Source organism: Ascaphus truei, chromosome 18, assembly GCF_040206685.1.
Source record: "Ascaphus truei isolate aAscTru1 chromosome 18, aAscTru1.hap1, whole genome shotgun sequence".
Taxonomy (NCBI): domain Eukaryota; kingdom Metazoa; phylum Chordata; class Amphibia; order Anura; family Ascaphidae; genus Ascaphus; species Ascaphus truei.
Genome location: NC_134500.1, coordinates 19262584 through 19406762, shown reverse-complemented (window position 1 = coordinate 19406762; position 144179 = coordinate 19262584). Strand labels below are relative to the sequence as shown.

Below are 144179 nucleotides of genomic sequence, written 5' to 3'. Positions count from 1 at the left end.
GAAATGTTACTTTTATGTCTAAAGCACTTATTCCCATGATCTGTTATTTATATTATCTGTTATTTATTTGATTACCACGCGTATTACTGCTGTGAAGTGCTATGTACATTAATGGCGCTATATAAATAAAGACATACAATACAATCAGCGCCTCCAGGAGCGACGCTCCGAACGCCAACGTCCTCGTTTTGTGGCTTTGGTTGTCCCCTTTCCTAGGCTTCTTCCCTCAGTCGTCCCGGTTCCCAGCCCTGTTACCTCCGGAGCCCATGCAACTGGGGACTCAACAGACCCGGACACCGATACAACAACTCCGAAGCGACCGTGGGCTGTGCTTCTATTGCGGATCCCCTGAACACCTGATTCGGAATTGTCCCCTGCGTCCGGGAAACGACTCCACCCAGTGAATATAAAGGGGCTCTCCCTGGGTGCCATTTCTCCTTTCCCCCTTTCCAGTGACGAGCTCCCCAAGAAGCTTTTCATTCTGGTCACTCTTTCGGGCTCTTCATTCCACGCCTCTGCGGCCATCTTTGTTGATTCCGGGGCAGGTGAGAACTTTGTGGATCAGGAATTCACGAAGCTTAATAATATTCCACTCATTAGGAAGAGAGTACCCATCGGACTAGAAGGGATCGACGGTTGACCCTTGAACCTGGCCTTCATTTCTCTCGAAACGATTCCCCTCACCTTATCTTCCACCGATGGCCACACTGAAACCCTTACATTGGATGTGATTCATTGTCATGGAACAAGAACTACATTTCTGTTTCACCCCCCCCCCCTTATTTTCTTGCAGTTCTGCGCGTCAGTTTCTCATTCCCAGCTGCATGTGTTTTGCTCTGTGCAAAGACACAGTGTTATTTCCCCTGTCCCAGCAGCTTGCTGTATTAGAAATGCAACATTATTGATACATGTTCTGGTTTCCTTAGACATTTCAGTGAGTTGCTATAGCAACCCCAGCCCTTCTCCCAAATGGGCTAGCCTGTTTCTCCCCTCTGCTCTGCCCACAAATGGTCTGTCCCCAGGCTATCTTGCTACCCAGCATACATTGGGACTTCCTTTTCCACCTTCACCACTGGCTGAGTGAGTACCTGCTGTAACTGCTCTAGTGGCAGGATTACCCTTTTCACCTGTTCTTAACTACAAAGCACCCACAGAGAGACATTATCTAAACACCAACATCTCTTCACAAGTGTCTGTCTTTTATGCTGCTTTCCCGAAATAAAGTGAAGAAAAGATACAGAACTTGTTGTGCTTTGAAAAGAGGGCCGAGTTGAACCTATCTGGGCTAATCATCCTACACATGACCCTGGCCTCCAGAATATCCATTCCCCCGGGACCCAGGTAACCCTTGGCCTACCCTGGCTCCAGCAGCACAATCCCCGTATTGACTGGAAGACGCACACTCCTATACAATGGGACCCAAAACCGAAGGAGTTACTCATCTCTAGCACTATTCCTCCCATGCAACACGTCGGGATTACGGTTCCGTCAACTCCTAAGATCGACCTACCAGAGGCCTACTCCGATTTCCTGGACGTCTTTTGCAAGACTAGAGCTGAAGTTTTGCCCCCCACAGGTCCTACGACAGTCCTATCCACCTGATTCCTGGTGCCACACTTCCTAGATCCAAGTCCTATCCTCTCTCCATTCCAGAGACCAAGGCCATGGATGAATATATCCGTGAAAACCTCGAGAAAGGCTTCATACGCCATTCATCCTCCCCCGCCGGTGCCGGTTTTTTTTTTCCGTTAAAAAGAAGGACAACTCTCTCTGACCTTTCATCGACTATCGGGGCCTCAACCGGATCACGGTCAAGAAACGGTACCCCTCCCCCTCATATCCGAACAATTTGATAGACTCCAGGGGGCTAAGATCTTCACGAAATTGGACCTCCGTGGGGCGTACAACCTTATTCGTATTCAGGAGGGTGACGAATGGAAGACCGCCTTCAATACACGTAGCGGTCACTACGAATACTTGGTGATGCCCTTTGGGCTCTGTAACGCCCCAGTGGTCTTTCAGGACTTCATAAATGACATTTTTCGAGACGTACTCAATTCTTTTGTTATCGTATACATTGACGATATTCTCATCTTTTCCAGCAATCTCCAGGATCACATTCGACACACCAGGCTCGTCCTTTCCCGTCTCCGTTCCAATACCTTGTACGCCAAAATGGAAAAATGCCTCTTTCATCTGTCCTCTACGACCTTTCTTGGATACATCATCTCGGACAAGGGTTTCTCTATGGACCCCAAGAAACTCAAAGCCATTCTCAACTGGCCACAACCCAATTCCCTCAAGGCTATTCAACGTTTTTTAGGCTTTTCGAATTACTATCAAAGGTTTATGCGGAATTTTTCCACCATAATTGCACCCATCACCGCTCTCACGAAAAAAGGAGTTGACCCCTCAGCTTGGTCTCCTGAGGCAGCCTTCGAAACTTTAAAACGTACATTCGTTTCCGCCCCTATTCTTCGACATCCTGACACGAGTCTGCCCTTTATCCTGGAGGTTGATGCATCGGATTGCGGTGTAGGAGCCATGCTCTCTCAAAGATCTTCCCTGCAAGACCAGTTGCACCCCTGCGGTTTTTTCTCAAAAAGATTTTCCTCTGTTGAGAAGAACTATGATGTGGGCAATAGAGAACTGCTGGCTATTAAGATGGCTCTTCTGGAGTGGAGACACCTTCTGGAGGGGTCTAGAGAGCCAATTTCTATTCTTACTGACCATAAGAATCTTCTTTATATTGAGAATGGACGTCGCCTGGGCTCCCGCCAGGCTCGCTGGTCACTCTTCTTCTCCAGATTTAACTACACCCTATCATACATCCCGGGCACCAAGAACGTAAAGGCAGACGCTTTATCCAGACAGTTCTCCCCGGACGAGAGACCCGAAGAAGTTCCCGAGACTATTCTGCCCAAGGGATTTATAATTTCTGCGGCCTCATTCAACATTCTGGACAAGATCCTTAGGGCTCAAAGGAATATTTGGGGTGGTTTAGAGGTACCAGAAGGGAGGCTGTATGCTGCTCATGAATTTCGTACCAAGATCTTAGAGTGGGGTCATTCTGCCCGCTCTGCAGGACATCCCGGCTTCCGAAAAACCCTGGATCTTATCCAATGCACCTTTTGGTGGCCTAATATGGCTAGAATCCTATCCGGGAATTCACCAGCGCCTGCCCTACTTGCGCTCAGAGCAAAGCCCTTCGACAAAAACCCTCTGGCTTACTTATGCCTTTACCCATTCTGGAACGCCCCTGGTCCCATATCTCTATGGACTTTATTGTTGAGTTACCCAGATCTAAAGGGATGAACACCATCTTAGTAGTAATAAATCGCTTTTCTAAACAGGTACACTTTATTCCCCTCAAGGGCCTACCTACCTCACCCTCCCTCGCGGACATTTTTTCCAAGGAGATTTTTCGGATTCATGGGATTCCCACTTCTATAGTTTCGGACAGGGGCTCCCAATTTGTATCCAGGTTCTGGCGAGCCTTCTCCAAGAGACTCAGAATTTCACTATCTTTTTCCTCAGGATATCATCCTCAAATAAATGGACAAACGGAGAGAGTCAACCAGACGTTAGAGCAATATCTGCGTTGTTTTTTGTCCGTGACCCAAGATAACTGGTCGGAACTGCTGCCTTGGGCAGAGTTTGCTATCAATTCCATGAAGAACGAATCTACCCGCGAATCCCCATTTTTTTATAAATTACGGATTCCATCCTGCTCGTCTTCCCATCTCCAATACTCCCTCAGGAGTGCCAGCTGCCGACGAACGGATCTCCTTACTTCAGGACTCTTGGACTAAGGTTCAGTCATCTCTCCAGGAGGCTGCAGGAAGGTTCAAACTCCAGGCTGATCAACGTCGCCAAGCTTCTCCCAGATACAAGCCAGGGGATAAGGTCTGGCTTTTGGCAAAAAATATTTGTCTAAAAACTCCTACCCCAAAATTGGCACCTAAATTTCTGGGACCCTTTTCCACACTGGAACAAATTAACCCTGTCTCCTTCCGTCTACAACTTCCACCAGCAATGAGGATATCCAAGTTTTTCATACCTCGTTATTGAAGCCTTTTTTACAGAGTACTCTCTTTCCAGATTATACTCGTAGACCCGACCCTGTGATAGTTCAAGGACACGAGGAGTATGAAATACAGTCTATAGTGGACTCACTTCTCTCCAGGGAGAAGGTCCAGTTTCTCATACAGTGGAAGGGCTACGGTCCTGAGGAACACACCTGGCTTCCCCGAAGTCATATTCACGCCCCTACACTCTTAAAACGCTTCCATAAGAAGTATCCGTTAAAGCCTTGAAAGGATTGTCCAGAGTTCAATCCTCGAGGGGGGGGGGGTACTGTCAGGAAGCAGGGCTCACGCAACACCTCCTTACCTGCCTCGGAGGTCGTTGCTGCCGCCCCTCGCTCCCCGCTGGCGTGTCCTCGGCGTGGGACTCTGCGATCTCGCCCAACGCCGGTTCTTGCATCCGCCATCTTGTCGGGGCGCACGCAGGAGGATCTTACACCACGCGCGCCTCCGGCAGTAATTTATTCCCTCCTCCGGTCTTCTAGCCACGCCCCCCTTGTACAGCTGCAGCCCCGCTCCTGCTCTCACACTCCACAGCTGATCACAGGCAAGGATCACAGCCTGCACCAGACACAAGGTGCTCCACGGCACCCCCCCCCCCGCTCTGCCTCCTTCCCTGATTGGTCCCTCCACGTATATTACCCCTGTTCTCCCTGGGAATCATTGCTCTGCATAGCTTCTGCTAGTTGGGCTAGTATTCGTGTGTGCTCTTGTTCTTCGTGTTCTTCAGGTTTGACCCGGCTTGGCTTTCTACTCTTCCTCTGGCTTACTCCTCATGACGCAGTCTCTCTCCGCCCTTCGATCTCGACTCGCTCCTCTACCTCCCGGACCTGTGGCACCCTCGACCACCGGCTACGGCAATCACCACGATTCTTCTACCTCCGGACACGGCAAGTACCTTTGGTTCCCTTACTAAAGACGCCTGGCCTGGCAACTGATTACCACACTCCAGACACGCCCCTCTGCTGCTGGTGCGTGGTATTATACTTTCCACCTCAGTCTTGGGACGGGTCTGGTCTGCGGGCAGCACTACCATGACATGAATATAGCTGTAATAACCATAAGCAGCATTGGGGCCTCCATCGCCCCAAACAACAGGGCCCTGGGGCCTGACTCGGTGCAGCTAACAAACAAGGATTGTCTGGTTAACACACATTTTAATTTTTTTTTTAATTTTTAAAAGCACTTTAGACTATTTGTTAAAAACAAAATACATAAACAGGAAGAAAAAGATCCTTTCTGAAATAGACCTTTCTCCTTTAAGAAAAACACAAAGTACAAGCTTAGGTTAGTAAATAAGTAGTGGTACTCCGCAGTACTGATTATCAACACATTTCCACTCCAGGGAATAAACATCAAAACTTTATTAGTGGAAAAGCAGCAAGAGAGCTAAGAGCAATCTTTATTTAATTAAAACAATCGTTAATTATCTCATGTCCTCCGTCTGAAATTGAAGCTGGCCCTTTCGTTTGAAGTTTGCTTTCAGACTTTTAAAGTAGGGGGGAGTATAATGTTTACTCAAGAAAACGGTGAATGTGAGTATGCACGGCTAGGTTACCACTTCTTGACATTCACAGACAGTTAACAAAACACAATGGCTTTGAGGGTTGTGCATGAGCTGGACTGGCTATTCTTTTCACATCCTAGACCTGTCAACTGATAATCTAGCAAACTGTGAAGATTTCAGCACGTCACAAAAGGGGGACTTCTTCGGTATACTGAAGCGGAAATGGAAGAAGTATCTTATTTTAAAGCAGCAGCTCGTCGTATTTTAAATACCTGCTTCTAAGACAGGGGGTGGGCAACTCCAGTCCTCAAGGGCCACCAACAGGTCAGGTTTTCTGGTAATCCCTGCTGCTTCAGCCCAGGTGGCTCAATCGAGCCACTGATTGGGTCACCTGTATGGAAATAGGGATACCCTTTAAACCTGACCTGTTGGTGGCCCTTGAGGACTGGAGTTGCCCACCCCCTGTTCTAACAGGACAAGCCCGTTTAGATTTTTCATGGGAAGCCTCCTGTCCCTCACAGCAGTTGTGTTTATACAGTAAACACACTAAAGCAGAAGGGCTATATTATAACCTATACAGAATGAGGCTAACACCTCCCTCTGTCTTCATTCAACAGGTCAAGCAGAGTTTTAGAATGGATCATTGGTTTTTGTATTCATGGCCTTACTTAGAGCTAATATAGAACTTGGCTGGAAAGGTATTTTCATCGCTCATTGAAGATCACAGTCATGACGTTCACAGGGAATGACATAAAGAACTCGATGTGTCCTTCAGACACATTCCAATTAAGCTAATTAGGCTACTTTATGTTCCATTCAACAGACGTTTGATAGATCATTGAATATGTGGAAGTGGGATGATGCTGAAGCTTGTTGAATATGCACTCAGCAACTGCTTGATCATTCCTGCACTACAGATCTTTGTACGCAGTGATATTCTTTCTCTGTTGAAGATTTTGGGGGTGCCAAAGCACACTTTTGGGGGGTCAAAAAAGTTCACTGAACTTATCGTAGCTACTTCCCCAAAAATAAAAATGAGTAAAATGTTTCTTTAACTATACTGCTATTGTTTTTTTTATATTTACAAGTAAAGAAGTCATAGTTAGGTCGTTTTTTTTTCTATTGTAGCCCTTTTTATGCGCACACGTGTTCATTCCCATACAAGCAGGAACGTTTCACGAGTAAGGGACAGTTTGCAGACATTGGCGTTACTGTTGGGGGAAAGGAGTGATATGGGGAAAAAGAACAGCTACCAACTCTATGTCCCTTAGGCGGCGTCCATAGAGGGGGGAGCCGCGCTCCTCCGCGCTGACGCTGAGGCTCGTCTGCGCAATCAGGAGCGATTGCATGAACTAGCAGACGAGCCAGCATGCGCGATCGGGAGGCGGGGGGAGGCGGGGGGAGGCGGGGGGAGGCGGGGGGAGGCGGGGCACTGACATCACTAGGCCAATAGCCTGTGAAGCGCCGACGTCACGGCACCGTGACGTTGACGCTGCTTTGCTCCGATTGGAGGTTTTCAGCCGACAGCGCGCTCAGAAACAGGTTCTGCTGTCGGCTAAAAATCCCTGCGCCTCAGCACGCCTGCGGACGCTCGCGGGAGCCCCCTCTCAAGACATCCTCATTGAGGATGACGGGGCTCATCGCAGGGCGTCCGCACGGCTCAGCGCTGACTGTCCTTCTATGGACTCAGCCTTACACTCACATCCATAGTCCCATGACAAGTGCGTCACATTGTAATAGCATTAATTTATTGTAACAATGTCACTCTTCTCAGCAGATTTTATCCAAGTCAAACATTTTAAAATGTATTCTGTTACCTTGTTGACTGGAGCAATAGGTATAAACAGGGCCCCAAATCTTCCGCCTTGACGATAATATTAACACTATGCATCAATATGTCATCAGGCATTATGGGTGAAAGGTTTGTAACAATTATTTATTTTCGTTCCTTCACCTCTTCCTAGAGGTTGAGCTTTGTTTGCTTATCTCCATGTTCCCGCCTGCTGCCAATGTCAAAAGCCTCCCCGAGCTGTTTGAGGCAATTAATGGTCACGGTCCATTAAATGACTGCAACATGGGCTGGATATTTTTCAATAATCATCTAAAATAACGGCAACAATCGTTCCTTAGAACACCAGCTCAGTGAGTTGTTTTTTGTGACAGTATATTAATACTATTTATTTCAATATTTTTTTTATTATTTTACTTAAATAAATTAACATCTTACTTACCTGTACAATTTTGATAAAGGAACAATATTTATACATCTATCTTAGTTAAAAAAAAAAAATTATCTTCATAACAATTTTTCTTTGTTTTCTGTATGTTGCATATCAATTTAATTTTTATATATAAATCTCTTTGGATTCTTTTAATTTCAAATTATTCTTATTTTTTTTAACATGGAAAAGACAAAGAATAAGGATAGATAAAGATGGGGCCGGAATGGGAAGGGAAGGGAGGGAATGCTTAAGGGCTAAAAGGTAAAAGAGAGAAGGGATAACAATCAACCATGATCAGGATTCACAGTTCCCATATCTTATAGAATGTATCTAATTTTTTATACTATTTAAATATTAGTGTAGTATTAGTATTCGGTTTATTAATACTACTCACTGCTGTTGCCTTTTTATTTTTATTGAAAACAACTAACATCGTTGTCAGTGGTCTTAGTGGCTTTAAAAAGTAGTGGTACTGTGTGTGATTACAGGAAAGTCGGAATCTTTTAAGCAATGGGGAAAGCGCTTAACATATCAACATCATTTATGCTGCAAAAAAACAGAAAGGGAGATCGTCTCTTAAAAATAGGCCCATTTTTCTTGAAAATGGCAGTGTGTAAGTGAAAAAGTGCTACCCTGGGTTTGCAAATAAAAACAAAATGTAGTGGTAACCTATAGCCCTTGTACCATCAGACTTATATCTCTGAATGTACAGTATGTGCAATGTAACATGATTATTTTGAATCAAATGGGATTTGTAAAATATATTTTCTGAACTGGTTGCTTAGATGCATAAAAAAAAATCCAATGTGTCTGCTGAGGTCACATCCTAGAAACCGGTGACATCATGCCTGGCTGACGCAGCATGTTCAGAAGTCCAAGCTTACAGTACCTCTTTTCACGTTGCTTTTCAGCAATATCCCAAAGAGAGGGCAACTTGTAATAATTATATAGACATTAACATGACAAAATATAATTACAAAGCAGCTGTTCAACCATTTTTTATGATGTTAAATGATACATGCTTGTCATGCTACTTAATATTTGCAGACATTATAAACTGATTATTACATTAGATCGTAAGCTCTTCGGGGCAGGGATTTCCTTTCCTATTGTCTGATGTTGCTGCGCTTAATGTTTCATTTGAATTCCCTGTACTGTATTCTTTGTGAAGCGCTGAGTACACTTTTGGCGCTATATAAATAAAGACATACAGTACAATACATTAGTTTCCACTTCATATTAAAATATGGTTCATTTGTATTCCATAAACACTTACATACTACAAGTATTATTATTATTTTTATTTTCTCCAACCTATTTAGCACTTTCAGGGACTTCTAGCACTGAAGTAGTTAACTATCCAATATTTGAAATCCTCTAGCTTAATGAATATGCCCCATTGAAGCTATTCACTCATTAATGTATCGCTGACTCGTTCATTACCCAAGTGGTTAAAATGAAATGCTTCTAAGTGGTGGTAATAGGCACAGCAATGTCAGTGAAAAGGGTAATATGTTTATCAGATGGAAAATGCCATGTCATAAATCTTCTAACATTTTGTAGGGGCAAATGGTGCGTTGCCAGAAAAACACTAGCATTTTTATTTATTTATGTGGTTGATTGGGTTTTTGCTCTGAGAGTGTCTCCACCACATCTCCATCCATCTCCTTATCCTACAATCCATCATTTCCTCGGTGGGATTCTGTCCAGCTGGCTCGGCTTATCCTACTTATCACATATGTGCTGAGGATATACCTGTAAATTCTGCCACCCGCTTTGAATTGATTGTAAAACAAAATTACAATAACATTAGTTTTGAAAGGAGACCAAACATTAGGTGTTAACTTCTAAGACACAAGAAATTGCCACCGTAAATCAGAAAAGCACGATGCTGCTACCTAACTAACCATCTCTGTCAGTGAGAACAAAATACATGGCTTGATTTTACACACGTCTTGCACAAAAAATGTACTATATAATTACATGAGTGCTATCTAATATCATTAGCTCCTAAGATTCTAATTTCTGTATTTATATATGGTGCACAAAACAAAATAAAGCTTCTGTTACATCGTTACATAGTTACATAGTAGATGAGGTTGAAAAAAGACATACGTCCTAAATTATTCTATATTTGTAGGAAGGTAAACAAAAAACCCCAGTGACACATTATCTAATGATATCTAATAAGGTAAAAAATACATTCCTTCCTGACTTCTGTGGTTCATGCTACATTAGGATGTATTCAATACATCTGTACCAAGGGTTGAGTCCTGTCATACAAAACGGATTTCAGATTACAGAGTTACACTTAGATCAATGGTTTCCCCTCTACAAATTGTTGCAATAGCATCAGTTAGGTTTTCATTTTGTTGAATACAGATCATTACTTATCACACCCGTTTGTTATGCATATGGAACGGTCTTATTATTTACGATAATGTTCCTTCCACCGACTACTGCAGGTCTTTCAAAAAAGCTATTTTAAATCAACTTGAAAGCTGGGGTTCCCCATAACAAATTCCAATTTTTTAACAGGATGGGAATCGGGAGGTTTCTCTGGAGATGGTCTGAGCTACCCGGTTCCTGATCTACTTACCGGGGAAGATACTAGTATTACTGTACTTTCTGGTTTTAAAAGGGGATTTTAATAATAATAATAATAATAACTTTATTTCATATAGCAATAGGACTCAAAGCATTTTACAATTACAGCATAGTGCACAGTATATAGGAATTATTACAGACACAGCCCCTGCATAGATGATCTTACAATCTATGATTTTGGTGCCTGAGGCACAGGGAGATAAAGTGACTTGGCCAAGGTCACAAGGAGCCGACACCGGGAATTGAACCAGGCTCCCCTGCTTCACACTCTATGTCCATGTTTACAAAGTCAGTGTCTCTTCTCAGTGAGCCACTTCTCCACCGTGCACATGCAGTTGATACCAATGATGTTGGGTGTATCTATTGGCTTGAGATTTTGCCACCATATTGTTTCCCCCGGAGGGAGATTTCAAATTAAGCCACATCATCAGTATCTCTGCTATGATGGGGATGACTACACAGAGCTGGAAACAATGCGGTTCAGCACCGGTAGATCACCCAGATCCAATACCGCACACACAGATATGGGGGTACAAAAGTAGAGAGGAGGGGGTTTGCTGCTTTAAGATGATATATTTGTATCCAACAACAATTTGTTTGATACCACTTTTAAGAAAAGACTTATGAAGGAATTTGAGAACAATGCAATACAATGAAACAGAGCTACTCAAGGCCAGCCCGAAGCAAAATGAAATAATTGTACTGTATGTTTCTCATCTTTGAACTCCTTTGTTTTGACAAGGAATATTTGTTACTTAACGCATTCCATGCAGCATTCCCTATCTCTGCAGATGAGACCATGTTTTCGTCTGTTAAAAATGAGATACTCCAGTTAAAATACAAGCATTATATGAATTTCTAAAGGTTCCTACATTCACGTCATGTCTGGGGAAATCATATTTTGGGAACCGCCGGGATGGGGCTGCGTTGTTTTTCAATTAAAGCTTCACCTAATAACAGACTCGGTTTGACCACATACGTAAACCTCTTGCCTGAATAAAAAAGGGGAGATCTGCACCACTTCTGCGAACCGTTGGTCGAAACTGGCTGGGTTTTTATTTACCTTTTGAGACGCAAATTTGAAGACATTTGCACGACTGGGGTAACGTGACTTTAGGTCCCACGGCCTTCATGTAATATCAGTTTTGCAAACATCTGTTGAAAATGGCACAATGTAATGGTAATTTGGTAACAATGGTGGATTGTGACCTTTTGCAAAAACGCAAAAATAAGAAAACACCATTTGAATGCTCCGTAGAAAGAGCGCTGGCTGTGTTAGGCCGCGTCCATAGTGGAACGTGCTAGCTTCTGCGCTTCCTCCTCCACCCAGCGTTGTGCTTCAAATACAAACTTTTGTATTGGGAAGCGCATCTCTCCCTGTAGCGCAAGTGCACGCGGGCACTATGTGCATATGCATTGGCATCCTAGTGTTTGTTTTCGGCGCGAGCTACGTACCTCGCGCCGTGTCCTGCACTATGGACAAAGCCTTATAGTCTTCGAAAGATACAACTTCCCTCGACAGTAGTTTAAATAAACCCTGTATATAAAAATACATGTTTTTCTATTTTTCTTTACAAATCACATCAATAACGTACACATAGATTACTTTCTATCAGGGGAAATGGCAGCTATTTTATATGCTCCCCAAATATCTTACAAAATACACACAAAAATCGAATAAAAATAGCAAATAAAATTACCACTTGTGAGCACATTCACATGTCTCAGACAGGTCTGCAGCGCTGCTTTCCCCCATTATCTCTTAGCATACAATGTTTCCACTGCAGCCAAGGATTCTGGGAAATGACATGCAAATGAGCACACAGTGTCACCCATTGTTTCTTGTCCCTTTTAACACGGACCCCTATAAATAGAAAGCCATTTGGCAATACAAAAAATTAGCAGGCTGCGTGCTCTGCACAGTATGGAGAGAGTTTCATCATACCAAAAGTATAACGTAAAAACACTACAGCTTAACAGAACACGGGACCAAATGTAACCATCTTCTATTAAAATGTGGAGGTTTTTTTTTTATATATATATATATATCACTACTTCAGCGGTGCGCAAACTGTGGGGGCGCGCTCCCAGGGGGCGGGAGATTTGTCTGGGGGGCTGCGGGCGGTTGCAGAAGTCCCGCGCTCTTCTCCCAGGCATTTAGAGTAAATGCCAGGAGATCGCGTTAGGCCTCTGTAACTCACTTACTGGGATTCTGAAGAGCTGCAGGGACGCGTTGCCATGGCAACTCAGCGTCAAATGACACCACGGTGCCATGCAGAGTGACGTCACACGTCCATTTCCATGGCAATGGGGTCACGTGACGTCGCGTGCCCCCCGCGGCATAATTTGACGCTGCCGAGCAAGGTGAGGGGGGCGCGAGAGCAAGGGGGAGCAGGCAGGGGGGCGCAGCTGAAAAATGTTGCGCTCCCCTGCTCTAGTTCACCATAGCTGTCTACTCCCCCCACTACCATATGAAAAGAAGGTACATCTGCAGCAATGTGTTTTATATAGGTTTCGTCTTTAAAATTGGTTCTAAATACTTAATTTAACATCCCCTTTAGAGGGTGAACGCTGAGAAATGTGCTATTTTTGTGAAAATTATTCTTTTCAAGAAAATCGACCAAGTTCTCCCAATTGTTTATGCAGATGATCACATGACCGATGTGCAAGTGGCATTGGTCACGTGACCTCATTTAAAAAAAAAATGCCATGAACAAAGATATACTGGCGAAAATTTGCGACATTTTTGCCAATTACCTAGAGATTAGAGAAAGTATCTGCGAACAGAAAGACGGTAAATTTGCACATTTCTAACCCCCCCATACCCTTAAAAGGAGCTTACCTCGAAATCTGAAACTGAAAACCGGAAGGACTTTTAAACGTCTTTTATACCAGGGCGTTAAGCAATTGTTTGTCAAGCTTATTTAAGAAAGCGCTTAATTATACATGTTAGGCCAATATCAGGGACATATACAATAGATCAGCGGTGCGCAAACTGGGGGGCGTGGCACTTACAGAGGCCCCGTTCTCTTAGCCAAGGCATTTAAATTAAATGCCGGGGCACCGCGCGAGGCCTCTGTAAATTCCCTTACCTTGTCTCCGACGGCTTCGGGTGACGCGTCAAATGACCCACGTGGGCACCGGACATCGCGTTGCCATGGAAACGCGATGTCACATGACCCTGTGCTATCATTTGATGCCGGTGACAAGGTAAGGGGTTGGGGGCGTGAGCAGGGCAGGAGAGCAGGCAGGGGGGCACAGGGGAAAACGTTTGCGCACCCCTGCAATGGATATATTATGACCACAGGCCACATTAACCCCCAAATAGACTTAGGGCCTCATTTATCAAGCAGTGCTAAGCCATGTGGGACCTCACTTTCCATTTATGTGAATGGGCTTTAAGATGTCTTATAGCCTAAAAGCACTTACTAATTATTGGGGCTTAAACTGGTCACTGGCCCTATTGCTTAGTCATTATCAGCAAGGAAAGAAATATGTGGCAATGATGCAGAGCATTGAGATATAGAACAAAAAAATAATATCATAATAATCTAACTGAACTTGATAAAAAAAAGTGCGAGCTTCCAGGATCACCAAGGTGCCTTTCTGGTGTCTGAGACATCTTACTCCAAAGTCCGAAAACATGTATTAACCTTCCCATGAGAACAGGCTTCTGGTTGTGCTGGTAGGCTCTTGTGGCAGCCAAGGTGTAAATTGCTCTCCTAATGTAGATGTTTCAAACTCCATTTCAGGTGTTCAGGCTCCGTATTCCTGAGCCTCAACTAAGTAGGTGTCATCGGCAGGTGGTTTTTGTTAGACCACCGCGATAAATTAGATGCCAGGTGCTAACCGTAATATACAAACCATTTCGGTGCGGAGGTGGAGTATGCAATAATGCATAATTATGAGGTGCACTAAGATTGAGTTTTAAATCTTTACTCGGCTGTCGTCAAGTCAAATGGTTTACTGATTTCTTCAGCAGGTCTTGCATGTATATCAAGCTGTATATGGTCGTTCATGAAGCAGTCGTTTTAAATTGTAGCAGGCTCACAGGTGACTAGGGCTAGTCAACAGCCGACAAACAAGGTAAAGAAAAGGTATTTTGGAGGATCTAAACTATCACAAACGTTTTGGTCTAGCAGTGGAACTATCATGTGTGCAGCTGGTTAAGGTGCACTAGGGTCTACCAACTTTAGGGGCCCATCCTCCACACACCGTAACTCTGTTCTGGCACTTATTTTACCAACCAGAACACTGTCAGGCATTTCCAAAGGCCCCCGTCTCTGCACACCCCCTCTGCGGGCCCTACCTGTGGTGCGGGACCTATCCCGGCGGTAAAGGTAGCCCACCCATGTGGTCCTAAAACAGAAGTTAGGCCGCACTGGAAGTCAGGCCCAATTTCTGCAATCACTACCTGCTGGGCTTCCTCCTTCACTGCCGCACCAATAGGTAGTGCCGCAGGGGAGTGAGGGGAGACTCTGCTTTTAAACTTCCACCAGGGCCTACCGGTGACTAGTTCCGCCCCTGAACTGATCAGTGCTAGTTCCCAAGACACGTACCGGGAAAGGCACCCCTTAATTTCCCACCAGGGGAAACAAAAGGGTGGTTTTGCAGATTCCTAGTGGTCTGCGTGACATGGGAGATTTACAAACAAGGAAGTAACGCCATTACCTTTACTTGTAAGCATCGCGGGAACCAGTGGGAAGGTCCACAGAGCTAAAAAGAACGCAGTTCAGCTCCGGGGAACCTCATTGGTTCCCATCTTACAAAGAAGGGAGGTTAGGTAGGGAGGTGGGGGGGAATTACTACTTTAAACTTAAAAAAATCTGGTCAATATACTGCAATGTCGAATTAATTAAGACTGGTGTGACTTAATAATAATATGTTCTTGTATAGCGCTGCTAGTTTTACGTAGCACTTTACAGAGACATTTTGCAGGCACAGGTCCCTAACCCATGGAGCTTACAATCTATGTTTTTGGTGCCTGAGGCACAGGGAGGTAAAGTGACTTGCCCAAGGTCACAAGGAGCCAACACCAGGAACTAAACCAGGCTCCCCTGCTTCAAACTCAGTGCCAGTCAATTTCTTTACTCTCTGAGCCGCTCCTCCTCAGACTTCCATCAACTGCAGTTTTGATTCACACTTGAGCCTACAATGACAAAATGTTGCAGTGTTTTACAGTCAATGTACTTTGGTTCGGTTTCAAGTACAGTTTTGTATCCTTAGACAATATTTTCAGATATGTGTTTAGTTGTCTTTGTGTCCTCCAGGTATAATAACCACATTCTTTCTGTTTTTCCTTGATAGACAGCATCTTATCATTTTGCATGTCTGGAAAGACTGAGAATGCAGAGTCTGCTTTATAACCCGTCGTGAGCTCTTGCATTTGCATTTGTTTCCTCTTGTTCATAAATCCAAGGCTCTCTTATGGTAAATTACAGGAAGAGGTTAGGGAGAAATGCAAATCAACAAAACCAATGGCACCATTTTTATGGTCTTTGTTGTGGAATGATAAACTATTTGTGGTCGGGAATGTACTGGGAACTGGAGGGCACAAAACTTCAAATGACTACAAAATCCAATAACAATGTTATTTTACAATGAAGAATCTCATAGCTCTCCGGACCTCTCATCCTTCATGTTCAATTGTAAATCCTGATTAAATAGCTTGCAGGTGTCAGGATTAAAGTATATTCATTGGGAGCCTAAACACAACACCAGCTGGCCTCCTCATTCGCCAGTTGTATGTTGCTTCTTTGTTTTGAAACTGTTGACAGTACGACTAAAAATATTCCTTTGGGTATAAACTCAGTTAAATAACAAGCAGGATGAGTAAGAGAACAGCTGTAGTTATTTTTTTCTGTGTTTAGCATACCTGCCTTTTTGATTTATAAGACATCTCCCTCATATAATGTACATGCCATAATCCAAAACATTTCACTTTTGTTTCAGCCATGGTTGTGATAAAACAATCAAGTACAGGAAAGGTTCTTGACAGGTGTTGGATTACAAACGATATTTGTAGATCGTAGCACAAGCTGCAGCTCAGTTTTATAGTAAGATGGTCGAAAGCAATCAAATGAACAATATATTCATGCTGCTTATTTCCTCTTGTCTTGTGGACAAGCCAACGCAGGACTAGCTGAAGTTTCTAGATAATATATCTGTTCCATGTAAAAGCCATTAACATGAAATATACCCTGCTATTTGCCACAGAGTCCTTAAGAGTATGGCTTTTAAACATATGCTGAGTTATGACGCAAATGTTTTAAAAAAAAGGCTAGAGAATGTGTTACATTTTATTGCATATCCACTACATTTTGCTAAATGGAATGGTGCTTTTGACAACTAAAACCCAAGGGGAAAAAAAGCATTAATTATTGCACGGCGGTGTTGTATCCAATGGAGTTGTTTGACATACACAGATTAAGCCTTGTCATCACAGTGAATAAGAATGCATGCATGGTAGTTTCTGTTCATGGGAGGTTTAAGCATTCATTAATAAATTGAGTTAGTTTGAGGCAGCTGTACAATTAATTGTCACGCACGCTCATTTGTAAGAAGCAGAAATATTAGGTCGCAGAATAAAATTCAAATGACTTTGCAGAGTAATAACATCAACTTCTGGAAATACTGGGCTATTTATCAAAACTCCTGGCTACGATAGTGGAATGATAGTCGTGTTAAAAATGAGATTTATTGAAGAAATAAACGAACACCTTGTTGTTCAATTGGCTTGCACTTTTACAATTGGTTAAATTGAATTAAAGAAGCTTCATACAAAATATACCTTTATTGTTTATTAGAAAATATGTCAAAAACATCAATTCACAGGACATACTTTTCATTCAATAGCATTATATATAAAATCATTTGTTTCGTATGGTGGGGGGAAAAAATCATTGCAATTCTTAGTGTTTAATTCACATTGGTTTAGCCCGTTACTTTCGTAATAAAAGCAATAGCACTATATCACAGCTAGAATGGGATATACTGTACGATATGACGTACTGTATGTAAGGTGAGACGAAACAGATTGGATGAGGGGAGGAATGTTGGGGCTGAGATTGGAGAACAAAAAGGGCCAAATGGTGAGTTGTAACTAATGTCAGCATCATATATTATTATTATTATTATTTTGCCCAGCCAGTAACTGTGACCTGTCCTCTTCAATGAAAGAATTTCATGTGAGAAGCTTTCAGCTCTACAATTTATTGACAACTAATGGATCCAGAAGACTGGTAATAATAATTACTGAAATGAGAGGCACATTTCAGACATTGATTACAGACAGAGTATAGATTTTCCAACTTTACTCGATGCACATTTTTATGAGCACGGAAGAAGGGCACTTAATGGTGGCGTCCCAGCTCCGCGCTTTATTTTTGTGTTCTAAAACAAAATAAAAAAATAGGATTGAAGCAGGGGGTCTTCAGAGCTGAACTCTGTTCATTTCAGCTCTGGAGACCCCTTGCTTCTCTCGATACTTACCTACGTACAGATGTGGCCCGTTTGTTTTTGCACTACGCCGCGCGGTTTCCTGAGCCGAGCCTGTGCCTTTGGCGAGATTTGGACCAAAATGTCCGTGAGTTATCCGTAATTTAACCTGGGTTAACAGTGGGCAGAAGGCAGGCAATGAAATTTGGCGGCGGCCGCAATACCGTCCGGAAACTCAAGTCGGCGATCACGAGTTATTCTCTTAAACTTATAATTTGAAAGACCACACAGAACCGCTTGCTTTTAAAGATTTTTTTATCCGCTTCCCCAAGAGTCATCCCCCCCCCCCATCCCCACCCCTGATGTATCCCTGCTTCAGCACAGGAGGCTCCACCTGTCCTTTCACTTATTCCTGTTGATGTGTGCATGATCCGATATCACACAGATTTTTATATATACAGTTTGTGTCTGTATATATTTTGTATATTCATTATGTGTACGCGGATTTACCCAAATAAACTCCGTTTTATACCACTATCTTGTTTTGCCTCTTAAATGATCCCATAAATATTAAAGGTGTTAAAGTGCTGGTTTCCCATAACAGGCTTTTTATGGACAGTACAGTACTTTATAGACAGTACTACTGAGTTTATTTTATTTACTGGTAGAGAGTAAAATGTGTATAAAGTATGTTATATGTACTGATGACATACAGTATATATTTATGTACGTGTGTGTATAACTGTACTGTACCATAACCATACAGTATATGTGTGTGTGTGTATATATATATTAACACACATTCTCAGCTAGCTCAAACTCCTACACCCACCACATCATGAATATATATTTATGTAAAATACTAATAATATTTAAATACTTCAATAATAATAATAATTACTTGGCTATTTAGTTCAACCCTTTGGCCAAAGCATCGTAAGACTGTAAGGAGTGGCTCAATGAGTAAAGACTCTGACTGGCACTGAGTTTTAAGCAGATAAGCAGTTTGAGCCTGGTTCAATTCCCAGTGTCGGCTCCTTGTGACTTTGGGCAAGTCACTTTATCTCCCTGTGCCTCAGACACCAAAAGCATAGATTGTAAGCTCTACAGGGCAGGGACCTGTGCCTGCAAAATGTCTCTGTAAAGTACTACGTAAAAACTAGCAGCGCTATACAAGAACATGCAATTATTATTATTCTATGCATGGGTGTGCACAGGCAGTCTTCTATGCATGAGTATGTGCATAGGCAGTGTTCCCCATGTTTAAATAGAAAATTACCGTAGTACTGTACTTTATTTACAATAATCATTCACATTTTGTTATTACCATAGGGCGGCAAAGCGGGTTGTGGATAACCTTAGGAACGCAAATGAGGAACACTGTGCGGCAGATGTTAGAGACTTTCTGCTGAAGGATCATAACCTGACAATGTCTGAATCCAGCATAGAGAGAATGAAGTGAATTGGGCTGGAAGTATAGACGTGTCTAGTAAAGTGTTTTATTGTATTATTGTATAAAGTAATAGTGTTTGTTCAGTATGCCCAATTGCTCAGACTGTGCCTGTACAATTCTATAATTTCATTACAGAGTGTATCCAATGATAAGGGAGCCAAAGAAGATAAAGAGAGTAGTGCAAGAAAAGGCATGGATCATTAGTGCGGAAACGTTTCAGGATGTAATATTTACGGATGAAACATCGGTGGTCCTGGAAAGATTTTTCACTTTTGCCTTCTACAAAAAAAATTGGCTATCCCTGAAGCCTCATCCCAAGCACCCACTGAAGGTCCATCTGTGGGGTGCTATCTCTAGACTTGGAAGAGGGCCCATTGTAATAATTGATGGTAAGTCCTCGATTTTCCTTTTAGTTAATAGTTAATTTTATTAGATTTGTTTTGTACATTCATTTTTTTGCGATCTCTGTACAGGCATTATGGAAAAAACATTTTTTCAACTGGAGATTATCGACCCGATAGTTGAATATATTACAGCTACATTCCCATCTGGTCATTGGTTCTTCAGGATAATTACCCAAAACATACTGTCTCTACTACCCATATTCTATCACGCAGTATCAACTGGGTTGAAACACCGCCTGAGTATGTGCTGTATTGTAACTATTTATCGTTGTTTTACACTGGTTTGATCTTTGTCCTTACATCGCTGTTTTCTTCCCTGACATTGCAGATCACCCGATTTGAACCCCATAGAACTGGTGTGGCATGAGATAAAACATCACCTGTGGAAAATCGTGAAGGAGGAACTAGTAGACGGCAAAAACAAAATCTCTGTAGAACGATGCAGCAAATATATAGACCACTTTAACAGTGTTTTGCCCGTTCTGATTGCACTTCAAGGTTTTGCTACTGGCATGTAGTAAGGCCGCAAACACTTCAATGAATGAAGTACTGTACTGAAATGTAAATAGAGTACTTGTCTGGTACGGGGGGGGCGGGTGGGTGTCTTTAACATCAATGGATATTGGGATGGTGGAGGGTGGCGCAAGGACACAGTATGCATGTATATACACAGGTAAGTCCAGGAATGCACACACCATCCATGTCCTAAAGACTGATTCTTATCCCATATATGTTATAGGCGTATGTAACAGTTACAGATCAGATTAAAATGTGACAGCTTTAGCTTTGAAAGAATTTAGACTGGTGGCGGCTTTGAGAGTCTCAGGTAGATTGTTCCAGTTGTGAGGTGCACGGTAAGAGAAGGAGGAGCGGCCGGATTACTTGTTGAACATGGAGAACGTAGACAGTCTTTTGGAGACAGATCTCAGGTGATAAGAGCTGTCTAGTTTTCTAAGATGAGTGGGGTGCTGTACCATATACTATGTCCCCATAGTCTATAATTGGCATTAGCATCTGCTGTGGGATGTGCTTTCTGACCAGCTGGTTTAGGGAGGATTTTTTCCTATAAAGTAAACCTTGTTTGGCATAGGTTTTGGATGTCAGGGTATCAATGTAGAGTTGGTTCTGATCTGTAACTCTGTTATTGGTAGCTTTAAAGCCTTGGTCCCAACTACTATTGTTACAGTCGTGTCAGTGTTTAAAACGGTTTGGTTTGTTTCAGTTAGCGCAAATTACATTGTATATATCACAAACCAAATATCAAATCATTGGGAATAGTTGTTATAAATAATGGCTTTTCAAATGTATTCTATAATATATGTGGACGTAATAAAGCTATCACCCTTATTTCTGGAAATGTCAACCTGTCACTTAAATCAAATGTAAATATGACCACAAACTTTTGGCAAGTGAAATCTTAGTCATGTTTGATGAACATTATAAGTGGCCTCAAGAGGATTACTGAGGTTTGGCTCCATAATGATCAGATGAAAAATAGTTAAATCTTACCCAAGTTGCTAATATATTACAATGATATTTGCAGTGAGAAGCTGGGAAAATCAGATTTTAGTCCTTACACCACGAATGGTTTTGATTTTAACATTATACCATGAACAGATGTACGGATACTGTTAATAGCCCCTTCTGGAAACATTAATCACAACGTTTTACTAATAATATTTGCAGCAAGTATTTAAAGTTAAACCATTTCCAGGACTGATACCATTCAAAAAGTGTCACCTCGCAAAAAAAAAAAAGTATAAAAGTATCGTTCATTAAATGAAATCTATGTTAAGAGAACATTGGGTGTCTCCCTTAAACATGGAGATGGTTTCCATTATGCTTTATGGGTTATCAGTGTGGATGCCAAATCAATTAGAAATAAATCTTCCTGCACTTCAACCTCTCTGATACATGGACAAGTATTGGAAACACTCCAAAAGACTACCAAGGAAATTAGCACATATTCGGACGTAAAGTTTACATACTCTGCTCCAAAAAAACATTAAGATCTAAGGGGGTTTGACAAAGCAACGGTCTCTTCAGATTATATACAGTAGCATTTAACCTTTAGTCATTGGGGAAGGATTGATGCAGAAGGTGAATATACCTTTATCTCAAATGGCACAAGGACACTTAGATCCAAGATGGAATGAATCATGCTACACTGAAAGCCCTACTGCCCACACACACAAATAATTTTGGGTGGAAAGAGAAAGAAGTCACAAAAAAAGACATATCAAGCAACACTAGTGATATGATTAGAACAACAAACTGTTAAAGGATCCCTTTTTTATCTTGCTTGACTTCCCCCCCACACCCCCAACATAATGTTCAGAATATTCAGTATTTGTTCCTTATCTCTGACCTCTAGAAATGAGAAGGTTGGCTCCCAAAAGCTTGCCAAGGTCAAATGTGGTTAATCCATCAAAAAAAAAACATTACAAAAGCCGTTAAAGGGAAACATACACTACTGTAGGAAAATGAAAGTATGGTTCAGCGGTTTCTATTGTTTGCAAAGATTTTTGTCCGTATTCTTATTAAGCGGTTCTACTTCATAAGACACCTTCCGGTGCTGGAAGACGCCGTATGAACCATTGAAGTGTAATAGCACTACTTAGTAAATATGAGCCTATATGTTTTACACTTCTATAGCAGATGAAGCACAAATCCTCTGGGTTTAACAACTAAAAGAACTGTAAAAAAAAAAATACATCCCCCTTTTTAAACGTCCCTGTTTCACAGCTGAGGCACATGCAACTATTTCCCTGTTTATTATTATTAAGGTTATTATAATATCATGTCATCTATTAAAACGCTTTATGTGATTTCCAATACATAGACGTTTTGCATGTGTTATTTTTGTATAATTCCAATCTGAATATTATTATATTAAAGTTTACATAGTTCAATCTATGTCTGTTCTACCAGAAGGGTTATGAAAGGCAGTGTTTCACTTATATATTGTCCGTCCCTGACATCAGAATGAAATAACGCTGGATACTGTACGAGCAGGACAACCCTGCCCCCAAAAACCTTCAAGTTCAGATAAGGAGAAATTAGAGTATTTTAATCTACTATGTAAGAGGTGGAAAGTGAGATTTCTGATTTACACTTAGGGCCCAAATTCACTACATGCCTGTTCATTATAACGCAGTATTTACTACGGTATATACAGTAAGGTGGCGTTATTCAAGACGTACTCCTGTAAAAAGCACGGTGGTCATTTGAATATGTAGGTGATTATAAATGATATACAAATGAGCTCATTACAGCATAAATTATTTTTTCTTCCATTTCATCACTTACTCTGGTAAGGTTAAAAGAAATATATACACATACATACATATAAATATATATACAAACAAAAAGACAGAGAGCGCACGTCCAGTGTGACGAAACGCGTCAGGGTACGTAATTGCGACATTACGTCATCAGGCAAGTGCACGCTTTACGGCCGGAGCGTGCATGGAGCTGGATTGAGGCTGCATTACTCGTTGATCGCATTACAAGCAGAGGCACGGATAACTGTCCATCAGAAGATGAGCTCCTACTGGTGAACCGGACAAGATTATCGATCTGTTGGTGTGACCCAGGACGGTGTTACCTTGCTGGTGGTGATTATATCACAAATTGCTTGAAAAACTATTATTTTTGTGAGTGTTCTTAATCCCTTTCTGTCCTTTTTTAAATTAAATGTACTTTTTTACGCTATGGGACGTGCGCTCTCTTTTTTTTTGTTTCTATAGATTTCTGCTGGAACTGTTTTTTCCATCTGAGAGCAGCCTTGGATCCCTTGACTTTCAATTTGTTTCTATTTGAACTATTCAGGACTCAACTAAGGGTTGGACATTTTGCATATGTTTTGTTCTATTCTATATTTATTCTTTTCATTTATTCACGTGTAATATCACTGTTGAAGGCACAAATTTCTTTAGATTAATATTTTTCTTACACTATTTATATGTATTATAACGTATAATTTTATTGATATATATAACACTGGTTCACAAGTGGCGCTACTTAATTTTCCCTTTCTGTATGTATGTATATATAAATATATATATATATATATATATATATATACAGTGTTTGACAAACCTATACATTTGCTCGCCCCGGGCGAGTGGATTTAACCCCCGGGCGAGTAAATATTGGCCCAAGCAGCACACGTTTGGTACTAGGTGGCGAGTAGATTTTTTTGTGTGGCGAGTAGATTTTTTGGTGATTTGTCAACCACTGTATATATATATATACTGTATATCATCATCATCAAGTTCTTCAGCACTTGACGACTCACCGCTGGATGAAAGCCTCCCTAATGATCTTCCAGGTATTGTGGTTACAGAACCTCCTATTCTCCACATTGCTCCAACAAATTTTCTGATTTCATCCTCCCATCTTACTTTTGGTCGTCGTCTTGGTCTTTTAATCTCTCTGGGAATCCAGTCGGGTACCATCTTTGTCCAACGATGATCATTTCTTCTTGAGATATGTCCGACCCGCTGTCATTTTAATGTCTTCACCCTTGTGATGATGTCAAAGACTTTTGTTTGGTTTCATACCCATTCACTCTTTTTCCTGTCTCGTCGGGTATTACCCATCATGTATCTCTCAATACTTCTTTACGTTGTCTGAAGCTTCTGAATACACTGGTCAAAAACTTTCTTCTTGAGGCAGAGTACAAGGTTCCCTTGAAATATTGCTGTGGTTTTACACATTTTTTTTCATACCTTTTATAACATACCTCTATTTTTAATGGACCTAATAAAATAATCTTTTTTTTATCCATTTTGGACCCACTCTCATGGCTGTGCGCTGTACTCTCTATTTTTGCATATCCTCAGAGTTTTGGTAGAGGGCCTCAAGTGAGTCCTGTAAATATGTTTAGCTGTATAGATCTGTACATTAAGAGTGCCCTGTCCCTGTTTATTGTTTTCAGTTAAGGAACATGCCCTTTATAGTTAGCACCTGTATTAATGGCCCACGATTTGTCTCATGGCGGAAGTGGAGTGAGCATGTGCTTAGCAGGAGTTCTCAGAGTAGTAGCTCTGGAGCACAATCAGATCGGCCCAACTACAACGTCCTTAGTAAACTCCCGATCCAATATGCATGGACGAGGTATGCGGTACACAGTAACATGATACTGATCCCACTTGAGATGGGGTATTATTGGCACTATGCAGGAGACTGCCAATGTAACCAATACTAAGGGAAACAAGCATACGTGCCTCCCCAGTGTAGGAGTGAGAGCTACCAGGAGAAGAAGCACCGCGTAACTTTATTATTTGCCACCAGTTAATATGTCTAACGTGATGTATGCCCTTGTATGGCGAGCCTTATAAACAGATGTGAATAAAGCTCTTTTTGTACTATAACAGTTCCTGGCGCCCATCCTTATTCTATCTGCATATCCACACCCAGCCTGCACCCACCAGCACCCTGAACAGGTATGAGAGACTGAGCATTGCCATGAATATAGTAATAACTCGATGTTTAGAGCCAGTCAAGGAGGGTTACAGCTTTTGTTTTATTTGAGGAGCTAGATGTAGTGGACGGGAGGTGCAGGACTTCCACATGAAGGTACTGAGACTCCTACTACTTATTTTTAACAACTGGTACTGTGGTCGGTGGCTTTGTCAGTGGACTTTTCCATCAGTGAGCAAGCACAGAATAAGACAGGTATGCCATGTGTGAGCAAATGCTGAGACAGCCGATGCAACCTCAGCTGGGTTCCCAGGTCATTCTTTCCCCAAGACAGCCCTAGCACTAAGGGCCATATTTTTTTATTTCAAACATTTTTATTGTTTTCTGACAGGGGTACATTCACATCACATGGTTGTTTATAGACATTAAACTTAATTAACATATACATTTAAAAGTGAACAACCCGAAGCATCTCAAAGTTGATTGATCAAGAAGAGTCGATCTGCTCCTAGTATTTTGTAACCTCCTATGCATTTAGATTCTATTATGTAGATCCCCGTCCGGGAGAATTAACAGTTATAGGAGGATCTTAGATCAAACCCCTTATATTAGTACTGTAAAGGAAAGACAGAGAGAAAGAGGGGGAAAAGAGAGAAAAACAGAAGGGCCATATTTAACTAACCAGGGCAAAGCACTTCATTTTAATAATGCCATATGGAGCGCTGCTTACTAATTATTACCTAACATGAGGCAAAAGATGCAACAAGTGATTGCACAATATGATTATGTATGTATATGTATGTCTTTATTTATATAGCGCCATTAGTGTACATAGCGCGTCACAGTAGTAATACACGTGACAATCAGATAAATAACAAATAATACAAATACCAGATCATGGAAATAAGTGCTTCAGACATAAAAGTAACATTTGGGAAAGGGAGTCCCTGCTCCGAGGAGCTTTCAATCTAATTATCCCAGCATACCTATTTTTTTTATTATGCTCAGTAATATTTTGCATAAACATATGCACAGGGAAAAGATATCGTAATAACTTGCATTTCTATAACCACCACTAAACCTTAAAGCAAACCTCCGGGATGATTTCAAAGTGAATCCTCTATGTTTCCAACAACAATTTCACAGTGAATTGTACCATAATGAACGTTTATTGGTAACATGAACCATTATTTAACATGTATAACAAATAATATGAAGATATAATAAGTCATCACTTTTATGATAATTCAAAGATGTTGTTTTTTTTTTTGGTTTTTTTAATTGTCCGTGTGTGCAAAACAGTCATTTTAGTTGTCAGAATAATCCTTTGCAACGTGCACTCTATTATTCCCACTTCGCCATCACGTTACACTAGCCAGATCCATTGTAATTGAAGGGCAAGGTCTCTCTACCAGCACCAGCTCTGCAGCAACTCAACATTCCCACATGCAGAAAGCTTTGCAGCTGACCTGCTCTGCTACCACCTTAACCCCTTACATCCGGGGGAGCCTGCAAGATGTGCCAGAGCAGCGCAATGTCGGCCCTCCCAGATGTGAAGGGATTAAAAACGCTAGCACATCTGGCATGGAAGCTACAGTATCCTCCATAAAGAGAAATTGGGGGAAACACAGGAAAACAAAGCACTTTTCAAAATATTCAGGAATTCTTTTCTCTTCCTCTGTTAACTGTGAATTGAGGCGGTCACCAGCGTATTGCCGGGATGAGAGAAAACTGCCATCATGGTTTTGGTCCGCCCAGCCCAACAAGTAGACAAATATCTATTCAATGAGCCAGATAAAAAGTCACCAGGCAAAGCATACACATGGTCTTTTTAATATGACATCAATGGGAAAATGGGTATTTTAAAAAATAGGATAAGTGGTGTGGAACACGTTAAACATTCACAGAAAACAGCTAACGGCAAAGCATAGCGCCACACCCGACAAACACAGGCTGACTAATAACACAGAGACTCTGACAGCAACAAATAAATGACTTTAGTAGGTTAGTTTAGTTAAATGTCTTTTTTTGTGTTATTTTTGTTGATGATTTTTGTATTTCTTAAATAACCTATTGAGCGCATGCTTTCATTTGATACCACATTTGCGTGGGTTGAGTTTTGGTAGTATAAACTAGTGTTGGACCGGGTCCTACATTTTTTAAAAACCGGGTAACGGGTACCCGAAGGATTTGGTGCCTTGTACACGGACGGGTACCCGGCTATCCGGTGGGCACTTACCTGGGGGTAGAGGAAGACGGCGTCGACATCTAGGCAGGTCAGCAGAGGTCCTGTGGCGGTGGCAGCATCTGCAGTGCGTGTTCAGCCCGTGCGGGGCCGGCAGGACTCCATAGCAGTGTGAGCTGGGGAACCATGTGACCGGAGCAGGAGCAGAAGCGTTCCTATTGGACATATTATATGTATATTATTGAGGGCTTTTTTAGCCAATTGCTATATTTATACCATATTATCCATCTACACTGATTGTTGCGCCTTCTGTCTATTTTGTCTTGGTTTTATATATCTTGATCTTTGTGTGAGGTCTGAGACAGTGTGACAGCACTCTAGGTTTATACACCTTATTGTTACATCTGCGCACAAAAGATTATATTGTGGTACATCCGTCACGTTCCCATATTAAGGCAAGAAACTCTGTATTTCTTTATACAGGGTTTATTAACAGCGGATAAACCAAACAACAATAATAGGCCCATCATCCCTTTAAGGAAAAACAAATCATAAAAATAAAGCCTACTCCTATCAGGAGATTGTCTGAACATCAGCTCCCTCTCTGATTGTCACTGACCAACTAAACTGGTTCCCAGCTTTAAATAACCCACCCAGTTAGCAACAATATCAACAGTCTTTAGGCACCCCAAATATACATTATTTATGGTTGGGACTCGGTCCCACGAGAGCCCAGGAAATCTCTCTGGATCCAATGTCCTGGACAGGACAGCCCTGCTTCCACAGCAGACTTACGTCCTTGCTACTTCCTGGGTGCGAAACTCAGAGAAGTCTCTCTCCCCCTTCTCTGGGGAAAGCAGTCTCTCTGTGTATGCAGCTCTCTGTCTGCCTTTCACACTCCTGCTTACTCAGGAGAACAGGCGGATTAGCTGATTTGCTGCACCTGCCACAAGCCTTTCCAGGAGAGGTTAACTCCCTAAAGGCTGGAAATACACTAGCTACACCACTCCTGCCCATACAGAGACAGTATCACAATATATATATATATGTCTGTGTGGATCCCTAGAGATCCAATATACCGTCACGGAACAAGATATAATAACATAAAAGTGTTTATTGGGTCCAAAATGCACACATATGCCCTACTTTTCAGTCCCCCTGGGATTGGGCAATCAGACAACAGTACAAAAAGTAAAAATACAGTGAGAACAAGGACAGACAAATACAATGAATGGAATACATGAAAATATTATAAAGAAAAATAAAATAAAAACAATGATAAAAAAAACATGCAATTATGTGGAATAATTAGTTAAAAGGGAAAGGGAGAAGGTGTGGCTCAATGAGTAAAGACACTGACTGGCACTGAGTTTGCAGCAGGGGAACTTGGTTCAATTCCTGGTGTTGGTTCCTTGTGTCCTTTGGCAAGTACCTCAGGCACCAAATATATAGATTGTAAGCTTCAAAGGGCAGGGACTTGTGCCTGAAAAATGTCTCTGTAAAGCACTATGTAAAACTAGCAGCGCTATACAAGAACATACTATTATTATTATTATTATTATTAAAAACAACTAACTAAGATACCCTTCATAGGCACTTTTTTATCCAAATACTCCAAGGGAATATATGCGCCCAGCACACATATATATATATATCTATCTATATATATATATATCTATCTATATATATATATATATATATATATATATATATATATATATATATATATATATATATATATATATATGCCCAGCACTTCACATTAATAATATAAACTCTGCATCCACATCTGTATCCAACCTGCATATTCTATTTCACATGTACTGTATAGCATTCCCATGCATGACAGGGAAACATTGGTGTGTCTCTCGGTGGATCCAAAAAGCATAGCTGATTGTATTTAAGTGCTGTATATGTTTACTTTAATGATGGCTAATTAAGTTGATTTTGTAAAGCAATGTATAAAGCAATAAGGAAAGTCTTTAATCAAATCAACCCCACAATCAATCTTTATAACAAAGGGATTTAGTACAAAGTGGAAGGATTGGGTTTTCCCTGCTGTTGAATACATCCAGTTTCATTGAGTAAGGCAACAAATTACTCTCCAGGAAATTATTGTTAGCTCAAACTATGCAATCAACACTCAGGTTCACACCTGCACATTTGTATATTATACGCAGGCTAATGCCGCGTGACACGGGGCATATTATATTACGTGACCCAGTAAAATAATTTTCGCATTTTCAGGCTTGTACCGTCTGGTTTAATTCCCAAAGCAATTTTCAATTAGCAGTGTTCGACTCTGGCAGAGTTTTAAAAAAAAATGGATGGCCCGCCATACAAATGACTAGATTTAGTTTAACGCTTTCTGTGCCATGGAGGGATTGCTATTTATTGCAACGCACTGCAAAGGGTTAATGGAGGTGATGCATCAAAGCAAATTGGGAGCTAGGTTAATGCAAATTGCGTAATTTTCCCGTTTTTGCGTCAATGTATCAAGGACTTTGGTACAAGTTTTGCGTACCCTTGCGATCTGGGGAGTGACAACAGGAGGAGTTAGGGAGGAGTTACATGACGCCCAGATTATAATGAGATGTAGCAATCTCTGAGTCTCACTTTTGTATCTTGTAATTGTGTCCAAATCTCATAGTGTAAGGAACAAAAAGTACCAGTCTCAAGATAGTAAAAACCTGTCCTGTTGCTGGTACACGTTATATTCAATAAACAATTAAAAGTTCCTGGATCCCTCTATTTTACTCATCTACTCCTCGTCAAGAGCCAGCATGGATCCCCAGCCCTGAGAAGAACAAGGTATTCGCTGAGCACCCACATACACCTTTTACAAGCACCAATCCATCTTAAAGGGACAGATACTTGGGACTTTATATTTTGGTGTGCACCCTATCCTTCATGCCGGATGGGGGGGGATAGGGGTGTTACATGTATAATGTGTGTAAAAGGGTGTCTGATATTAGGGCATGGTGTGTTCTCTATCCTTATCTCATGAACGAATGAACTGAATATTTGGGTTTCTCCAAGTGGACACAAATATAGATAGATGTGGCATCATGGCCACAAGGGGTGGAATGGAGGACATGTACCTAGGAGAGAAGGAGACATGTACACAGAGTAGTGTATCAGGACACCATGGGTTAGATGAATGTTATCTCCAATGGTTACACTCACAAACCAGTGGAATAATTGCATCGTGATGTAAGCCTCTAATTCAGAGGGTCCCATTGGAGGGCTTGTATTAGCTGACACAAAGTTTTATTACCGTCTGCATTGCCTTTTCCTTTCTGGGTCCCCGGTACGAGTGAGGCACAGTCACCTCATCTGCCACAGTTTTGGAAATGCCTGATTATTCCACTGGTTTGTGAGTATAACCATTGGAGATTAAATTTTTGCTGCGCCCCCCCCCCCCTCCGCCCCCCGTGTGCCGGCCCCTGCGCTTGCGCCCCCCTCTCCGGTGACCTGACGTCATTTGAAGCACGTTACCATGATGGCGCGTCACGTCACTTGACCCCGCGGCATCATTTGATGTTGCGTCGTCATGGAGACGTGGCCAGAAGCCGGCTGAATCCCGGTAAGTACAGGTGGCAGAGGCCTCGCGCGGTCCTCCGGCATTTCATTTAAATGCCTCGGGGAAGAGTGTGGGGACCTCTGCAACCGCCGCGCCAACCCAGAAAAATCCCATACCCCCCAGTTTGCACACCCCTGATCTAACCCATTGTGCCCTGATATACTACTCTATGTACACGTCTCCTCTCCCTGGTACACGTCTCCTCTGCCTGGTACATGTCTCCTCTCCCTGGTACATGTCTCCTCTCCCTGGTACATGTCTCCTCTCCCTGGTACATGTCTCCTCTCTGGGTGTGAAACTGCGGCGCTCCCTAAAATATGTGGCTAAAAAATACTTAAACGCCTAGGAATTTTAAAAAGCTATGTAATATTAAAAAATGGTAAAAAATGTGAAATAGTATAAAATAGTATAAAAATGTATACTGGCCCTTTTTGTTGGTTTTGCTGCTGCTTGACCTTGAAGAAGACAACCCCGAGTCCTTCTTATGGTTGCAATTGGAGTGTGATGATGGTCAGCGCAAACTCGTGGAACTCAAGATGATGATGAAAAATAAAACAGAATAAAATAAAATATTACACATGTCTCCTCTCCCTGGTACATGTCTCCTCTCCCCTGGTACATGTCTCCTCTCCCCTGGTACATGTCTCCTCTCCCCTGGTACATGTCTCCTCTCCCCTGGTACATGTCTCCTCTCCCCTGGTACATGTCTCCTCTCCCCTGGTACATGTCTCCTCTCCCTGGTACATGTCTCCTCTCCCCTGGTACATGTCTCCTCTCCCCTGGTACATGTCTCCTCTCCCCTGGTACATGTCTCCTCTCCCCTGGTACATGTCTCCTCTCCCCTGGTACATGTCTCCTCTCCCCTGGTACATGTCTCCTCTCCCCTGGTACATGTCTCCTCTCCCTGGTACATGTCTCCTATCCCTGGTACATGTCTCCTCTCCCTGGTACATGTCTCCTCTCCCCTGGTACATGTCTCCTCTCCCTGGTGCATGTCTCCTCTCCCTGGTACATGTCTCCTCTCCCCTGGTACATGTCTCCTCTCCCCTGGTACATGTCTCCTCTCCCCTGGTACATGTCTCGTCTCCCTGGTACATGTCTCCTCTCCCCTGGTACATGTCTCCTCTCCCTGGTACATGTCTCCTCTCCCTGGTACATGTCTCCTCTCCCTGGTACAGTACATGTCTCCTCTCCCTGGTACATGTCTCTTCTCCCCTGGTACATGTCTCCTCTCCCTGGTACATGTCTCCTCTCCCCGGTACATGTCTCCTCTCCCCTGGTACATGTCTCTTCTCCCTGGTACACGTCTCCTCTCCATGGTACATGTCTCCTCTCCCCTGGTACATGTCTCCTCTCCCTGGTACATGTCTCCTCTCCCCTGGTACATGTCTCCTCTCCCTGATACATGTCTCCTCTCCCTGGTACATGTCTCCTCTCCCCTGGTTCATGTTTCCTCTCCCCTGGTACATGTCTCCTCTCCCTGGTACAAGTCTCCTCTCCCCTGGTAAATGTCTCCTCTCCCTGGTACATGTCTCCTCTCCCCTGGTACATGTCTCCTCTCCCCTGGTACATGTATCCTCTCCCTGGTACATGTCTCCTCTCCCCTGGTACATGTCTCCTCTCCCTGATACATGTCTCCTCTCCCATGGTACATGTCTCCTCTCCCTGGTACATGTCTCCTCTCCCCTGGTTCATGTTTCCTCTCCCCTGGTACATGTCTCCTCTCCCTGGTACAAGTCTCCTCTCCCCTGGTAAATGTCTCCTCTCCCTGGTACATGTCTCCTCTCCCCTGGTACATGTTTCATCTCCCCTGGTACATGTATCCTCTCCCTGGTACATGTCTCCTCTCCCCTGGTACATGTCTCCTCTCCCTGATACATGTCTCCTTTCCCCTGGTACATGTCTCCTCTCCCTGGTACATGTCTCCTCTCCCCTGGTACATGTCTCCTCTCCCTGGTACATGTCTCCTCTCCCCTGGTACGTGTCTCCTCTCCGTGGTACATGTCTCCTCTCCCTGGTACATGTCTCCTCTCCCTGGTACATGTCTCCTCTCCCCTGGTACATGTCTCCTCTCCCTGGTACATGTCTCCTCTCCCTGGTACATTTCTCCTCTCCCCTGGTACATGTCTCCTCTCCCTGGTACATGTCTCCTCTCCCTGGTACATGTCTCCTCTCCCCTGTTTTGTGGACTCTAGTTGATCTGGATATCGGAACATATCTTGTTCAGGGTAAGGCTGCGTCCATAGGACTGCAGCCGTGCTGAGGCGCGCGGAGGCTGAGGGAAAGCAGGTGCCTTCCCTGGCCTTGTTCCGCGCGCCGTCCGGGGGTGTTTCCGGGGCGTGTTGGGGGGCGGGCCAGTGACGTCACGGAGCTGGTTCGCCCTCATTGGGCGAACCGCTCACGTGACCGGCCCTGCTCTCCCTTGAGCGCTTGAATTTAAAATTTTGCTAAGACTTACGCTTCTGCACGCTTGCGTAAGCGTAAGCGAGCCCATGCTAAAGCCGCTCTCATTGCTGGGGCTCAGTGCCGAGCGTGAGCGCGCCTCAGCACGGGTCAGCGCATAAGCGCTGACCCTGGACGCATCCTTAGAGTGGAGGAGTATATATTTCTTTATTTATTGTATTCACCTCTACACTTAATTGCACATTGTGTGTTGACACTAATTTTTCATTTTGTTGCACTATATGCTTGCTTGGCTGTTTTCATTCATTGATACCAATACATCCTTTAATTTTTGCACGTGGATCCTGTACTAGGACTCACAGTTAATCATTTATTACACTCACGTTTGAGCGCCACCCTTGATTCTTTGTGCATTTGCACAGGGAAGCAGTTTCGGGGGGGGGAGGTGGGGGGGGGGCAGCAAAATGGAGCAAGTAACATACAGTATTTCCTGACTATTTATAATCATTGTGATTCGAAACACCTCTATTTTAAATATATAAATATTTTGGAGGGTTTGCTGCTTTCCTAGCATTCTCAAGTTTATTTAAAATGTTACGGTATGTAGCTTTGCACATTAAGACCCAAAAGCCAAACTCCTGAAAAACGCACAAAATATCCAATTTTGTAACAAAATTGCTAAAAATGTATTGACATCTTTTGTTCTAAAAAAGAAGCCGCCTGGATCATTTTACAATACAAACAGGATGAAACTGGAAAAGTAAAGGTCATTTCTACCTTGAAATAATGGCTCCAGTTAAAGGAGCTACACCATTAATCAATTAACTTAAACACTGAAGCCAGGGATTCATATTCAGATAGTTTTCTTGCAGTAGATAGAAAGCCAATGCATTTTCCCATGGTAATGCATCTTTTATGACCACCTGTGGTTTACGGATGATCCAGCAATGAAATATGTAAGGGTAAATAAATAAAACGTAATGTTGCCAGCATGTGCCTTTTATTAAACAGTTTAGGGTGAGTTGGGATTATGTGGGTGTGTGGCCTAACTGTTACTTCAGAAACTAAAGCAACGTGCCATATGGAGAAGTAGGGAATATCTATTACCCTCACTGTCTCACAGAGTTTTCTTTGGATAAGGAACAAAGAAACCCACTGAATATATTTAAATTCATGATTATTTTTGTTGGACATTTCCTATAGGGGAGTGAGCCATTTGGGACATATATATCACTTCATTTGTATTAGTTTCTCTGCTAACGTCTCTATTAATGCTGGTCAGCTAAACCCTCGGACCAGCGAGAAGATTGAGGGCTTTTGATAAATTGTTAGAAAACAGGGCTGGATCTTCATCGCTTGTGTGAGGCTCCTTAGTAGCTGAAATGCTCTCTGAGAACTAGAAATATTGAGATAAACCCATGCTTACTATAATAGTGTACAGTATATAGGGAATATGGGGGGGAGAGGGCCGCCCGCTCGACTTCTAGGGATAAACGGGTGCCCTATGGAAATATTTATGGTGAGAAGAATGGTTCTAAGGCAGAGGGTCTCTGCGTAGGAGGAGAGTAGGCTAAGAAAAATCCCCCAATAGTGGGCACTCGCTAGTCTATCTAATGAACAGCAAATGTTGGTTGCAAAGGAAAAATGGACTGGAAGGTAACCAGTGAGTATGGAGTATGGCTACAGTAATGGTGGATGGCATAGCACTCCTTAGAAAATATTACCCAAAATGAATAACTGTATCACAAGGGGCTGGCACTTGAATGCAGAGAAACCATTCACACTCAAAAGGCAGCACCTTATGGCTAGAACGGTTAAAAAAAAAAAAATACATTTGATATCTTAAGCCCAAGCGAGTGCTGTTTTGCTGCTGTTACTTAGCCCAGAAACTTCATTAGCACAAGAGCTTATCTGGGAAATTGAAATTGCAACATTTGGCCTTCTTGATGATAGAGAACTGGCTGATGGCACCATCCTACCCAGAGAACCAGCTATAAACGTCAGGGTCGGCTGTAAACTCCCGAGCCCGGCGTGCTTTTGCTGGCTGGCAGCCAACTTTTTTTCGGATCAAGGTTGAAAAAAAAAAGTCTTAAACCCGTAACGCCACAGGAAACATGGACCTCCCGGATGCTTTACCAGTGTGGTCACACGTAGAAAAAGACCCACGCCGATTTAATAAAACAAAGAGAGGGGAAAAAACCAGCAGCACATATTGCTCCATTAACATAAAAGGCAGAGCCAAGCAGGCCCGGCATTTCGCAGGTTACCTGCCTTCACTAGTGAGTTCCCAAACTGAGAGCTGCAGGGCGTTGACTGGCAGCCATACATACTAAAAACAGTTTCAATAATGTTTTGGGTGGTTTTATTTCCCTCAGAGACGTTTGCTCTATAGGGTTGGAAGTGTGCAGTCAGACTATTTATAACGTTTCACCGCTGCAAAGCTGGTGCAATGTTTGGTGCAAAATAGAGTGAGATTTATCAAAGCGGAAAATCCCTTTTCCTATTACGAGATTTTATTCTTAGATTAGGCCAGGGGTGGCCAACTCCAGTCCTCAAGGGCCACCAACAGGTCAGGTTTTAAGGATATCTCTGCTTCAGCACAGGTGAATTGAGCCACCTCGGCTGAAGCAGGAATATCCTGAAAAACCTGACCTGTTGGTGGCCCTCCAGGACTGGAGTTGGTCAGCCCTGGATTAGACAGGCACAGCTTTATTTTCTTCAGCATGTAGCCACTTTTGCAGCCGGGCAAATGGGTTTTGGCCTCAAACAGCATGTTCATTTTTCATGGTCTCAGTGAGAATTGCACGAACGAATGCAATATTTCATAGGCTATTTAATTAAGTAACTGCTTTGTCACATTGAAAGAGTTAATGCCATCACGGGGGAGTGTGATTGGTGTTGCCAATACACAAAACAAAAGGCCTTCTTTCCAACTCAGCCCTTCCGAAAACCACAATAACCGCAGAAAGTATATCTTAAGTAATGCATCTTACAATGTGCAGGCAATGTAATAAACACAGCTGTGCAAAGGTTAGCATATAAAATAAAAAGAATGCTGTCCAATTAGCATGCTCCTAGCTGTTTAAAAGCCCCTTTGGCACTTTTACTTGTTTTGGTCAAGAAAGTTTGAATGTCTTTTTTTTTTTTTTAATCTTTTTTACATTTTTTTTTTTTTTTTAATGGTTTAGATTTTATGCTTTTTGCGAAAAATGAATTTTCCGTAACGTGAATGGTTTTCGTTTCCATTTCAATTGAGATTGTATTTTTTTTTTTTTTGGTTTCCCACTAAAAGGACCTAAATGCTGTTACATTATTGTATAGTAAATTAACAAATGTCGCAGGTGCTGAATTAAATAAATAACTATCATCATTCTGTTGCTGGAAAAAGGAGCCGTCGTCGACAGCAGGAAAAATAAACTTTCTAAAGCTACAAATATGTCTTATTAATGCGTTTTCTTTTCCGGACATTACATTTGAATAATAATAACTTTTTTTTTCCCAACGGGACTCAAAGCGCTTCACAATTACAGCAAAGTGCGCGGCACGCATCACATAGAAATTATTACAGGCACAGGCCCTAGCTAGATGAGTTTACAATCTATATCAGGGGTGCGCAATAATTTTTTGGGGGGCGTGGCGGTTACAGAGGTCCCACGATCTTCCCCCAAGCATTTAAATTAAATGCCAGGGAGCATGCGAGGCCTCGGTAACTCACTTACCTTCTCTCCGACGGCTTCGGGCGACGCGTCGCCATGGCCAAAGCGCCGTCAAATGACGCTGCGGAGTCATGTGACGTGGCCACATGACACTGTGACGTCATTAGATGCCGGATACCAGGTGGTGGGGGGGGAGCACTGAGGCTGAGCAGGCAGGAGGGCGCAGGGCCAAAGGTTGGTGCACCCCTGATCTATAGGTTTTTGGTGCCTGAGGCACAGGGAGTTAAAGTGACTTGCCCAAGTTCACAAGGAGCTGACATCGGGAATTGAACTAGGTTCATAATACAATTGTTCTTGTTTGCAGTCAGTGCCTTTGCTCACTGTGCTGCTCCTTCAGTCGGCTGATGGGCTTTGGCCTCAAACAGCATTTTGTAGCCAATACCATACTACAGTACTACCAGTACTACCAAGGATTATTAATGATTAGATTTGCTCTGTTTTAAATTAAGATTTCTGATATTCTGAGCTAGCCCTGTGTCTGCTAATATTGATCAATACAATATTATCTAGATGCGGTAGAGTGACCAGCATAACTTCCACATGTCCAACCGTGGTTCTTCAAACCTTCTTCCAGTTCAGGAGTGTTGTGAAACATAGTGCATAGACAAAGTGGAGAGAATCCGGGGATCCAGCAAAACGTTGAATGAAAAATATACATACAAAGTAGCCGTAACCCGACGTTTCGGTCTATAAATTAGACCTTCATCAGGGCTTCATTATACATGACAAAATCCCATCAACTTCCCCGCGCGACGCGGCCAGGTGGCGCAGCTGAGTGAGGCATGCAGATGTAGCACGACTTACTGTCCTTGTGACCACGGAGAAAAATTGGGGCGACCGCACCCCAAACAAGGCCACGGGGACAACAAGGTTTGCGGCCAGAAGGATTAACTCAGCGGGAGTCCATGCTTTTGAATAATACCCCGCCACGTTAATCCTTTGCTTGAATGGAAGAGAGAATACCGGTATTCACCCTCCAGATGAGCTGCGCAGCTGTCCCCAGCGTGTCCCCGTCTCTCTGCCGGGAGCCGTGAATCCCCAGCAGGTAAGATGCAGGGCTTTATTTCCTTCCCCCTGGATGATGTAGATGCCCTCTATGGTTATGTACATCCTCCAGAGGGTTGGACAGGATGTCCTGTCCAAACCTCTTGATGATGTAGTGGTCCAAATATGGCCATATAGCCTCCCCCTCATGATGTAGAACCCCATATAAGGGCATCTATGTCATCCAGGGGAAGGGAATACAGCCCTGCAACTTACCTTCAGCACTGTGGGGTGACGGGTCCAGGCAGAGAGACGGCGACACCGCTGCAGACGGCTGCGCAGCTCATCTGGAAGGTAAGTAGCGGTATTTCTTTCCCTGCAGATGGCCCAAAAGGATTAACTCTGCTGAGTAAGTGGGGGTATCCAGTCAATCCCCATCCAGCATCCTTATTGATGCTGCCCTATGTCTGTGCTCCACACTGTGTCTAATAAGTGAGGTACACTCCTCACCATTTGTCTGTAGTAAGCACCTTAGGGCAGTGGGAGACTAACAGATACAATGGTATGTTATATCACTGCACATAGTAACAATGTAAGTGTGAGCATATATGATGAGAAGAGGAGGGCACCTGAAACAGCGCCTCCGGGAACGCCTCCTGTTCCATTTGAGATTATTTAAAAAGTGACAGGGTTTGGAATTTCACATTGGTATTTTATTCAATGCGCTTTTTTCTTCTTGATTATTTTATCTTCCTACACAGGTGCAGCTAAATCCTATAATCCACTTTCTAACCTGCAGAACATTCCAACAACAAGGGGAAATATATATATTGATGGGAAAACATAAGTAGGAAGAAGACAGCTACACTAAAGGTGAGGCTGTACTGTATTTGTTCCATGGCCTTCAGGACCATTTTGTAATATCAATTCTTTCAAAAACATAATCGTTTTTTCTGTCTTCGTAGAGATACTGCAGAAGCAGGGATGTTTTCTTCCTAACTTTATTTGAGAATGGAATCAGGAATCTCTAAGGCCGCGCCTATAGTGACGTCGATGGCGACGGCGACACGACGGGTGACGTCACCCGTCGCCACAGGCGAAAGTTATATTTCGCCGGGTGGCGGCGGCGGCGCAGGTTTCCGGGCATTTGATCGGTTCAAGGGCCGTCACATGAGGCGACAGCCCTTGAAAAATCAAATTTTGCCGGCTACCAGTTTTCGCAACGGCGACGTCACTCCATCTCATTGTCTCCGTCATGCTTACTATAAGCGCACGCGGCGGCAATGCGTTTGTTTTAGGGCGACATTGCCGTCGCCGGCACTATAAGCGCGGCGTAAACAACGCTGGATTCTTGCGCAGTTAGAAATAGCTGGTCCCACAGATTAGTCTCAGGTTGTCATCTCCCTGAAGAGCAAAGCTTATTGGAAACGAAAGCGTGTCAGACAGAATACCAATGTGACAGGATATTTATTATTTTATTTTAGAAAACACTTCCAAAAATATATTGTCTATCAAGAGTGCATGGGGAGGAAGATGTACTCCTACTGTCTCTGTACGTTCTCCCTACCTACCAATTAGACTGTAAGCTCCTCGGGGCAGGGACTCCTCTTCCTTAATGTTTTATGTCTAAAGCACTTATTCCCATGATCTGTTATTTATATTATCTGTTATTTATTTGATTACCACGTGTATTACTACTGTGAAGCGCTATGTACATTAATGGCGCTATATAAATAAAGACATATAACACAATACTATTAAGACCAGATGTTTAAGATATGAAGAAATGACTTTACTCAGACAAGGGGTAGTGGATACAAGTCTTTCCCACTGGGTTGTGCATATTGATTTCATTGATTTAATGCAAACACAAAGATGCATTTACAAGGTATATAATATTGGGTTGTGTATCTTGCCTTGTGTGAGCAATGCCATTTAACATGTCTGTAAAACATTATTATGCTGCTTTATTATAACTGCACTGACTTTCATGTTATATTATACTGTATATTTATTATAGCTGGTGCCTTACAGAATGAGATACACAATTATATGAACAAGTACATCAAATATTTGTAAAATATGGTTTGCAGACCATCTAGTTAATACCAGTGCTTCAAATGACTATGAGCCCTGTTAATATAAAATGTTATGCTGCCATCAAGTGGTTAGAAAAGGCTGATGCTCAGTCAGTTTGTACTGGGACAACGTTGCCACTGGCATGAAAATAAAGGCGGGCCCCGGTAATGTGGCGGGTTCCGTTCTATGGTCCCGCCGCAAAGCTAAAATCGACTGGAAAGCGGGTCCGGCGATTTTCGGCATCTGCGCATGCGCAGACTGGCAATTTCCCCTTCTGTGCATGCGCGACCACCGTTCTGCGCATGCATGACCTCTGCACCCCCGTTCTGCGCATGCGCGACATGGGCAGTCCCCGTTCTGCGCATGTGCAGACAGGGCGGCCCCTGACCAGTACCGCTGTATGAGCCGAAAAGCGGGGCCCTACTGTATGCAAGAACATTCTACATGCAAGTGAAGCAAATTCAGTGCTTGATTATCCATTAGGCACACACGTGCCTAGGGGCCAACCCAAGATTAGCGGACACCCACAGGTTTCGGTGGGCCAGTGCTGTGGCTCCCCATGCAGCAGCCCGGCAGTCACTGTCTGACATACTCTCCCTCCTCCTGTCAGGGCCGGGATCCAACTTCCGCCAGACCAGAGGAGGGAGCTGCTGAGTCCCCGTACCCAGGGCCGTCTTAACAGCATTATAGGCCCCCGGGCAAAGCAGTGCACTGGGCCATGCAAAATTTCTCTCGCGAATGGAGACATGCTAACTCTCCGCTACAAGTCGTAATTTTTCTCCTTCTACCTTGTTAGCGGGAGATTTGAATGTTGAGGCGGGTGATCGGAAAATTTGTGTTAAATTCTGGTCTGTGCATAGATTAGCATAGGACCCCTATGCTCGTGGGGGCCCCGGGCAACTGCGTCGTGTTGTCATGGTGACTCAACGTCACATGGTGACTCATTGCTATGACTAATCAACGTCATGATGCCGCGACAGAGCAGGAGGAGGACCGCCTCGAGGAAAGGTCCCCAAAGTCTAGGTGCCAAGGGTCCCCAGCGGGTCTTAATCTGTCTCTGAGAAAATTAGAGATTAAGTGTGGTTGGCCCTCACAATATTTCTTGCAATCAACTACAGCAAGATTCACACGCCAAGTCTCAGAGTTACTCGCCAAGCCTCAGAGTCACACGCCAAGTCTCAGAGTCACACGCCAAGTCTCAGAGTCACACGCCAAGTCTCAGAGTCACACGCCAAGTCTCAGAGTCATACGCCAAGTCTCAGAGTCACATGCCAAGTCTCAGAGTCACACGCCAAGTCTCAGAGTCATACGCCAAGTCTCAGAGTCACACACCAAGTCTCAGTCACACGACCAGTCTCAGATTTGTCATCATACAGTCTCAGAGTCTCAGAGTCTCAAGCAACATTTCAGAATCACACGTCAAGTCTCAAAGTGACACGCCAAGTCTCAGAGTCACACGACCAGTCTCAGATTTGTCATCATAACTCTGTGCCCTGGACATACTTGAAAACGAGAGGTAACTCTCAATGTATTACTTCCTGGCAAAACATTTTTATACATAAATAAATAGGCACACTTGGAGGGTATGCATCTCTAGCATTGAATGTGTTAAAGAAATGCCTAACTGATTCATTCTTTAACCGCTTGAGTGCTCTATGGAGGTACATTGTACGTCCAGAGCCCCGACATCCTGAAGGTCAATATACTGTACCCTGTTCTTCATGTCCTATTCCTAATTTTCACGGGGATCTTGCGATCAGCGCCACGCATGACCGCGGTGACATCGCGTTCATGTGATACCTGGGGAGCTTGTACATAGCCCCCCACTGCACAAACCCAGCGGGGGTTACTGAAGGGGTAATTAGAATATACTACAGACCGGTATTAAGATGCTTATCCCAGAGAGTTTAGTCTTCTAAGTGTACATTTCTAATTGGTAACAGCAGCGACTGTTTTGTGTGTGCGTTTTTTTTTTATAACCAAATTCCTCTGTAACAGGAGGACCCAAGAAGACCAAAGAAATGATGAAGAGCTGAGAGTATACACAGAAAAAAAAGAGAAATATGTTAATAATTATACGTTTATAACTAGCAAATAAATTATTTGTAGAAGGAGGTAGCAGGGCTTCGTTAAAATGATAAATTGTTCTGCTTGCGGATAATTTACGAGGTGAAGAGATGAGAAAGGAAGAAACAGCATTATATCAGGGGGCCTCCTCAATGGATTGACGTAATAGATTTAGGTATTGCATCCTGCATTCATCAAAAACTTTTTTTTTACTGGAAAGGGAGGGTGCAGATAAATAAGTAAGTGATGTTTCACGGTATGCATTTTATTTCAAGCTAATCGGCATTACTGTTCACTAATTAAACAGCCCCAAACATACCATGTCATTTTATTCTCCCCATCTTCAATTAGATTTGGAGCAGGCGATTCTCTACATATTGTAACAGTTTTTAGCATCCGCAATTTTTAGGTCATTTTAAAATGGTACGAAATACAGAAGAATTTACAATGCATCTGATCTCAGACATGCTATTAGAGAGGGTTGGGGTTCCTTACAATGCATCTGATCTTAGACACGCTATTAGAGAGGGTCGGGGTTCCTTACAATGCATCTGATCTCAGAAGCGCTATTAGAGGGGGTTGGGGTTCCTTACAATGCATCTGATCTCAGACGCGCTATTAGAGAGGGTTGGGGTACATTACAATGCATCTGATCTCAGACGCAGTATTAGAGAGGGTTGGGGTTCCTTACAATACATCTGATCACAGACGCGCTATTAGAGATGGTTGGGGTTCCTTACAATGCATCTGATCTCAGACACGCTTTTAGAGAGGGTTGGAGTTCCTTACAATACATCTGATCTGAGGCGCGCTATTAGAGAGGGTTGGGGTTCCTTACAATGCATCTGATATCAGGCGCACTATTAGAGAGGGTTGGGGTTCATTACAATGCATCTGAACTCAGATACGCTATTATAGAGAGTTGGGGTACATTACAATGCATCTGATCTCAGACGCGCTATTAGAGAGGGTTGGGGTTCCTTACAATGCATCTGACCTCAAACGCACGTACTATTACGGAGGGTTGGGGTTCCTCAGAATTTCACAATACAATTATAGGGTTCCTTACCCCATAAAAGGTTGAACACCACTGATTTCTAGTAATGTTGTAATATGTGTATATGCTGCATTAATATGTTATCTTTCATACCCACTGTACTGCACGGTGTAATATTAGCACTTTATAAATATAACATAATACTAATAGTCCTCATTTGAGATTTGTAGTAATTCTTCACATGAACCATCTTCGTTGCAATATAATTAGAATCATGAAATTGCAGTGTGTACAGTATTGCATTCAAACTTGAAGAGTCTCTACTAAAGTCTGCTGATCTGTTCTAATGCGCAATAATTGCAACAGATTTGTCACAGGAGAAAAATGTCATTGTTTTCTTGATTCATGTGCTTTGAAAAATCTCTTGCAGATTTGTGCAGCAGTTTTGCAACCTGGAGACTAACATACAACCTTAATAATTTATCTCCGCTTCGAAAATGTTGAAACCAGCATATCAGTTTCGGGGGAAATTATGACACACGGCAATTATATTGTCATTTAAAAATGGATATATGGTCATAAAATATGATTAAGCTGAGATTGTAAGCTCTTATGTTTTGATACAGCAAATGGTTCTATTTTTAAATCTAAAGTGCTCACCCCACTCTGTATATAAAATACTACATTAATAATTGTACAATATATCCCGACTTCATAATCATTTCAGACAGGAAAGGACGGAAAGAAAAAGCACAAGCAATTTCTGAGAATCGTCTTGTTTGTTACCTACATCCACATGTGCGCATTACATTCTGTTGTGTCATATTTATACCCAAATAATCCACTTAAAAATAAAACAAATAAATCAACAGTGGTAATGTTACACCGATAACGAAATAAATCGAAATTAACATGGTTAGATGGCGCGTTTCTAAACCAATAAGCTTTGCTGCCAAGAGAATCCCCCATATTATGTATAGAAAATGAAGTCATTTATAGGAGGAATATAGAACAAAAAAAAAAATCGAAATATCTTCAAAAGAAATTCTTGGCGAGCATGATTAACCGTGCTGTATTTTTAAAACTCAAATAATTGAAAACAGGATTTGAGATCAGTTAATTTAGATAGTGCTGAAATATTTATTATTGCAAGTCCAGAGGATTTGTCTGGTGTTTGTCAATGGGAATGTCTAAACTCAGTGTCCAGATGTTTGTTTAAGTTGCTCCCACATAGCTCTAGTGTCAATTAACAAAGGTTATCAGATAGCATCACAGTGTATCTTCCTTGGATACGATTCTGATTACTTGGAGATCTTTCAATCTGTTTTCCATTAAAATGTGTAACCGACAGTCACAAAATATTAGCTTGAAATTGATGTTAATGTGTTGCCAAGAATAATAAGGAACAGTTTATATCGTTGCCATGGATTGCCCTATTTTTAAAACCAAGACGAGTAAGTATTTTCACTCTGACAGATTTCAAATAAAAGTAGCTACATATATCTCACACATCTGTGTTAGTCAGCCTGTTATTAAGGTAATAATTATAAAGGTATTTGCAAAAATATATATATTTTTTTTTTTTTAAATCAAACAAATCCAGGGCATAACAAATACATTCATGTATACATATAGACTTTCACGATATACCCAACACATCTGCTTCTCTAAATGCAAAAGACTATTCTTAATATCATGTTAAATTAAACCACACTATGTTTAAATACAAAAGGGAGATAATTAGTACCATAAAAAGGGTGCACTGTATAAATAGATATGATTATCACTTTAGATTTAATTGTCATGTATTTATATTTATTTATTTATTTATGTATATATATGTGTATATATATATATATATATATATATATATATATATATATATATATATATATATATATATATATATATATATATATATATATATATATATATATACACATGTAGAGGTATCAGTACCGTGTTAGCCGAGTTTCAATAATCAAAAAATAAATAGATGATACCGTTCTGTGGCTAACGAAATGCTTTTATTTGTGTTACACATACACACTCTTTCTTCACTTGCTTTCAGGAACCCTTTGACACCTCTAGCAATAAAACATATCCACACCGGGGGAAGGACCAGCACAGATAACATTCCAAGAGACACTGTTTTTAAGTATACCCTTGCTTCATTCATTGTAACATCGCCGGAAGAAGAGATCAGTGTATCTCGAAAGCTCGCACAAATAAAAGCATTTCGTTAGCCACAGAACGGTATCATCTATTTATTTTTTGATTATATATATATATATATATAGACAATACGATACCGCATCAAGATGAAATATCAGAGGCAGCACTCCAAATGGTAATCAAAATATTGTATTGAATCAACAAGACATCATTCCATCAGTGTGGGGTTGATGAGACCCATTAAGGTCGAAATAGCTGTCTGTGGGTGGGTTTTCTGGCTATGCACCTTAACCTTGGCTGGGCTCAAAGCTGTGACCATGCAGCAAGCTTAAGCCTATAGGGAACCATGTTAAAAATGGTTTTTGAAGCAAAAAGTGGCACTGTGTGCTCATTTGCATGTCATTTCCCAGAATCCCTTGCTGCAGTGGAAGTGCTGTATGCTGGGTGATAATGGGGAAAGGCGGAGTTGCAGACCTGTCTAAGACATGCAGATGAGCATACAGTTGTATTTACATTTATATATATATATATATATATATATATATATATATATATATATATATATAAAAAAAGAAAAGCGCACCCCCTAGTGCATTATCTTCACAGTAGGAAGATGAATATTTTATTATAAATATAGGAGGTAAGCAATGCACACTTACAAGAAATAAATATGCAATGTTCACATAAAAGGGATCTTTAAGGCGCCTCGAATGCCCAGCCGGTAGATGGAATATGGGGACACAACCAACTCACTGCGATCACACTGGGCAAATGGCGTCTCTCATAGTAAAGACAGCTTGTGCTGTTTAGTCGATGGTACAGCCCAGGCTTAACCGTGGAGTCCTTCGCCCCGACAACAGGCAATCAATAGGCTCCTAAAAAGTTCAATGGAAGTCTCTCCAGTGATAACGCGGAAGTATTTGGTTTATTATGAGAGATGCCATTTGCCCAGTGTGATCGCAGTGAGTTGGTTGTGTCCCCATATTCCATCTCCCGACTGGGCTTTCGAGGCTCCTTAAAGATCCCTTTTATGTGAACATTGCATATTTATTTCTTGTAAGTGTGCATTGCCTACCCAGAGACTAAAAGTTGTCTGTGCCAGTTCACTTCCTGTGTATTTAAAGATGGCGCCAGGAGTCATCCAATAGTAAGCCTCAACATCATCTGTGGCTTCAAACCCTCCCCCAGCATGGAGAGGAGACTGGCACAGAAAACTGTCTCTGGTGAACTGGAAAGTCTCCAGAGCTGAATAGCGAGGTCCTGCTCTGAGATCCCACCTGGTTCAACTACTAAAAAGACATGCTTTAACATTAATTTACAGTGAAGTTTACAATGCAATGTTTAAATACATTTTATGAGATGGTAAGTATCATGAAACGGTATATTGTAGAGATAAACATAACTTAATTTAAATGTACATTTTAAATGATACTGGACACCTAACAAGCTCCTATTGAACCCCCAAAATGACCACAACATATATATAAGCATATGAGTGTCACAGAGGAGTGCTACTGAGCATGGCAATATATACTTAAAACCAGAGACAGAACATAAAACACAGACAAAGCTCAGTTTTTAGCACATCCAGTGAGACTCATACACGGTACAGTGCCTAAATATATATGTATAAATATCTAATAAGTAAAATGGTCTTTTAGTTTGACATTTTTGGCCAAAATTGTTGTAAGCCCCTGAGCCAACGCCAAGGCAGACCACATATCAGGGGTCCCTAACGCTAATATAAATTCTTAATAACCTGTGTAATAACAGGAAGAATGATTTATAGTAAATCTGTCAATATTAGTTGCAAAGTTCTAAGTCTGACTGAAGCTTTTATTAACCTGTACATTACCAGGAAAAGCACTCTGTATTAGAGATGTCACAGCCAAACTGCAAGCAGGCGAGTTCCCCTGAGTGGAAGATGCTATGGAGTGAGCCCATAACCATTTAAATGTGGGAGGGGGTGAGCTTAAATTAGGAAGGAGGTTGCCACCCTCCAATCAGCCATGACTAGCTGGACAAGAATTGTAAAACATACTGGACACCTAACAAGCTCCTATTGAACCCCCAAAATGACCACAACATATATATAAGCATACGAGTGTCACAGAGGAGTGCTACTGAGCATGGCAATATATACTTAAAACCAGAGACAGAACATAAAACACAGACAAAGCTCAGTTTTTAGCACATCCAGTGAGACTCATACACGGTACAGTGCCTAAATATATATGTATAAATATCTAATAAGTAAAATGGTCTTTTAGTTTGACATTTTTGGCCAAAATTGTTGTAAGCCCCTGAGCCAACGCCAAGGCAGACCACATATCAGGGGTCCCTAACGCTAATATAAATTCTTAATAACCTGTGTAATAACAGGAAGAATGATTTATAGTAAATCTGTCAATATTAGTTGCAAAGTTCTAAGTCTGACTGAAGCTTTTATTAACCTGTACATTACCAGGAAAAGCACTCTGTATTAGAGATGTCACAGCCAAACTGCAAGCAGGCGAGTTCCCCTGAGTGGAAGATGCTATGGAGTGAGCCCATAACCATTTAAATGTAGGAGGGGGTGAGCTTAAATTAGGAAGGAGGTTGCCACCCTCCAATCAGCGGTCTGCCTTGGCGTTGGCTCAGGGGCTTACAACAATTTTGGCCAAAAATGTCAAACTAAAAGACCATTTTACTTATTAGATATTTATACATATATATTTAGGCACTGTACCGTGTATGAGTCTCACTGGATGTGCTAAAAACTGAGCTTTGTCTGTGTTTTATGTTCTGTCTCTGGTTTTAAGTATATATTGCCATGCTCAGTAGCACTCCTCTGTGACACTCATATGCTTATATATATGTTGTGGTCATTTTGGGGGTTCAATAGGAGCTTGTTAGGTGTCCAGTATGTTTTACAATTCTTGTCCAGCTAGTCATGGCTGATTGGAGGGTGGCAACCTCCTTCCTAATTTAAGCTCACCCCCTCCCACATTTAAATGGTTATGGGCTCACTCCATAGCATCTTCCACTCAGGGGAACTCGCCTGCTTGCAGTTTGGCTGTGACATCTCTAATACAGAGTGCTTTTCCTGGTAATGTACAGGTTAATAAAAGCTTCAGTCAGACTTAGAACTTTGCAACTAATATTGACAGATTTACTATAAATCATTCTTCCTGTTATTACACAGGTTATTAAGAATTTATAATAGCGTTAGGGACCCCTGATATGTGGTCTGCCTTGGCGTTGGCTCAGGGGCTTACAACAATTTTGGCCAAAAATGTCAAACTAAAAGACCATTTTACTTATTAGATATTTATACATATATATTTAGGCACTGTACCGTGTATGAGTCTCACTGGATGTGCTAAAAACTGAGCTTTGTCTGTGTTTTATGTTCTGTCTCTGTTTTTAAGTACATTTTAAATGATCCAGCTATATCTTGCTACAGATGCAGCGGCCGTTATTGAAAGAAATCACGGCGCCGTTTTCATGTGCGCTGCTGTACTCCTCGCGGCATGAACGCCGCCCAATCGCCCCAGGCACACGTGTTTATCGCGGTTGCTTTGTTTGAATTTCATGGATTGTGTGCAATTAAATGCAATGAAATGAATGGTAATGTGTACAGTGCTGTGCTACTGTGTCAATTTCAGGTGTTTAAAAAACAGAACACTAAAATTCCATTTTATGCACTCGCGTCTAAAGGCGGTACGGTTGGAAGAAATCCCGCGCCATGATATGGGTATTCCGAGGTATACACCCCGTGATTTGTTAAAATAATGGCCACTGCATCTGCAACAATGTCTTTCTAAAAATCAAGGTCAATAAGAGCACGTCCAGAGTATTCATGATGTCAAATAGTTAGGCATGAATGAATGTGTATATATTCTCTGCCTCTTGTTTTGTGAGTGATGGGCATGACCTTGAACAAAAAATACTATGCTTAATATGTTGAATTAAATATAAACTTTATAAAGGTTTAAATACAAAGCATGGGGTTATTGATAGCATAAAAATCTTTAATGTACATATACAGTAGGATTGTTAACATTTTAAATTTAAATATCAGAGTATATTACAAAAAATGCAACTTTATTTCCCTTATCCGAATCTGATTCTGCATGTGATATAATGTCAGGCACATTGTTATAGTTACGTTTGTGACAGCAACTTTATTTTTTCATGTCAGCCAAACAACTGAAAAGGTGTCTCCAGAGACACTACGTTTATTCTGCTTTGAACTTTACGTGGCGTATTTAAAACATAAAGGTCTCTTCTCATTAAAAAAAAGGGGTAGATAATGGAAACATATAGCTACGCGAGAGACCATAAACCTGATAGACAGAAAATCTCTGAATCACTTTCTTTGGGGGTAATCTAGGAATTTAAAACCTTGTTTCTAAAAGGTAATATCCAAATAAATGTTTCTATAGATATATGTAGATAGCCATTTGTGTTAATCGGCAGATAAGCAATACCAAACAGCTTGATGCTAATTGAAACCCTGGATAAGGGAATTCCTGGTTCCAGGTGCCTTTCCTGGGAGTACACCTAGGCCATTTAGGCACTTGAGGTCAACCAAGGGCTTCAGTATTTTTTTTTCGTTTTTATACAGAACTACCAAATAATTCTACTCTACACATTACAATCATGATGTAGAGGTCTGTGAGGCTTCCTAAGGCCTAAACACATGCTACTTTGAACAACTCTCTTGTTGGTCCATTTTAAGAAGGCATCAGAACTTCAAAACCAGTGAATCTACTAGAACGTTGCACTACTCCTGTCTATCTTGGTTCTAGGTTATCCTTGGTGCTCCATCAACAAGGGGAGGCATAGTCTTGCCCAAGCTATGCAGTGCTCCTCAAGAACCATTTTTCTGAGTTCAGTTTGTTTAGCAAACGAATGTTTAATAAGAGTGGTAAGAAGACATTACACATGGTTGCCTTCGGTGGGAGTTTAGCATTTCTTGCTTTAACAAGCATACATTTCGCAGTGCTCATTTTGTGAAACCACATTTCAGCATTTAGGAAACAAACACAGTAGCTTTGTTCAAAAGAAATGGAACATTGTGAACTCAAGATAAAGGAAAATCAAGACACAAAATGCCGATTTCATTAGAGTAAACACTCAAATTGCTCAGAAATCTCTACCTATGTCAACTCCGGTTTCTCTCATCACTTCATCTTTGTGCTCTAGCATTGTGTTTTCTTTGCAATTATATAATGCCGATTTCTTCCTGGGTAGACAGAAGACTTCATCAAATCTCACGTGTCTTGGTAACCCATTTATCTGGATGAGTCCATTAAAAACAGGCTTTGGAAAAGTGTATAAATGGGATGTTACAGGTATTACTAGATTAATACTTGTTATTTAAAATAATGCAGTACTAGTATACAAGTCAAACTATCAATTCCAAATCATGACTCAACCACAGACCGATGTCATTTTGTACTAGCCTTTATTTTTCTGTGAATTATTATCCACTGTAACATTTCTGCAAAGAAAGGGTTACTAATAATCATAATTATCAGACGGTTTACTCTATTACCGTATTTCCTCGATTCTAAGGCGCCATCGATTTTAAGACGCGCCATTGATTTAATTACAATTTTTTTTGGGGGGGGGGGGGCGGGAAGAAAACACTACAATATGATCAATACACTGATTAAGCACCAGATGCGCTCCTGCAGGGATATCTAAAAAAAAAAAAAAACTGAAATTAGAGTTCCTTAGAGAAGGGAGTTTGGAATCAATCCTTTGCTTACAAGGTCTATATTTGTCTTTAAAGTTACATGTCAATGTACTGAATGCTGTAGCTCAAGCGGTCATAGATGAATCCAGTGCAGGTGGTGCTGTGTATGTGCTTCAGGAACAGGAAACTCTACAACCCAGATGAAAACAGAATATTCAAAGAGGAAAAACTAAAATAAACATATCAAATCCTTGTGATGGATCAGTGTAATGAATTGAGATGTGCAAAACTGTCCAGAGTTCCTTCACAAAATGTTAAGCGTTGTACCTCAAAATTTGATTACATCTGAAATGTTTAGCCAAGTCTCAAAGGGCTATAAGGTTGCCAAATAAGTCTATCTTAATTCATTTAAATACTGTATCACCAGATATTGATTAAAACATGGTGTTTGACATAAAGGGAAGGCCTGCTGAACAAAGAATGTTATACAGGCAGTCCTCGGCTATTCGGGAAGTAGCGTTGGATAGTGAAACCGTTGTAAAGTGAGTCCCATCTTAATCAGCGGCGGTGAGCGTTGGATAATGCATTCCGGCGTCAAAAAACAGCCCCTAAGGTTGCATTGTAAAGCGTTGGATATGCCATTCGTTGTAAAGTGAAACATTGGATAACGAGGACTACCTGTATACAGATCTAGCTAGACTTACTGTCCCTGCTGCCGAATAAAGCTATAGAAATTCTCAGCAGCGCCCCCTTGCAACCTGGTTTTTTTTTTTTCAAAGACATCGATTCTAAGACGTATCTTGATATCAGACATGTTCAGATGTGAAAAAAAAGTGCATCTTAGAATTGAGGAAATACGGTATTTGAAATAAAAAAAGAAGAAAAAAAAAGAAAGTAATAATAACATAACTAACCAACTCTTTGGAGAATATGTATTGAGATGGTAATATTTCCACAACAGCAGAGTGCTAAAATCCACGTGCGACTTGTTCAGCAGCAAATGTACTGTATTAAAGGGGTTATTGGAGTTTCGGATTTAATGCTGATCTATTGAGCAATGAGATTCAAATTACCTTCCACCTGGAAAATGTCGAGAATACGAGAAAGGAAAACTGCACCAGTTGAGGATGCACGTTTGATACGTCCCATTATAACATTGAGCGCAGCAACCTCTCCCCAAATGGCCCACAAGACAGTCCTCAAATAACGTACTGAAACAAGCATGACAAGCACCACCTTAATACATGAAAAGGATGATTTATCAATTACATAAAATCATAATGCCTATTTACCTTCCTTGATAAACGTTTGTGACTCAACTATCTCGGCGGAGCGCTAACAGGGGGGGGGGGGCGCGGCAGTTATAGAGGTCCTGCGCTCTCCCCCCAGGCATTTAAATTAAATGCCGGGGGACCACGCAAGGCCTCTATAATACACTTACCTTCCCTTCCAGCGACACGTCACCCTGGTAACCCGGCGTCAAATGACCCCACGCGTCATTTGACGCCGGGGTCGAGAAGGGGGGTGGGGCGCAAGGCGCCGAGAGCAGGCAGGGGTGCACACGGAGAAGTTTGTGCACCCCTGAATCTTATCACTAGAGGTTCAAAAGTTATGTTTCAGATTAAAAAAAATCAACTCTGTATTTCCTATGTATTTTATAGTTGCTAAACACTTACAAAGCCAAGTTTCCTGTGAAAAAAAATAAAAACATAAGCCAGGGTTAAATGTTTTAGCCAAATGATATTCCTAATGTTGTTGCAATTAACTTTCAAAGATCCTACATCAGAGATTCTCAAACTTTTCCATATTATGACCATTATATTGTTAATAGTTTGGACGGCCACGATACAGTTCTTACCCTTGGGTGGGGTGTGTGTGTGTGTGTGTGTGTGTGTGGGTAGGTAGGCAGGCACCTCGCCCTCCTGCTGTCATTACGGATATAGAGCTCCAAAGTAAGGAGCTTATTTGTACTTCCACATCCTGTTGGACTGGAACCAGCCTAGCTAGCCAGTCTCTTAGTTAGACTCCCTAATGTGGAGTAGGCTTTTGTTTTATGAAAAACAAAAAAGGTAGCGCTAAATTTCAATGGTGCTAATATATTCTAAATGGAAAATGGCGGCTGCCTGTGATATAACACTGACCCCCAGGTCAGAGAAACAACATGTGACACAAATATTATATCTATGGCACCCCGCACATAACCCCAAAAATAAAAGGATATATACAACCCGAATCAGATGCTGGATCAGGTGTAGGGATGTGCTCCAAACGAAGAGGATATCATATAATTGGAAAAAAAATAAAAACACATATAGCGTAATATTGTAAAACAATGGGCACTGAGTCAATACAGTGAACCAATTAAAACACAAAATATATAAATAAATAATAAAACTAAAACAAGGAGCTGGGAGAAAACAACAGGTAATAAAACACATTTAATACACAATTAATGTTAAACAACATATTAGGACATAACCATAATTTAGACAGAAATTAGGTCTGCTAGAAAAACTGCTGCTGTAGCTGAAGTTACCGCTTAACAGACATAAGATAGTGTTGAGCAGTGGATAAGTCAGAGAGTATCCCCTCTCGTGTACGTGAACCAGCTCGTGGCGTCTCCTCTGTGTTGCGGTTGTAGTATCCCTCAGTTCTCCCTCCTGTGCTGTTCGCCTCCCGGTCATGCAGTCTCAGACCTCGGTGCGCAGTCAGCTCGGGAGCGGGGGGAACCGCCTCCACAGATTCACCAAACGGGGATCTCGCCAAGGATCTAAACAGCAGCGGCAGATTCGCCGCGTTCTGACTTTCAAACAGCATGCACGATGTAGTTCAGTCGGTAATTGTCACCAGAGTAGGCAGCAGGGCCAGCAGATACCCACCCTACGCGTTTCGGAAGTAAACCTTCCTTCCTCAGGGGCAAAAAGTTAATGATTCAGTCCCTGTAAGTCCATGACATTTATAGTCCTGATTAAACGGCACAGTGTACCTGTTGATCGGTTCTGACATGCGCAATGATGATTACAGCGCTGTTAGAAGTCCCAGCTCAAAACAATAAGGGAAAAACAACAAAAACAATATACAGACATGGGAAACGATTAACAAACAAGAAAAATATACAAGTTAACCCATATATAAAGTTAATACTTGGGTCATACATGGTAATAACAAAACATATATTAAATATCCATGTTAGGTTATGTGCAGTGCGCCAACCAATATTTAAATCTGGATAAGTGTGCATAAATGTGGATAGTGCTAATAACATCAAATGTGTGTATAATAATATTATAAATTGTGTGAAACATAATAAAGTGTACATAGAAATATAATTATTGAATAGAACTGTGTGGATACAGTCCAAATTGTGCAACATGCTTAAGATCTACCTAAGCATGTTGCACAATATGGACTGTATCCACACAGTTCCAAACAGTTCTATGTTTTGTTATTACCATGTATGACCCAAGTATTAACTTTATATATGGGTTAACTTGTATATTTTTCTTGTTTGTTAATCGTTTCCCATGTCTGTATATTGTTTTTGTCGTTTTCCCCTTATTGTTTTGAGCTGGGACTTCTAACAGCGCTGTAATCATCATTGCGCATGTCAGAACCGATCAACAGGTACACTGTGCCTTTTAATCAGGACTATAAATGTCATGGACTTACAGGGACTGAATCATTAACTTTTTGCCCCTGAGGAAGGAAGGTTTACTTCGGAAACGCGTAGGGTGGGTATCTGCTGGCCCTGCTGCCTACTCTGGTGACAATTACCGACTGAACTACATCGTGCATGCTGTTTGAAAGTCAGAACGCGGCGAATCTGCCGCTGCTGTTTAGATCCTTGGCGAGATCCCCGTTTGGCGAATCTGTGGAGGCGGTTCCCCCCGCTCCCGAGCTGACTGCGCACCGAGGTCTGAGACTGCATGACCGGGAGGCGAACAGCACAGGAGGGAGAACTGAGGGATACTACAACCGCAACACAGAGGAGACGCCACGAGCTGGTTCACGTACACGAGAGGGGATACTCTCGGACTTATCCACTGCTCAACACTATCTTACGTCTGGTAAGCGGTCACTTCAGCTACAGCAGCAGTTTTTCTAGCAGACCTAATTTCTGTCTAAATTATGGTTATGTCCTAATATGTTGTTTAACATTGTGTATTAAATGTGTTTTATTACCTGTTTTCTCCCAGCTCTTTGTTTTAACTTGTTTTAGTTTTATTACTTATTTATTTATATATTTTGTGTTTTAATTGGTTCACTGTATTGACTCAGTGCCCATTGTTTTACAATATTACGCTAAATGTGTTTTTATTTTTTTTCCAATTATATGATATCCTCTTCGTTTGGAGCACATCCCTACACCTGATCCAGCATCTGATCCGGGTTGAATATATCCTTTTATTTTTGGGGTTATGTGCGGGGCGCCATAGATATAATATTTGTGTCACAGGCATGTTTTATGCTTTGTTTTTCCTTAAAGGGACAGAGTGTCAAATATGCTGTTATTGTTGTGGAGAAATAAATCACCAAAGTATTATTTCACTACAAGAATTGTGTCGCCTACTTACTAGCCACAGCAATTCTGCCACTAGTGGTGTCAGAAGCAGGATGCTGAACACCCTGTAAAAGTGACAAAGCTGCCAATTATGACTGGTAGATCCTGTGCGGGGTGCTACTATCAGTATGGAGGACGTGGTAAAGAAGCTGCTACAAAGCACCATGGTTCAGCACGAAACCAACCGGCCTGTATCTGACAAAATAATCAACAGAGGCCTCTACAGAACTCCTATATGTGAAATGCCCAAAGGGAATTCTAGATAGCGTCAAAGAACAGACTGTTCCGGGGAAGAATGTTATCCAATAAGTTGAAGATTTGAAAGAACACATTGCCCATGTTGCTCCAATAGTCAGACAACAATTGGAAGAGACACAGAGGGCCCAACAAAATCTTTACAAACAGGCATGCTATAGTCCGCAGTTTTCAACCAGAGGACGGGGTAATGGTGCTTGTTCCCGCAACCGAAAGCAAGTTGTTATCACATTGGAGAGGGCCATATGAAGTTGTAGAACTGGTAGGACCAGTGAATTATAAAATTAGACAGCCAGATCGGAGGAAGGTAGAACAGATCTACCATATAAATCTGCTAAAATCCTGCAGGGATAGAGAGGTATATCTGACGGTGGTAGGTCACCCGTTGGAAAATGTGGAGAACCAAACAGTTACAATTTCGACAGAGCTCACTCCTGAACAACACGGGGAAGCTGTCAAAATTATAAATCAAAACATAGGATGTATTTTTATCTTGCCTGGGAAAACTAGGGTGGTTTTTCATGATATAGGCAACGAACGAGTAATAGCCGTTAAGATAAGGCACTATAGAATCCCAGAAGCGGAGCTATTCAGTCAGAGGTAAAGAAGATGCTAAACCTAGGTGTACTTAAGGAGTCACAGTCAATGGTCAAGCCCGATCGTCTTGGTACCTAAGCCAGACGGCTTGATACGGTTTTGTAATGACTTCAGAAGTTAATGAAGTCTATGTTTGACGCATATCCCATGCCTCGGGTGAACGACTTCAGAAAACGGGCTCTCGCCAGCCTCTCACCACTTTAAACCTCACGATGGGTTATTGGCAAATTCCGCAAACAGGGTCGGCAAAAGAGAAAAATGCTTTCTCCACACCTGATGGCCTCTTCCAGTATACCGTTTCACCCTTTTGCCTTCATAGTGCTCATACAATTTTCCAAAGGTTAATAAATAAATTGTTACAGCATCACTCGAACTACGCCTCAGAATACTTAGACAATGTATGATTACTTTTTTGAGCCCCAGTCTCCTATGGACTCTTTACTTCGACGATGTAGCAGTCAGGTTGAGACTCATCTACAAAAGTTTGGGGCGGTGTTAAGAACTTTTCGGGAAGCGGGTCTTAACGCCAACCCAACTAAATGTTCAGTCAGTCGGGTTGGCTGAAGCAAAATATCTTGGCTATGTGGTAGGTAGGGCCAGCTCAATAAGTAGAAGCAACCGAGAACTGGCCCTGTCCCCTTAGAAAGAAACAAAACAGATTAGGACATTTCTAGGTATTTTGGATTTATACAGGCGATTTATACCCCATTTTGCAACCTGGGCTGCAATGCTTTCTGACAATAAAAGCAAGGGCACCCGATGTGGTAAAATGGACCAGGCTTACCCGCTGATTTCGGTCATTGCAGCCCTTTTAATTTTACAGTCCAGCATCGTGCAGGCAAACTGCATGGTAATGCACATGCATATTCTAGGGTGCACAGTCTTGGTGCATGGGGCCGCTCCACATGATAAAGTTATGCTGGGTAGGGGGATATGTGACAGTCATAGACTGTCTATATTAGTAGGAGGTGGCACTATGCCTGCTATTCTTGGTGTTAACTCCACCATCTAGGCAATCCACAGGTGAACTCAATTAACTCAGCTCACCTGCTTTAAGAAGGGAAAAGGGGAAAGCTTCTGTGGAGCAGTCTCTCTCAGGTGAGTGATATCAGAGGAGAGCTGGAAGCAGGCAGGCTGCTTGCCCTCCCACTGTCCTTAAGGATATAGAGCTCCATGGTAAGGAGCTAATTTGGACTTCTACATCGTGTTGGAGTGGAATTAGCCTAGCTAGCCAGTCGGTTAGTCAGGCTGTGTTATGTTTAGTCTCCCTAATGTGGAGTAGGTTTTTGTTTCGCTTTTTTTTTTCCCCTTAAAAAGGGACAGTGTGTCTAATATTCTGTTATCGTTGAGGCAAAATAAACCACCAAAGTATTATTTCACCAGAAGAATTGTGTCGCCTACTCACGAACCACGGCCATCCTACCACAGTATATACACATGTATATATGGAGGAAGGTAGAGGGGAAGAGAGCTCTATAGCGTAATGACAAAGAAAAAAAAAAAGGAGTACAAGTGGCACTCAAGTGTAGGAGAATTAAAAGTAATTAGGTTGACAAGTCACAAGCTGGTTCCAGCAGACGAAGACATGTTGTCTCAGAGTAGTGGGACTGGTGAAACCCTCCCGTTGGGATGGGATGGGGTAGAGATCCGATGTGCACTGCTTACTAAGATCTTATTGTTGTATCCAAATTCTTGAAAGTTCTTTTAGATCACCCAAATGAGGGGTATTTACAGTTACAATTATGTTTGCCAATACTTTAAATTGGCAAGATTTCTCACAGCTGCTCATACAAATAAATCTGTGTTTACAAAATCGACAGTAAGTCATGCAAGCAATTAGTGTTACTTATATGACTGCCATCCACTTCAATGGATCAAGTTTAAAAAGCAACAAAATAACTACTGTACTATTGTTCTGTGTCTAGAAAAATGGTTTAAAATAAATAAAAATAATTAATTTTTTTTTTTTTTTTAAAAACACAATTTCAGCACTGGTAATTTGTAGCAAAAATATAAATAGTGGTTTATTGAAATATGCAGCTTTTAAAACGGCTTAATGTTTTGTATAGAAAAAACACGTGCAAATCAAGGAGGAGGTTTAGAGGAGAAAACTGCATTGTACAAAGAGTCAACAATGTTTACTTTAGAGATTGTACACACAGGAACAACGTAATATTACTGTTGCAGTTAACCCCTGCAGTTTGCCCTCAAGCGTCTACTGTACGTTTACCTTGTGAAAAAAAACCTGCAAAATAGCTTCTGATATAGCAATATGAATTTTTAGGGCAGCCAAACATTTCACATGTTCAAGAACATTTTTCAGGCAAAAAATTGTCAAATCTGTGTAATTGCCAAACTATTGTTTCTTACAACAAAACATACCTTTTATATCCTTACAATTTCTTATAGACTTTCTCGCAGCAGTGTAATAAGTCTGCATAGGCACAGATATAGTTTTGAATTTTATATTGTCAATGGTAAAAATTCACACTGTATTTTCTGTTATGGAAGACAGTTTTGGCAATACCTTTTTGCACGATAAAATTACAAAATGCAGTCTTATCTGCTAATCAATAATGTAACTCCTGCTACCAGAGATGCCTTCTATGCATACAAGTCTTCTTATACTGTATGTGCTAACGCAAGAGTGTTGGGGCAGTAATCTATATAGATAGGACACCAGTAGTTATCAGAGCTTCGATGAACCATAGTCGTCCAAGTCACAAAACTTTCCGCTTAGTCGTCACTTTCATGGTTTTCATCATCTCTTATGTCCCTGTATTTCATGTAGGAGTCTCCTTCAGGGTTGAATGTCTCCATTTTAATGTTCAGCTTCTCAGCTAATCTTTCTGCTGCTAGTTTGCCTTGATTTTCCTAGAATACAGAAAAATGTATAATCTAATATTATATATGTCAGATCTGTGAATATGCTCATAAGTGTTTTTTTTTTTTTTTTTTTTTTTAATCATTACAAGACACCTAAATGGAGTATAACAAATGTGGTTGTTCAGATAATAATGTTCAGTGCACACGTTCCCAAATTGAAAGTTGTGAGGTTTTTTAAAGGAATATGTGCAGAACGTTATTTTGTCGGACTATTGAGTATTACTGACAATGTCTCAACTACACATGGTAAGGTGCAAAAATGTTATTACATTGGTTTCATAATCCCTATCACTTTATCTTTAACAATGTAGTAAATAGACATTCGTTTAAAATATCCATGATGTACTAGAGCTCTCCAACAGGCAGCCTGTGAAGAGCCTTGATGTTGTCCATGGACTCTGCTCTTGCCAATTTTATACGAGTTGCTTAGGTAGTTAAGGGTTGATACTGAAGATACTAATATGGGTATAGATGTTATAAATGGGTGCAAAATGTTGAAATATATACATTTTCGAGTCTTTAATTTATCAATAATTACATTACAATAAACTAGTGGCCATTCTACTCCTAAATGCTTTAGATCTGGCCTCTTCGGAGAACTAGTTGAAGAGCCTGGATATACTATATAGGAACAGATCCTGTATTTTACAATAACATAATAAATGACCTCCCACAAGTAAATGGGCATGGAAATAAATTAGCAATCAAGGGCCAGATTAAATAAATGGTGCCGAAAGCTGCAAGACACTTCAAGGCCAGCTCACTTGAAAAAGCGGTTACAGGTCTTCTGGTTTAGCACTGCTTAGTAAAAATGGCCCAAAATGTGTAATGTAAAGAAGAGGCTAAATTAAACTTGTGACAGTATGAGCACATTTTGGTTTACTGACCAATTCCTACATATTCAACTATTACCCAGTCACATTCTGTTTTCTTTTGGACAACACCAAAATTACATTTTTTGTTCACAAAATCAGTAGGTATAAAGACAATGTTATATTAGGTAGCAATATAAACACAATTGCAATTCCACAATTTAACTGAATGATTAAACCTTAAAGTTTTTAATCATCATAGCTAATGTTTTCACATTATATTTCCTAACGTATGCTACAAATTCAAAGCTTTATGGAATTGTCTGGAGTGTCAACAAAGTAAGTTATTTAAAAATCGGTAGGAACAGACCAAATGCATTTATTAGGAATGTCTGTTCGTGAGCAAATTTGGTAGGGAGCTCCCTCTTGTGGCAAACCGCAGGAAAGATAGGTTGAGACTAAAAATATTGAGTGGGCTGCTTGCTGAAAGCTAGAAAGAACTAAAAAGGCACATAATGTGACTTACATGTACAAAACAATTAAAAAAAAAAAAAATAAAGGAATAAAAAAGTATGGGCATACCGACAAATGGCTTTATAGTAGGGGTATTCAACTCCAGTCCTCAAGGGCCAACAACAGGTCAGGTTTTCAGGATATCCCTGCTTCAGCACAGGTGCATAGTCGTTGACTGAGCCACCTGTGCTTAAGCAGGGATATCCTAAAAACTTGACCGGTTGGTGACATTTGAGGACTTGAGTTGGCCACTGCTGCCTTATGGCTTTAGACTAAGAACGAGGAGGCTTACTATAAATTCAAGGTTATTCCCATGTGACACTGGACACGTCATTTTATCTGCATAGGTTACAGAAATTCTATTTAAATCTCTTTGGAGACTGCGGTCTCTTTTCATATATCTCCTAGTGTTGTACCGAGTCACGAGGATTGCCGGGTACATGGGCCAATTTGCAGGCTGGATATCGGGTACCCGGCCAGGTAGCATTGGCTTACCTGCAGCCGGTGGCGGAGGATGAGGAAGACCGCTGCGGAGGGTGAGGGCCACCATGGCAACATAATTGGAGCAGCAGCAGACATCCTGGTGACTGTGACAGCAGCATAAGTCCTTGTTCAGCCAGCGGGAGCAGCGGAACACAGCACACAGCACACACTGGTGGGATCCAGGGAACCATGTGACCGGAGCAGGAGCATTCCTATTGGACAGCCGGGGAGGAGCTGGCTGTCCAATAGGAACGCTCCTGCTCCGGTCACATGGTTCCCCGGCTCCCAGCAGCATCAGCTGTGTGCCGTGTTCCACTGCTCCCGCCGACTGAACCAGGACTTCTGCTGCCGTCACCGCCACCAGGACGTCTGCTGCTGCTCCAACGATGTCGCCGCAGTCGTCCTCACCCAACGCAGCGGTTTTCCTCACCCTCCGCCGCTGGCTGCAGGCAAGTTTTGAAGTCTTTATCAGCTGCTTTGAAATTACCCGGCTCCGGGTTCTGACTCGGTGCCGGTCCCAGCCCCCTGCTGCCAGGTCCGGGTAAGTTCCGGGTAGCTGAAAAAGCGTTGGGCACTCGGTACATCACTAATATCTAGATAAACACGGGAAAAATATATTTTACACTGTATTTGTTGTAGAACTGGAAGAACAGGCAATTCCTGGCACCAATAGAAAACAGAGAGGGACCTCGTTCAAACCCCTTGATGGTGGAAGCGTGCTGCCGAGGGAGTGGGTAAATGCAGATATGGAGATGTGTCAAGGAAGGCACACAAAGAATCCCTTTTATTAGGTGCACTGCTGACCTTTATAGAATAAAGTGGTCGGGGGTGACAACGTGTGTATAATAAATTAATTTTATTTATTCGTGATATTTATTCGTGAAAGTGTAATAAAAATGTAATAAAAACAGTATATGTTGTTTGTATCCACTGATATACTGTGTTACAAATAGACACTCGGTGGTCTAATGATCTACTGCAAACCAAACTGTAGATATTAGTTAACAAATAAGGTCCTAGTTACTAGTGGAATGGTTGTTGCTCAGTGTGTAGCAAATGTTAGTGACTTTATCCGAATGCATCTCTTGATAGATTGTTCAGATAGTAGTGGCTCTGATAAATGGAGAGCGTGGATGGTGAGGACGTACTGGTTGTCTTGTACTGCGAGTGTCCCTAAAGGTACTGACACGCTAGTTGCTGGGTGGATCTTGTAGCACACACTGACCTCAAGGTAAGTAAAGGTGGATGGATGTCCCCTTTGGTCATGTGATTGGTTACACCAGTGGGTGAAGGTGTGGTGATGGGTGACCCTATACCAAGTAGTATTGCTAACTGTTGATAAAACGTGTAAGTACCCAGTGGTGCTGAGGTATATCTATTACTGCTGAGCTGTAGTAGTCATATGTGGGCTGAGTCTACAGTGTTTCTAGCAGAAGTCTAAGTTCACAGTACTGTCCGATAACAGTTAGTCAGAGGTATGTTTCTGCTAAAAACAGGACAGGCTTTCGTGTCCAAAAAACACTGCAGATGTTTGCACTAATGGGGTGCACTGTATCAGCCTAGGGCATGACCTATACTGACTCTCTGATATAGCCAAAGTTTTTGTAGATAGTACAGCGAGGTGTACCGTCTTGTACTTGGCATACCCTCCCTAGTGGCTCTGGAGTCTGAGAGTCAGGATCCCATTGCGCATGCGCCAAACGCCGTTGGTGTCGCTGCCTGTTCAGTGAATAGCAGTGTGCGGGCCGGATCGAGACTGGTTGCCTATCCCCTTGCAGAGTGCCCCTTGGCGAGTCTTGCTAGAAAAGGTACAGTTAAAATCATGTACGTCTAAGCTCGGCCCGTGGTTGGCCGCTGTGTTCAGGGGTGTAGTGTTTGGCTAGAGGTCACCTGTAGAGTTGTATAGCGGTGTGTCCAAGTTATTGGTGGCCTGGTAAGTACAGCAGTGTAGTCAGTCTTTCACCTGGCATACTATTTCTAAAAGGCTCTTATAGTATATTATAGTATAGAGTCAGTGTCACGTTGCGCATGCATCAAGACCCGATCTGTATCGCTGCCTGGACAGTGGTTCACGGTGTATAGACAGAGTAGAGACTGTCCCCGTGCCACTTGCAGCGCCCCTTGGTGAGTGTTGTTGGGCAGATCACTGTAAGGATAGTGAGTGGCAGTGGTGTACACGCTGGAAAGCTTATCAGTAGGTGTGGTGAGCCGCGGTGCTCGGTGGTTGGCAACAAGCCACTATTTGGAGTGGGTTGGCGGCTCAGCTGTGTACCGCGTCCAAGGGCGCAGATATTTTACCGCCCAGAAGCGTGACAAGTGTTTGTATAGCAGCGCCTCTTGGTGAGTGTCGTTGGACAGATCACTGTTTAGATAGTGAATGGCAGTGCTGTACACGCTGAAAAACTAATCAGTAGGTGTGGTGAGCCTCAGTGCTCGGTAGTTGGCAACAAGCCACTTTTAGGAGTGGGTTGGCGGCTCGGCAGTGTACCGCGTCCAGGAGCGCAGATATTCTCCCGCCCAAAAGCGGGACAGGTGTTTGTATAGCAGTATTGGTATGGTAGTGTGTACCTCAGCTGCAGAGAGCACTGCCCAGTGGCAGTGCCAACACCTCTTTAAATGGGTGTATCACGTCAGAGATGCATATCCTCGGATTAAGGCTGAGTGAACAGCACAAAAAATATATTAAGCAGTGCTTGGTGTATCTACAGGTAAGTCTTATGTAGATGCTATCGGCAGAGACCCGACATGCTGCACGTTTCGTCGGTTCCTGCGACTTCTTCCGGGGTGCCACAGGGCAGTGCTCTTTGCAGCTGAGGTACACTACCGTACCAATACTGCTATACAAACACAGCGGCAAACCACGGGCCGAGCTTAGACGTACATGATTTTAACTGTACCTTGTCTAGCAACACTCGCCAAGGGGCACTCCGCAAGGGGATAGGCAACCAGTCTCGATCCGGCCCGCACACTGCTATTCACTGAACAGGCAGCGACACCAACGGCGTTTGGCACATGCGCAATGGGATCCTGACTCTCAGACTCCAGAGGCACTAGGGAGGGTATGCCAAGTACAAGACGGTACACCTCGCTGTACTAACTACAAAAACTTTGGCTATATCAGAGAGTCAGTATAGGTCATGCCCTAGGCTGATACAGTGCACCCCATTAGTGCAATACGGATACCCCCCCACACACCTAACATCTGCAGTGTTTTTTGGACACGAAAGCCTGTCCTGTTTTTAGCAGAAACATACCTCTGACTAACTGTTATCGGTATAGGGTCACCCATCACCACACCTTCACCTACTGGTGTAACCAATCACATGACCAAAGGGGACATCCATCCACCTTTACTTACCTTGAGGTCACTGTGTGCTACAAGAACCACCCAGCAACTACCGTGTCAGTACAAGACAACCAGTACGTCCTCACCATCCACGCTCTCCATTTATCAGAGCCACTACTATATGAACAATCTATCAAGAGATGCATTCGGATAAAGTCACTAACATTTGCTACACACTCTGAGCAACAACCATTCCACTAGTAACTAGGACCTTATTTGGTAACTAATATCTAGTTTGGTTTGCAGTAGATCATTAGACCACCGAGTGTCTATTTGTAACACAGTATATCAGTGGATACAAACAACATATACTGTTTTTATTAAATTTTTATTACACTTTCACGAATAAATATCACGAATAAATAAAATTAATTTATTATACACACGTTGTCACCCCGACCACTTTATTCTATAAAGGTCAGCAGTGCACCTAATAAAAGGGATTCTTTGTGTGCCTTCCTTGACACATCTCCATATCTGCAATTCCTGGCACCATACACCGTTTAATGGGTGGCTGGCCCCACGGTTTATAAAAAGCACTGAACGTTAAACTCTGAAATGGAAAGCGCGACCACTGCTGCCTCTTCGATCAATCCCATGAAAACCAATTCTTACCTCATAACTCTGTTTCTGTGCTAACTGAAGGGCGAGAGATTCCTCTAAAGGCAGTAGCTGGGTTGGTTTATAATGAAGTGGTGGAATCCTAGCGGATGTCATCTCATCGATGTGTTTATTATCTCGCGCCCGTCTTTCTTCCTGGGAGAGTTGGGGTTTCCTGCCCCCTGGTGACAGACTGGGCGACGAGCAATTAGACCCTGATGGCAACCTGAAAAAGGATGAATAATTTTAATACATTTTTAACCAAAAATAGCATAAATTAACTACTGTAAAATAATCGGTTACAGCTAATTAGATGAATCTGCTTTTTTGCAAATTGCAAAACATTTATAGGACTAAAACAAACATTATACAAATGTCATTATACAAGAGCTTTGAATGTCATACCAAGCCCTACAATCCTGCAGAGATGACGGAGTAAAGCAAATGATTAAATATTTTGCCATACTGTATGTCGAATTTTACACTTACTGGTTAGGTCTGAAAATATCATTTTTCTGAAGTGGGTGACTGGATCTATTTTCCAGCACTTCAATGTAATGAGGTTTCGTCTGTGTCCTCGGAGAGAATGGCTTTTTTTCTTGAACGGTCGAGGTGTCCACTGTATTCCTGACGGTTTCTTCATTACTAGCCTCGAGGTTAATCTTCTCTAAGCCAGTAACTAAAATTTCAGCATCCAAGCATGATATTTCGGCCTTATTTCCCATTTTGGCTGCATTTCTAGGAGTTTCTTCATTTTTATTCATTGGACTGGTAATGTTTTCATCCAGGCGAGAGTTACATTGCATTTCAGTGGAGTTAGATTGTTCTCTGTTGTTGCCTGTGCCATCATACAGTGAATTCGCAGTGGCGGGCAGAACATTCTTGTTAAACTGTGCACTCTTATCTTGTTTGCTACTCGATATATTGTCCTCATAAGTTGCTGTTCGTTTTATGCTTTGTGTCACATTATTTTGGTTTGCCTGAAACTCCAGTCTAACTGCTGACAGCAGCTCAGTTGTTCTTTTTAATTCTTCATGTTCCACAATAGCAAGTCTCACTTTTGCAGCGTAATCCAAAATCTTTTTTCCCCGGTCAGGCAGTTTGGCAATAAATCTTCTAAAAAAAACAGAAAAACAATGTTCAAGTATTTAAACTCCAACTGTAGACAAATTATTAAATCTATGATTCAAAAGATTGCTGGCTCAGAAAGTCAAATGTTTTAAATCTCTATAGAACAGAGTTCTATGCAGTTTTCCCAAGTAAAGAAAATAAATGTAAACAGGACAAGTTAAATCTCAAAGCACGTCATATAATCTAGTAAAATTAATTTTGTAGACGATAAAACCCAGAAATGCTCAAATTATAGTTATGTAAAATAATCTATATGCTCTGAATGACCTCAAAATTTTAGTTAAAAAAATATTATATATCAGACTATTAATAATAAAAAGAAGAAATATAACAATAACCACTTCTAATAATTTCTACTACCAGCTTAAAATAGAGATAGATAGGATATAGGCAGACAGACACAGATATAGATATTATTATTATTATAATAATAATAGACAAACACAGTCACGGACAGATATAGACTGACAAAAAATTTTTTTGTAGTACATGGATAGAAGAATGTTTTGCAGATTGTCTGAGGCTGAAAGCTTTAAAGAAGCATGAAAAAAAAATAGCACTCTTGTATAGACTAACTGTGTAGAGAATCCAAGAAGAAAAATTCAGCATCCATCAATTTCAAATTTATTAGGGGGTATGATGAAGAAATATGTTCCAGGCCTTTAATAAGGAGTAACAAAATTCTTTGAATGTCATTGTGTGTACCGGGATGCCAACTACATGCTATGGAAAAGATACATTGATTCTTCTACGGCAGGGCAGCCTGAAGTCAATTTTGTCAACAGGCTCAATAACCAGCACAACACCATCAGGCTGCGTCCATAGGACTGCAGCCGTGCCGAGGCGCGCGGAGGCTGAGGGAAAGCGGGTGCTTTCCCTGGCCTTGGTCCGCGCGCCGTGTCGGGGGGGCGGGCCAGTGACGTCACGGAGCTGGTTCGCCCTCATTGGGCGAACCGCTCACGTGACCGGCCCTGCGCTCCCTTGAGCGCTTGATTTAAAAATTTTGGTAAGACTTACGCTTACGCACGCTTGCGGAAGCGTAAGCGAGCCCCTGCTAAAGCCGCTCTCATTGCGGCTGCAGGGGCTCAGTGCTGACCGTGAGCGCGCCTCAGCATGGGTCAGCGCTTATGGACGCAGCCTTAGACTCACTTCATCAGTTGATCATACCACTACATATTTTCTACAAGTCACTGTTGACAAGAAATGGGAAGTATAACTACTGACATTATTACCAAGGCCATCTGTTCTAGCGCCAGTGTTATTGTACATGACTGACGTCTTACCTGATGAAAGCCCTGTAGAGTCCTGAAACATTGCATATCTTCTGCATGCTCCCTAAAAAAAAATAGCACAAAAATTGTGAAATTGATGGATGCAGAGTTTTTCTGGTAGGATTCTCTACGCTGCGAGTGCTACGTCTTTTTTGGCTTCGGATTTATCGCAGTGTGCTGGGTTTCTTACTCTCTGCACTTTTGTATCCTTTTTTCAATAGTGTACTTTTAAAAAGCAGTCTCACGGCGTAACACATACTGCAGTTGCACCATCGTGATAGCATTCAGTCAAGTTATATTAATCCTTTCCCATTTTAACATGTGATTCATAATGTAGTCTAATTACCACCTTTTTAAATTATTAAGCAAAGTCGCAGAAGAAACAAGAAATACTCATGCAAACATTTTGCAAGCACTCAAACTCCTTGGTTCCAAACTTCCAGGGACCCACAGTAGCGATCAGGTTTAAAAAATTATTCTTTACAGAGTCAGAGGTTAGTGGCACCAGACTGTCACCGGAACTATAGCATCTAGGACCATGACATACCTGGTACGATAATAGGGCCTCTGGCATGTCAGGGCCTGTGATGTCAGTACATCATAAGGGTCCTCTAACATGAAACTATTCCATTTAGCTGGGGGTCAGAACATTATTTAACCAAAGAGCAGAAAGCAAACTAAACTCATGCTTCGTACATTGGTAGAAACAGGCAACTGGTCCTTATTGGGAAGTATAGCACTTAGATTGTAAGCTCTATATCACTTAGATTGTAAGGGCAGGGATTTCATTTCCTATTGGCGGATGTTTGCTGCACTTGTTTTAGAATTCCCTAAAGTGTATGGTCTTTTCTAAAACCACCAAGTACACTGTGGGTGCTATATAAAGATGATACATATATCGCAGAGAAGGACGAGTAGCTGTGTTGGTCTCCTTTTTTCCATGTGGTAAAATACCAAAAGGAGCTAAGAATAGGTAGTGTGAGGCTCTTCATCAGGTTTATATATCATTGATTATAGTGGCACTCAACTAAAAATGGTGTACTACCTGGGTGCTTTAGATCAGGGGAGCGCAAACTTTTGGAGCTGCGCCCCCATACCTGCTCCCCCCTTACTTTTTTGCCTGTGTCAAATGACGCCCGGGGTCATGTCACGTGACCCCGTTGCCATGGCAACGGCCGTCAAATGCTGCCGCGGGCCCCACGGCATTGCCATGGTGACACGGCACGAGGCTTCTGAATCCCGGTAAGTAGGTTAAAGAGGCCTTACGCCCCCCCCCCGGCATTTATTTAAATGCCTTGGGGAAGAGCACGGGGCCTCTGCAAACGCCCGTCCCCTCCCAAAAAAATCCTGCACAGTGATATGTGTGTGATATATATATATATATATATATATATTGCAGAATAAATGAGTTCTTCATTATTAGGTGATACCTTTTTTATTTGGACTAACAATTTATGTCATAGGACACACTTTCGAGAGTTTTCCTCTTCCTCAGGTCACACATACATACACACAGCAAGGGATTCTGGGAAATGACATGCAAATGAGTACAGTATTATATATATATATATATATATATATATTATATAATAATAATGTCATTTCCCAGAATCCCTTGCTGCAGTGGAAGTGCTGTGTGCTGGGTGATAATGGGGAAAGGCGGGGTTGCAGATCTGCCTAAGGCCCCGGACATGTTACCTGCTTGCTGGCGGAAGCGCGCTGAGGCGCGCTCCCGCTCAGCACTGAGCCCCTACAGCCGCAATTAGAGCGGCTTTAGTAGGGGCTCACCTGCGCTTCCGCGCGCTTGCGGAAGCGCAGGTCTTGGGGGAATTTAAAATTCCCCCGCTTGCCGGCGAGACAGGCCGGTCACGTGAGCGGTTCGCCCAATGAGGGCGAACCAGCTCCGTGATGTCACTGGCCCGCCCCCGGCCAGTGACGCGCCCGCCCCCTGACGGTCTGTCCCCCTTCTACCCCGATCCATGTCTCGTGTGTGTGTGTGTATGTGTGTGTGTATGTGTGTGTATGTATATGCGTGTGTGTGTGTGTGTGTGTGTGTGTGTGTGTGTGTGTGTGTGTGTGTGTGTGTGTGTGTGTGTGTGCCTTTGTGTATGCATGTGTGTGTGTGTGCCTTTGTGTATGCATGTGTGTGTGCCTTTGTGTGTGTGTGCCTTTGTGTATGCATGTGTGTGTGTGTGCCTTTGTGTATGCATGTGTGTGTGTGTGTGCCTTTGTGCGTGTGCGCATGTGTGTGTGTGTGTGTGTATGTGTATGCATGTGTGTGTGTGTGTGTGTGTGTGTGTATGTATATGTGTGTGCATGTGTGTGTGCATTGTGTGTGTGTGTGCATGTGTGTGTGCATTGTGTGTGTGTGTGCGTGTGTGTGTGTGTGTGTGTGTGTGCGTGCGTGCGTGCGTGCGTGTGTGTATGCATGTGTGTGTGTGTGTATGTGTATGCGTGTGTGCGCGTGTGTGTGTGTGTATGTATGTGTGTGCATGTGTGTGTGCATGCCTTTGTGTATGCATGTGTGTGTGTGCCTTTGTGTATGCATGTGTGTGTGTGCCTGTGTATGCATGTGTGTGTGTGTGTGTGTGTGCCTTTGTGTATGCATGTGTGTGTGCCTTTGTGTGTGTGTGCCTTTGTGTATGCATGTGTGTGTGTGTGCCTTTGTGTATGCATGTGTGTGTGTGTGCCTTTGTGTATGCATGTGTGTGTGTGTGTGTGCCTTTGTGCGTGTGCGCATGTGTATGTGTGTGTATGTGTATGCATGTGTGTGTATGCATGTGTGTGTGTGTGTGTGTGTGTGTGTGTGTGTGTGTGTGTGTGTGTGTGTGTATATGTGTGTGCATATGTGTGTGCATGTGTGTGTGCATGTGCGTGCGTGCGTGCGTGCGTGCGTGTATGTATGTGTGTGTGTGTGTGTGTGTATGTGTATGCGTGTGTGCGCGTGTGTGTGTGTGTGTATGTATATGTGTGTGCATGTGTGTGTGCATTGTGTGTGTGTGTGTGTGTGTATGTGTATGCGTGTGTGCGCGTGTGTGTGTGCGTGAATATATTTATCAAAGTTGCACAATGTTAATAAATAATTTATTCTCACAACATGTCTTTTTTTTTTAATTTTTAAAATATTATATAATACACACACACACACACACACACACACACACACACACACACACACACACACACACACACACACACACACACGTTCCCCAGTGACACACACACTGACAGCTACCAACACACACAGTGATACCCGCCTCCCAAGCGCTTGCTGTCTCCTCTGTAAGGACAGCAAAAAGCTCCAGGTAGAGCGAGCGGCAGCAAGCGAGAGCGAGCAAGCGCCAAACATGGCCAAGGCCTAAGACATGCAGATGAGCATACAGTTGTACTTACATTTGTGTGTGTGTGTGTGTGTGTGTGTGTGTGTATGTATATATATATATATATATATATATATATATATATATATATAGTGTGTGTGTGTATAGTTGATATGTGTATACACACACACACACACACACACACACACACACACACACACACACACACACACACACACACACACACACGAAGAACCCCAAGGTGTTTGAAAGCTTGTACATATCAACTATATACTATCACATTACCTACTCCTTCTACCGTCTTTGTTGTTTGACCTGTCTGTAGATACAGAAACCCTAGCAGTACCAGCTAATAAGATACGTGTGCACACACAATCGGACAGTCAGTGGCACTACGCCTGCACACCAGCAGCACCGTTCACTGCTGCCCCCCTGTCAGCGTGGAGGCCCTGACACGGACACGCGGGGTAATGGCCACGCCGAGTGACACTGACACACACAGGTGCACCGTACTTATTATTCACCAGCTTCTCCTGCCTCTCCAGGATCTCCAGCAGCTCCCCCATGCTCTTCCCCCGCAGGTCACCCGCCTTGTCCGGTCCTCCCGAAGCAGACATCCCCCCCTCTCCCCTTCCAGCACTCTCCCGCCAGGTGTCAACACGGAAGCTACCAGAAACCACTGGTCACCGCCATAGCAACGCGTCATATTCAAAAATCTCACAACTTTATTATTAAAAAAAAAAAAAAAACAGCGGCAGTGACAGCTTATTTTTTTTTTTACCAAGGGCGCATGCGCTGTTAGGCACGGGTAGCCAATACGTCACGGCGCATGCGCGGCGTTGAATACAGCTTTGTCGGCATTTCCTTTTGCGCAAGCGCGGTATAATTACCAGCTGCGCAGGTTGTTGCCAGTGATGGGGCTTTTTTTGCATGTGAAGAGGTTGTGACCTTTTATAACTTACTAAACTGGCCCCAGAGGGGGGAAAACGCGGGAAATGACGATTTATTACTTATTAAATACAAAATTGAAAACATAAAAAAAAAAAGTATGCATTCATTTTAATAATTTATTATATTTAATTTATTAAATGCTAATTTATTATTGATGCAAATGCCAGAGTTCACAAATAATAATATATCTGTGATTTCATTGCTTATCCCTTTGGCAGCAGTGTTAAAAGCATGAACAGCAAAGTGATATTTTCCTCCAATCCTATAACCTAGAGGGTTATAAATATATAAAGTATATGGCAACATGTATTTTTATCATATTGATCGTGTTTTATACTGGATTAAGTAGCATTTACATCAATCCAGATCAGGGTTGCCTCCACTCCGGGTTTTACCCGGAGGTTTTGACCACGTATCTCCGGTCTCCGGGTTTACCGAGTAAACCTCTGTGTGGTTGCGTTCGGCGGCAGCATTTCCCGGCAACCTCTGAGTCCTCCCGGCATCTTCCCCTGCTATAACAAGTTCCTCTCTGGGCAGGACTTCTTTTTCTCTCACTCTCTGCTCCTATTTGCTATAACTGAGACCTGGATTACTCAGTCTGACTCTGCTCTGGAAGCTGCCCTCTCTTATGGCGGCCTTTCTTTCTCCCACACTCTGCACCCTGATGGCAGGGGTGAAGGTGTGGGGGTTCCTCTCCTCTCTGCCATTACTGAACCCTTCCTATTCCTCCCTCTCTTACTTTTCCCTCCTTTGAGGCGCACACTGTCCAGATCTTCTTTCCTCTCCCTATCAACGCGGCGGTCATCTATCGCCCACCTACCTCTACTCATCCCCCTTCTGCCTTTCTCTCTCACTTTGAATCCTGGATCTCTTTCTCTCCACAGACTCCCCTGTTCTTCTCTTTGGGGACTTCAATTGCCACATTGATGACCACTCTCTCCCTTGGGCTTCCCGCTTTCTCTAACCTGTTCATTCGACCTTCAACAGTGGACTGCAGCCAGCACCCGCAAGGATGGCCACTACCTAGACCTGGTTTTCACAAAAAAAAATTATTTCTCTGATTTCTCCATTTCCTCTCTCTGACCATCACTTAATTTTCTTGCTCTCGCTTCTCCCCTTCTACATCTACCTCTCGTTTCTGCAGAGACCTGCGCTCTTTTAGCCTACCAGCTTTTGAGTCCACCTTACGCTCCTCCCTCTTCTCTCTCAGCCCTGCTCCAGACCCTGACAACCTGATCAGGAACTACAACTCTGCCCTGTCCTCTGTTGATCTACATGCCCTGCTTTCTCTCTGCCGTTCTCACCCTTCTAACCGCAGACGCTGGCTAAATTCCCAGACACGAATGCTGCGTTCCTGCACCCGTTCCTCTGAACGCCTCGGAAGGAAATCTCACACTCTCGCAGACTTCCTTCACTACAAATTTATGCTATCCTGTTTCAACTCTGCCCTCTCTCAAGCTAAACAAACCTACTTTTCTTCACTAATCAACACGTACAAATCTAACCCACGACGACTCTTCTGTCTTTGACTCCCTACTTAGCACACCCTCAGTTGCCTCTTCTCCTTCCTCCATCTCACCTCAGGACTTTGCAGACTATTGTAAGGAAAAGGTGAAATCCATACATCAGAACAGGGGTGCGCAAACTTCCTGTGCTGCGCCCCCTTGCCTGCTCTCCCCCTGTGTCTTGTCCCCCCTGCGGCATCAAATAACGCCTTGGGGTCATGTCACGTGATCCACAGCGTCGTTCAATGCCGCATCTCCATCGTAACAGGCGTCAAATGTGGTGTCAATTGATGCCGCGTTGTCATGGAGATGAGTGGTCACAGAAGCCAGCTAAGTGAGCCGCGCCCCCCAGTTTGCGCCCCGCTGCGTTAGAACATCCCCTCTGTTTCCTCCTCCCATCCTACACCGCTTCCTAACTCTCCTGCCTTCCTTGACTCTTTCCGCTGTCACAGAGGAGGATGTGTCACTTGATCTCCTCTTCTACCTCAACCACTTGCCCTCTTGACCCCATTCCCTCTCATCTCCTAAAACCTCTTGCTCCTACTATAATGCCTACACTCACACAGATTTTTAACTCCTCCCTCTACTCAGGTGCCTTTCCCTCCTCCTTCAAACATGCAACAATCATACCATTACTCAAAAACAGCAAGCTTGACCCTACCTGTCTTTCTAACTATCAACTTGTCTCCCTCCTGCCTTTTGCCTCTACACTCCTTGAACGTTTTGTATTCTCTCGCCTGCTCCATTTTCTCACCACCTATTCTCTCCTAGACCTTCTACAATCTAGCTTCCGCACTGCTCACTCCACTGAAACAGCCCTCACTAAAATAACTAATGACCACCATGCTGCCAAAGACAAAGGTCATTACACTCTGTTCTTATTACTCGATCTCTCTGCAGCATTTGATACCGTGGACCGCCCTCTCCTTCACATTCTCATACTCTTGGTATTCGTACAAAGCTCTATCCTGGATCTCCTCTTACCTCTCCCATCGTACTTTCAGTGTCTCTTCTGCTAAAACCTCCTCGGTCCTGGGACCTCTCCTCTTTTCTCTGTACACACTCTAGGTGACCAAATCACATCTCTGTTCCTCTACTGCTAAAACTCTGACACAGGCCCTCATTCTCTCCCATCTCAATTACTGTAACCTCCTACTGTCTGGCCTTCCTGACTCTCACCTGTCTCCCCTACAATCTATCCTAAACACTGCTGCCAGAATCGCTCTAATCTTTCCTAAATCTGTCTCAGCGTCTCCCCTGCTGAAATCCCTCTCCTGGCTTCTTATCAAATCCCACATCTTGCACTCAATTCTCCTCACTTTTAAAGCTTTACACTCTTCTGCCCCTCCTTACATCTCAGCCCTAATTTCTCGCTAAACACCATCCCGACTCTTGCATTCCGCTCAAGGATGTCTTCTCTCTACTCCCTTTGTATTAAAAGCCCTCTCCTGCCTTAAATCTCTCACTGACTGCCCCACACCTCTGGAATGCCCTTCCCCTCAATACCCGACTAGCACCCTCTCTATCCACCTTTAAGACCCACCTTAAAACACACTTGCTTAAAGAAGCATACAAGTAGCTCTGTGGCCAATACTATACACCTGATACATAAATTTTGGCCCCTTGCAGATGCACTTACCAGAATGCCCTCCTACTTTCTCTTTACATTCTTCCTACCTATCAATTAGATTGTAAGCTCTTCGGCACAGGAACTTTTCCTAAATGTTAATTTTTATGTCTGAAGCACTTATTCCCATGTTCTGTTATTTGTATTATTTGCTATTTATACGATTGTCACATGTATTACTACTGTGAAGCGCTATGTACATTAATGGCACTATAAATAAAGACATACATACATGGTAACGCTGCGCCATGTGACACCATGCGGCCATATTGACAGGTTGGAGCGGGAGATGCCGGAGGATGTTGGAACAGTGCCAGAAAATGCCAGGGAGGCGCCGCCGAAGGTAAGTGCGAAATTTTAAAATGTCTCCAGGTTGGCCTTCAGTAGAAGGTGGCAACCCTGATCCAGACGGAGATTTTTGATGCAGTTAAAGGTAGAAATAATGTCATATCGCACATGCAGACAAGTACAGTCGCGTGTTCACTACTGAATTTGGTGTATACAAATTTACATGTGCTCCCCCGGAGCGCGACACGGGCTGCGGTCAAATAACAAAGTTAAAAAGTTAAGAGTGGCTGGGTGGATAAAACTCAAATTTTTGACCTTACTAACCAATAAGAAAGGAAGTACCTCAGATACATGCTATAATCATTTTATTTGTATAGGTTTCAGTGAACCACTGTATTTGATTTATACATTCTGTAATCTGTACTCCAGCTAATGTTGCATTATCCTTCCCTGTCTAAACTGAATACAAATTTAAGTACAAAAAAAAAAAGTTAGGAGTGGGTCCGTCGTCCAATTAGTGAGACATCTCACATAAGGGAATTTTTCTGGGGCCAATAGGCGCATGAATATGCAGAAACTCCCATTGAAACCAATAGGAGTTTCCGTGCAATAGTGGCCTGATCTGCACCATTACAGTTTCATTCATAACCCTCAAAGTTGACAGGCGTTGACTCTTGCAGCCTAGAGTCTTTCGCACCTTTCGAAGTGGTGTAGGGAAGCTGATAAAGTTCTCACCTCTCTGAAATAACAAATAGAGGCAGCTGAAGAACGCTCGGGACAGTATGTTTGTGAATTGAATTCAAGGAAACTAAAAAGGATGAAAGGCCATGGGTGGACTTGTGTAGGGGATTTGTATCCCACTTAAACCAATTATGAGAACACAAAAAAAAAAAAATCTAGTAATTCTCACATTTAGTCATTCCATATTTTTTCTTTGCACTTGTATAAAATACTTTACTAACATCAAACTAACAAAAAACCCTTACCTTCAACAGATATTTCTTTTTAAAGATGCACAATGTTGAAAAGAATCCGTAACGTTATGTTGGGTAAGCAAGTGGATTAATCCCCATACAATGCAAACTACAAATGCTAAACACTCAGCTATATCCCAAGCTGTGGTCATTACACTCAAAATTAACCGACAGCTTTTTCTTGAAGTGTGCCCATTTTCTATCACTACTAAAATCTGAATTGTAAATACAGAATAACAAATACTGGATCTGCATTTATTCGCATTAAGAGTGGTCTGCAGTGTGGAAAAGTTTGAGAACCCCTAATCCAAATCTATATTCCAAATATAAACACTACATTCAACCCTTCTGTTTGGATCCACAAAGACACCACTTCTTCAGTATTTCACCTTCCACACAATTGTTCCATTCTCCTATCCAGGTTAACAAGCGAGTCAACACAGTTGAACCCCACGATCACACATTCCATGTGGCACTTAATCACACGCACGCACAGTCCGCGTTACGGCGACATGGGACCCTGTTATCCGACAGTCTGTGCCGATTAATATTGACCCGCAATCCGATGGTCCATTAACCAACGGCAGTTTGCGGGATGCTTTCCGTCGGATAAGCGAGGACCGCCTGTATTTTAGAATGTTAAGAAAGTGATGGGTTTTGTGTCATTTTTATCATCTTCTGTTGCAGCCCAAAGTACCACCATTTGGTTGTCGGGCTGCATTTATTCCTGGAGTCTCTGTTCCTCTCAAATCAAGGTACAGTAATGGAGATACTTCTGTGAACGGCAAAATCTTGACAATTCTTTGATGACTTTTGCTGATGATGCACAAGACTGCAGTTTGTTTTTGCATATTAAATTATTGAATGACATGTATTTTTTTTCTGCATTAGAAAATTGTACGTTATGACAGGATATATAAATATTGACATCGACAGAGCAGTGATACGAATGATGGCTGAATAACAAGTTTATTGTCTTGCTGAAAACAGTGACTTGTTTGGTGCATATTTTAATGATTAGGCAAGTTCTTAAAGCACCGTTCCTGTTAAAAAAATAATAAAGATATCCCTAGGTTTGAATCATCGGCTCTAAGGAGCTGAACCATATTCATTTTAGCTACGGGAACCCCATTTCCTAAGATTCTTACATCGGAATGTGATGTCGGTATCCCTTGCATGGCTAAAGGGCCCGCATCACGCAGGCCAATAGGAAACTGCAAGGGATGACATCACGGCTTCCTATTGGTCCGCTGGACCTTTAAATAGATGTATTCGGTGCCCATCTGGCAGAGAGATTCTGTGCCCATCTCGCAGAGAGATTCTGTACCCATCTGGCCAGAGATACTGGCACCCCCTTCCGATGTAAGTATCTCAGGAATCAAGGGGTCCCCAGAGCTGAAATCCACGTGGGACCCCCTGCTTCCCACCTACTAACAAAATAGTTATAGTCACTTTAAGTTTGCTGGTGATCTTGAGCAACAAACACAATGGCTTCCATCCTCTGGAAAATCCTGCTTTCAAAGGAATTAAATAGAAAATACTGCAAATACAAACATCACATGTGAGCACGTTCACATGTCTCAGACAGGTCTGCAAACCTGTTTTCCCCCATTAGCTCCTAGCAAACAGTGCTTCCACTGCAGCCAGGGATTCTGGGAAATGACATGCCAAAGAGCACTCAGTGTGTCACTATAAGCGTATGAAAAATAAAAATACAGGGATCACTTGCTGGTGGACCAATCAGGTGTAATACATTTACAGATTTTCCCCTTTTAAACAGTACATTTTTTAATTAAATATAATGTTTTACAGTTCAGTTACTGGTTACTCTGCTGTACAAAGGGTAACGACTTTAATAAGCACTGTAAGCAACATCTGGCCAAAGACAAATGTTTTTAGTGTTAAGACAAAGGGTTTTAAATAGGAAAGAAAGGCATAGTAGACGTTTGCAGGTGTTCTTAACCCAAATCCTCAAGATCCCCCAACAAGTCAGGTTTTCAAGATATCCCTGCTTCAGTACAGGTGACAAAGACTGAGCCACCTGTTCTGCAGCAGGGATATCCTGAAAACCTGACCTGTTGGTGGGGTCTTGAGGACTGGAGTTGAGAGCCCCTGTTTTAAGGCAAATGGCAGTATTTACATACAGCATGTTTTGTTATCAAATGCAACATTTTTCACACTGTAATTATCACATTTTATGAAAATTAGTAAGAGACATTTACATACTTCTATTTCCATCAAACACAATTGTCACTTACATTTGTATATATATATATATATATATATATATATATATATATATATATATATATATATATATATATATATATATATATACATATACACACACATATACATATATACATATATATACACATACACATATACATATACACACACAGTTACAAATAAATATCCTACACGAAAGGCACAGCTTGGAATTAAATGATGCCGCCTCCTTCTAAAAAAAACAAAAAACCACACATTGGGCCATTTTTATTAAGGCGTGTCACTACATCAGACCCCTTCAAGCCCCGCTTTGTAAATACGGCACTGTACGGCCTATTCAAGAGAGTGGGCTATAAAGTTTCTTCCAGCACGGAGCGTGTCTCATGGAGAACAATTTCTTAGTAACTATTACCCAATGTAATTGCTCTTTTAACCCCTTCGGTGCCAGAGGGTCCGGCCACCTCTGTGGCCACGGACACTCTGACAATTAGCGATCACTGCGCTTCATGCTTAGCTGATGTAAACTGGAGGGGAGTGTCTCCCTGCCCCCCCCCCCCTTACCTTTAGATCGCGGCTGATACAGCATACATCATAGGATCATAAGGGCCCCCGCGGTCTATAAAAGGCACTGATGGGGTAACGTTTCATATGGTTCTTTTGACCTTTTCAGCACTGAAAGGCCAGTGATGGGAACTTTAAAGCTGTTTATATTCAAGGAATCAGATAAAACTTTGGTAACATAATGTAAGCCTTTCATTGGACAACTTTGTGTAACAATAATATTGCAACATTCTTTCAACAATCAAAGCGCACAGATAAAGTGGAGATAGAGGAGACAAGATGTACCTTTTGGTGCACCTAACATGTACATTAGAGCCCCTGAATAATAAACAGGGTACATAGTATTGCAGTGTTTCCCTGTCATTTTGTATTCGCTCTGAAGCTGCTTACTGTATTCTGTTTAACTAGAACACGATCTTGTCATCCTCCTGAAATAATATACAATCATTTTTTGTATCCCTTGAGGACTTGGCAGATACACCAGTGCTCTATGCTCGCGTGTCATTTCCGTGCTCCTCTGCATTATCTACTGTAGTCATTTCATTCATTCTGTTGGAATTAACATGCTCATAAACAATACACATCACAATTATATACTATTCTTACAAAGCTTTCAAGAGTAGAAGCTATTGTGAAGCGTCTACAACCAGATTCTGTGGTATTTGGCTTTTGGGCTTAGAATGAGCTTTTGTTCTTTATCTAAAGACATGGGACATTTGAAATGACTGATAAGGTGACGAAGAAGTGATTGCTTTCACATTGCCGCAGCTCCATTACGACTTGGTAGGCGAATGTAAATAAGGCACGTCTGCTTCTTTCGTTTACCACCTTCACTGCCAAGTGGGCCAGCAACGCATTGATGTGCAATGAGTTGTAGGCTTCTTTGGCACCGAAGGAATACAGTAGCTTAGAAGGTAGAACTGATTAGGAAAACTGTTTTGTCCTTAGAAGACAATAATTGCAGTGTTCTGAGGATTTTAGAGGTTTTGGATACCGATAGAATCCTCCGAGGAGGGGTGTGGAGCACAGCAAAGTCAGTTTTGGATGTCAGTGGATGAGCGTTGTCTACCTTTCTGTTAAATATGTATTTCACTTACTTGTGCTCTTCAAGTCAATTGCTCAGTAAGCGAACGGGCTAAATACCTTTGATCACCACCTTAAACTAATGTAATATAATTGGAAAGATCTTCCTCTCCCCTTGTCTGAGACCAAGAGGAGGAACTTAATGGTTATCTGTTGTAGGAGCTATGGAAAGTGGGCAAATTACTAAAGATCTGAATCTTTCAAAACTGGCAAAGGCGGTGCATGTGGTGTACTTGGACAGGCGGCATATGGATTAGAGATGCACCTGACATGTGGTACCAAGGCAAAGGTTGTGTGGATATCAGATGGAGTGTGGCAGTTCCCCTGTTACTCTATGGATTGGCAAGAATGGCAACAGATACAAGTTACTGCACTAGAGACTTTTTTTTTTGGTGCAGTTCTAGGACAAGTGCATCAGATGCATAAAGTAATCCCATTGACAACAATACGATTTAAAAAAAAATGGTGGTTTTTTTTGCTCCATAACTGCGCTAGTTTTTCCAACAAAAATGTTTATATATACACAACCCCTATTTGTTTAAACCTAGGAGCTTTAAAATACAAGTCACAATCCTAAGATCGAATGCTGCAAGTGTGTACATCATTCATGCTGTGTTTTGAATGACTTTATAATACAAATGCATTTAAGAAGCAACACCTTTGGGTTTCAGAAGGTAAGAAAGTCTTTGAGCAGAGACATCGAATTTGAATTATTTGCGGAGTGATGGTAATCTTGAAAGGCTGCACTTGCTCATCTTCATGGAATAAAACAGGACACATACTGTACTTAGGAGACCTTATTCTTCATACTTAATTGTAGAACTCTCAAGTAAGGAGTGTACGATCTCTGTACAGGACTTCTGGCATCGGTTTCTGTGCTGGTGCTGGTGCTGGTGCTGGTGCTGCTGGTGCTGACGCAATCATTCGTGCTGCTAAAAGAGAGGATTACATCAGGGATTTCATTATTTTATTGCATGATTGGCTGGCAACAATTACTTCCCTTAACGTTTTATTGTACACTTTTGTAGATTACATTTTTACAGCGCACAGTACATTACAGACAATTAATTCCTGTCCTTAAAAGCAATGAGAAAAAAGTTGAAGCAACGCACAGCAAAACGGAGACACCAGGCAAAAAAAATAACTTTATTATTATTTTATTTCAACCGTGTTAATAGGAGGCAAAACATCCTCCAACGCATTTCGCACCTCGTTGGTGCTTTATCAAGGAGTCTTCAAAGCACCTACTTCTGACTGTCTAAGCCCATTCTGTGCAATTAGAAGAGGCAAGACATGAACATAACGATTGTACAGATGTAACCAACATTATTGTTGCTGCTGGCACCAGCAGGAGAAACGGCCATTCTTTTGCATCAGCCAAAAGTGTGAAGGGGGCAGGGCTACCGCACTGTTTCACCCACGGCAGCGTCTGCTTGTGCAAGAGCATTGGCTACATCTGTAAATGCCAAACAGTCACCGGCACAAAGTTCTGTTACTAGCAAAACCTTTCATGGATTTGAAGAATGAGTGATGACTTCAAACAATGTCTGTCCTAGTGTTGCAAATTCAAAATCAGTAAGAATTTCCAATATTATTTAGTCCTCAATAATTAGATACTGCCTTTAAAGCACTTGTGCTAGATACAATTATATATTTTATGCTGTTTAAGCACTTCAACCCATTTTATAATTTTTAGTGTTAATAAAGCAAAACAGCCACTGATTGAGCCACCTGTGCTGAAGCAGGGATATCCTTTAAACCTGACTTGTTGGTGGCCCTTGAGGACTGTGTGTCAATCTTCACCTGCTCTTTCTAATAAATAAACGAATAAACTGGCACTTACTCTGAAGATGACTGGCATGTAGGTGTTTCCAGCACACTGCAAACAGAAAATAAACAATATGAAGCTGCGGCTTATTACAAATATATTCATAGAGAGAGAGAAGAGAATATGTGTAAAATCTCTGCAAATCTGCATTTCTACTGAATTCATCTGTCACTGCAGAGTTTCAGCCACAGAAATCAGTATTATTTTCTTCCCAACTTCAACTGTGAGCAAATAAATCGCTGGGTTTCTGTTAGATGAAGGACATGCTGACCTATACTGTTCATTAGTTCTGTCCAAATAAAGGCACCTGCAAATCTCTTCTCGTGTGTACTACATTTTCAGATTAATTAAAGTTATTTGAATTCATTTGAGCCTGGATACATTTCTCCAGCAGTATGCACTATACAGAAAATGCATGTTGAACAAGCCATGCAATCATTCCATTTGCACGGGAAAGACATGCAGAGGGGGGCGAGTATAACTAGGCCACCAATTCCTTTCCACGTCAAAAGCCCTTAGTGACATGTTCAGAATGTGTCTCCTGTAAGGGACATGGATCTTGGATAGCTGTTAGCCATTTAATAAAAGGTAATTTCTGCTTGATTAGACCCCCTGTGTTGTGATGCCGCGCTAAGCTTTAAAGTATCTTGTTTTCTACTTCAACGGGGGGAAAAAGACAACATGCAATTGCATTTTCTTCATTTCTAACACAGCTGCCAGCTACACTTCTGTAGTAAAAACAGAACTAATATATAAACAAACTGAGCTCTTCGGGGCAGGGACTCCTTTTCCTATTGTAACTTGTATCTGAAGGGCTTATTCCCATTATGTGTTATATTATTATGTCACATGTATTACTGCTGCGAAGTGCTGTGTAAATGGATGGGGCTATATAAAGATATACAGTTTCCCATCGTACCACTTAGATTGTTAGCTCCCCGGGGCAGGGATTTCCTTTCCTATTGTCTGATCTTATTTGTTGCACTTATTGTATTATAACTCCCTGTACTGTATTGTCTCTCTTGTAAAGCGCCAAGTACAGCTGTGGGTGCTATAGAAAGAATACATACGCTGTACAGTGTAAGAAGAAAATGCTGTACACAAATCCAGACAACCACGGGAGGGAACACACAGATAACCACAACAGGAACAAATCTGGTTAATGTATGTACAAAGGAATTTTGGGTGGGTCCCCCTAGTGAGACTGATCCATAGTGTTAATGTTTCTTACTACTGTGAAATATACAGGATGTTCTTATAACTGTGCAGTTACTCGAAGTGCAATAAATACATTGTCCTGGGGAAAAAATGGACAAAAACGTGTAAATCATTTTAGTGTGTTTTATGCACGTACAAGTCTGTCTGTGCCAATTGTGTTTTCTCTGATCTATAATAAAAGTAAAAAGCCCTTATTCTGTAATGAGTAGATGACACCGATAAGATTCTATCAGACAGGAAGCTATATGCAGTTTGCATAATTAGGGCCTATGGGGGTTATTCATTAAACTGCGATCGTGGCACTAGCGAACACCCATTGATAGTACCCAGATTGGCACTATTGAAGTTTAATGAAAGGCGTAGGGCAGTACTGCAATTGTCCAACATCTAGAAATATAAATGGGATTTGCTTTTTTAATTTAAAAGCATTGGACACAGAATGACATCTGGAAACTACTGGGGCAATTTGGGTTGGAAAATGATTATAAGGAGAGTTTAAATCAGTATGCACCAACACATTCTTCCCTGATTCTGCTCTAAAACAATGCGAAAGTTATAGAAATGGAAACTGCCTTTACATCCACATACCTATTAGCATCTTAGCCTGTAGGATAATGTGTGTTTTGACAGGCTACACATTGGTAATAATGCGGCTCATTGTTGACTCCTCTACATATTTTTCTTGGATAGGATGTATTTTTAATGGTTAAGCCATCTCTCAAAAAGTTGTTTTTAATTTGTTCTGTATTTCTGTATGCAGATAAGACATCTTCTGCATTTATCTATACAGCACCCAATAGTTAAATTTTGGAAAGAGCGAGTAATACCGGTTTATAGAAAGATGTTGGAAATGAAGACTGCAAAATTGTAACAGAATAAAAACAAATAAAAACTGTGAAGAGTGTGCTACCAGATGTCAAGCCAATGTATGCATCTCTGTAGTTACAATGCATTGTATTATTTAGATACTTTAAAGCAGGCGTAGCCAACTCCAGCCCCCAAGGGCCACCAACAGGTCAGGTTTTAAGGATATCCCTGCTTCAGCACAGGTGGCTCGGTCTTCAACTGAGCTACTGAATGGCCACCTGTGCTGAAGCAGGAAGATGCTGAAAACCTGACCTGTTGGTGGCCCTTGAGAATGTGAGTTAGCCACCCTTGCATTCAAGAGTATCAGTTGTAAATTGATGTATTGTAAAAGACAACCTTTAGTGGAATATATAGGTCTGGTTTTTATGCCTTGGGGTGCTTAGAATAGCCAATTGCCTAAAGAAGCATTACCTCCGCAACGGAACTGCATTGATTTCAGATCCGGGGACTCCCTGCTCTCCAAGATGCATCCTTTTGAAAGGGCTTTCAGTAGCAGCTCCGGTTGGGCACAGAAAATGGCTGTTTAAAGGTCCCGCAGGCCAATAGGAAGCTACAACGCCATCCCTTGCAGCTTCCTATTGGCCCGTGCGGCCTTTAAAACAGAAGAGAGAATACTGGCACCACCTTAAGATGTACTGTAAGTATCTTGGGAAGCAGGGGCCCCCCGGAGCTGAAATTAAAGCGGTTCAGCTCTGGAGACACCCTGCTTCATACCTGGGGGAAACTATTATTTCATTATTGGTAAAGGCATAGGTGCTTTACATCATTTTAGAACATTTACACTACTAGTATTGAAATGACATTAACTAGAATCCTCCTACAGAATGCCAATAAAGAGGACAGTGTGCCAGCACGTTGCATATTTGAACAATTATGAATAAAAGATCACATTTCGAATACCTGCGTGGAAGCTCACAAGATACTGCAACATCTTTGGTTTCTACATTATTCCTTGGCTGGTTCGCAATCAAGTAATCCATCTTGTCTTGGAGTTCTGTGTTCTGCAGAGAAATGATGAACAATTTCACACTTTTGCTGTGTTGATTCATAGTGTTTCAGGGGCCATATTTGCTCAAACAGTGCCAAGCAGTAAGGTGCCGTATGGCTTACCACTGCTTAGTAACCATTTCCCTAAATCCTTAATTGAACTATTAGTAACAAGTTTATTTTCAAAACCTCCTTTTTTACAAATGATTAATCACACCTTGATAAGAAGCCACGGCTCAAAACGCGTAGGTGCGTTTTTTTACTGGCCATCCATGTAAGCTACTAATAAATTGATTTTTATGGGAGTTACCCCTTGATCAAAAGTTTTTCCAGCTCGTTGTTTGTGCTTTGTTTTTCTACAGAAGACTACCTGATCTATGCTGCGCACCCCGAATTTACTGGTCACAGGAGAGGTTACCCAACAGGTAATAGGCAATAGCCTTTATATATATTGTCCCTCTTATTATAATTTTCTGGACATTGCTTAAGGGAGGCTGTTATTGCACTGCATTATGTGGGGTTCCTTAGGACGGCACTAAGCGCTTAGTCCCCCCTAGCTGACCACATACGGGTGTTCATTGACCAGAGAGGGCTATCCCGACCTATATATTTATACTGTTGAAAAGACTTTCTTTGGAGCGTATAGGGAGTCTGAGCACTATTGTACATTGGACTTTGTTATTAATCATAGTGCGCAACTCAACATCATATAGAAATCTTTTTGAAACGGGTTAATTTCCCACAACAAAAAGCATTGGAACTTTGCACAGGTTAAACAAAGTAGTGATATGTAATATCCTCACTCTTGGACCACTTCAGAATCCCAGAGATGTCAATGCAGGCTGCTTGGTTCAATGCAAGATTACATGCATACTGAATGTCAATACATTGTGAATATCAATATACGTAAAGCAAACTGGGTTCCAGTGCGCAGAGCAATATTCAAATTAGCCTGACTGCAAAATACAGTGGTATAAACAGGTACAAGGTTAATTTTTTTTGTCTGCTTAATTTTCGTTTATAAATCGTTTTCTGACACAGTCATCTTTTAGCCTAGATACAGTCTGTACAATTAATAAAGAAAAAATGGCTACACTAGATGATTTTTTATAATTAAATAAAAAACATCATCATATTTATAAATTAACTATTTGAAAAACTGTTGCTCTCCAAAACCCTTCACTTCTGGTCAGAGGTACTAATGCTTAAAACAACAAGCCTGATACCAGCATCCTCTTGATCCAACTACCTACCATGGACTTTATGCCATCTCTTGGTAGTCGAATTACAACAATGTACAAACATCTGCACCCTGTAGATTACTTTTTTCTGTTCAACTAAACAAGTCCAAGTATTTCAATAAAAGATTATTATTATTTTTAATCTAATAGTCTCTTATTCTTAAAATCTAAGTTCTTACCTCCCCTTCCAGCAAAGCGATCCTTTCTAGCAGCTGTTGAATGAGCAAGTCCTTGTAGTGGACCTTTTTCTTCAGCAGTTCAATCTAAAAATAAACAAACAAAAAAATAACGGACTATAATATGCATCGCAGGAAATTCATTATTTTATAAACAAACTAGGTGACTCGCTTTCTGAATGCCAAGTTCTCCAGCATGAAATGAAAATAAAACATGCCATACGAGGCAGTATTTTCTAGGAACAGGACGTTTCTGGTCATCAAACATTACATTTGTTGTTAAGACTGCAACGAAGATTGGGGCCACTTCTCGTCAGATACCTCCCCTTTTTTTGTACTGCCGTCTCTGCTGTTACTCGAGTGGTTTTCCAGTATTATTTTTTATTCTGGTAAATTACCTTGTCATTAGCATATTTAGGACTGTTGTCCATTTTTTTGTGGCATGCTGGGCCTAATTACCATTGTCTTTATGGTGCGGCCCTAGGGGAGTAGCATCTCCGAGCACCCTTGGCTTATGTGGGGGAGGGGGGGTTTTGTCCAATCATTGAGCATTTATGGAGTGTCTACGTTTGTATAAAAGGTTTCAACGAGGTACAGGAGGAAAGCCTATTTCAGAAAAAGAGAAGTGCTATAAAGAGAGGCCATACTCTGAAGGAGGAGGGTGGCAGGCGAAATGCGAGGAAGTCATTTTTCACGGAACGGGTGGTGGAATAATGGTAAAGCCTCCCAAACAGAGGTAGTAGGGGCTAATCCAAAAATGAACTGTAAAAATGATACATAAGGCTACATCCTAAATATGAAAGAAATCCAAGGATCAAATAGGGCCGGATGTCTTACAAAGAAGATAGGAAATGGGCGAACTCAGTGGGCTAAGAGGTTCATATCTGCCATCAAATGCTTTGTTCTGGGAGTGCGGTTATACACTATTTTAAGTCTGTCCCTAGCTTGCTGCCGAGTTAGCGCATGTCTCTGGTCTTAGGACTGACACGTGGACAATCATACATGCATTCACTGCCGCTCTCTTTCTGTGCTGGTTTAGGCGCCTCTAATTGAAGTTGTAGGAGATGTCACGGAGTATATCTACGGAATAGCTCTTTATTACGAGAAGAAAAAGAGGTTGGTAAGGGGTAAAGCAAGTCTGAAGCAGGGGTACAAAGACAAGGGAGATCTGATGTTATTCTGGGAGGAAATGTTCCCATTAAATTGTACAGGACGTGTGCTAAAAGATATTTAACCTTTTTGCTGCTGAGGGGTCCCAGCACAACACAGGCCTTTGTCACCGACGAGATCGGAGAAAACATGTTTTTTTTCTGATGAACCTCACCTCTTCAATCATGTGTTTGACCTTCTTTTGTTGGCAGTGGACCATGTCATCAAGGTGCTTAATACGTTCTCGCAAATTACCCGCCGATTCCTCTAAATGCAGACACCTGGCAAGACAAGAACAAGCCAAAAAGAGTTACATGCTTCAATTGTGAAGTAATACCCCCAAAAAAACAATATTCCTGCACTTAATGCAAGAAAATGCCGAGCACTAACATTGCTTTGATGAATCAAAAAAAAGGGCTTTATTTTTGTCCGTATTGCACTTTTCTTATTATCGTGGAGGCGGCTTCCAAAAACAGTTTAAGGTTTCCCACACTGGGAGTAATTTTTTTTTTCTTCATTTTTTGTTCACTTTATAAAATAATCCCAAAACTCTGGTTCAATAGTTAGCATTTGGCATTTGTATTTACATGTAATATAGCTATGGGAAGAATAATTAACAATCTTATGCTCCAATAATGATCAAAATGGCTATTTCATTACAGGAAATAGCGAAATAAGAGGCCCTGTTTTGTTAGTAAAGTGCAAGGCTCAAAAAAACAAAAAAACGTAAACATCACAAAAGCCAGAAGGTTTACCTTTCCTTATCTGTCGAATTTATTTGCAACTTTGCATCAATATTCCTTATTTGTTGTTCATGTCTCGATAACTGTGCTTGCAACTGTTCTCGTTCCTGTAAATAAAGCGTATTATCATGGTAGAATTGTGAATCCTTTTAACACGTGTCCACAAATATTATTTAAAAAATAAAAATAAAACACATTTATAGATCAGCAAATAAAAATTACCACTATTGAGCATATGTCTCAGACAGGACTGCAACCCTGCCTTAGGCTGCGCTTATAGTGCCGGCGACAGCGACGCAAAATCGCGTTAAAAAAATGCATTGCCGCCGTTGCGTGCGCTTATAGTAAGCGCGAAGCGACGGCTTGGTCGCGATCGCTGGAAGTCATTTTAATTTGATTTTTCCAGCGACCGTAGCCTGACATCGCTGGCACTATAAGCGTAGCCTTAGGCCGCGTGTATAGTGCCTGCGACCGGCGACAGGATGGGTGACGTCACCCATCGCCGTCACCGCTAGCAAAAGTTATATTTCGCTTTGCGGCGGCACAGGCTTCCGGGCATTTGATTTGTTCAGGGGCTGTCACATGAGGCGACAGCCCTTGAAAAATCAAATATTGCCAGCTTCCAAAGTTTGCGACCCGACGTCGCTCTGTCGCATTCTCGCCGTTGCGCTTACTATAAGCGCACGCGGCGGCGGCAATGTATTTATTTTTGGCCGACGTCGCCCGTCGCGGGCACTATATGCATGGCCTTAGGCTGGAATGAGTAAGGCAAAGCAGATTTGTGGTGGCGCAGATTTTAGTTTATAGCATAAAGGTGCTCAGTCCCAGAGCTGGAAGGGTTAATAGTATTGGTCACACAAAAAGTACCTGTTCCATACGCTGAAGTAGTCTGTCCAGTTCTGCAATCTTTACATCTCTTTCATCTATCTTAGTCTCCGCAATTCGGACCTTCTCACTAGCGTCGTCAATAGCTTTCAGATACTGTTTAGTTTTTCCCTGCAAAGAAACATGCCAATAGTAATAATAATAATAGCATGTTCTTGTATGGCGCTGCTAGTTTTACGTAGCCCTTTACAGAGACATTTTGCAGGCACAGGTCCCTGCCCTGTGGAGCTTACAATCTATGTTTTTGGTGCCTGAGGCACTGGGGGATAAAAGTGACTTGCCCAAGGTCACAAGGAGCTGACACCGGGAACTGAACCCCTGATTCAAACTCTCAGTGCCAGTCAGTGTCTTTACTCACTGAGCTATTCCCTCTCTGAAATAATATATGTTTGATTATCAGCTTCTATCATTATTTATTTATGAAACGTTTTAATAGGAATTAACACATTGGAGAGTTACCTCTTTTTTTTTAGGTATGTCCTGGGCACAGAGTTATAGTGACAATACATGGTTACATTAATTGAACAGGGGTTATACATTCAATTTACAGACATTGCATGGACAGTTAGAGATAATATATCATTATGGGCGTATGTAACAGTTACAGACAAGGTTAAAATGGTGTTAGAAGAGGTAGGATAGGCCTGCAATATGTTGTGTTAGAAAAGGCCCTGCTTCAAGGAGCTTGCAATATGTAAGGAAAGGTTACAGGGGATGAGAAGGTTGGTGTGTTCCACATTGTAACAGAGCAGCTGTAACATCAGGAAATGGGATTTAGTGGGCTGTATAGAGGGATTTCAATCCCTCATAAGACATGTCCTGCTTATACATATTATGTTCTGTTTTCATATTAATAATAAACTAAAACCAGTAATTGGCCTGATACTTAGCCAGCTGAATGTGAGAATTATGCGCTTGGACAGTACACCATACATTTAGGCTCAAAGCATAAACTATAAATATTTTTTATGCCTGCACCAAAAGATTATCATTTTGATATATCTGCCTACTATACGCATTCTGGTAATGATTCCCTAACTTCGTACATAAACAGTCCTCCATTTGAGAGCCGACACAGACAGGGCAACATATGACATATACCTTGATACATTGATGTCAAGAAAAGCATATTTCAAGTGCCCCTCTAAACATCAGTTTTATAGCACAAGGGCGCTGTATATCCATGTCACGCTCTTGTAGTCACAGATGATGGGTTATACAACAATTGCCATGTTGGCACAGTGGAATAGTAATAGTTGTGGCTGAACAAATGCTCTCAAATTAATTATTTATACAGCTTTTGTAATTCAGAGTATTTATATTTACGAAAATAACAGGATTCTACAGTGATTGGAAGATTTGCCAAATGTGCACAATAATTTGAGTCGTTAGGAATATTACATGCGACCAATACACACAGAGTTACACTGGGACAGAACCAACATTCGGACTTCTACCGGGTTGAAAGCTGCAATTCATTAATAACTAAATCATTTTCTTATTGTCAAACTCCTTAAAGAAGAAGGTTTGGTTTTAGGACCTATTTTCCCATTCCCGTGAATACTGGCAAATAGTGGAACAAGTAGGGATATTGTGGATGAGAAGCCAAATCTGTTAAACATTACAATGGTGTAAAAGCGCTTTAGGCCTCATTGGTTTTTTAAAAGACGCACGTTACATTTGTGCTCTTAATGCATAAAAGAGTTTTATTTTATAAAGCTGCTGTTGGTAAACTGAAGGCAGTATTGAAGTTTAGGATTTGCTTGTACAAAATTCAAATTGCCAATGCAAAATAGTCCTTGTTGAATACAATAACTTCCCATCAATTATTCGAATTCCACTTGTTCTACTTACCATAAGCGCTTCTTTTTCTGCAGCATATTTAAGTTGCTCTTGCTGTAGCTTATCTTCATACTGATTGTACAGTTTTCGTGTCATCTCCCGCATGATGTCAGCGTTGGCTTCCTGAGAGGATTCTACCTATACACCAAAAGAAAATACATGGGACATAGTGAGCTAAATACTGTAACAACTCTGTCAGCCTTAAAAGCTTCAATTCTCCCCAGATCTCCTACAAGGCTCTCTTGTTTGTTCAGAAATCATCGCTTTGTTCATCTCTAGCATCTGAGATCACCATGGTAACCTCAGACTGCACTGGGTTCTGGGAAGACATCCATTTTGACCTCCCGGACAATTTAAGCAGTTATCCCAGCCTCATTGACCCACCCTACCCCCCTTTTTTTTTTTTTTTTTTAAGTATGGAAATTGCTCTAATATTTTAACTGCTCATATCTCCATTAAGCGTCCGATTATAAAAATAAAAAACATGAAATATATCTGTAAATATAAAATAAATATGCAAAAAAACGACGGCGATCAGCACGGAATGCTGTTTTGAAGTCATATCTGTTCATAGGTTTGATAAATAGTCGCAAATTCGGGTAAACAGAATGCTCTGAACTTGTAGCATTTTTGGTAAAGTTGATTAATTGCAGGGCCAGCTTGATGGCGGTGCGTTTGGTGTGACTGCACTTCGCCCCGCGCTTTTCCCCACAACATATAAACTGCGATTGCCAGGGGAGAGCATGGGCCTCTGTAAGTGCCGGCATCTCCTCCTGCTATCATGTGACGACGCGTCGCCATGAAAACGCAATATCATACGACGCTGCGTCGCCATGAGGTAACATGGCGATGAGTCTCCCTGACAACATAACGTAGGAGGAGAAGCCAGCTCCAAAGAAGGTAAGACGCTCGCCTCACTCTGCTACACCGGGCCCCACCAAAGTCCCAGTCAGGCTAGAGTAATAGGCATCAGAGTTTAATTGCACATGTACAATTATAAATATTTTTTGTATGGTTTTATAAACATACAATAAATAAACCTTTATAAACATTATTAAAATAGAAAGAAACCAGGTAATTAAAAGTGTACTCCATGTAGGGGTTAGGCAAATATTATTGATATATATGTTTTTGTGTTTTATAATTTATAGGCAACTGAAGTACTGTGGTGATCAAATTAAGTGCTTCAAGCGAGGTCATTGAACTAGGAGAATAAATGGTGTTGTAAGGACCTTAAGCACAGGATGTGATTAAACATCTTTGTCACACACCGACATGCCTTATTGTCTATTGTACATGTAAACTTTGTAGAACAATCATAGTCTTGTAAAAGTTGTTTTTCTCAAATGGCATATGACTACCACGTTTCCTATTGACATCAACAGATCCCTAACAAACTTAATTAACACTAAAATAGCATTCATCTAGTGTGTAATACAAAATCCAAGTATAAAGCATGATGGTGAAACGGCATTTCTCAAGATTCACGTATATATAATCGTTTTCATTTTTTTTAAAAACAGCTTTCCAGCTTTTTTTTTTTTGTTAATGGAGATCGATTATTTAGAATAAAATACACTTTTTTACACAGATATATTATGTCCCCTTTTTTGTCCCCAGCAAGTAAGCCATTGTATATAATAGGAATTGAGGAGCTGGGGATGTGTAGAACAGACATAAACCAAAGGGAGGCTGAGGAGCGCCGACTGAGAAAACACTCTCACCCTCCATGTTGTCCTACTTCTCCATTCCATCCTATCTTTTCACGGTTCGTTCCTTGGAGTCCAAGGCAGGATTCTAAACTCTGATAAGGGGTATCAGAGATCAATCCAGCATTGGCATTCAAGTCCATGACAGTTGACACCAGACTGAGCTCCTATTTCCCTTAACTTGGTGAATCCCGGGGTAAGAGAGAAAGAAAATGGAGTTTGCCAGCGTTGCCTATAGCACAAAAGGACATAGGGTGTTGGCGTTGCGGCTTCCCTGTCACCATTTTGTCCCGAGCCTTTATAGCAGGGGCGGCTAACTCCAGTACTCAGGGACTACAAACATGTTAGGTTTTAAAGATAACCCTTCAACAGAGGTGGCTCAATCAGTGACTCAGTCATAATGATTGAGCAACATGTGCTGAAGCAGGGATATCCCTCATACCTGGCCTGCTGGTGGCTCTTGAGGACTGCAGTTGGCCACTCCTGCTTTATAATATTGCTTAAGTAGAGGTCGTTGATAATCATTCGAGGCAATTCTAAATCTGAATTTCATATACTGCTCTCATCTTTGACATCTACCAAAAGTCAATATTCTTTGCATTCAAATAATAAAAATATCTACTTTATGAGATCATTGTGTGTCACACACAAAGGCTAAGAAATTTAGGGAATTCCATGAGTTCACGGAGGACTTTGACTAGTTATTACTTCATAGAGTCACAAATTTCAGATAAACATGGACCATAAAACTCATAACTGGTAATAAAACTTGTGTGCTGTACAATGTATGTGTCCAAAGCCCAGCCCACACTATTAGAGTCAATGATTAAGTATCCACACAGGAATAGATTAGCGGTAGTGGTAAACCATCAGTCTGGTAATATAAAGTGCGGACTGGCAGTGCAGGAGCCGTTGTACAGATGAGATATTTTAATGGGGATTCATGTTTTGTTAGCAAGGGCAGCAAAGCTTAAAAGCATAGGCACAAATTATTTAAAAAAGAAACATACAGTTTTCTTTTATTTCCGGCAGTTAGCAGGAATTGTTTCCCCTCAGAAAGGGGTAGAAAGGACATGTTACCTACAGCACATCAACAAATATAATGACAGTAAAAATGAGGAAGCTTTCAGTAATTTTACAGGTTCAACTGGTACAGGAGCTGTTGTCATGAAAGGTGATTCAGTGTCCAAGCACATGTAGCTAAACCAGTTTTATCTTTTACTTAGCTATGGAAACAGCTTGTGTGTGTACAGAGTTAAAGCAGCATTCCAAACATTTTAAATATTTATATATATCGGTATGAAGCAGAGGTCTCCGGGGGCTGAACCGCATTCATTTAAGCTTTGGAGAACCCTGCTTTCCGAGTTACTTCTGTAGGTGCTGCCAGTTCTCCATGATTCTTTAATCTCCGGCGGCACCCAGGCCAGTGGGAAGCCACAATGGATGACTTTGCGGGTTCCTATTTGTTCTCGTGCCGCCGGAGAGTTAAAACTCCATATTGTTCACCCAGCCTCTGAGGCAAGTACGGTATCTTGAGAAGCACAGGGTCTCACCTAAATTAATGTGGTTCAGCTCTGGAGGCAGCCTAGGCACCCCTAGGTGCAACCAGAATAATGTAATGGTAATATAATGAGAAAAGTGTTTTAATAATCTGGTTCTTTAGGGGTTAATGTGGTTAGTTTGTCGTACAGATACAAGACATTGTGTTTATGACAGGTCAAGACTCTTCTTGGGCCTGTGCTGATCTATAAAGAGGGCTTAATTTGGTAGGGGGGGTGCTAAAACGGATTGCCCACTATGACATGTGTCATTTAGAAGGCCATCGACGATGGCCAGATAGTGGGCTATCTGCCTCCCAAGAAAATTAAACATTTTTTAATGATCACTTGTGCATCCCAGGGAGGGGTGAAGAACAGGGCACCACTTAGTTGGAGGACTTTATCACATATAAGAAATGATGGGCTTGACAGCAATTCATTAGAGTAACAAATGAATATCTGTCACCGTTGCAATTATACAGATCAAGATCGTACCACACACTGCAAGAGGTGCCTACAGTGGTGGATTTTCTATTAGGCCTGATAGGCTTCATGCCTCCTTCCGCGTCGCAGAGTCAATGACATCGCAAAACCATGTGACATTGCAGCATTATTTTATGCCGCAGCGCTTCAACAGGAGGGCGGCGCCAATATAAGTGCCTGTGGGTGGCCACTGGGTGCCTAAAACAAGATCGAAGAGAGGGATTGGCGGACAGCCAGAGAAGGCCGAAAGCACTCACAACTCACCGGGTGGGGGACGATTCAAATTGTTTAATAAAGACTACATTAAAAAAAATATATAACATGACAAACACAAAACAAAAAGGGGGGTTCTCCTCCCACGCCGCTTTCTCAAGGAGACTAAAACAAGGTAACTGTTTACTGCGAAAATAGACGTTAGGCTGTTAAATATTAGGTGCAGGCCTGTGTGTGGAGTACACAGGCGCAACTGTGAAGATGGCTTCTGGCCAAGTATTGGGGAATGCAAAAAAATGCACAAAGCAGCGCACTGCCAAGGGACACGGGTGTAATAAAGTAAAAAATAGATTTATTGTCAGTCAGACATAGCAAACAAGGGGGTATAAACCCTCCAACGCGTTTCACACAAAAAGATGCTTTATCAAGGAGTAAGGTACAAACATATTGGGGGACCTTTTATACCTAACATCACACGTTAATCGAATTTGGTGCCAAAAACGCATATAGATGTCATCCAGGCGTCTCTAACATACTTGTAATGTGTATACTTCAAAATATCCGGTCCCTCCCTTATCCCGCCCCTTGATGACGTCACTGCCAATCCGCATCCTAGCCTGGCCAATTGGTGTAGAGATGCCTGGATGACGTCATCTATATGCGTTTTTGGCGCCAAATTCGATTAACTCAGTACACTAGTGATGTTAGTTATAAAAGGTCCACCAATATGTTTGTACCTTACTCCTTGATAAAGCACCTTGTTCTGTGAAACGCGTTGGAGGGTTTATACAACCTTGTTTGCTATGTCTGACTGACAATAAATCTATTTTTTACTTTATTACACCTGTGTCCCTGGGCAGTGCGCTGCTTTGTGCATTGTTTTTTGCATTTTCTTGGATCGTTTGGAATTATTCAGCGGCTGGACACGCCCGGAAGAATACAGTGAGCTCTAGGAGTGGGTAAGATTTCGTATGATGCTATATGGATCCTTATTACTTCGTATCAGGGTGAGTGCTAAAACTTTACCATACCTATCTCCAATGAGGTACAGCAAAGTGTGTCATACATAATTTTTCTGTCGTCTTCAGGAGACTCAGGACTTTAGTAACTATAGTCACTCACCCATTCATTTACCCACTCCATCATTTGAGCCTGCACTGTTTCTATATGATTACATGATTGTGGAATATATACATAGATTCCAGGACTATTGGAGCACCCATCACATTTCTTATCCAAGTATTGGAGAAATGAAGTTACGAGTGTGTTTATATATCGAGTCAAGATTTTAAACGTCAGAAGAAAAAGTATTTATTCCCCCTTAGGCTTGTTATATAGTAGGCGCTGGTGCGCGTGTGGGCGCGCACCCGGCGTTGCGCATGCACGTGGAGCACGCGTTTCATTAATATTTTGTAAGCGGTGGCTATAGACGTCACAGCGATAGCCGCGCTGTGATTGGCTTTGCAGCATCATGTGGCGCGGCAGCAACGCAAAAATATAAATTTTCATGTATTTGCAGTGATCTGCCGCTCCACAGCTCACTGCCGCCGTGAAGCAAGGGGTATCGAGAGCTGAACCACGAGATACTTATATTTGTAAGGGATGCCAGTAGCAGCTCCAGCTGGTCTGTGTGTGGCTAACATAATGGCGGCTTAAATGTCCATGTGGGCCAATAGGAAGGCGTGATGCCATCCCTTGCGGCTTCCTATTGACCCGCATGATCAGAAGCTTTAAACCTGCAGAGCTGCTATCGACATCCCCTTCCGGAGGTAAGTAACTCAGGAAACAGGGGGTCCCGCAGCTGAAATTAATGGGGTTCAGTAACAGAGACGCCATGTTTTCCACCTATTAAAAAAACAAAACATGTTTTGCTGCTTTAAAAGCAGTAACATTACCACTGTGCTACTTCATTCTCTTCTGCTAAAACATATAATGTTGGAGAATTAAATGACTGGAATTGCATGCTGAACTTCAATAGATGTTGTGCTTAGCACTCCCATATCATAAATCAAAGTTTACTACCCAAGCACAGCATGATGAGAAAGTGTTTTTACCTTTACTTTTAGCAACTGGTTCTCAGCTTGGGCAGCCTCTAACAACTTCTGTTTTTCTTTCAATTCATCCAAGGACTCTTCATAAGAATGCTTTAAATTCTTCACCTCATCCCTAATGTTGCAGTTTTCCAGGGTCATATCCACCAGGCTTTTCTGAAACATAGCAATGATTAAAAAACAACATTGCTCATCGAATGGACATTTAACACTTGCAGCCCCCTCCGAGCAATAGGGGCACAATGCTGTGTTTACGAGGCTTAGAATTCACCCGATACCTATGCAGTTTGTGCTTTAAATACCAGTCTTGTATAACAACAAAAACATCACCACATTTATCAAAGAAACGCAATCCTATAGAGAGCAAATGGATTTTTGACTTTGATAAGTGTTTAAGTTGTTTGCACTGGTTCTACTCCAGCTGCGAGACTAATTAATTAAACCCCTTGGTTTCTTCAACAGTGTTTGTTTTACTAGGTTATTGGATGTAATGTATGTACGTACATGTTTAAATGCTTCTGAATGGCCAGTTAAAGGGAATTACATTAAGCAGTATGGGCTATGTTTGTACATAAAAAGTGTACGGCAAATAAAAATACCACTTGTGATGCATTTGCATGTCTCAGACAGGTCTGCAACCCGGTCTTTCCCAATTATCGCTTAGCAAACAGTGCTTCCTTTGCAGCCAGGGATTCTGGGTAATGAGATGCAAATGAGGACTCACAGCGAGTCCCTCTTTACCTCTCATCCATTTTAAACAAGGACACCTATAAGCTTATGGCGGCCGCATTACACAGCTTTTCAGCACAGCCTGGGTTAAAGAAGTGCAAAGCCAGTAACCCTACTCACAGACAGATGTCAGTGTCATAAGAGGTCAAATCCAATATGGATAAGTACAGGATATTAAAACTGACCAATAGAACACTTAAGGGCCTCCTGAATCATTTTGAATTGGAAACATATGTACGGATGTTTGTATACTTTTATTTCTGTAGCACCATTTAAAAAAAAAAAATAATAGAATTATAGTAAAATGAGTGCAACACACATACAGTTAGTTACACAATAGGAAAGAGATCGCTGCCCCGGAGAGTTTGCGATGGAAGGGACATAAGAAACATAGAAAAGGCGGCACCGAGTTTCAAATACAGGCATACCCCGCATTAACATACGCAATAGGACCAGAGCATGTATGTAAAGTGAAAATGTACTTAAAGTGAAGCACTACCTTTTCCCCACTTATCGATACATGTACTGTACTGTAATCGTCATATACGCACATAACTGATGTAAATAACGCATTTGTAACAGGCTCTATAGTCTCCCCGCTTGCGCACAGCTTCGGTACAGGTTGGGAGCCGGTATTGCTGTTCAGGACTTGCTGACAGGCGCATGCGCGAGCTGCCATTTGCCTATTGGGCGATATGTCTTTACTCGCGAGTGTACTTAAAGTGAGTGTCCTTAAACCGGGGTATGCCTGTATACAGTATATTGAATACATATTTTCATATTCCATGCTTCAAAAAGTGTGTGGGTGAGATAGTGTAGTGCAATACTAGGAATATTTCCAATATCAGCCCTGTATTTTAAAGGGCTGCGGTCTCGGACTGGGACATTTATGACCCACTGGGCTTGTTGGGGTATTAAACTGCAATAGAGCCATTTGGGGCACTATGGACTTAAAATGGGAGTTTCTGAGCAATAGTGCCCCGATCAGCACTATCACAGTTTAATGAATAACCTATCTACCTAATGTATTTTATCGGGTTGCGCCACGGTACCATTGTTCATTCTAGGAATGCAGGGGGAAACACTTGTGTCTCCAAATGGTTTCTTCTCACTAGAGCCCTTGGTCAGTAATGAGAAAGTACCTGCATTTCAATTGATGATGCGTTCAGGTTACTGTTGATTGAATCAAGGCTACCCAAGGCTGCAGCCTGTGCTTGGGAGTGGCTCTGTATGACCTCCTGCTGCATAGATGAAACCTGGACACATGGTAACCAAGAAATAAGTGAAACATTCCATTATGTTCCCTGCAGAAAATAGCGAATTATTTGTGGCCGAAAAGAATCAACAAAAACGGAACTCTGACGGATTTAATTATATTTACACATGTATGTTTGGGTGTGTGAAGATGCAGAATTAAATACATATTAAGAAAAAATTAACGCAGGATGAAACAATAGGTAGATGGGAGAGCTTGTGAGAGTTTACAATCTAGAGGGAATAAGAGGCATAGCCAGTGGCAGATTTACAAAAATGCCGCCCCATGGCACTTACCTGGTGCAACCCTTCTCCTTCGTGCCGCCCTCCTCCTTCAACGTCAAATGACGATGTGACATCACATGGCGGTGCATTGCCATGGTAACGCATCATTGTGGTGTCATTTGACTCCGCGCAGTCATGTTGCCATGGAGACACGCCACTGTGTACCATTGGGCATCATTTGGCGCTGAAGGAGGGCAGCACAAAGGAGGAGTGTGGCACAAAGGAGAAGGCGAGAACTTTACTGAGGCCCTGCTCTCCCCTGGCAGTGGAGAAGAGAGCAGCACCTCTATATATTAGGGCAAACAGAAATGTTGCCACCATAGGCCTGAGCCTAATGGAATATCCACCACTGGGCACAGCTGAAACAAGGTATAAGTGGCTTTTTATTGTGAGCTGGAGTATGCCTCTGTACAGTATAGAGTTGGCTTCCGTTGAGATAGGAGTTTTCAAGGAGCTTTTAAAATGTTGAAAGTTGGAGGAGATTCTGATGTGGTGTTGGGGAATTCTAGAGATAGGGTGAAGCAAAAGAGAAGTCTTGTAGGCAGAAGTGAGAGGAAGTGATGAGAGAGGAGGAGAGGTGTAGGTCATGTGCAAAACAGGGATTGTATTTCGGGAAGCATTTCAGGAGAGGGACAGAATTGTTGACGACTCTACAGGTCATAGCTAGAATTGAATTCTAGAGACTATAGGAAGCCAGTGTAGGGATTTGCATAGTGGTGCAGCAGTGAGAGAGTCATCTGGCAGCAGTCCGGTGAGGGAAATGCCGACTAGGAGCTTGCAATAATCAAGGCAGAACACGAGTGAGTGTATTACGATTTGGTTTAATCTTGAATGAGAAAAGAACATATTGTACCAATATTTTGTATGTGCAGGTGATAGAACTTTGTGTGGGACTGAATGTGAGGAATTGAGAGCCAACGGTGACCCCGTAGGCAGCAGGTCTGACATGTTGACAAGATTTTTGTGTTATTTTCAGTGATGGGGAATTTGAGTGTAGGGGTATCCATGGAAAGAGGAAAGATTAGAGGTTCTGTTTTGGATACGTTAAGATTATGGTAGCTGTGGGACATTCATGAAGAGATAGCAGAGAAATAGTTGTTGACACGAGACTGTAGAGAAGGTGGGAGGTCAGGGGAAGAGAGGTAGATTTGGGCATCATCAGTGTAGAGATGATTTTGAAAGCCATATGAGTGCATTAGTTCACCAAGGGAAAAGGTATACAGTGCAAAGAGCAAATGGCCTAGGATAGAGCCTTTTGGGACACCAACAGTAAGCGAGGGCCACCATAGAAGGAAACATTGAAGTATTTAAATAGGTTGAATGTGAACCAGGAGAGAGCGGTGTCACAGGTGTAAACAGAGTGAGGAGTGTGCAAGAGAAGGGGGTGATCAGCAGAGAGGTCCAGGAAAATAAGCAAGACAAAATGACTCTTGCATTTTGCCACTTGTGTTAGTGCTCAGTGGGGTGTTTACTGTGGAAGGCAGATGGCAGTTCATGTCGTTCTACACAAGCCGCTCAAGTAAGTTAGAGGCAAAGGCAAGAAAAGATATAGGGCAGTAGTTAGAGAGAGTCTCGGTCAACAGAGGGTTCTTTAGAATAGGTTCGATGAGTGCATGTTGAAAGGAAGGCGGGCATATGGCTGTGGTTAGCGAAAGGTTAGAGGTTAGCTAAGGTGGGACTTTGTGTGGCAGAAAGGGAGCGAAATAAAATGTGAGGGATGAGGAAGAGGATGAAGAAGAGGATAAGGCAGGTAAGCAGATGAGAAGAGCATGGAGACCTCGTCCACTAAATAGGGAAAAAGAGCTGAGGTTGAATTTGGTTTGCAGAGGGCGGTAGGGGGTGCACGTTAAGGCTGAAGTGATGAGAGATAATATCTGATATGTTAATATTATCTTAGAAGTAGGTGGCAAGGTCTTTAACCGTGAAGGCAGAAGGGGGGTGTTTGTATATTTGGACAGAGAAGGGAATGGCCAATAGACATTGCTTGGCAAGTGAAAGGGCAGTGTTGTAGGAATAAAGTATGAGTTTGTAGTGGAGGAAATCTCCAATGATGTTCAGCAGTGCGAGAGCACTTTTGGAGGTAGTGGTTAAGTTAGTTTGCCATGGTTGTGCCAGTTTAGTGTGGCTTGTGGTGGCAAGAATTGCCTTGTCTAGGGTTGATAAAAGCATATGGTTGTATAGAGAGGGTTGCTAGGTCAGTAAAAGAGAAAGGACAGACATCTGGGAGATTTGGTCGGAAAATGCAGGAACTCTTCATCTTGCATTAACTTGGGTCGAGGGAGAAAGTAAAATGGTTATAAAAATTCTCTGTTGTTATAAAAGAGTCTCTCACATACATGTGTACAGCATGTTGGCAGCAGTCATACGGAGAGTACTGCTTGAAATAGATATTTACCTTCATTTCTTGAGTGAGGTGTTTAATTTTCTGTTTCATTTCGTCATACTCGCCAAACATCCTCTCTCTTATTTTTTCCAAGGTTACTCTCACCTGAAAAATAACAAGATAGCATACTACTGAGAATCTCTCTATTAAATAAAATGACTGAGCCACCTGTGCTGAAGCAGGGATATCCCCAATACCTGGCCTGTTAGTGGCTCTTGAGGATTGGAGTTGGCCATCCCTGCTCTAAGCTAGCGGTGCGCAAACTGGGGGACTAGATTTTCTGGGGGGGCGCGGCAGTTATAGAGGTTCAGCGCTCTCCCCCCAGGCATTTAAATTAAATGCCGGGGGCCACGCGAGGCCTCTATATTACACATACCTTCCCTTCCAGCAACGCGTCGTCCTGGTAACCCGGCGTCAAATGATGCTGCGGGGTCACGTGACGTCACGTTACCATGGCGACGTGACGTCACATGACCCCACGTGTCATTAGATGCGGGGGGTCGAGCAGGGCGGGGGGGGCAGCGCGAGGCATCAAGGAGAGCAGGCAGGGGTGCGCACGGGGAAACGTTTGCGCACCCCTGGTCTAGGCCATAGGAGTAAAGGGGACTATATATGACAAGCCTCGACATTTTCAATAATATCCCACAGTTATAAAACCAATTCTGTTTTACTCACATCTTTAATGTAATTCATCTCTTCTTTAAGCTGGTGGGTTGACCATTCATACACAACAACCTCATTCTGATTGTTATTTTCAGCTCTTTGCACAACTCCGTACACCACGCCATGAGAAGGCGTGCCTGCTGCCGAATTTGCTTTGGGTACTGTATAAAGATGCTAGAAACAGGAATAAGAATCTATTAAAAAGAAGTACTGCAGCACACTCTAGAAATGTTGAGGAGCACAAATTGTAGTTAGACACACTGTTTCCGGATGAGTTATATAGTTTTTTTATTATTATTATTTGGGAATATTTGTATACAAGAACTTAATTAAATTCAGAACGCCAATAAAAGCATGCAGTAATTTGTAAACCTTCTTTAAACTGCTTCTTACAAAAAGTGCTGGTACTTTCTTAATAGAATGTTGATGAAAATGACATTTTTTCACTAATTGGTACTCAGGCTTGTAACGGATATATTTTTTCCCCAGTCGTAAGTGGCTCACATAAATATCCTCTGTTATTTGTTTAACTTTCCTTGGCACTCTCGTGCCCTTGGCAACTTTGTCTGGGTCATCTTTAGATCAGTGCCAGGAATACCTGGCAGCACATTTATTGAAAAGTGGATTTGACATGATGTTCATAGGTCAGGGATCAGTGTTCATACTGGAGTAAATTTTAAGTTGATCCATAATAGCGATACAAAGTATTGCAAATATATAATTTGGTGTAAATAAAGTGGCGTGCCATCCTTGTCAGCAGAGATACATACATTGTATTTTCCTTTATAAATGGGTACTGAAAGTGTCTTTTTTTTTTGTCAAGGGACTGAATTTAGTATATCTTTAAAATCGCCAATGAAAAAGCAGTTAGCTACCACAGCAATCTACCAACAACAAGCTATGATAGCAGAATGGAAACACCAGTATACGTTAGTTCATTAATTTGCTAATTCTCCTTTTCATTGACTTCTACAGAGCTGTTCCTAAGTGTTTTCACTCTTCCTATAAATATATTGCTACTTTAAAGTAACATTAAATGCTCAAGGGGAAAATTACCCCCACTCAGCAAGACAGTACTGTACATGCCAAAGTACGTTGATGCATTTTACCATATGTTTCCAGATCTCAAGAGCTCCTTTTGGATTAGACCCCACTGACACACCCAGGCCTGATACAATGTGTTTGTGTGGCCCCTGCTTCGAATTCCCTCTAACCTGTGGTTATAATCTGTACAAGAATATTTCCCAGAAATAGCAGGTTTCCTATTGTTACAAGAGGGAACTTGGTACAGGACACACGATAACTCCCAGTGTTGCCTCTCGTTTTGTATTCCAGGATATATCAAATCTATTTTTTCTTGGTAAAATGGTTAGTATTTATATACTGTACTGCTAGTAGTGCTGAGTGAAAGTAGGATGCTGGCATTCAATCAGTCTCCGCTGTATAGATTTCAGGGATGGTGCATACCAGAAGCCTTAGTAGGTTCTACAGTAGGTCTGGGATTGAAGCATTAAAAAAAAAAAACACTTGTCCGTACTGTAATGTTGTTGCTAAGGAATAGACTCTGCATTATTTATTTAGAAAACATTAAAAATTGGTGAGAATACATTGTTACACAGTAGAATGATAATATAAAGTTAATCTTACAAGTGTTGGTGGCTCAGGTGTATTTCTGTCAGAAGATACCAAGCCATTTTTTTTTCTTCTTTCAGCTGTATTTTTAACGTCAACCTATAAGGAACAGAGTAAAAAACATGAGACTTGGCAATTGTTAGACTAAATACCGTTATTATCAATAAAAACACACATATGGCATGACATACTCTTATTCATACTGAGAATTTTGCAAAAGGTTCCATATTATTTCCAATGCATCGCCTCTCCTTATACAGGGACACGTGGTTGTTATATACCCTTTGAACAATTGAGAAAAAATTGCACACGAAGCACAACAAAGGCAACGTATTATAAGACTCTCCATAAGTGAAGGGATGTAGGACTTCCTTTGCATGACCCAGATGAGATCATGAGATTCAGATTCCAATAACTAGATTACCCCGAATGTGATGTTTGAATGATCCAGTTTAGGAAAACTCAATTCAACAACAAAAAGAAATGCTAATATTCTATATATTCCAAAGGGGCTGATAGATATAAATGATATATACAACCATTGCATGGGAAAGTACACTAAGGGAGAGCAAAGTCAAACTCCTAGTTCTTCTAAGAATAAATTAAGTACATTGGTGAGACAATGTTTGTGAACACCTTCGGATTTTCACATATTTCAAACCTAAAATTTTGTTATTAGATCTTACTCTAAGTCCCAATAATAGATAAAGATAACCTGATCAAACAAATGACACAAAAGCATGATGCTTTGTCAACATTTATTGATCCACAAATGATTCAACAGACAATATTGATGTGTGAAAAAGTATGTGAACCTTTAGATTCAGTACCTGGTGGCACCCCATTGCGCAAAAGAGACTTCAACTAAGCATTTCCTGTAACTGCTGGTCAAATCGGTTTTGAGAAATGTTGGTCCATTCCTCCTTACGGAACTGCTTCAACTCAGTGACATTTGAGGGCTTCCTTACATGGACTGCTCATTCCAGGTCCTGCCACAATATTTCGATGGGGTTTAGCTCTGGACTTTGACTAGGCCATTCTAAAATGAGAAATTTCTTCTTCTGCAGCAATGCTTTTGTAGATCTGCTTGTATGTTTAGGATCATGTCTTGCTGCATGACCCACATTTGCTTCAGCTTATAGACGGATGGCCTAACATTCTCCCCTAGAATCTTCTGATAACGCAGAATTCATGGTTGCGTCAATGATCGCAAGCCGTCTAGGTCCTGAGACATCAAAGCAGCCCCAAACATCACACTCACCCCCATGCTTGACGGTTAGGATGAGGTTCCTCTGTTTGAAAGCAGTGTTTGGTTTTCGCCAAACATAACGTTTCTCATTGAGGCCAAAAAGTTCTACCTTTGACTCGTCTTTGACTCGTCTGGACTCGTCTGTCCAGAGAACATTGTTCCAGAAGTCTTGTGGGTCATTATGTGCTCTTTGATGAACTTCAGATGGGCAGCAATGTTCTTTTTAGAGAGCAATGGTTTACTCCTGGCTATCCTTCCATAAGCCCAATTCTTTTTCAGTCTTTTTCTGATAGTTGAGTCATGAACTCACATTAGTCAAGGCGAGAGTGGCCAGCAGATCCTTGGATATTACTCTTGGGTTCTTTGTGACTTCGTGGCTAATTTGCCAGTTTGTTTCTTGGAGAGATTTTGGTAGGACGACCGCTCCTAGATAGTGACTGTGATCTTGAATTTTCTCCATTTGTAGACGGTTTGACAGTGGATTGGTGGAACCACAATCCTTAGAAATGGTTTTGAAACCTTTTCTAGACTGATGAGCATCAATAACTGCTTTTCTGAGTTCCTCAGAGATTTCTTTTGATCGTGCAATAGTGTAGGTGTCAAGAAGAGTTCTTGACAAAGTGCTCTGCGCGAAACGCGTAGAAGGGCTGCGTCCCTCATTTTTATGCCTTGACAATAAAGGAAGTTTTTGCCAGACCTGCTATCGTTTGGATGCTGTGCGCTGACACTTACACTATTGGACTTCACTCTATACAGCGGCACGCATTGGAAGGGAGACTCTGGAGGTGACTGAGACAGTGAGTACTCACAAGGGGCTATCCCAATGAGGTGGAGGAGGGTGTCCTAGGACAAACTACCCCAACCTTCAGGGTTTTCTGGTGCCCCCCCCATGATAATGGACTGAGTATATATGCAGATGAATTGATATCTTAATACCCAGTGTTCTCCCTCCCTTCAGAAACACACACACACAGCACTTTGAGCACCATTGCTCTACCCTAACCTTCTTTTGATCGTGGCATGATGTGTTTCCACATACCTGTATGGTAAAGACCAAACACACAAAGTTTTTGATCTTTATATAGGGTGTGGCCTCCCAAACTCTCACCTTAAGATCTACCGATTTAAATACCCCTTAATGAACCTCTTTAATGTAACTGATAAAACCAGGATTTCAATTACTTTTGCACATACCCCAACTCTTAATTGTTCATTGTTTGTCTAATTCATACATCATTTTCTTTCAAAATAGACATGGAATTGGTTAATATAAACCCTGTTGTACATTTAAGAAAAATAGACTGGTTTTGATTCAAGAAGGTGATCATTGAAAAACTATAATTACCATTGGGGTTCACAAACTTTTTCTCACCACTGTAGATTAACATTGAAACCACTGCCTATGGTGTCCTGATACTGAATCTACCAATCGCTCAGTCGTATCCTTTGGGTTCTCGACATCTTACAGCATATACTTTTATCTGATTTGGCTGTGGTCTTCCTTACAATCAATGGGTGTGGGAATTTCAATCTCCTACGCTCCACTTCAGCCTTTATGCTACTGTATATCCTGTGGAACACTGTCAATAATAGACCTACACACCTATTCTTTTAATAGAACATTTAAGCTAGAACAGAGTGCCTTTTAGATGGTTTCTTTAAATAACCAAACAAGTAGAAGGCTTATACTAGAAAATAGCAGCCCCCTCATAGTTAAATATGGCACATTGACTGATAAATACCACTGATACCATACATTCACAGAAATGTCAACATGGCGATATATAATCTAAAAAGCAAAACTAGCAGTCTGTATTACCAATAAGGCCGAGTCCATAGAAGGACAGGCCGTGCTGAGGCGTGCAGACGCTCAGCGCTGAGCCCCTGCATCCTCAATGAGGATGCCTTGAGAGGGGGCTCGCGCGAGCATCTGCAGGCGTGCTCAGGCTTTCCAATGAGAGCAGGGCTGCGTCAACGTCACGGCGCCGTGACGTCGGCGCCGTGACGTTGACGTCAGTGCGTCGCGGGCGATTGGCCCAGCGACGTCACTGCCCCGCCTCCCTCAGTCTCCCCCCACCTCCGATCGCGGACGCTGGCTCGCCTGTATGTGCATGGAATCGCACAGCTTCTGCAGGCGAGCCTCAGCGTCAGCGCGGTGTAGCACGGCTCCCCCCCTCTATGGCCCGGGCCTAAAACACGCACTAACTTCGAACTCAAGGAATGTCTGCACTTTGCTCTTCAAAGCAAACAGAATGAACCATGGTCTAAAAATATAAAGCAACGATTCCGCTTAGCAAAATAATATTAGTTCTGCTTCCCACAGAAGCATTATTTCTGTAACTAGGTAAAGTATTTTCTCTCTTTGCACCCGCTCTTTCCGCACCATGTGTGTCCCATCACGGTTACTGATCCCTTTCATTATGCCACAGTTCGTGGTTCATTAATGACCAGCATTAATGCAGAAAAATATGCACGTGGTTTTAAAAGACTTAAAGACAATCAGTTAAATGATTAATAACTTTGAAAGTGGCAGAGTTATAATCTACAGGAAGTCCCTAGTAGCAATATCCAGATGGTTCAGAGCATATATTCAGAGATATTATTAAAACAGCAATACTACTTTCCAACTTTTTTCCTCTTTCTTATTTGTATATGTAAAGCATGTGATAAAGTATCATTATAAATGTTTGCCTCAGCTGGCAATCGTTTGGTTATCCGGTTATAAATCTATAAAAATCCTGACTGACATTGTTGGGCACACAGTCAGTGTGAGGCTGCTCTTATATTGCCAGCGAAAGCGCCGCGACATCGCGGCAAAACAAATGCCTTGCCGCCGTCGTGTGCGCTTATAGTAAGCGCGACGCGATGGAGCGACGGATTGGTCACGATCGCTGCAAGTCATCTCAATTTGATTTTTCAGCAACCGCCGCCGGCACTATAAGCGTAGCCAACTGCTGCAGTGTAAAGAACGAAAGGCTTTACCATGGATTGTTACGCTCACAGGTCAAATCACGTGTATGTCCAGCGAGCTTTAATTTTTTATTTTGAGCGGTTTTGAAACCAACATTTGCACATGTTCTATAGAAAACCAACATACGCGATAGGGTAATGGAGAAGGCACACCGCTGTAAATGCAAAGCCCCCTATATATCTGAGGAAGTGGCTATGTCCCTGAAATGTTAAATATACATATACCTATTTTGATACAGAGTAAGCATTTTTTTTTTGCATTTACACTCGTGTGCCTACTCCATCCACATAGTGTTTGTTCATTACAATGATCCAGATTTGGGACGCCAGTATAATTTGGACTGACCACCAGGGAGAACTGTATCTTACTATCCTCATGGAAATGGAAATATATATATATATATATAGCCTATAGGGAACCATGTTAAAAATGGTTTTTGAAGCAAAAAGTGGCACTGTGTGCTCATTTGCATGTCATTTCCCAGAATCCCTTGCTGCAGTGGAAGTGCTGTGTGCTGGGTCATAATGGGGAAAGGCGGGGTTGCAGACCTGCCTAAGACATGCAGATGAGCATACAGTTGTATTTACATTTGCATATTTGCTTTGCTGTGGAGGGTTTTTGTCACTTTTTTTACTCACCATAACTTAACTCAGTATTATGGTATAGCCCATCCTTTAGCTTCTTTGCATACCCAGTTAATCAACCCCACACTGATGAGACCCATTAAAGTCGAAACGGCTGTCTGTGGGTGGTTTTCTGGGTATGCACCTTAACCCTGGCTGTGCTCAAAGCTGTCACCATGCAGCAAGCTTAAGCCTATAGGGAACCATGTTAAAAATGGTTTTTGAAGCAAAAAGTGGCACTGTGTGCTCATTTGCATGTCATTTCCCAGAATCCCTTGCTGCAGTGGAAGTGCTGTGTGCTGGGTGATAATGGGGAAAGGCAGGGTTGCAGACCTGCCTAAGACATGCAGATGAGCATACAGTTGTATTTACATTTATATATATATACATATACACACACTTTTTTATGGAATACATTTTTCTTTTTATCTATACAAAAGGGGCTATGCTATTCTGGGATGGAGGGGTGATCTCGGTCCATCTGTGTGCACCCAATCAAGCTAAGTACTTTTTTGAGGGGTGTGTGTTTGTGTCCGACAACAGAGGGGGAAAAGTCAGGACAAGTGTCCCGGGCCCGGTGGCTGTGGGGGGCTCAGCCAGCACTGGTTCTCGCTGAGCCCCGGCTCTCCCCGGCTGCGGGCCTCCCTCACTGTCCTGAGCCGGGCCTCTCTAGGACGTGCTCGCAGGAATCTGGGTTCAGCTTCCGGAGCGCACTGGCATGAGAGAGAGGCCCAGCACGGGACAAATACAGGTCCCTCCAGGGTGTAAAATACATTGCTGTTTTTTTCACAATCTTAAAACAAAACACACAACATTTTAAAACTAGATATTTCATTTGTGTTTAGTGCTTGGTATGGTGTAGCACAGGGGTGCGCAAACTGGGGAGCGTGAGATTTTCAGGAGGTTGGTGCTTCGAGAGGCCCCCGCGATCTTCCCCAAAGCATTTAAATTAAATGACAGGGATTGCGCGCAAGGCCTCTCTAAGTTTCCTTAACTTGTTTCCGGCGGCTCCTTAGCCAATGACGCCACAGGGGTCACATGACGTCAGAACTCCGGAGATGCGAGAAGGGGGGGGGGGGAGGGAGCAGGCAGGGGGCGCATGGGAAAAAAAGTTTATGTAGCATGCATAGAAATGAAACATTAACCTCAAATTATACAATAATTTGTTAAACATTACATTTAGAGATATTTTACTTAACAATGACAAAGTGTGAGCACACCAACCAAGTTTTATGAAAACAAAGCATAATCTTCCAAAAACACAAGCCTGGAGGAGATACAAGTTTTTGATCAATTGAATTTGCTGCTTATTTTGGCAAGCTCTGCATTGTCTGTGCGCGGTATTGTTTTCCGGCACAACCTTACCGTCAAGGCTGGGACTGGGAGAAGGATGTATTTAAGTTCCAATTCTCAGATGTTTGATGGATTGTTAGCCAACAATCTTTTTCCTTCTGGTAACCCCTTCAGTTTCTGCTTTTGTCTTATTGGTACAGTGTTTACCCACTATTGGGTTAAGGAACCCTATCATTATTTTGTGAAAATCTGAAGAACCCCAACCCTCTCCAATATCGCGTCTCAGATCAGATGCATTGTAAGGAACCCCAACCCTCTCCAATATCGCGTCTCAGAGCAGATGCATTGTAAGGAACCCCAACCCTCTCTAATAGTGCCTCTGAGATCACATGCATTGTAAGGAACCCCAACCTTCTCTAATAGCGCGTCTGAGATCAGATGCATTGTAAATTCTTCTGTATTTGGCACCGGTTTCAAATGACCTGAACATTGCAGCAAACCCTTTACGAGTGCCCCTGGAACCCAAGGATTCCTAGGAACCACTGTTGAAATACACTGATGTGGTACATGTTTTACTTACAACAGTCACCATATTATTGCTGAAGTATTTTGTCCTTTAGCATTTACTTTAAGCAAGATACATGTTTTAATCAAATGTAAGATATCCTACAAGCTAAGGTTAGACCAGGTGGGTATTGAACAAACACAAACTTGTGAAAGGGTGAAGTCCAGAATTAGTTTTATTATCTTCTGCCATGTACACTGCATCTTAAACGGGTAGGATTGGTCATCAGAGGCTTGCCACATCTACATTGCTATTTAACTACTTCACATAAAGTGTATTCTCCGATGCAAGGCAACAACCAATGTAAAATACCTGTAAATATTGATATTAAAGCAGCAATCCCAACTGATATCTATGTGAGTTTAACTCCTATAAAAAAAAAAATTCCCCCACTGGGCAAAATAATAATAATAAGTGCTAAAAATCATGATTTTCTTCATCTTTAGCTCCTAAAGTTGGTATGGTAAACTTAAAATTGCAATGGGCTCTGGAGAGAGCTCCATTTTATGCCACCGAACCCTTATAGCTCTACAACGAAGCATTAGATTTCAAAAATAAAAACCGGTGTTGGAATTGGCAGGAAGAGATCTCAACGTAAAAAAAAAAAAAGACTGTCAGCACGGACTGCTGCGTTGACATTTGATACAGATGTAGCCAGTTAATGTTCCAGCTGTGGAGGAAACTCAAAGAATCCTGACTGTGGCATCCCCGGCAGCGCCAAATCTCTCGGTGAGGGTCCCATTCATAACAACAGCCCCCCCCCCGTGGTCCACAGGGTAGCAGCGCTTTTCTTTTCTTCCCGTGGCTCTGCGGACAGTACATCCGACTACGTCTGTATGTATGTTAATGCCAACAAGGCCCACACAGCGCTCGCCAACTTGCATTCGCTTAACCCAGGGGTGCGCAAACGTCTTGAGCTGTGCCCCCTTGCCCGGGAGCTGCAGTGTTTGCGCCCCCCTCTCCCAATGACTCGGCGTCAAGGGTCATGGGACGTTACCACACATGACCCCCCGGCATCATTTGACGCCGCTTTGCCGAAGACCCGCAGAGAACAGGAAAGTGAGTTACAGAGGCTTCATGCCTCCCTCGGCATTTAATTTAAATGCCATAGGGATAAGTGCGGGCCTCTGTAACCGCCCGCGCCCCCGCTACAAATTCTGGCACGCCCCCCAGTTTGCGCACCGCTGCCTTAACCCACTCTATGGTTCAATATCCATTAACGGTTACCAATGCTGATTACTATGTTTTTGCGTACAGGTGCCATAACAATGGCTACACTCTAAGAAAATAACTAGAACAACGACAGTACATGTGCATTTCTCCCTCCACATTACAGAAAATGTGCTCTAGCACAGTCACCATGCAATTATTATAATATGCAACATAGGAAGCAGTGTCTTCACATACAAACTGCATTACTCAAAAACGCCAACGTCAATTAAATATTAACCACATGACATAATTGCCAATAATAACTGCCACGCATAAAACCACACCCTGGGTTATACCTCTCCTGAATTACAACATACAAATACTGAAAACAAGTAGCAAATAGTCAGCTCAAATGAATGGAAACCACAATGACATCTGTTACGTACAACAATATGACATAGCTAATTAACTTAGAAATCTATTGGATGTGCTATTTATAAAGCACTTTTACAGACAAGATTTTGCTCTCAGTGAAACTGGACTTGAGGAGGAAGGAACGCTGCATTTCAGGGCATGGACTACTGTACTTTACTTAGTCACCTTTTTAAAACACCCTGTAATGGTAGACATTATGGTGTTTTTTTAAATCTATGATCCATGGGGAACTAGGTTGGTCCCGCATTTTTCTTAAAATGAAACATTCTTTCAAATATTTCCTGTTACGTAATAAATTGGTGATGTGACTGGCTTTATGAAAATGAAAGTTATCACTACTCCGTGTAAAATAATCACAGGTTCATAAAAAGAAGGGTCGCCGAGAAGGATAAGAGCCTTACTCCCAGGAGTTTAAAAAAAGATCAACCATAAAGATGTGCTTTGCACAAAAGATTATTGGTAACCACTTGCCGAATATGGAGAGCCACTTCTTTCACGGGTCAATTTCAACAAATAGCACCAAGAAATAATCATAGGGACCATCCATTGACAGATCATAACATTTGTGTGCCCAGGTATGTATCATTTTCTACCATCCTTAAATCCTCCCAGTAGCTTTAAATCCTCCTTCCATAGTAAACACATGGCAGTGACATGTTTGATATGTTAAATAGAAGTGCTTGTCAGCTCTAAACATTTTTTTATTTTTTAAAGTTACACGGTATAAGTATTTTTAAATCCAGCACTTAAGGGGTTACACCATTTAATCTACAGTGGAGCGGATTCTTGGTGCTGCATTGGAGTATAGACTATCTCATTTCTGGCACTAGAAAGGGCTTTACAGCACATTAAATAGGAGATTAAGACCATAAACGGAAATGGTCCATAGCACATACGCTAATGAGAAATACAAAGCTCAATGTGTCTTTTATCAAGGCAAAATAAAGTGTGACAAATCGTGCAATTCTTTGACTTGTTCAAGAAGCATGTGACAGTTCTAATCTTTAGGTCACCATCAGTGCATTCTGATGTAAACCCATTTCATAGAATTAAAAAACAAAAACCGCATCAAGTTTTTGTTTTGACATTAAACTGCGATAAGTATGATATATTGGGATCATTTAAGTATATTAAAACTGCAGCACATTCCCTTTACAGTGAAATATTGATCAGTGTCCATCAATTTCATGTGTACTGGGGCCTAATCTTAGTGTCACACAAATCTACAAGAATCATTAGAGAAAGATGCACATAAAAAGAGCAGTTCCCCTGCTCTCTTCCCTTCCTCCGCCCCCTCTTTTGTTTCTTTTTACATTGGTGGGAACCGGTGTGGGTGGGGTGGAGGAAGAGACCCAACGCTGAACCATTCATTTCGGCTCTGATTGCTTGGCTGATCGCATTTTCGTCTGCATGAATGACTGAATGCTGTATGAATTTTGAAACGGCGGGGGCGCACTCGTGCCCCATTGCTTTTTTGTCTCCATCAAGGACTTTTTAGGACTGAGAATTTTGAGGCAGCGTGGACAGGCGTCTGATCGGGATACATTTTCGTCTCCGTGAAGGAGTTTTAGTCCTATTAGAATTTAGGTACATAGGTGCCAGCAAAGACGTTTCACTTCAAAAAACCCATAAAAATCATAGAGGGGAAAGACCAAAAAAAGAACAGATAGCAATAGCTAAATGCAAAAGCCAACAGGAGCTAAGCACCAGGACAGCAAACTTGTATGTAAAATAAATATATCATAATTCATAGAATGAATCCGGGTCACAGTTTGTTCCACAGGGCTGCAAAAGCTCTAGATGGGTAAAGAAGATCCGTAAAGGCTAAGTGTTTCAACTAAAAACAGAGTCGCATCTGATATAGCAACAGTACATTGTTATTTGTACACTGATTCCATACCAACTTCATACATTAGTCTCAGGATATCCCTGCCTTAGCACAGGTGGCTCAGTCAAAGACTGGGCCACCTGTGTTGAAGCAGGGATATTCTGAAAACCTGACCTGTTGGTAGCCCTTGAGGACTGGAGTGTGCTGCCCCTGGACAAGTCCTTAGGTCACCTTTTCACCCGGGTGTAGGATTCCAGCGCCCCACTTATTTCACATATTTCACAGCCTTCTTCATAACGCTTGCAGTATTTAGCAGTTCCCTTTGTAACAGGGAACCTTAACTAAGAGAGTTCTTCTTCACAGCACCCTTTTCTATACACCGACAACCCGATGGCCTCTTCCAGGACTGACTACCTTCCTGCCTTGTGAGCGTGCTTCTTAAGCACCTTGATGAGCCACCTGATTCACGCACAGTCTGTCACTGCTCACTGTTACTCAGGCAGAGTTACCTCTTGCCCGAAAACGCCTGGTTTCAGCAGTTTAAACCTTCTGACGTCCGGGAACTTGGCCACAGATAGACCAACTAGTAAATGCTATATTAAAAATATGATCAGTGCACCTTTTCTTATTTGGACCTTGAAGTTAAAATACATCGACAATTATGCATCCTTACAAAATGCAAGACTTATCTATTTTTTTACATTATATACTTCCAACACCCAATCTTTTTTTGTTATAATTAGACTGCAAACTCCTGTGGGTATAGACAAATGTCTATTTCACGCTCTGTGATGCAACAATGCATCTGATGTTTAAATTAGTTATGTTGCCATCATTAGCCAAACTCATAAAATGGAACGGCTATATCAGCCAAGACTGGAATTAGGAGTCAGCATGATTTTTTCCTAGAAGATCAGAAACCGTGAATATCACCATTCTGTATGTTGCTGCTCAAAATGTGTCTTTTATTGGATGGCTGAACACCTAGGTATTTTTATTCTTTTTTTATTACCAACAATAGCATTGCAATTAAAACAGCAACACAGGGGCCCTCCATCAAGCACCCAAAATCTGTGTTGTGATGCAAGTTTGTTGCAAGGGTTACTGCCAAATGCAAAATAAACCTGTTAATCTGTGCACCATATAAATGCCATCTCAAATGTAGTATATTTCTCTGAAACCGCAAAGAGGACAACAATTAAATCCCAAAATGCAAACTGGGATGAGATTATAACACTGCACGCCCAATGAGTTACTCTTACCTGCTGTTTTTAGATTGCAAAGCGAGAATTTGGAAATGAACTGGAATCAATAGCAAGTGTATAAAGAAATATGGTTCTCAACACATTATGAAAGGTATATTTGATCAGACAGTTCTACAATTGTTGTAGATACAAGTCCTTTGTTAATCCTGCCTTGTTTATTATTTACACTCAACTGATATCAAGGTGGTAATGTTGTTTGCACACCTGGTTTAGTATTACCCTATTCCAGCAAAGAACAATGTTGTATTTTGTACCCGCCTCTGGCTAAAATTACTGTGACACCTCAAGGAGGAGTATTGCTTCCTAACCCATCAGGGAAATATAAGATAGCATTTATCACCATTAACTCTTCCAGGGGAAGTCTATAACAGTCAAATGTGACACAAACACAAAACTATGCTTTTTTTTTTAGAAGCAACATGTTATTTTTTTTTACTAGCATAGACTAGGAGAAAAGGTGAGCCTAGTATCCAAGTGCTAGGATACTAGGTTCACCTTTTCTCCTAGTCTATGCTATTGTACTTTACCTAGTGAGCACCTCACCTTTAGGCCTCGTTCAGGGTGCAGGCTTCGGAGGGAGGGCGTGCTGCCGTGCGAGCTGCCGTGGGACACAAAGTATTCAAATTGAATACTGGTTGTCAGGGTAGCAGCTGCCCTGTCTCCGAAGCCAGGAGTTGACGCTGGCTACAGTTTCAATAAACGAAAAAATCGTTTTTTGAAGCTGCAGCAGCGTCACTGGGACCTAGGCAGCCAATGAAATCATTCTTGAGAATGATTTCATGCCTGCAACTTGGATCCCTAACCTCACGTCTGTAGCCCCGCCCCCTCCCCAACTCCTGAAAACGTCTGCTGGGGATGAACACACATCGCCCAGCAGACTGCCGCCCTCCCTCCCGAACGCCCTCCCTCCCGAACGCCCTCCCTCCAACTCCTGCCTCCGGCACCCTGAACGAGGCCTTATACTTCTCAGCTGTGCGGGGGCTCCCCTTGAATGTAGCCTATTTTTTTTTACTATAATGAAATCCGCAGTTGTATGGTTTATATTCACACAGTTACATTATAAAAACGTATGAATATGTGATTATTATTTTTTGCCCTTAACAAACAGTTTTTAGTGAATAGAATATATTAGTCTTTGTTTTGACTTTGGTTGCTACGTTCACAAGTCACACACACTTACATACTACATGAAGTTAGGAGAGAAAAAAAATATTCATGTCCATTGTGTTCATCCTATGTTAAATTGAGATGACAGGTACTTCTCCCATATTTGTGTAGCCTGGAGCTCCCGCAGCTCCTTGAGACCCCCCTCCCCTTGGGCAGCTCGATCGCGGGTGCCGAAAGACCCGACGGCTGCTTCAAGGGGTGGGGGCTGGAGCAGGGAGCAGCACGGCTTCCCCTGCCTGCGGCCGGTTGCCGGGGACGCGATCGGGCCGTTGCTAAGGCCGCGATCGCGTCTCTAAGGTCCCAGCGGCCGCAGAGCAGGGCGCCGCCATTGAGGACCATCTCGCGCATGCGCAGTGGACGCGTAGGCGCAGGGAAAGCCCCAGAGCTAGGGATAGCTCGCGCGAGCATAGGGACAGCTCAGGGAGAAGAGAGAAAGCCCGGGAAAGCTTGCGCACGCGCAGTGGAGGGTAAGGAAAGCCCGCGAACCCCTAGCCTACCAGGGAAGGCTCTGAGCTGGGACTACATATCCCATGAGCCTCTGTATGCCCCAAGTGACACCAGGGAGCCAATAGGGCTTAGGAAGGCTAGGCAGGCAAAGAGATACATTGTTTGCGCTGCAGCACGTTTTGTCAGTTGGAGCTGGGGAGCTGTGAGGGAAGGAAGGGTGCAGAGAGCATATGCAGCTCCTGCATCGAGTAAGGTCCCCACATCCCAAGTAAGGCCCCAACTCCCCACCAGGTTAGTGGGTAAGTGCTGAGGGACGGCCCAGATAGGGACGCTGCCCTTAGTGCGTGTCTGTGTGCTGTCTTGTCAGGATCACGGCTGGCAGTGCTGTGAGGCCTGACAAGAAGGCATAGTGCTAGTGTGCAGCAAGTTGCTGTACGCGTTCCGAAGGTTGCAGTGCGTAGCTGCTAGTGTTAGTGTTAGTGTTCAGTGAGAGACAGATAGGACTGGGACGAGCGAGGGGGGCAGGTTATTATTCCACAGGCCCTAGGAGTTTTCCCCAAGCCACCCCAGGTTGCGGTTCATCAGGGACAGGCCCTAGGTTAGGGTTCCTGTCACGTTAGGGATAGATAGGGATAGCGGCGGTTGCTGTTCCCGTGAGACGGTGTGTTACCGAGAGACTGTTGTGTTCCCGTGAAGCGGTGGGACCCTCGTTGGGGTTCCTGGAGAAGTACCTGGATAGGATCAGACGGAGGCAGCGCACGTCTGACCCTTTGAGAAGAGTGTTGCAGGCCCGAGCATCGGAGTGCTCGGCAGGTACCTCTGTATTATATGTGCACCAACAGGCCTATTAGTTCATAGTGACTGCGCAGTCACCCACGTTCTCTATTAGAGTGCGGGACATTGGGTGGGGATTCTCGGGACACTGGGTGGGATCACCTAGTGTTGGGAAGCGTCCTGCGCGACGCAGTAAGTGTCTCCTCTAGAGAGGGACACAGGTTATGATGTTGATATTGCTGTGATCTGTTTCTTGCATGTTGAGTAAAGTCCCTAGTTAATATATATCTGTGTGAGTATCGATTATTGGTATTGTCCTGCGAGGAACCACTCCCCCTAGGGTGGGAGCCATCGCAGGTGGAGGCGCTGCATCGTTGGAAGTAAGTACCCTTAATATAAATGCCCCAGGTTCCCCGTGGCGGAAGCTCAGTTCTCCTTGTTGCCAAATAGGTACCGCACCACACTGATAAGTAGTCAGACACACCTACCCACCTCAATCTCACTTAGGGTGGGGGGGGGGAAAGAGGGCTACATTTGGAGGCGCTGCTGAGATACAGACCTGGGGTGCCCTGTTCCATTTTTTTCCCAAATTGTCCAAGTCTCAATTTTTTTTGTCGCCATGTTTGTGAAGTCCGGACACGAGGTCCTTGCCTGGGCTTTGAGGCAGTATATGGAGCCTGGCCAGGTAGTGGCAGTAGGAGGCCTTCCCGCAACTATGCCCGCGGTTGAGGTTCAGTCCTATATGCGTGAAATTCCAGGGTGGCCGCACGCATGTTTCTTAGAAGAAGAACACGATCCCACGGCCCTATGGAAAATGATACTTTTTGTGGCCATCCCCACTGCGGATATATGCCTGGCAGAGGCACCGTCCGCCCTGTGTATGCCCGGGGGCCCGTCTGAGGGGTACCCCCTAGTTTACGCCGACCCAGCCAAATGGCGTCTCCCGCCAACGCAGGAGAACGCACGTGCTGCTGGCTGCAAGCCTGCACTAGATTGTGTTGAAGAAAACTGTCCGGGATTGGCGGGAAAACCAGAAGGCTACCCCCCTATCTATACAGAGAGCCCTAGTGTAATTGCAGAGACTGTGATTAAAATGGAGTCTCTCTCTAGCAGTGAGTCACACCTAAGATGGCGGCTCCCGCCAAGTCGGGAGAGCACCAGGACTGTGCAAGAAATTGTTGCAGAGTATTGTCCGGGTTGGGCGCGAAACCCTGAACCCCGCCCCTGCACTGTGAGTGACTCAGCACAGAGCCAGAACCACTCCCTTGTAGAAAGTGCCCCTCCTTCAGATTCCACCAGGGGGAGCAAGCACTGTGACTTTCAACCAAACGTGGATGAGACAGACTGTTCTAGGGAGGAGGAGCCTGACCTCTATATCACTCTGAGTTGTGCTGAAGTTAAGTCTGTCTTCAGGGAGAAATTACTTAGGGATTCCCGCTACCAACAACCGGTTGTGGAGGGCCCGTGTGCCCGAGTGAACATTTCAGATCCGGTTCCTGAGCGGGACGAGGTTGAAGTCCCATCGGTGGCGATGCGCCTACCGGCGAACCACCTCAGCGATTATACAGAGGAATCACAGGGTAAGGCGTATATACCCCCACCTTCTAGTGAATCCAGCGACCAGTCACTTGTGGTGATGCGCCTGCCGGCGGACCACTTTAGTGACAGCAATGAACACCCTATCTTGGCGGATGCAGAGCCTGCTGTGGGCCCGTGTGCCCTAGAGGAGGTGTATCCCGATGTTGCGGACCCTGCTGTGGGCCCGTGCGCCCTACAATGGTCAGTCCGACCTACTACCGAGGTACCATCGGTCCTAGAATGGGGACCAGTACCAAACGACGATGAGGGTGAGTCGACTGCCCCAGGGGTGTCGGGGGTGAGCCTCCAGGTGACCGCGGAGCACGATGGCTCCTTAAGTCTGGTTACCCGGGCGAAGGGCTCCCCTCTACATCGCGTCCTGGCGGAGGTGTCCTCCTTGGGAGAATCCATCCCAAGCCAGTGGAGTGGTAAGGAACTCCCTAACTCCCCACAATCTCCGATGGAGCTGGCCGTGAAGAAGGCCAGAGTTGCGGCTTCTGAACGGAGTATGAGCCCGTGCGCTCCGACACAAGTGGTCCCAGGACTGGGATCCAACGCTCCCGAGTTTTCAGCGCGTAAGTGGACTGCCCCAGAAGTACCGGGGGCAGGTCCCAAGACGGCCGAGGTGGGAACTGACAGCATCCCCAAGGACCTGTTGACCACCGTGAATCACCGCAGTGGTCGGGTGTATACTCTTTACCCCCGGTCAGGTGAAACAGAGACATTGTCCAGGGCTCGCTTTTCAGTGGAAGCCTCGCAAGTCAGTAGGGACAAGGACTGTGTAAAGGAAGATCCAGGGAGACTGGCCTCCTTTAAGCCCAAAAAGGAGTGTGCCATTCGCCAAGTCGTGGACCGCGGGAAAGGTCCTGGCCTCCTGGTCTGCCGCATCCCTGCCGCGGATGACCGGGTAAGGGTCTGCTTCAGAGACACTGTGCTACTCCTTCCACCAGGGGGAGGAAGTAGCGAAGAGCCAGTAACTGTCGCTTTAGAGTGTGCTCTCCAAGAAATTTTTCTAGGGGAGGCTCACGGACGCAAAAGTGAGGTACCCCCACATGTTCAATTAGGGGCTCCCCACAAATGGTCTCAGCACGCTTCGGTTAATTGGTGTGAAGTGCAATGTAACCTGAAGGGTAAATTCGACACGTGTTGTATGTTCTGTGCCATGCATTTTAATTGTATATACCTTATGTCAGGGTATGGCGTTCTCCAAGCGAGGACGTTGGATTTTCCACCAGGGGGAGAGTGTAGCCTGGAGCTCCCGCAGCTCCTTGAGACCCCCCTCCCCTTGGGCAGCTCGATCGCGGGTGCCGAAAGACCCGACGGCTGCTTCAAGGGGTGGGGGCTGGAGCAGGGAGCAGCACGGCTTCCCCTGCCTGCGGCCGGTTGCCGGGGACGCGATCGGGCCGTTGCTAAGGCCGCGATCGCGTCTCTAAGGTCCCAGCGGCCGCAGAGCAGGGCGCCGCCATTGAGGACCATCTCGCGCATGCGCAGTGGACGCGTAGGCGCAGGGAAAGCCCCAGAGCTAGGGATAGCTCGCGCGAGCATAGGGACAGCTCAGGGAGAAGAGAGAAAGCCCGGGAAAGCTTGCGCACGCGCAGTGGAGGGTAAGGAAAGCCCGCGAACCCCTAGCCTACCAGGGAAGGCTCTGAGCTGGGACTACATATCCCATGAGCCTCTGTATGCCCCAAGTGACACCAGGGAGCCAATAGGGCTTAGGAAGGCTAGGCAGGCAAAGAGATACATTGTTTGCGCTGCAGCACGTTTTGTCAGTTGGAGCTGGGGAGCTGTGAGGGAAGGAAGGGTGCAGAGAGCATATGCAGCTCCTGCATCGAGTAAGGTCCCCACATCCCAAGTAAGGCCCCAACTCCCCACCAGGTTAGTGGGTAAGTGCTGAGGGACGGCCCAGATAGGGACGCTGCCCTTAGTGCGTGTCTGTGTGCTGTCTTGTCAGGATCACGGCTGGCAGTGCTGTGAGGCCTGACAAGAAGGCATAGTGCTAGTGTGCAGCAAGTTGCTGTACGCGTTCCGAAGGTTGCAGTGCGTAGCTGCTAGTGTTAGTGTTAGTGTTCAGTGAGAGACAGATAGGACTGGGACGAGCGAGGGGGGGCAGGTTATTATTCCACAGGCCCTAGGAGTTTTCCCCAAGCCACCCCAGGTTGCGGTTCATCAGGGACAGGCCCTAGGTTAGGGTTCCTGTCACGTTAGGGATAGATAGGGATAGCGGCGGTTGCTGTTCCCGTGAGACGGTGTGTTACCGAGAGACTGTTGTGTTCCCGTGAAGCGGTGGGACCCTCGTTGGGGTTCCTGGAGAAGTACCTGGATAGGATCAGACGGAGGCAGCGCACGTCTGACCCTTTGAGAAGAGTGTTGCAGGCCCGAGCATCGGAGTGCTCGGCAGGTACCTCTGTATTATATGTGCACCAACAGGCCTATTAGTTCATAGTGACTGCGCAGTCACCCACGTTCTCTATTAGAGTGCGGGACATTGGGTGGGGATTCTCGGGACACTGGGTGGGATCACCTAGTGTTGGGAAGCGTCCTGCGCGACGCAGTAAGTGTCTCCTCTAGAGAGGGACACAGGTTATGATGTTGATATTGCTGTGATCTGTTTCTTGCATGTTGAGTAAAGTCCCTAGTTAATATATATCTGTGTGAGTATCGATTATTGGTATTGTCCTGCGAGGAACCACTCCCCCTAGGGTGGGAGCCATCGCAGGTGGAGGCGCTGCATCGTTGGAAGTAAGTACCCTTAATATAAATGCCCCAGGTTCCCCATGGCGGAAGCTCAGCCCTCCTGTGAGCCAACAGGTATAGCACCACACTGAGAAGTAGTCAGATACACCTACCCACCCCAATCTCACTTAGGGGGGGGGGAAAGAGGGCTACATTTGCAATTACAGTATATTGACCCAGAGGGAGGCAAACTGTTTGGCGGATCATAGTACAGTAGTTTGGAAGGCAGTACTATGGACTTGTTTTTATATTAAAAAAAACACTATGTTTATATGAGGAATTACTAACAAGTTACAGATCCTAAGTGAATTTAGCAGATCTTGAGAAGGCAAGATTTCTGCGGGAATTTTATAGGACCCATCAAAAGTGGAGCATAGGTTTAATAGTTAAACAGATTGTTGAATTGATTGGCATTTACAGCGTTGTGCAAGGAGAAGCAATTGTATAATCACGATGGGAAAAAAAAAAACGACATTACTCTTTTCATAATCAGTGGTTTGGGACACGACTTTATTATGCCAATTGTTGCTTTTGACCTTTGGTGCTATATAATGCAACATTTTACTAGGCAAGAATAGCACAGTGTGTTTGGGCAGTGTTCCTCTTTTTTTTGTTTCTATTTTACTAGGCAAATGGAATCCTTTCTGTACTGCAGGGGCGGATTCACAGACTCATTCCTGGCTGTATTTTAAGAGAGAATTTGCTTTGTTTGCACAGTGATAAGATATGAAAGAAAACATCAGTCTTGGGTACACACAGAATTCTCCCTGCATTTTTAATGGCAACATATTCAATGCTTGAGGCTCCAACAAGATTGCTTATTTTCTTCTTTTTATAAGACTTTGTGGAACTAAGCCTAATGGGCCAATATTAAAACAATTAAGGGATATTGTATGCCAGTTTTTGCTCTCAGATCTAGTTTTGCAGGGATTAAGTGCAAGGGAAATTCATTTCCTGTAAATCTTCGCGGTAAAGAATCACTAATGTTTTGAAAACTTTTGCATACTTTTAATTTTGGAAAAAAAAGGGACCTTTATACATTGACATACAGTGGAGCAAAATGGAAATTATTTTGTTCCAAAATAGCTTCCTTAGAGCAACACATTCAATATCCTACCCTAAGGTAATCTTAAAACACCGGAAGAGAGACGGTTGCATGAATACAAATTTATGCAACTGTTCGGGACACTTAGCAGTGGCCTAAACAGAGATCGAAATTTTATGAGTCATTACTGACACAAGTGAACTCTCTTCCCATGAGCGCTATAGGCCATGTCTGTACATACTGTGCTATATGTATGCACACACCGCTGTCTCTCACACATACTTATACTGCTTGTTTTTCCATCCCTATGCACCAATAGGGACCACAAGGTATCCACACACACTTTTAGTTGTGCTACAAACTCTCACATTTCCACACCCACCCACACCATTTATATCCACTCCCACTCCACACACACCTTTTGTAAAGCACTGTATATACTGTGGGCTCTACATTCATGTTAATTCACACTGATACACATACACACTCTTTCATCACTTGCTTTCAGGAACCTTTTGACACCTCCAGCCATAAAACACATCCACACCGGGGGAAGGACCAGCACAGATAACATTCCAGTAGACACTGTTTATAGTATAGCTTTTGCTTGCTTCATTCATTGTAACATCGCCGGAAGAAGAGATCAGTGTATCTCGAAAGCTCGCACAAATAAAAGCATTTCGTTAGCCACAGAACGGTATCATCTATTTATTTTTTGATTATTGAAGCTCGGCTAACACGGTACTGATACCTCTACATATATATATATATATACACGCATATATATATATTTTTTTTTTTTTAAGTGTCGCCATTAGTGCCTCTTTAATGGTTGCAGTATTTTATCATCTGGTATTCTACATAATGAGACAGTCAATCGTTTTGAACCCTTTAAGTGCCAGTGGGGTCATGGCACCAGAGTGGCAGTACTCCTCCAGCACATTGCAATCACGTGACCGCTCAGAGTGATCACGATTGCGGCGTCACCGATTGCGGAAACTGAAGAGGACTCATCTTCCATTTCCCTGCGTGCCATATTGCGCTGTGCATGCACCGTAGAGCGGAACGCGCTGTGCATGCACCGTAGAGCGGAACACGCTGTGCATGCACCGTAGAGCGGAACGCACTCTCCCTTGGTAAATGAGCTAAAAAAAAAAAAAGTCCACGATGTAACCCCTACATTATGGGGCCCATGGAGTGCCAGGCGCCATGGCCTCATGGCTACATCATGGGGAACTGAAGGGTTAAAATTAAAATCCCCCCCCAGCTTTTATTTATTTATTAAGAAAGTTGATAGCAGAAACCACTGGAAGTGTCATGGTGTTCTCGTTTACACCAGCAAGGTTTTGTTTTAAAGATCTTTATGCAACAATAGCTCGCTTACAGTTTCAGCTAGAACAGCATTGGACTATGGAGGAAACCACACCGTGCCGTACACAGGGAAGTGGCGGTCAGGCGTCTTCTATCCCAGACCTCTGGTGATTTCAGATGCCCATAGACGATAAAGTAATCTTCAGTTTTAATAAAGAAGATTACAATGGGAGTCAACATGATCGCCTTTATATAAATATATTAAAAAAAAATCTATTAAAAAAATAAAATAACGTGGTAGGGAATATTGCAGCATTAACACTGCAGTAAAAAAAAGATTATTTGAAGATACTTCTACCCTTTAGCAAGCATCAATGAATGAAATGAGCGTTACAATTTGTTGTAGGCTGCTTAAGGCTACGGCCTCAGTGGTGACGAGCGCACGCACGAGCATCTGGTGGCGCATGCACCCGTTTCAGCCGCGACCTGTGGTCTGAGGCTGAACTTTCAGAGACAAGCAGGAGATCCGACAGGGGGGGGTGGGGGGGGAGGGAGTGCGAGGCCATGATGTCACGCGGCTGGTTTGTCCTTATTCGCTGAAATGCCGCCGTGACGTGGCCAATGCTCGGCCGCCGCCTCGGCCACTGGGGACTTAGCCTTACACTATTCTCTACTCTAGTATTTGTCATTAATGACTAGGAACTATGCCTGAACAGGAACTGCTGCTTTAATGCTTATTTCTATTCAGAGTTTGTTTTCCCATCTCTTGGCCAAGTTATAATCAAATTATTGGCATAATTGAGCATGCAACCAGTGCCCTATTGTGTGCAAACAAAAGAAAAAACTATTGTCCAATGTATTTTTAATGTCAACAACTAGCATGCATCCTGTTCTTACTGGGTTAATATAGGAAAAGCTAGTGACCCCAATGGGGGTCATTCATTAAAATGTATTGCAGAGTGCCCCGATCAACACTATCGCAGTTTAATGAATAACCCCCAATGGATATATTATATTCTGTGCATAAACAAATATGAAATGTGTATGCCTTACGTTCTATTTCTCCCTTGGGAACCAGAGTTAATCATATTCTCTTTACACGGTTTCCTTTTGACGAACCAAAAAAAAAAAAAAAAAGCAAAATCCAGCCAACAATTACAAATAACCTTGAAGGACAAACAAAATATGTTACAGGAACAAAAATGTGTAGAAGAAGAAAATACTTCTACTGGTGCCAACATTAAACAAAAGACTATTTGTGCCCAACTTTTTGTTTGAGAATAAGTTATTTCCAGAGTTATAACGAGCTTATGTAATGGCAAAACATGAAAAGTAGCTGAAGGTCTACTACAGTAGTATTTGGAATACTTTTTTGGATCATCTCCTATTTTTAAATGACTTGCCCTCAGAGCAGAATAAATCCTGATACATGATATCATCCTTTGCGGTACGACTGTACGGACAGAAATAGAGATGGGCACATTTGGGGGGCAAATTTGGATCCAGAGCGGATCGGCCGGTACCTATGGTCCACGGATCAATCTCAAGAAGGGTGATTTATGTATTGCAAATTTTATTATTATTACCAATGAACATCCGCAGATTGGATTCTACAAATCCGTCCAAAAATGACGGTTTTTGATGAGTCCGCTTGGATTGAAACCGCCCAAATCCGTTTGCGGATTTTACACAGCTAAATAGATTTTGGGGATAACAGCGAAAATCTGGGTTCGCCCATTTCTAGACGTAAGATACAGGACAGGGGTGGCCAACTCCAGTCTTCAAGGACCACCAACTGGTCAGGTTTTCTGGATCTCTGTTTCAGCACAGGTGGCTTAATCAGCTGCTCAGCCGTTGAAGGGACCACCTGTACTGAAGCCGTGATAGCCAGAAAACCTGACCAGTTGGTGGCCCTTGAGGACTGGAGTTGGCCATTGCTGTTCTAGGCAACTGAAAAAGGTGGCAGGATGGTTTTAGGTTGTTCTGAAAAGAAAAAGTGGAATGGCATCACGCCTCATTTCAAGCACCGGATATATACATAAAAACACGCGTTGTTTTTGAGCATGTTCCTATGTAATGCCTTTCGTAATAAGCACAGCTCTTACGTCAAACTGTGACAGTAAATTGAAGTGGACAAATTGGGTTTCAGAAAGCAGAGTAGAGTTTTGTACTAGTGAATGCAATCATTTAGTGAGTGGACAAGGTGAAGCTGTGACCCCCTGGGCCAACCTTTTTTGGTTCCAAATAGGTTATGCACAGGCTTGCCACCTACTACTGGAGGCTAACCCGAAGACTATGTTTTAAAATTTAGCGCTTACCTTCGTCTCCCGGCATCCTTCCGACGTTTCCCTCTGTAACCCGTCAATATGGCCATGCGGCGTCAAATGGTACGTTGCCATGACAACGGGATGCCTTATGGCGCTGAGGCTTCACGTTGCCATGGCAACAGGCGTCACGTGACACCGCACAGCCATATTGACAGGAGTTGAAGAAGCTGAGGATGCCGGGAGGAAGCCGAGGATGCAGCAGCCGAACGCCACTGCACGCAGCCCCCCCAGAGGTTTACAAAGTAAACCCGTAGACCGCAGATATGTGGCCAAAACCCTTACTCTACGGGTCAAACCGGAGTGGTGGTAACCCTGGTTATGCAGCTTAACTTTATTGGTTCTCCAAGAAGGACAGGGTGGGGATAAGGGTAAAGAAAACACTTCCAAGACAGACACTTCCTCATTCAGAGGCGCCTAACAAATTCAACTGGCTGCCTGTGGGATTGCACCAGTAAACAACATTATTTAGAGTGGATCATGTTCCAGTGGCAGTGAATTCAACTTCTAGGAGAGGGTAGTGTGTTCTTGTTGTCTTTTGCCTTCCTTTACATCCCATGGTTCCTCTCGATTGACTTCTTCAGCTTCTACAGTGCTTTGGTTCTGAGCTTTTTCTGGTTTCTCCAAAACAAATTGCGCTGCTTAGTACAATGATGGTATGCAGCATACCTCGGTTCCCATAACATGAGTATATTTTCTATGCAATAATTATATTTCCTTTCTGCTTAAAACTACACATGTTGCCTATACACAATTATTCTACAACCTTATGCTTTGCATGACCTTGAAACAAACATGGATCTTAAACCCACTGTTCTTCCCATTTGGATCGATCATTTTATTCTTATAATCAAATGGATGTACTTTATCATATGTAATCTTACATTTATAGTCTTAACATTTGGAAATGTGCAGACTTTGTGAAGCGAGCAGGGATGTGGATCCCACTAATAATTGATCTGCCTGTCCCCATTGGGTTCTGATTACATTAAATAACTGGTGGACAATAAGAGTCAACCTCTCCTCCTAGTTTGGAGCTGAATGGGCAGCAGGGGGCATGCACAAGCCTTAAATATTGCAGCTCTACTGATAACTTTTTAATGCATGTATATGCTGGTTAACCTGCGAATGTTGGTGTATATTAATTGTCACTTGCTCCAGCATGTACATTTTCAAAGGATAGGAAGCATTATACCCCAACATGAATCAATACTTTAAAGGCAAAGTGTTTGTTGGATAACATGCAGAAAGATCAGTAATTACATTTATTAGAGGAACATAACTTTCCCGGATACTACCACAACCAAGGGTGTACGCTGGGTTGGCGAGACACTTACACAAGCAGGCACAAATAACGAGAGAGAAATAGCTGCTATTACAGGCATGCTGTTTAATGTAACGAGGTAATAAATGCAGTCATAATTATATGTTAGGAGATCTGCCTTTGTCCCTTAGAGTGAATGTCGATTACCACAACACAGACCTTGTGGGGTGGTACTTACTGTACTATCAATTCATTTATTTCACTCATGAAAATAGGATAGTGTATAGATAAATACACACACACACAAAGTTATACTACGAGAAGGGTACTCATGGTATGCATAGTACAACTGCCCAGGTGCTCCAAAGATAGGTAGCGTTGACCAACATGAGATGAAGTAGGCACTCACAGGACGTATTCAAATGTTAAATAGTTTATTACTAGATGTTTCGGTCAAATACAGTGACCTTTATCAAGACAGATAATAGACCAGAGCATGCATGTATATGTATATACATATCCCAAACGGCACAAAAACATGGCTAGCTGGGTGTGGAAACACAGTGAAGAAAAGATGTCAGAGTAGAAAAGTACTGTTTTGAAGCCACCATCATCAGCTGTGGTGGTACTCCCATACTGCTGCCTTCAACACTTCAGACCAGGAGTTCCATTGAGCTCTGAGCCAGCGATAAGGCCATCTGACCCCTTGCTGCCTTCGAGTTTACTCAGACCAGAAGCGCCTCCAAAGACTGGGCCAGCAATGAGGCCATCCCTTTGCTGTCAACTGGTGGTTTTTGGGGAACCTAGGAACTAAAAAGTCTTCAAAAAAAAGGCTCTTCTTTTTAAGCACCTTTTCTCTACTTACCCGAGTATTTGGACTCCGTCGTATTCACCGCATACCACCATTGTTAATATATAGCATTGCTGCTTCGTACGTGCTGAGGACACAAGTTTTCTTCTACACGTAACGCACCAATAAGCAATTTATATTAATTTTTCATGTTGCCACATTTAATGGGTACTGATATGGACATCCAGCTGGTGCACTGAACCCGTGGAAAATTCTTGATTGATTTTCCACCTTTTTACAGGCTACCTACCGAACATGAGATTCAAACTGGTACGGACCTTTTGGATAAGTGATAACATTACCATTCAGACTGTTATTTTATGAAGTCTTCTTGTAAAAGCGGAGCGTATCACAAGGAAGCAGATAGGCCTTTATATCTAAATGTTATTGTTATTGAACATATTCACTTTGACTGAAGTGATAACCGAGTAGTCAGTGGCCCTGTCTGGGGTTGTCCTATGAACAGTATTTGTGGATATACTGTATATGATTGTTGAATTGCTTCAATGCCATTTGGTTTTGAACACGCTTATGACACTGTTGCACATTTATTACACCAACACATTTTCGCTACTGGGTGTTTCACACTGACATCTGACCAATTACCCAGGTAGCATCTTCTGGTTTTTTTTGTGCGCGCAGTTTGGGATTCCACTGTGCTGTATATATTGGGTCACTCTAATCCATTGTCTTTCTTGATAAAGTTCCCTGTATTGGACCGAATCGCTGACCATCTGTTAATAAGCCATTTAACATTTGAATAAGTCCTGCGAATACCTGCGGCATCTTTCCTATGGAGAATGTATTCTTCTCTTGCCGCAGTCATTCAGAAAACAACTGTATTAAGTGGTTAAATAAATAATTTCATGTTGGACTTTCACAGCCATGTCATATACAAGGGGTGGGGCAATTAATATAATGCACCATAACTTGTACGCGGTCTCTGATGCGGGTTTAAAAGCGGACGGAAAAAGGTGTGTGACACAGATCAATGGAAATTCCTCCCACAAAATATGAAGAGAGAAAAGCATATCAAGTACCATAAGTAGCTACTTATTCAATGAAGCCTATTACTGGTAGCAGGTCCTTAAATTGCCACCCTACAGTTGTCATAATTGTGCCTCAAAACGTGGCTACTCCCTCTTATATAAAGATGTCTTTCTTCTGCAATATTTATTTTATTTATAAAATGTTTTGCCAGGAAGTAATACATTGAGAGTTACCGCTCAGTTTCAAATATGTCCCGGGCACAAAGTTACAAATACATAGTTACATATATCAATATAGTAAGAAGATATATATAAATGTTATTAGTCACCTTTAGTCCTCACTCATAGGCCAAATCTTTTGTACTTTAGCTAAGAGCAGCAAAACAAACAAACAAACTCATAATTGCACTTCGAAATTACACTCACAAACATCTAAAGGGAAACAAACTAAAATAAACATATTCACAAATTGTTTATATGTTTTGTGCCTTTAGACGCAATATAATTTTAATTGTATTAACTGGTATATTACATTTATGTTACATGAATTTGCTTAGTTTACGAGTTCCACATAATTGCTGTTGCCTTTATGTGCCAGCTCCAAATGCTCACATCTGAGATATCCATTGCCTAACTTCTGCTTACATTAAAATGTGAGCAATGTTGAGAAATTGACATTTATACGCAGCAGTTTGGATTAAGGTTTTCAGCAGAAGAAATTAAGCACTTCTCTAGATCAGGGGTTTCCAAACTTTTTGGAGTTAACAAACCCTAAGTGAAATTCTGAGGAACCCCCAACCCTCTCTAATAGCGTGTCTGAGATCAGATGCATTGTAAGGAACCCCCAACCCTCTCTAATACCGTGTCTGAGATCAGATGCATTGTAAATTCTTCTGTATTTGATACAATTTTCAAATGACATGAAAATTACTGGGAACCCTTTACGGATGCCCGGAGAACCCTAGGGTTCCTGGTTGCATACATACAAGTAGTTTCATTCACAATTTGTCAAAAGTCTTTTTCATTACCGTCTCTGTTTTCTCATTCTTGATTTCACGGTGCTCTGGTCGGGAAGTTCCTTGAGCAGGCAGGGTAAGGCGCAGCCTACAAATGTTACCCTATAAAAAGGACACACAAACAAAATGTACATTATATCAATTAATTGTTACAGATATTTGAAAAGCCATAGGTCATGTATCAAGTTTTCCTGGTCAAATCTGGTATATATGAATGCACATAGATATGTTAAAGAAAAGATTCTTACACTATGATGAATCTCATGCTTTTTTGCACTATTTGCACCGGTGAAACGCAAGGGTTTGACCCTACTGTATGCCTTTTAGTACTTCTGCATGCTGCCATAATCAATTTGCAACAGATTATGTTTTATTTTCGCTACTTAAAAGTTACATTGTTGTAACACTAAAAACTGCCAAGTTCACCAAAAACTCTATTTCCTCCCCCCCCTGCCCCCATTCAGACTCTTGACAATTCTGCTCAGTTGATTTTGTTTTATGCAACAACCATTGTTTAAACTGGCTGTGAAAAAGGTAATAAAGCAGTGCGTGAATTTAGATGATAATTCTTTGGACCCCATTTACAAAAGCAAGAAACTCAAATTAAGTTGTATAAATAGATTAGGTTGTACAGGCAGTCCTCGGTTATCCGACATAATGTGTTACTCAAAATGGCGTTGGATAGCGAAACGTTGTAAAGTGAAACACGTTTCCCCATAGGAATACTGTTTAAATGAAAGGTTCCGTTCCTGAAGGCATTATACCAAATATTTTATGCAGGCAATAAGATATGCAGCACATACATAAATTATATAGTGTATATACTGTATTATATATATAACATAATAAATAATATATTATATAGTATAATATTATATATATACACGCTCTTACGACGCTTTGCAATGTTGTTTATGTGAATGTGTGTATATATATATATATATATATATATATATATATATATATATATATATATATATATATATATATATATATATATATATATATATATATATATATATATATATATATATATATACATACACACACACACACACACACACACACACAGTGTTCGACAAACCTATACATTTGCTCGCCCCGGGCGAGTGGATTTAACCCCCGGGCGAGTAAATATTGGCCCAAGCAGCACACGTTTGGTACTAGGTGGCGAGTAGATTTTTTTTGTGTGGCGAGTAGATTTTTTGGTGATTTGTCAACCACTATATATGTTTGTCAACCACTATATATATACACAACGTTGCAAAGCGTCGTAAGAGCGTTGGATAAGCCGTTTTGGCGTTGTAAAAATGAACATAGGTATGCATTGCAAAGTGTTGGATAAGCCATTCGTTGTAAAGCGAAGCGCTGTAAAATGAGGACAGCCTGTATAAATTACCACTCCCCAATATCATTCTTCGATCACCGCCAACCCCTCTACCTTATTCTAACAATATAAGAGTGAATGTGCCCTGCACAAGTGTGTGGTATTATTTCAGTTTGGTTGGAATTACATTGCATTGCAGATTGTATTGTATGTCTTTATTTATATAGCGCCATTAATGTACATAGCGTTTCACAGTAGTAATACATGTGGTAGTCATATAAATAAGAAATATAAATAACAGGTCATGGGAATAAGTGCTTCACACAAACTTAACATTTAAACTGCGTCCCCGCTAGCGCTGAGCGGGCGGTGCTTGGAGCGGTTACATACATATATATATACATATACATATATAGTCTTCGACAAACCTATACATTTGCTCGCCCCGGGCGAGTGGATTTAACCCCCGGGCAACTAAATATTGGCCCAAGCAGCACACGTTTGGTACTAGGTGGCGAGTAGATTTTTTTTGTGTGGCGAGTAGATTTTTTGGTGATTTGTCAACCACTGTGTGTATATATATATATATATATACACATATATATGTATATACACATGTTCCCGCGCGCGCACAAATGCGCGGGCACACACGCTCGGCGCTTTTGTAAATAACATTTTTAAACTTTCCCGCTTGCTCGATAGCCCGCAATTGTGCCCCCCCTCCTACCCCCTGCAAGTTGCAGGACACCTGGCGCTCATGCTCTAAGCATGAGCGCGCTCAGCGCCAGCAGGGACTCAGCCTTAGGAAGAGGAGTCCCTGCTCCGAGGAGCTTACAATCTAATTGGTATGTACAGTAGGAGGAACGTACAGAAACAGTAGGAGGGCATTTTGCAGATGGAAAATTAGAGCGCTAAAATAAGGATTTGCTTAATTTCCAGTCTTGTTAAAGCTTTATAATTTTTAGCATATTGTTGGCATTTATGGGGTGGTACAGTCATACTCCCAATTGCACGCAAATTATTGGGGAGTATCATAAACAAACTTCTTCATTTGTGCTTTCTCCAAGCATATAATCCTCCTGTACATTTGACTTGTGGCTTTATTTGCTAAACAGATGTAAACGGACGATGCATGGTAATCCTTACTTACAGCAATCTGTTTTTTAGTTCATGACACCCAACACGTGTAAGTTCCTGCCAAGAACATCCAAATCTGCCATGTTTGTAAATTGTATTGGTATGAACGCACCCGAGAACAATTATGTAACGTAGAAGACATTTCAGGGTGTGAGCTGTCTTGCAAGAGCCACATGCCACAAATGATTAATATAAATGTTCATGAATAACTCAGGAAGTTAGGATTATCTGAACACTACTCGCATGCACTGGAATGTGATATCTTCGTTGTATAATATTATACTATTTATAATGCTAATTTAGAAACACACTGCAAAATTCATCAAGGTTTTATCCCTAGTTATGACTGGAGTAGAAATCCCAGCTCAGACTGAAACTGCAATGTCATATTAGACTAGCGTTAGAAACATTTGCTGTACTAAAAGCTTAAATAAGGATAGCAGTGTTTTCAAATAAATCACATTTACTCCAGTTGATTGAAAATAACACCAGAGTGTGATGGGCGCTCCTTTTGTTAATCAATTGTAAACATTAGTGATGAATAGTGAATATTTTTTACCCACCATAACTTAACTAAGTGTGGTGAAACCTACCCTAAGCTTCATTTTGCAAAGCCAGTATAACCAACCCCACACTGATGAGACCCATTAAGGTCGAAACGGCTGTCTGTGGGTGGGTTCACTGGCTATGCATCTTAACCCTGGCTGTGCTCAAAGCTGTGAAATGCAGCAAGCAAAAGCTTACAGGGGACCATGTTATATGGTTTTGAAGCAAAAGGTTGCACTGTGTGCTCATTTGCATGTCATTTCCCAGAATCCCTTGCTGCAGTGGAAGCAATCTGTTTTTTAGTTCATAACACCCAACACGTGTAAGTTCTGGGTGATAATGGTGAAAGGCGGGGTTGCAGACCTGTCTAAGACATGCAAATGAGCATATAGTAATATTTCCATTTGATAGAGATAGAGATATACACACACACACACAAAATTAGTGACTCCACAAGTGTGTTTCAAGATATTAAACTTTGATAATATGAAAGAAACACAGGTAGTGATGTGAAGACACAAAAAAAAAAAGATATAGATGGTAAAATGCAGTTCACACCTTTAAAATAGTTTATTTTTTTCTTCCTGCAAATTTTGACTCTAGTGTATTGCCTTATAATATAATGTTCCTTTACCATACAATGCTTCCCCTAAAACCTTAGTAATGCAGTATGCTGCGTCTGGAGAATACTGCCATTTTGGGGTTTGTTAATCAAGGGGCTTCTACGTAAACACAGGGAATAAGAAACACTACCAAGTAATGGATTTGTCCAGATACAGTATATCTATATATATATATATCTATATATATATATAGATATATATATATATATATATTTTTTTTTAATACTTGCTCTGTGCTCTGATAGGCCATCTGTAACATAGCCGTCAATATATCCTCTGTAGTTGAAACAACTCATGGCATTTAAACTTTCAAACATGTAACCTCCATATTTAACTTGACACCATGGAGTCGTTTCCAGACAAAAATATCCATTGATGCCAACAGGCTGAAAATAGCCGTTTCGTAGTATATAGAATTACCCCTTTACTGTGATGCTGTCTTGTGAAGACATGAATGCGAGAACCAGTATGTTTGACCTCTTTCGTTGACTAGATATGTTATACTTTTCCAGTCTCTTGAATCAGCACTCACTTGATTTTTCCTTAATCCAGTTCTCATGTGTAAGTTTCAGTGAAACAGCACACTGTGTCTTTGAGAATGAAAAATATCCACGGGTGGCATTTCCAAAATCAGAGGGCTACGCGGCCCTGGGCTGTACGCAACTGACATTGGGCCCAATTTGGCAAAAGGAACTGCTTCGTATTGCATTCTGTCAATGACCTCCCAAAGTGTTTAGAAGGTTGAATGCAACTAAACAAGACTTTCTAACAAAGAAGGTCTTCCGGTTGCAGTCTCAAGCCTTGGCAGCTCTAAATGAGTTGCTTTCTATTAAAAAATAAAAATCTTATTAATATATTGATGGAACATTTCCCTACACCTTTTGTTGATACACAGGCCAGGAATGTGCTGGTAGCATGGCCATTTTAACGCAAACAGATCATTTCATACATGACTGAATAATACCAGTTCGTTCAGTCTCATACACCCCAGGAAACAATGTCCTTCCTTGCTATTATGATGTATTAAATGCTTCATGCTGGTTTCACCTTGCTATATTACCTTCTAATTTCAGACTTTCATAAGGGTTGTAAAGTGTAATTATAGTGCACAATCCTCAGCGCATTGTTTAAACATTCTCTGCAATTATGTAAAGACTAAGCAAGGCTCATCATAGATTTAGGAAAGGAAACATTGTGTTTATGTGGGAAGTGAAATAAATCCTATTGCGACAGATATTGTGGGGATGTAAACATTGTTTTCCCTTTTGTTTAACCAAGAAGCTGAAAAATGACTGTAGATCAGGACAAATCTCTTAAAACTTTAGCAATAGGAAATACATTGCAAGTACTTAGGGGAGCAATGCAAGCAATATTCTACGGGTGTGTTTAAAAAAAATTAAAAAAAATCAGTTCTGTAGTATTAGATAATAGTTACTTACTACCTTTTTAGTTTATTTTTAAATTCAACTCAATGCCAATAATTTTTTAATATACTGAGCATCCCTTAATACTATAGCAGATGTTAGTACACTTCACACAGAAGTACAAGATCTTTGCATTGCCTTCCTCTTAGAATCTGTTGCCAATATTCCCAGCAGCTTGAGCTGCAAACTGTAACACAAGATAATGTTACCTTAGTGATATCAGGATACATTGTAGCTGCCGAGTTACACGGACTGAAGGATTGATTTGAAACGGAAAGGCAGCCATTTAATGAACCCTGAGAAGCAGGATCTTTACTGATCAATCGCGGGAGAACTAATCGATCGTTAGCTTAGGTAATTAATTGTCAATAAAGATAATTAAATAATTTTTTTTAAATGCTTGGATTGCCCCTAAGGCCAGGGTCATCTTCCAGGCCTACCAGGTTTTTGTTTTTTAAAATAGCCATTTACATATTGTATGAGGTCTATCAAGGTAAATACAAAAACCTAACCACCAAAGTGACTTTACATGCAATTTTTGGACAACATTAACTGTGGTAACATCATTAGACAGTGGAAATGCTTTGCATGCGGTGTATACGTAGAATGCAGACATAGGGCACATCCGTTGGGGTTTTTCAAAGTCACACACCATAATATTTAATCTACGAAGCTCTCCCAAATTTCCCCAGTACTGAAGGAGTTAATGCATGGATTAGGGATGTTCACAGAGTTTTGCTACAAGAAAGCCAAGCGCCTGAAATAACAGGAAGTTTCCAGGGATGTGACGAGTTCTGTTTAAAAGCGCAGATCTGTAATCAGGGTTTTTAAATAACAAAAATAAATGCCTGTAATCACGGAGCACCGGTTGCAGTGCCATTTTCTCAGAAAGGATAGTTACAGACACAAGAATATACAGTATATTTTTATTTCTTTTAATTAATTTTAACCTATTTATATTTATTCTATACATATGTAGCACGGGGTCTATGGAACTGCCCTGCGTTCATTTCAGCTCCGCGGACCTCCTGGTTCTCACCGTGGAAGGTGGCGCTGGTACTGTCCTCTCCAGAGCAAAACAAAATGGAGGCTTACATTTCCCAGGTGGACCAATAGAAAGGCGCATCATCATCCATCATGGTTTCCTATTAACCCACATGAGGGTGAGGGGGGGGATTTAAACCTACATGAAGTACTCCATATGTACAGAAAAAAGGAACTGCCGCTTTAAGTACAAATCATAAGACATTTTTCCCTCTCACTTATGGTCCAGATTAAGTAAGCTCCATTAGTCCAAGTAACGCCCATTAATCAGAACCATTAATCAGAACTAGGGATTCCGTTTTCCTGTGTTTATTTTTTCAGAAAAATCTCTATTTTTTTAAATCTGTGTTTATCAGCATTAACAATAAAAAAATTTTTTTTAAAGTTGACAGGTATTTGAATTTGGTGTTTATCGGTGCAGTTTTAGTTCCAATACACGCCCCTGTGATGCCCTCCTATGGACGGGCCGCCACAAGAGGTGGAATTTAATGGGAGAGGACGCTTCATTACCGGCGTTTATCGGTTTTAACCGAAAGTGCAAGTGGGGTTTTGGAGTGAAAACCTAAAACCGGAATCCCTAATCAGAATTTAGTATTCAGATTTAAGCTAATAACATGGCTTCATTTGTAATGGCCGTTAATCTAAGGCTAGGTCCCTGCAGGGACAAGAACTGCCCCTCAATGGTGCCGGGCCCACTAACAACCTTGCCCGACGCATTGTGCGAACAGATTTCCTTGAAGACAGGAAACCTGTGCTCACAACTCGCGACATAGCACTGGCCACGCCCCCAGCATTTCAGCCAATGAGGGTGAACATGCCGGGTGACATGGCCACGCCCCCATCACGCCTCTCCCCCCCCCCACATTTCCCCCTTCAGTTCACCGCAGACCGGGGATCCCGGATGCACGCGCCGCCAGCCTGGCAGGTGCGCGGGCAGCGCCGACACCGGGGCCTCAGCCTAAACGATATGGAAATCAACCTAAATGATATTTACCTCGGTCTGTTGAGGAAAAATTCCCGGTCTGGATGGGAGCACCGCCAAGAATGAAATAGCAGTACTGTACGTTCTGGAAATAACGTGACCAACTCTATGCCAATGAGCTTAATTGCGGACGTTATATTTTGCATCTAATTTACCTTAGTCAATAAGGCTTGGAAAACCAATGGCCGTTTCTGCTATAGATAACGTCCCATTATTTGCCCTGATTTAACAGAGCTTATTGCATCCAGGCCGTAATGCAGCCTATGCACTAAGAAGGTCATGTTTTAATGTTTTTGAGCGACAACATTTTAGTGATACCAAGTAGTATAAACCTTCATAAAATGTGCATTGTATGTATGTATGTATGTATGTATGTATGTATGTATGTATGTATGTTCTGCACTAACCACTGTTAGACTTTTTATGCTTTACAAGTTGACCGTGGGGACAGTTTTGATACATTATTTTTAATACATATCTGGACACCTAGCGCAGTCAATTTCTAAGCACCATAAAACATTTGATGCTGAAGGTGCAGATTGAGATTGTTCACAACTAAATCCCTATATCATATCTGATTTATAGTAATATACCAGTAGGCGGTCCTCGCTATCCGATGTTTCACTTTACGACGGATGGCATATCGGAAGCTTTACAATGCGACCCTATGGGCCGTTTTCCGATGCCCGAATGTGTTATCGGCCAGGGGTGCGCAAACTTTTTTTTGCTATGCGCCCCCTGCAGTGGCGGGGGTCAGGTGACATCACGTGACGCCACATTATCTCAATCGTGACATCATTTGACGCCGCATTGCCATGGTCACGCGTCCTGAAGCCGACTGAATCTCGGTAAGTACCGGTTGTAGAGGCCTCGCGCGGTCCCCCGGCATTTACATGCCTTGGGGAAGATTGCAGGACCTCTGCAACCGCCCGCTTTCCCTCCCCCCCCCCAAAAAAAAATCTCACGCCCCCTCCCCCCCCGTTTGTGCACCACTGCGTTATCCGACGCTCACCGCCACTGATTAACATGGGACTCACTTTACAACGGTTTCACTATCCAACGCTACTTCCAGAACGGGTTCCGCTGGATAACCGAGGACGGCCTGTACATCTTAACTTTTTTTTTTTATTATTAATGTTCAATTAGCCAGTACAAAATATGTTTTATTCAAAAGTGCATTTAGTTTGCTGAATATTTCCTTTATTGTAAAATTCTTCATTAAAACATTGATGTGAAGACAATTTTAGGAACTCTTAATATGGATCTTTCGTAAACAAAATAATAATAATAAATTATTCTGTTGACTGTGATTTAGCAAATTCTGAATGGAAAACTCCCTGTCCCGGGCACCAAAAGCGTTTATATCCCCCTCTCCTTATCTTGGTACCATATTAGCACTTAGTTTGTATATTTATTACAGCACATAAAAATACCACTTGAGAGCACATTCGCGTCTCAGATAGGCCTCTCCCCATTAGCTCTTGGCATACAATGCTTCCACTGCAGCCAGGGATTCTGGGAAATGACATGCAAATGAGCACCGAGTTTGTCGCCTTTTGCTTCTAACCCATTTTAACATAGACCTCCTATAATCATATGCCTGCCACATTACATAGCTTTTGAGCACAGCTTGGGTTAAAGAAGTGCACAGCCAGTAACCGTACTCAGACAGCTTTTTGACCTTTTGTGTCTCATCATTGTGAGGCTGGTTATACTGGCTTTGCAATGTGAAGCTGAAATAGGTTTCTACCACATGTTATATAAGTTATGGAGGGTAAAAAATAAAGTCAAATCAATGGCTACACTGTATGCTAACAGACAATGGGGAAGGGCAGACCTGTCCGAGACATGCGAGTGCGCTCACAAGGGGAATTTTTTATTTACTTTACGGGGAAGGTTGTCACTTTTTTTACCCACCATACATTATACTGTATAAGGTATATTTATTACATAACCAATGGTAGAGAAGGCATCAGCTACTGTATGTAATGCCTTCTCTAACATTGGTTAGAGTAACTTAGGATTTCAGTTCTAATAAATACAAGTTATATTGAAAGAACTAAAACATGTATCGGATTACTTCCATTTAGAGCAAATTGTGTTAGCTTGGCCATATTACAGTCCACGCAAAGTTTTAAGATATTTTAGGTGTGATTGCAAGAGCCCAGCTTTAAGAGTACTTTTGATTGTCTATGTATTAGAAAGGGTAGTTTTAACCCTTTTGCTGCCACAAGAGCCAGTCTGGCAAGGAAGGGGTTAAAGGGGTTCTTAGTGTCTTTTAAATAGAATTTGTTTTTACTACAGTACCAAAGACTATTTAGATCAGGGGTGACCAACTTCCAATCCTCAAGGAACACCGACTGGTCAAGTTTTAAGGATATCCCCGCTTCAGCACAGGCGGCTCAGTCAACGACTGTGCCACTTCTGCTGAAGCAGGGATATCCTGAAAACCTGACCTGTTGGTAGTTCTTGAGGACTGGCGTTGGCCAACCCCCGATTTATATGAAGGCAATATTGGTTGATATTACCAATTACCAGACAGTCTCAACCAGCTATGTGGCAAGTGCCACCAAGAGATGTTTTTAAGCATAGAAACACACCCCGATGGAATCATATTTAAAAGGGCATAATACTCACTACCAGTAATTCCCGCAACATCCCCGCTTGCACTCACCGTTTTTTTGGCATCCCCCGTTTCTGAAGTCGTTAGACTTGTGACAGTCGATCCAGACGTGTATCTCATCATTTTGCTCGGTATGTAAAAAATAAATTAAAATTTAAAAAAAAAATGTATTCCTTTATTCGTTTAAGAAAATTTTAGCGAGGAAAAGTATCCTGGAGGCAGAAGATTTCCACGTTGGCAAACATGTCTCGGAATTCTACCGTCCTTCCGAGAGAGGTTTTTTTTTTTTAAATCAGCAATGGATGATAAAAAATTCTGATTCTTCTCGACCCGCTCACCCTGCAGTCTCTGATGCCCTGGGCAGGTAATCCTCAATGCACCAGTGTCTGCCCTTTACTCAGGACAGTAGCAAGACTGCTCTGATCTCTGAATGCTAGTGACCTTCCTACACCTGTATTGCCCACTCACGTTGCCAGGAAACCAGCAGGTGTTTTTTTTCCCCCCCTAGTCATCTCATGTGTAGCTTCCTACCTGACTTGTCAGTCTGCATTCATTGTGTCTCACAGGACTACCTGGACTGAACAGTATTGCATGTTGCTGAAACCAGACAACACCCTCCCTGTAGGAGGGTGGGGCCTGCTATGGCGAGCCTTCATTTGTTTAACCCTTTAGTGCCAAAGAAGCCTGCATAACAATATGTTCTAGGTCCAATGAGACAAGGCATATGTTTTATTGATCCCTATAGACTGGTTACGTAACGTTGTTTTTTAGACTGAGCTACCTATATGTCCTCACTTCCCCTGTAATTTCCCATGTATCTCTAACTGTGCATGCAATGTCTTGTATATAATGTATACCCTGTGCACTTATGTAACTATTTGTAACCATGTATTATTTGTCTTAACTCTGTGCCCAGGACATACTTGAAAACGAGAGGTAACTCTCAATGTATTACTTCCTGGTAAAACATTTTATAAATAAACAATTTAACATCCCTGCAGCCATATCCTCAGCATGCATAAAAGCAGAATTCTCCCACGTGTGCATTTTTAACACTTGATAACCAGTGCACATTACATTAGCCTCTCCAAATGCTTGCCATCCATTGCCACAAGCTCATTTTTGTAAACGGTCGTCTTAATAAGCACCAGGTTCTCCCTGCAGTTGTTAACATGTGACAGGATTCCCCTAGAACACACCAGGTACACTGCTAACACCCTTACTAGTTTTATTGACGTGGTAAGCAGAACGAGCATACAGTACTAACTGGCGTGTGTACACTATGCTTTCCGACAGCTGATTATCCACCCAAACGCTGCCTGTCTCTTCCTCGCCAAGCAAAGGAGGAGATTTGACCACAAGTGGCATTCAGCCAGATCTTAAAGGTGCAGTGTCTTGCATTACAAAGTCAGGTTTGCAAGACTGTTGGAGTTTATCTATATTTTCCATTGATGTGGGGTGTTTTTTTTTTTTTTATACTGGTCTTGCCCCAGTTTTGCAATAGCCACCGCTGTGTAAAAACTTGATAATGTTCTCTTACCTGGAGATGGTTGAAGGAGTGGCTCAGTGAGTAAATACACTGACTGATAACTGGCTCTGATAACAATGACACTGAGTTTGAACCAGGGAAACCTGGTTCAATTCCTGGTCTCAGCTCCTTGGGCGAGTCACTTTATCTCCCTGTGCCCCAGGCACCAAAAACATAGGATTGCTGCCCTGATGAGCTTACAATCTATGTGCTGCGTACCGCACACTATACTGTGATTGTGAAGCACTTTGAGTCCCATTGGGAGAAAAGTGCTATATGAAATAAGTTATTATCCTACCGCAATGCCTCTAATACGGCAACTCTCAGTTAAATCAACATTTCTCACCCAAATATGCCTACGCAGCGCGCCCTTAGGCACTTGCCTGTGTCTGCCGCCCTGGTTCCCCTTCACAATCCAGCGTAAAATGTTCCCATGGTAACACGACGCCATGTTGGTGACATCCGCGGCGTCGTGTTACCATGGGAACATTGTGTCACGACATCACGGTTGCCATGGCAACGAGACGCCTTGTGACGTCCGCGGTGTCATTTGACGATCGATTTTGAAGGAGAAGCAGGGCGGCAGAGCGAAGGTAAGTAAGTCCCCATTAGGTCCAATAAGCCGATAGCGCAGCAAATGCAAATGGGGGCGGACATTTGTGACACCTTAGGCCCAGGCCTAACGGGAAAACTGACACTGCGCCTACGATATAAAAGCAATACTGAATAGGATTGTGTATTTGCCCAGCGATTGTGATTTAAGCCTTCAAAGGCATCTTAGACACCTAAAAACACGCTGGCACTCATTCTAAATAGCCATGTGTGTATATACGGCCCACAGTACCTGGCAAAGCGTGGCGCACGACTTTGGAGAACCGTATTGTGACTGACAGCTCTGCTGATGCGGTCCTCACTCTCACGCAGTAGTAGCTTTATAGGAGGCAGAGCTGTCAGTCACCGCTCTACTCTCCGAAGTCACACCCCACAATGCTTTGCAAATCACTGAGGGACATAACTTCAAAGAGCAGAGAGTAACAGCTCTGCTTCGAAAGCGGCTCTGTGCTGCCATCTTTCCAGCGCAGCACTCTCCCACTTCAGAGGCAGAGCTAACAACATAATGCCATACTCCTCTTGGAGTAATAATACTACTTTACATTTTGGGGGGAGTATTCTTTGCACCACAGAAACCTCTGCGTCTGCTACATCCTACATTTTGTTTTACAGATTGTTTGGAAAGACATCCATATTTAGTGTATGCGACTGTTGGGAGAAAAAGCAGCACCTCCCCACTTAGGCTGAGATTATAGTGGGCTTCTGCACGCGACGCCATGCGCTCCGTCGCCCGAGCGATGGGTGAACGCAGCTTCCAGCGATTGGGAAGGCGTTGCAGATGCGTCACCAGGCTGGTTTGCCCTCATTGGCTGAACCGCTCACGTGATGCGGCCGGCGCATGAAAAAACGAAATAATTTGTCTTTTCAAAAATCTGCCGCGCGTTCGCTCTGCACCGCTCGCGCGGTCGTGCGCACTATGGGCGGCCTCAGAAACATCCTTTGGGAGGATTGATGCCGTGACCGCTGTATTATAGCACAAGCTAGGTAGAGTTCAAATGATCAATGCAGGTTTTTTCCGTGATAATTCTATGACGCAGTCTTTTATGAGACTGACAGGTGTATGTATGTATGTATGTATGTATGTATGTATGTATGTATGTATGTATGTATGTACTGTATATGCACTCGATTTTATGGGACTGTGTTTTTCAAATAAACTGGAGTTATGTATAAGGCTGCGCTTATAGTGCCGGCGACAGCGATGCCGCGTCAAAACAAATGCATTGCCGCCGTCGCGTGCGCTTATAGTAAGTGCGGCGCGACGCAGCGATGGCTTGGTTGCGATCGCTGGAAGTCATCTCTATTCGTCGCCGTCACTATAAGCGTAGCCTAAGGCTGCGGTTCCAGTGTGATCTGTAGCATGCGCACCCGGCGGGGGGGGGGGGTGGCGCGTGCACAGCGCTTCATTGCGGATCGTGCTCCAGGGAGAGAGGGAGAGTTTGCGATGGGAGGGGGCGTGGCGGGGGTTTTGCGGGGTCGTGGCCATGACCTCACGCGGCTGGTTCGCCCTCAGTGGCTGAGCCGCCGGCGGGGGCGTGGCCACGACT

At 42.5% G+C, this 144179-nt stretch overlaps 1 protein-coding gene and 1 long non-coding RNA gene across 4 annotated transcripts; one reads left to right on the top strand and one right to left on the bottom strand.

Annotated features, from left to right (window-relative positions):
* Nucleotides 1-58428: 58428 nt before the first annotated feature.
* Nucleotides 58429-141110, bottom strand: MYZAP (myocardial zonula adherens protein). Of its 3 annotated transcripts, XM_075575789.1 has the most exons (16): nt 140544-141096; nt 130799-130888; nt 103923-104006; nt 102288-102449; nt 101625-101717; nt 98833-98946; nt 96965-97117; nt 90980-91105; nt 89108-89236; nt 88253-88347; nt 87673-87778; nt 86352-86435; nt 84845-84945; nt 65560-66183; nt 65086-65296; nt 58429-59304 (listed from the first exon to the last, which is right to left on the bottom strand). In XM_075575789.1, the coding sequence occupies exons 1-16, from the start codon at nt 140613-140615 to the stop codon at nt 59167-59169; spliced, it is 2382 nt and encodes a 793-aa protein (XP_075431904.1). In that variant the 5' UTR covers nt 140616-141096; the 3' UTR covers nt 58429-59166. The 3 variants fall into 3 exon arrangements, with proteins under 3 accessions (XP_075431904.1, XP_075431903.1, XP_075431902.1); XM_075575788.1 differs by lacking the exons at nt 58429-59304; nt 65086-65296; nt 65560-66183 and adding exons at nt 77111-80960; nt 81875-81910 and having other exon boundaries at nt 140544-141110; XM_075575787.1 differs by lacking the exons at nt 58429-59304; nt 65086-65296; nt 65560-66183 and adding exons at nt 77111-80963; nt 81875-81910 and having other exon boundaries at nt 140544-141107.
* LOC142469000 (uncharacterized) lies at nt 75091-85266 on the top strand. Its single transcript, XR_012788933.1, has 5 exons — nt 75091-75239; nt 76180-76233; nt 76846-76913; nt 82890-83023; nt 84768-85266. It is a non-coding gene; the product is annotated as an uncharacterized LOC142469000 (long non-coding RNA).
* Nucleotides 141111-144179: the final 3069 nt, after the last annotated feature.

Excerpts from the sequence above, each read along its gene's own strand:
- MYZAP (XM_075575789.1), bottom strand. The coding sequence starts at position 140,615 with ATGATGAGATACACGTCTGGATCGACTGTCACAAGTCTAACGACTTCA. Across the intron at positions 88,348-89,107 it reads TACTTCAGCGTATGGAACAG|GAACGAGAACAGTTGCAAGC; the intron begins GTACTTTTTGTG and ends CTTTATTTACAG. Across the intron at positions 84,946-86,351 it reads TCGCTTTGCTGGAAGGGGAG|AACACAGAACTCCAAGACAA; the intron begins GTAAGAACTTAG and ends ATTTCTCTGCAG.